Below are 121,896 nucleotides of genomic sequence, written 5' to 3'. Positions count from 1 at the left end.
ACTAGTACCAGGCAAAGTGGTGAAGGAAGCCGTCCTGAAGCTGTCTTTTCCTCAGTGACTCTCAAACTACGCTTTTACAAAAGAGGAATTTCGCTATTCCACGAGTTTCATACCTTAGAGTGAGGGTGGTAGGTAAGTTAGATTTTCCTTTCTTCATTTAAAAAAAAAAAAAAAAAAGTGATGGTGGGGAGGGAGAAGGCCAGCTGAAAAGTAGAGGCCGAGGACAGAGTTAGACCCCCTTTTTCTAACGGTCCTGCCGGAGGGGCTCGGCCTCTCAGACTGCGTCACCCTTTCGCCAAGGGTCCCCAAGACGGGCGGGGGCTCCTTGCGGCCGGCTCGCTACTCTCCCCGCCTCCCTGCGCCCTCACCCTCCACCCCGCTGTGCCCGCGGAAAGCGCGGTCCGGCGCAGCCCCTTTTGGCACCGACGTTTCCAGGTGCCCAGCGCGAAGGTGGAGCCGGGTTACAGCCGCCTCCTCGGCGCCACAGAGAAGACCCCCGGGAGTTCGGCGGCCCAGGCGCTCCGGCTCCGCGTCCCGAGCCTCCCCCGGCTCTCCGCGCTCCTCCCTCTCGGCGCGCCCGGCGCGAAGCCTGCGATTCGCGAGCCGAGCGCAGAGCGCAGAGCCGAGTGGCGCACGCTGGGCAGTGGCCTGGGCAACCCCAAGCGCAGCCAGAGCCCTCACCCGAGCCCGCTGGCCCGCGCACTCCCGGACCATGACTGCCGAGGGACCCAGCCCGCCTGCCCGTTGGCACAGCCGCCTGCCCGGGCTCTGGGCGGCGGTGCTGCTCCTGCTCGGTCTGCCGCGCCTTTCGGTGCGGGCGGATGGTGAGTGTGCGGGAGGCGGCGGGGCGGGGGGTGGAGCGTGGGTTCCGGGCAGGGAAGGCGTAGCTCGCCGGGGCTGCTCCGTCTGACCAGCCTGGCAAGCGGGAAGCGCAAGTCTGAGAGGAACGAACGAGCGGCGGTCCTGGGACCCGGCATCCCTCTCCTGGCCCACCAAGTCTCCTCGTGCCCGTGCGCCCAAACGCCCGCCTGGTGCCTGGACCTCCCTTAGTGCCGAGCGCGCAGGTCCCGCAGTCCCGCCGCTGGCTTTCCTAAGGTCTCCAAGAAAGCTCAAATGAAATCACCTCTAAGGTACCCTGGAACCTCCTCTGCTAAGGAGTGATTTTCCGCAGTCCCTCAGTTTCTCAACGTCTATTTAATGTGCCCCCGAGGACACCGCCAATGGTTAGAAAACTCCCTCGGATATTTTGGCTTGGTCCAGGAAGACGTGAAAGATAAGTGGGAATCAATGAGGCAAAGAGAGAGAGAGAAGAATAGCCTGGGCAGAGGGAATAGCACGTGCAAAGGCTGTGACAGGAAAAACGGGACAAATGATAAAGCAAAGTACCTGGAGGAGAGGGGACGCCTTGAGACATGAGGTAGAGAAATGGGCAAGGGCCAAATCATGGCAGGTTCTCTGAGAATTTATCCACTTTTTGTTTGTTTGCTTGTTTTTTGAGCCTGAATTTAGCTTTTAATACTTGCCCTAGAATGAGCAGGATTGGAACTCTGTATCCATTCCGTTTTGAAAAGCTAATTCAGCTGTGTTTTCCTATTGGAACAAAATCCCGCTGACATGGTACAGGAGCATCTGAAGGAAGCAAGCTGAAAACCAGCAGTTCTCACACCCATGAGGGAGTTCTAGCTTAGGACGAATTAGATTGATAAAAGAGAAAAGCCCTCCGTCGATTTAGGATGCGTTGTGTATTTTAAAATGTGATTCTTATTTAGCCAACAATATTGGGTGCAACTAGAAGACACGAAAAAGAAAAGAAAAGAAAAGAAAAGGAAAAAAAAAAGCATGGTTGTCAGGGAAAGGGGAAAGCCAAGGAAAAAACCCTCTAGGTCTTAGAGTTTTTAGTGCTCTCTAGTGTAAGTGCAGGCTTGAAAAGCTCTTCGTTCCTAATTAAGGATGAATGTCTTATTTCTCCATATCCTCGGAGACTATGTTAGAGACAAAACATTTTTAACTTTGAAGGCTGTTAGTAACCACTGTTAATTTTTTAAATTGACATGTATTTCACATAAAATTCGTCATTTTAAAATGTACAGTTAAGTGGGTTTTAGTACATTCATTACGTTGTGAAAACCATGGTTTGCATGCATCTAATTCTGGAACGTTTCCATCACCCCCAAAAGAATCCCATACCTACTAGCAGTCTACTGATAATTCTTCACTGTAGTGTTTTTTGACTGACATTGAACCATGAAAATTAAGCTGATTTTAAAGAATGCAAGTAGAATAAATTGGAGCTCATATTAACCTTTGAACAAGATATATTGTGCCAATTTTAATTCCTTTTAAGTAAATATTTTTGTCATCCGTAAGGTTTTAGAGTTTCACCCCATTATAACTGTTTAAGTGGAATGCCATGTGGATAAGGATCAATATTTTGTGCCTCTCTAGCTTGATACGGGTCATAGAAAATTAAAGGCAGAAATGTCACTGGTCAAAGAGAAAGTAAGGACAACACCAGAGGACATGATTCTTTGTCTCCTTCCTTTTCTTTCCCCACTTCCTCAATGGACAATTATAGGTATATTTCCTTTAAAGAAACTCAATTTTCTGAGCCCCAACATTTATACGAAAACCAGGAAGAGTTATAAGCTATATTATCAAAGGATTCTTTTTGGTACTAAATTCTTAACTACCACCAGTTCCTACATTTAGTTATTTGTGTGCTGTGGTGATGGGAGGAAGAAGAAGAAATGCTCAGCTTAAGTATGATGAATTACAGATATTTGAAGAGAGAGATTTGGAGAGAAAGTATTTCTAAAAACGTGTCATCTGTATAAGGATGGTCTGTGAAATTGTATGCGTGGGCAGAATCCTAAGGAAAAATTTTACAGCAAGAAGACATAGAACTGAGCCTGGAGTGAGGGAAGCTGGTTTGGGATTATTGAATCTATGTTCATGAAATATATTGGCCTATAATTTTCATTTTCTATAATATCTTTGCCAAGTGTTGATATCAAACTTATGATGGTTCCTAAACCGAATTGGAAAGTTGTTCCCTCTTTAACTCTCTGAAAGGGTTTCTGCCGGTGAGGGCTTTTGTTTGTTTGTTTTGGTGTGAGATCATCTGTGTCTGAAGGTTTTCTTGTAGGAAGATTTTAAATAATAAATTTAATTTCTTTAGTAGATAAAGAAATATTCAGATTTTAAAATTAATTTTGTGTCAATATTGCTAAGTTTTGTTTTTTAAAGTTTTTTCCCCACTTCATCTAGATTGTCTAATGTGGCATATGCAATGTAATAATTTCTAATTATCATTTCGGGGTCCACGGGATCTGTAGTGATGTTCCCTTTCATTCTTGATATTGGTAATTTGTGTTTTTGCTATTGGTAATTTGTGTTTTCTTTTTTTGTCTTGATCAGTCATACTAGGGGTTTATCCATTTTATTTTCTCGATTGTATGTCTGCTTTCCATTTTATTGATTTCTGCTCTATCTGTATTATTTCCTCTTCCTACTTTAGAAGATTTGATTTTGTGGGACTTTTGTGTTAGTTTTTTGAGCTAGAAACTTAGATCATTGATTCTCAACCATACTTTTTTTTGTATTAATAATATGAGTTCTGAGGCTATAAATTTCTCTTAAACTACTTTAGTTTCTCCATAAGTTTTTGGCCCTTGAATTGACATGTTTTATTTCAGTTGTGATTTCTTCTTTGAACACAGTTTATTTAGAAGTATATTTTGTAATTTCGCACAAGGGGATTTTCCTAGTTAGTGCTTTGTTATTGATAGGCAGTATAACCAAGTGATTGAAATCACTAACAGGGAGCCATACTGCCTGATTTTGTATCTCTGCTGTGTGATCTTGGACAAGTATTAATACTAAACCTTAACTATAAAATGAGGATGATAATACCACATATATCATAGAGTTGTCATAAGGATTAATATAATGAGTATTTGTAAAGCAATTTGAACAACATCTGGCCCATAGTAAATACTATGTAAGTGTTTCGTATATAAAATCAGTGATTTTAGCTTTGTTGTAGTCTAAAAGGCATGGTTGGTATGATTTTTGTCTTTCAAGGTTTTTTTAGATTTGCTTTATAGCTCAGTATTTAATCAGTGTTACAAATATTCTGTGTGTGCCTAAAATGAATGTGTATTCTGTAGTTTGGTATGCAGTACTGCACGTAGGTTCTTACATCAAGAGTGCTAATTTTGTTTTCTGTTTTAGCAATTACTGAGAGGGACAGTAGTTTAAAATTTCCTCAAGGATTGAATTTTTTTGTTTTTCCTTGTAGTTTTGTTGATATTACCTTTTTATAGTTAAATGTAGGAGTTCCAGTCACCTATGGATATGTTTGTTTAATTTTTTGTATTATTATAACTTTTGGTTCCAAAGCTGGGGAATTATTATATTTATTATAATAATTTTGCAAGTAGATGGCTTGTCTTAGTCTTTTGCAAGCAGATGACTTGTGTCTTAGCTGTGTCTTAGTCTAATAACTGATGTATTATGAAAAAGTTGGTGACAGATGTAAGTAAATGGTCTCATTCTAAGTAGGTGTTTTCTCCCCCTGCCTTTACCTTAACTTGATAGGGCCACCCAAGGCATTGCTTCATTCCTCCAGGAGGCTCCTGGGGACCTCAGCGCTCCCTCCGGTACCATGGTTTTCTTGCCTAAAATTCTCATCTGCTTTCAGCCTGGGCTTTCACCTCTGCCTGAATTCATGTTCCCATCCCCCCATTGATCACACATTCTTTAAGGCTCATTACATGTCCATACATTATTGTGCTTAGGAAGCCAAGGTGTACCAGACATCATCCCTGTTTTCTTGTCCAGTAGGAGAGAAGTACAGCAGACGCAAATGAATGTATTGTGAAAGGGGCCTGGTAGTATACTAAGGCAAGGGACAGAGAGAAGGGAAGCAACCTGTTGTATAGGGGGTCATCCTAGGGCTGAGGGAGGCAGAAGAAAGCAGAGCTGAGGCCTAAATCAGTGCCTTAGACATCAAGTGACCTAACTTAGGGAAGCCTAGGACACAGAGCCTTGACACATGATATTTGTAAAACACCATTTTAAAAGAAAGATTTGAAGGGCTTTTCCAAATCGACACGCCGGAGCAGATGGTTAATTTTGAAAAAAAAAAAAAAGGTGAAAATGCTAGTGTAATTGTCATCACCTGATCCCAGGGATGGTGTGCAATGTGATAGCTGCTGCACTTCGAACTTCAGGGAAGGACTGCAGTTCTAACTGGCGTCTGCCAGAGGATGAGTTTGCTGAGACTAACTTCCCATGGATCCTGAAATCCACATGTGTTTGTGCTTGTCCCCACACAGGAAAGCTCTTTGTGCTGGAGTCTCAGAATGGCTCTCAGGGCCTAGAACTGGAGGCTGCTCGGCTTTCCTGCAAGAGCAGGAGCGCTCACCTGGTGTCTGCAGACGAGCTGCGGAGAGTGGTACAGGATTGCTCCTTTGCAGTGTGTGCCACTGGCTGGTTAGCAGATGGCACTCTTGGGTAAGTCAGGCGAGCGCTCCTTTTCCAACTCACCCCAATTGCACCACCAAGGCTTATATAGGGCTCAGTGATTGTTCTGTTGAGATACCAGTACAGGGAGAGTACAGTGGGCAGTAGCCTCCAGTGTGTTCATGTTTTGCTTTCTTTTGTGTGAGATGGAGTCTAGCTCTGTTGCCCAGGTTGGAGTGCAATGGTGCAATTCTAGGCTCACTGCCACCTCTGCCTCCCGGGTTCAAGTGATTCTCCTGCCTCAGCCTCCCGACTAGCTGGGATTACAGGCATCTGCCACCATGCCCAGCTAATTTTTGTATTTTTAGTAGAGGTGGGGTTTCACCATATTGGCCAGGCTGGTCTCAAACTTCTTACCTCAGGTGATCCACCTGCCTCGGCCTCCCAAAGTGTGAGCCACTGCACCTGGCGTGTGTTCATGTTTTGAGTTTGCTTATAAAAGCATTTTTCTGGAGTTCTGTCAGAATTCTTTTATCCTCTTACTTTGTTATGTTGAATTTTCTTTTTTTGTTTTAGACATAGGGTCTCACTCTGTCAACCAGGCTGGAGTGCTGTGGCATGGTTACAGCTCACTGCAGCCTCAACCTCCTGGGCTCTAATGTTTCTCCTGCCTCAGCCTTCTGTAGCTAAGACTACAGGCATGTGCCATCACACCTAGCTAATTGTTTATTTTTATTTTTTATAGAGATAGAAAATGCTTGCTATGTTGCCCAGGCTGGTCTCGAACTCTGACCTCAAGCAATCCTGCTTTGGCTTCCCAAAGTGCTGGGATTACAAGCATGAGCCACCCTGCTTAGCCTTGAATTTTTTTAAGTAATAAAAATAATACATGCTTATTGCAAAAATTTCAAATAATGCATATATATACATAAAGTACAAAGTAAGTTTCTCTCTTCTTCTCCATCTCAGAGATAATGACTATTAACTGTTTGGTATGCATTCTTTATCCCTTTTTTTCTGTGGACACTCATCTGCATATATATATATATATATATATATATATATATATATAGAAACATGGCATGGAGGTTTTAAAATATGGCCACAATTTTTTTCACACCACTGGCATCAACAGGTGTGTTCGCCTCTACAGCAAAAGTGAAATTACTTGACTTCTGAAGTTAGGCTGGAAAAATCCATGCTGCATCTGTCTAGATTTCTGGGGACACTCACTTTTGTAGCCTTGAGATGCCATGAGGAGTCTGACTGTGCTGAGATGGGTGTGCTGTGAGGAAGGCCAGATCACATGGAGATATCTCCGTTAGGGGCTCTTGCCAACAGCCGTAACCAATATCCTAGCCCGTGGCCAGCATTAACTGCCAAAAATGTGAATGAAGATGCCTCTAGGTGATTCTAGTCCCCAGCCATTGAGTTATTGTCAGCCTATGAGTCTTGCCAGCTCAGCCCCTAGACTTTATATGCAAGACAAGCCATTCCTACTGTGGCTATCTGAGTTCCTGACCCGTGGAATCCTTTAGAGAAGTAATTGTTATGGCCAGCTAGGAGAAATCTTTCCAATAGTGCTGAAACCTGCTTGGTTTTACATTTTTATTTATTTATTAATTTATTAATTTTTTTGTAGAAACAAAGTCTTGCCATATTGCTCAGGCTGGTCTCAAACTCCTGGGCTCAAGCAGTCCTCTGGCTTTCATCTCCCAAAGTGATGGGTTTACAGGTGTGAGCCACCATGCTTGGCCTAATTTTATTTTTTAAATTGACAGATAATAATTGTATATATTCATGGAGTACGTAGTGATGTTTTGACACACATAATGGAGAGTGATCAGATCAGGGTAATTAGCATGTCTGTCATCTCAAATATTTAGCATTTCTTTTTTGCTGGGAACATTCAATATCCTCTTCTAACTGTTTGAAATGATGTTATTGTTAACTACGGCCATCCTACAGTCGTATAGAACACTAGAACTTTTAACACTCATTGGGGAAAGGATAGTATCTTCAATAAATGGTGCTGGGAAAACTGGATATCTATATGCAGAAGAATAAAATTAGACCCCCACCTCTCACCTCATATAAAAATCAACTCAAAATGGGTTGTAGACCAAAATGTAAGACCCAAAACTATAAAACTACTAGAAGAAAACATAGGAGGAATCCTTCAGGATATTGGTCTGGGAAAATATTTTAATAAGATCTCAGAAACACAGGCAACAAAAGCAGAAATAAACAAACACTTCTTTAGTCATGCTCAGAGAAGGCAGGAGCCACTTCACTTTTTCCTTCGTGCCACAGGAAATGTGAAAGCAAACAAGGCACCAAGAACTACTTTGGTAGATGATTATCCTAAGATGTCTGGCTGGCAAGTGGCCATGGAAAACACAGACAGCCATGCTGACTCATGTCTCCAAATGTGCCAAGTATGAAGCAGCAACTGAATAAAGGGACAACTGAGGCTACATCCAAAGCCTTTTGGTGAATCTGGAACTGTGGTCCTCTCTGCCTTACGTTTTATATCCATGCTCTTGAATAGACAAAATATACCCTGTGCATGCATTTCCATAATGTAGTCAAGCAGGAATATTTTTTCATAATTCTGTTACTATAAAATTTCATCAGATAACCAGAGTATTCACAGATTCTGAAGAGACAGCTTGCAACTAGGCTTAGGTCTCTCAGGCATTGTATGCTAGGACTGGACGATTAGAAAGGTCCATCTTCTGTGGATTTACTGTAAGGTGTTAAGGCATATTAGTGGATCTCTGCAGGCTGAAATGATATTACCTTACAAAGAAAACATACAGCTGGGTGCAGTGGCTCATGCCTGTAATCCTAGCATTTTGGGAGGCCACGGCAGGCGGATTAATTGTGGTCAGGAGTTCAAGACCAGCCCGGCCAATTTGGCGAAACCCAGTCTGTACTAAAAATACAAAACTTAGCTGGGCATGGTGGTGTGCGCCTGTAGTCCCAGCTACTCAGGAGGCTGAGGCAGGAGAATCACTTGAACCAGGGAGATAGAGGTTGCAGTGAGCCGAGATGGCGCCATTGAACTCCAGCCTGTGCAACAGAGCTAGACTCCATCTCAAAATAAATAATGAAAGAAAGAAAATAAAGAAAATATACTTGTTATATTTACTACACAACGTATTAAAAATAGTTTTTCTATCCCTTTTTTATTTTTTTAAATATATTACTCTCTTTTCACCATTCCTATTCAATATCCTTTCATTTTAATTTTCTGGAAACAAGCATCTGACCATTAGGCCCATCTGTGGTTCTTTCCTGCATAGTTCTCCACTCCCTCACCACACACTGAAAAGCAATGATTAAATGTGTGGTGCATCTTGTAGTTGATGGCATAGTAGACATCTAGCACATCTGCCCTATATCTCTATAAATTTATGTTGAGTGTACACGTAAATCCAGAGAATGATAAAGGCCTAGAGTGATGAATTTAGACTTTTCGGCCACTTGTCTCCTGGAAACTTTTGCAGATTCCCTAAAGGGTGACTAAAAAGCTAAATAGCAATTTTAATAGCCACATGGGACTAGGGGGATGGAGATTTGAATTCACCTTCTGTGTAGGAGGGGACCCGGTGAGCCGTTTTGCTTTGGGTTGGGACCTTGCAGGGCTATGCCCTAAGGGTAAGCTGGACACAGTACACTGTACAGTGAACTGGACGCAGGCCCTCCTGGGAGAAGCAGCACATCTTCAAATACTCTATAGCCATGAATTTGGATTGAGATGACCCTGAATTTCCAGTGCTCCAGATATCTAGGAGAATCAAATAAAAATTATCTTTTGAGGGAGATAGTATCCTAGACCTCAATTTATTTCAACAAACAATTTAGCCAATGCAGGATTTGTCTCACAATATAAAATAACTAGTTGCGTGAGGAGACAAGGCAAGTAGAATAAAATTCAGAAGAAACAATAGGTAATAGAAACTCCAGACATTAGGATTAGTAGATACAGACTTTAAAATAACTATCCTTGACATGTTCAAAGATATAAAAGATGAGAAGGAGAATTTTGGCAGAGGGTGGAAACTGTAAAAATAACTAAATGGAAACTCTAGACATGAAAAATTCAGTAACTAAAATTAAGAAATTAATGGATAGACCTAATAGCTGATCAAAAAGAGCCAAAGAGGGCTGGGCATGGTGGTGCATGCCTGTAGTCCCAGCCACTTGGGAGGCTGAGGCAGGAGGATCACTTGAGCCAAGGAGTTCAAAGTTTAAATACAATCTAGACAACATAGTGAGACTTTGTCTCTAAAAGAAAGAAAAGAAAAAAAAGAAAACAAGAGAAGAAAGAGAAAGAAAAGAAGGAAGGAAGGAAGGAGAAAGAAGAAAGAAAGAGAGAAAGAAAAGAAAGAAAGAAAGAAAGGAAGAAGGAAAGAAAGGAGGGAAAAGAAAGAAAGACTTTAAAAAAAAGAGCCAAAGAGAGGATTAGTGAACTGGAAAATATTTCAGAGGAGGATATCCAGAATCAATAATGGAGGGAAAAGGATGAAAAATTATACAACAAAGAGTAAAAGACAAAGAAGATGCAATATAATTTGAATTATAAAAGGAGAAGAGAAAGAAAAAAGAAAATAAAATAAAAGTAATATGAAAATGATCCACAATTGAAGAAAAACATCCAGACACAGACTCAAGAATCACTGCAAAGCTCAAGTAAGACAAATACAAAGAAGTTCACAGCTAGGCACATCATGGTAAGACTGGAAGAATCATATATGAAGAAAAGAATATTTTTAAAAATTAAAAATGCTGAGATTGTCTTTAAAGGAGGAACAATAAACTGACAATGAAACCCCAAAGACTTTTGATATTTTGAAGATACAGAAAGAAAATTACTGCTAACCTAGAATTTTATCCCCCAATGAAAAATATCTCCCAATAATAAAGGTGAGATAAAGAAATTTTCAGACAGATGAAAGGTGAGAGAATTCATTGCATCCAATCTGCACTTAAACAAGTGCTCTTCAGGCAGGAGGAAAATATTGCATGAGGAAGCCTGGAAAGGCAAAAAGGAATAAATGGAAGGAGTAAATATGTGGACCAATTGAAATTATGTAATTGTCTGAAGCAGTAATAGTCACACTGGATGCTAAAAAATGATTTATATAAGTGGGAAGTGTTTTAAGTGTATTCATGTGTAGTGTTTTAAGTATTTCAAGTTGTATTATTAGGGACAATGATAAAAGTAATATTACATTTCAATAAGTAAAAGAAGTTGTAACTTCTGGGAAAGAAAATAGTGAAAGGATATTTAACTTCCAAATCAATACAGAGAAAAAAGAGAATACTACCTCCAAAAATGAAGAAGAAGAATTCAGATAATCCAAAGTGGGAAAAAAGAAAGAAGAGGAAAGGAAGAGAGAATGGGCAGAACTAATAAAAAGCAGATTTCAATTAGATTGATGATTAAATTGAGTATAAATAGACAGGAGGCTCCAATTAGAAAACAGAGATTGTGAGATGAACTTTTAAAAATCCAAGTATTTGCTCTTTAGAAAAGATATCCTTAAATAAATTATGGGAAAAAATTATAATGGAAATTATCATGTATTTAGAACTCAGTGATATTAAAAATATACATAACCAAACTCATGGGGAGCTGCGAAAACTATAGAAGGAAATCTAAAACATTAAATGTTTGTTAGAAAAGGAAAAAAGCTGAAGGTTCATGAACTAAAGATCTAAAGAAGTTTGAAGAACAGCAAAATAAGAGAAAAAGAAAAGAGCAGAATTTTATGAAATAAAAACCAACATAATCTAGAAGAGATCCACAATATATTGCCTTTGAAACTCGAATTGATACCTATTACTTCAACTGAAGCATCACCTGTATTTCTGAATTTAGACTTTTTTTGCAGAGAATGTGTCCAGATTTATGCTTTTAGACAGAGCTCATGAATTCGGAGCTCATGAATTCAGAGCTCACGATTCGGAGCTGACAACAGAAGAGAATTATTCCTTATTATTTTCAACCCAGAGTTCTCCTCACTCAGTGCCTTTTTTGTCTGTTTCAGAACAACCGTGTGTAGCAAAGGAAGTGGAGAACAGCAAATCATGAGAGCTGTTGATGTGAGAATTGAGAGCAACCCAGTTCCTGGTGGCACATACAGTGCCCTTTGTATTAAGGATGAAGGTCAGTGCCAGAGTCTTCTTAAAGGTGCTGGAGGGTGTGCTCTTGGGGGTTGCTATATTAGGTTGGTTTCTCTAGAAGAAAACCTTGAAGTGAGGATTTACTAGACATGGTTTATCAGGAAGTCTTCCAAAGAAAAGCCAATAGTACGGTGGGGAAGTGGACAAGACAGGGAAGGGGGTCAAGCATCGGTGCAATATTGAGCGAAATTCACAGTGGTGGTGAGGTGCCGGGTAACTTTGGCTCAATCACTCAGGAAACCCCTGGAGATAGTGTATGTATGTAACCCCAGTTTTTCCGATTGGGGTGAGGGAGCTGCAGTAGTTATACCACACCTGTCAGGCATGAGTGAAGGCTTGCTTTAGGAGATATAAATTCCGAGGTTCTTCTGTTTTTTGCGTGTGCACAGGCAAAAGGTTCCAGTAGCCTGAGTGCCACCTTCCAACAAAGAGGCGAAGGTGCCTACCAGGAGTCCCTGTGCATGGGAATGGTAAAAGTGTCTAGAGAATATGGGTAGAGCCCTAGCAGCATCTGATACAGCGGCTGATGTTCAAAGCTTGCCCTCCAGTCTCTCTTCGTATTGGACAGTACGCTGAAAAGAAAACAATATGTTTTTCCCAAAAAGGAAATGTATAGGATTTAGGAAACTGTTCACAGTAAGGAAAATTCAAATTCCTATTGGGAAATCAGCTGAGTGGTGAGGAGAAAATCATAAAGAAGCCTCAAGGGCAGCATTTTGTATGCACCAAATAAGTACACCTCTGTTATCAGAAACACGTGTGGTTGAAAAAGGAATATTCGTGTGAATGGGGAAGGGGAAGCAAGCTTCTTACTGATCAGTCATAGAAACGAGCACAGGTTCTTCTTGGCTGCACACTGGACTCATCGGGGGGGTGGTGTTAAAAAATACTGATGCCTCAGTGCTAGCGCTAAAGATTCTGATTTAAATGTTCTGGGTTTTTTTAAACTCCCCTGTGATTTTAATGTGCAGCCCAGGTTGAGAACTCCTTCTGTAATGTAGTGTTTCCCAGACTCCCCTGATAGTGTGAAATACCAGAAGAACTTGTTGAAAATACAGATCATCTGACTGCATCCCAGAGGCACCAAATCCTTATCTCCAGGAAAGGGGTCAGAAGAGTTGGTAAAAGTAAGAGTCATGGTGATCCCTAAGAGCCTTCTGCTCTGGGGTCCCTCTCTAGGAAGGGCTCTGCATCTGCTGGTTTCTATGGAAGGGTGTTGGGAGAGTCTCCTGTCATCATTGATCCAATCAAGCAACTGAGAGATGTGACTTGGTTTTCAAAAAATCCAGGGAGAGCAGTATCTGTGGTTTATTTTTTTTCTTAAAACACACACACACACACACACACACACACACAGACAGACACTCACACATTAGTAAATTTTTTATTTTTATTTATTTATTTATTTTGAGATGCAGTCTTACTCTTGTCACCCAGGCTGTAGTGCAATGGTGTGATCTCAGCTCACTGCAACCTCTGCCTTCCGGGTTCATGCGATTCTCCTGCCTCAGCCTCCTGAGTAGCTGGGATTACAGGTGCGTGCACCACCATGCCTGGCTAATTTTTTTAAAATTTTTATTAGAGACGGGGTTTCACCATGTTGGTCAGGCTGGTCTTGAACTCCTAACCTCAGGCGATCTGCCCGCCTCGGCTTCCCGACATGCTGGGAGTACTGCGCCTGGCCCACATTAGTAAATTTAAATAATCTTTTAAATTCTAAACATAAACAGAGGGTCATATCCCTGAGGGAGACAGGACAGAGCCAGAAGAAAAACAGGACAACATTTTTTCTTCAGTAATGTCAAAGAAATACGTAGGGCTTCTGAGTCTTATTTCTTTCTCCAATAAACAAGATGTATTGGTTAGCTTTTGCTAGCTAACATATCACCCCAAAATGTAGTGGCTTAAAACAGCAACTATTTATTTAGCTTACAATTTTGTGAACCACCGATTTGGCTGTTTTTCTGCCGGTTTTGGTGGGACTTCTTCATAAGTCTGTGGTCAGCTGCTGTTAGCTAGGTACCCTTGCTTCTAGGAGTTGGCTGGCCTTTGGCTTGGGTGACAAGGGCAACTGAACCATGTGTTTCTCCTCACCCAACAGGCCAACCTGGGCTTTCTACCTCACAGACCATCGAGCAAGTTATGTGTATGCAAGTGTGTGCCCCTTTTGCCCACAACTGTAGTGCATGAAGTCAGAGGTTGAGAACATCCATTCATGTCCTATAGGACACCAAAGTCAACATCATGATAGTGACTCCAGATTAGTCATGGGCAACTCAATATATATGATACATTGCACTCAGAGGAACACATTGATTCAGTGATTCATTTTTTGCATATTCCTTCCAAAAATGTGTAACTGAATCTAATCACAAGGAAACATTAACCGAACTCAAATTGAAGAACATCCTACTCTTTTAAAAAAAATGTCGGCCGGGCGCGGTGGCTCACGCCTGTAATCCCAGCACTTTGGGAGGCCGAGGCGGGTGGATCACAAGGTCAGGAGATCGAGACCATGGTGAAACCCCGTCTCTACTAAAAATACAAAAAATTAGCCGGGCGCGGTTGTGGGCGCCTGTAGTCCCAGCTACTCGGGAGGCTGAGGCAGGAGAATGGCGTGAACCCGGGAGGCGGAGCTTGCAGTGAGCTGAGATCGCGCCACTGCACTCCAGCCTGGGCGACAGAGCGAGACTCTGTCTCAAAAAAAAAAAAAAAAAAAAAAAATGTCAAGAATAAGAAAGGCTAAGCAAATGTTCTAGATTAAGATAGACCAAAAAGACTTGTCAATGAAATGCAATTCATGATCCTGGATTGTATCCTGAACTAGGAAAAAATAGTTATAATTGATGAAATTTGAATATGGATCATGAATTAAATAATAGTATTGTATCAACGTTTAAATTTTCTGATTTGGATAACTGTACTGTAGTTATATAAGAGAATATCCTTGTTTTTAGAAATGCACACCAAGGTTTTTAGGGATGAAGGGACATCCTATCTACAACTTACTCTCCAATGGTTCAAAAAAGAATTATAGATACACATATATACATATTCACATATATATGTATACACACATGTATGCGTGTGTGTGTGTGTGGGGTATGGAGAGAGGAAGAGAGAGAAGAGAATGATAAAGCAAATGGGAAGATGAAAACACATTGGTGAACCTGCAAGAAGGGTGGGTTCCTTGCTTTTATAATGTTTATATAACTTTGAAATTATATAAAAATTTAAAATCTCAAAAAGCTCAGGCTGTAGCCAGATGTAGTGGCGCATGCCTGTAATCCAAGCCACTCAGGAGGTTGAGGCATGAAAATCACTTTAACCCGGGAGGTGGAGGTTGCGATGAGCCGAGATCACATCACTGCACTCCATCTTGGGTGACAGGGCAAGACTGTCTGAAGAAAGAAAAAAAAAAAAAAGAAAACCGAACAAACAAACAAAAAAAGCAAAAAGCTCAGGCCGGCATGGTGGCTTATGCTTGTAGTCCCAACACTTTGGAGGATAACTTGAGCCCAGAAGTTTGAGACCAGCCTGGGCAACATAGCAAGATATGTATATATACATATGTGAATATGTATATATGTGTGTATCTATAATTTTTTTTGAACCATTGGAGAGTAAGTTGTACATATGATACCCTTTGTCCCTAAAAACCATCCCTTTGAAAAGTAAAAAAATTCGCCGGGCATGGTGGCGCGCCCTGTATTCCCAGCTACTCTGGAGGCTGAGACGAGAGGATCTCTGGAATTCAGGGGTTTGAGGCTGCAGTGAGCTATGATCATGCCACTGCACTCCAGCCTGAGCAACAGAGTGAGTCCCTATGTCTCTCTCAAACAACAACAACAACAACAACAAATGGTCTACATACTCCTCCAAAAACAGCAAAAACAACAGCAGCAGACAAAAATAAACCTAAGACACAAAATAACACTGAGTCATGGGGAGCCGGTTGGAGAGAGCCAGTGGAATGGGAGGGTGTGGAGACCCGGGCACAACGAGGGCACGCCGCCAGAAAACTCGGCAGCGAACTGTCCGTATGTGTTCCAGAGGCAGAGTATCCATGTTGCTGTCGGCTTTTGGGCTTCCTGAGCTCATCATGGCCATGCATGAGCCTAGCAGAATGGCAGGCTTTAGATGAGGCATGTGCTGAGGCTCCCGTGACACCTGTTGGCATGTGTGTGAAGACTGGATGCCATTTGAAAGGAGCGGGCATTATGTGTGGTTCATCGCTGTTACAGTGCTCGAGGGCCCTGTATCCCAGAGCAGCTCGCCCTAGCCTAGCCTGGGCAAGAGCTGCACAGGGCAGGGGTTACAGGGAAGACAGGAGCCTTGGTCCTGCTGGGCCTACTTGGTGAGGAAGCTTCAGGTGAGCCATGAAGAGGACGCAGGAATGCATGCGGAGATGGCACGAGGACTACAGGACTGTTCTCCTGGGGCCTAACAGAAAAGCAGGATGGATTCCCACAGTTACTCAGAGAGAGTTCTATCCCTGCCCCTCTGCCTTTTCTCCTTTAGAAAGAGCCTGTAAACGGCTCCTGCAGGGCCCTCCGCCCTTCTCAGCAGAGTTGCTGCTTTTCCTCAGTAGAGCCTTTGTTGACAGCACAGTCAACAAGGGAAATCTGTTTGCCCAAGGAAGGTGCAGTGCCTTGGCGGAAGCAGAGGAGAACAGGCTGTGCCGTGAGGTTCCCGTGTGAGTGTAGGTGAGGTCCAGCTCAGCAGATGCCCCCGTGCAGTGTTCCTCCAAAGCTTGCCTTTTTCCCCGTGATGCTGCATGGCGCTAAGCTGCTTCTCTTTGGCAAGACTGGAAGAATGAAGAGTGCTAATTCCAAAAACGGCAGACATGTGCCTCATAAAGAGCCCAGAAGGAAAACAGAGCCTGTGGAATGTTCGTTCAGGCAGCTTCCTCCTGTGTTTCTTTATAGAAATAAAGTTCATCGTGAATGTAGACTTTTCTCAGTTTCCTTTCAGTATTTTTGTTTCACTGACAGTGAATTTCCAACCCTGTGGTGATCTCACTTAAACTAATAAGTGAAGTTATTTTTAACCGACTGGATTCTGATGAAATAAGCTGCCTCCTCTTGGGTCTTCTGGCGTTGCTGCTCTTGGCAGCTTGTCTGTGGGGTCTGCAGCTTGGGGTCTGGAGGCTTTGATTTTCCTCTGACCCTCTGTTGCCCTGAAAGCCTCCACTGAGTGTATGCTTCTGTTTCTCTTGATCTAAGACAGGTCTGGCCTTGCTTCCCTCTTCCCAGCCCACTTCACCTTCTTAGTACTGCATTCCTCCTCCCCTGCATACTTTATGATTGCCTCTATTGCCCTTGAAAACAGGAGTGAAATTATTCCCGTCCTTTATGTCATTAAGAAGACAGCTGGATGCTCCCCTGTCTTGGTGAGTGATCAGGAATTTTTGAAAGGAGCTAATTTCCGGGACTGCCTGGAGAAGGCCCGGTGTCTCAGGAATAACTTTGGGGAAATTCTCCAGCTGTAATACCAGATTGGAACCAGTTAATTGCATTGGTTGGTACAGCTGATAGAGAACACTTAGTTCAGGGTCTCCCAGGGAAGTGTGAAAGCCTCTGAGCTCATTACCGTGGACCTGCTGTCAGTCATTTATGTGTTCGTTTATTTGTCCAGGGTCAGGCAAAGTTCAATGCTCAGATTTGTGGGTGCTTCAGATAGATGATAGATAGATGATTAGATAGATAGATAGATAGATAGATAGATAGATAGATAACTCCTCCCCTCTCTCAAGGAGGTAACAGTGTATCGGGATAGGCAAGAGAGGAATATTTTTCCATGACACAAAGGAGAAAGGTTATTAGGGAGACTTCCTAAGCAGTGGCATTCGAGATGGATAAGTTGAGGGGATAATAGGTAGGGAAGAGAGGACAGGACATTGCGGACAGGAAGAACAGGGGTAGCAAGGGCTAGGAGTCTAAAGATCCCAATGGCTTTGGGAGACTAGCTGTGGGTGAGCCATTGTACTGGAGCTCTGGGAGAGTGGGCTGGGTCAGCACATCCTTGGGGGCTTGAGTAGTTGTTGGCCAAGGCTGAGGTGGCTGCAGAGGGCAGCCCAAATAATTCCCACATGGTAAGCAGTGATGCCCTCTCTCCTGCCACCCACACACCCAGGCCTGGGTGGGCATCAGGTCTTGTTTTCTCAGACCTGAGGTCTTCTGCTCCAAAAATGTGGGCTAGACCAGTCCTGATGCACCAACAGCCAGTTTCCATGAATGCCAGGTGTCTGGGCAGCCAGAGAAATGTTGCCACTGGGTCTTTTGGCCCCAAAGGCAGATACCTCTGTGGTGTCTTTGTGGCCTGGGGCCGTGGGCACCAGCAACCCAGACAGACTTCTCCACTTCTGTGCTACTCAGAAGAACTGGGGCTGTACATCTGGACCTGTCGGTGTGGTCAGGGACTTGTGGTTTGGTTTTCTGACGTGTGGTAAATGTGAGGAGTTCAAAGCCCTTCCTTGCAGACACATACATGTGTGCCCAGGGCTAGATGTGCCCGGGGACAGCTTTATTCTTAAGCCTCTGCTGATCCAGTGAGGGTCCACATGATCTGTGAGCATGGACTTGGAGATATCTGCCTACATGCTGTTCTACGGCAGCCTCTGGACCTGCAAGCACCACTTAGTAACAGTCTGTTATTTGCCTTTTTAGAAAGGGCCGTGATGCTGTTCTTTCCAAGACAGGCTTTCTCATTGTTTTCAATAACGATAAGCTAAGAATTTTCCAAATGTTTTAGTTCTGGTTCCTTTTTGCTTAACAATTCCATCTTTAAGTCATTTATTTCTTCTCAAATTTTACTGTAAGCAACAGTAAAGGAGCCAGGCCAGTCCTTCAAAACTTTGCTTAGAGATTTCCTCAACCAAATATTCAATTTCGTGGCTTGTAAGTTCTACCTTCCGTAAAACCCTAGGACACAAACACAACTCAGCCAAGTTCTTTGCCATTTTATAACAAGCATTCCTTTTCTGCTGATATTCACCAACATGTTCCTCATTTCCATCTGAGACCTCAGCAAAATGGCCTTTATTGTCCATCTTCCTACCAGCATTCTGTCCAGAGTTATTTAGGTATTGTATAAGAAGATGAAGACTTTCTCTACAGCTCTCTTTTCCTTCTGGGCCCTCACCAGAATTGCCCTCAATGGTCCATTCATGGCAATGTAGTCTTCTTCTAGCATGCTTGACATTGACATGGCTACCCAGCCTGGTCTTATCTCCTAGACCCGTAACACTAAGGCTGGAGGACTGGAAAATCCACAAGAGATGTGATGCACTGCAGAGGAAGCACCTAAAACATTCTAGCACCTCAAAACTTTTCTAACTTCTACCTGTTAATTCCAAAGCTGAATCCACATTTTTAGGTATTTGTTACAGCAAACCCCCACTTGTTGTTACCAATTTCTGTTTAGGCTGCTATTTAAAAATAACATAAATGGGGTAGCTACAAATGACAGAAATATATGTCTCACGGTTCTGGAGGCAGGGAAGTCCAAGATAAGGTACTGGCAGGTTCAGTGTCTGTGAGAACCCACTTCCCAATTCACAGATAACTCTCTTCTTGTGGAGCCTTCACATGGTAGAAGGGGTGAGGCAGTTCTCTGAGGTCTCTTTCATAAGGGCACTAGTCCCATTCACGAAGTTTCTACCCTCATGGTCTGTCTTGTACTGCTATAACAGAATGCCTGAGACTAGCTGATTTATAATAAACAGAAACTTATTGGCTCAAAGTTCTGGAGGTTGATGAGTCCAATATCAAGGTGGCAGCATCTAGCAAGAGCCTTCTTTACGTGGCAGAAGGTGAGAGGAACAGAACTCACCCTTTTATAATAGTACCAGTTCCACCTAGGAGGGTGGAGCCCTCCTGGCTTAACCACCTATTAAAGGTCCACCTCTTCATACTGTTACAATGGCTATTAAATTTCAACAATGAAGTTTGGAGGAGTCAAACATTCGAACCATAGCATGGCCTAATCGCCTCCCAAAAGTTCCACTTCCAAATAGCATCACACTGGGGATTAGGTTTCAACATATGAATTTTGGGAGGACACAGACATTCAGTCTATGGCAGAGTGACAGCTATGACATGAAAAATCTTCTAAGACATATTATGCAGGTCTCAGAATATGTATAGTATAATCCAATTTATTCTTTAAAAAACTTATTTTTGTGTATATGTGTAAACGTGTGTGTGTGTGTGTGTGTGAAATTTCCCCCCAAGAAAAAAAGACATCTGAAGGAGAAACACCCTAGAAAGGGAGTAGCAGTGAGACTGAAGGGAGATGTTTATAGTTCATGCTCTATATTTTGTATATTTTGATTTTTTTTAATAGTGCACATGCATTATTGCATTTCTTATGTAGCTTTGAAATATCTCCCTTCTATGTGTCTGTTCTTAGCCTGTCTTTTATCTTTTACGTGGGTGTTCTTGAGGCCAGGGTCTGTGCTTAGAACAGGGCCTTCTTCAATATTTTGGGTGTGCCATGTTCACACTCCTGTGTCTGCTGCTTGCTGACTCCAGTGTCCCAGCAGTGGGTAAAATATGGGTGATTCTTCCTAACTCTCTTTCCCCCAAGTAAAAGGTTTCCTCTGCAGTGCACCACATCTCTTGTGGATTTTCCAGTCCTCTGGCCCTGTTGTGGGTCTAGGAGATGAGACCAGGCTGCATAGCCATGTCAGACAGCAGGCAGGAAAGAGCTTGGTGTGTTTGAGAAAACAGTGAGCCTAGATGGTTTCAGGTGAGAGAGAGTGATCCAAGACCGGGTTGAACAGGTTGGGATAAGAGCTGGATATGCAGGGGTGAGAATATTGGATTGAATTTTTAGGAGAAACAGGAAACCATTATAGAACCGGTTCTCAGCTAGGATGCATGTTTTGAACATTTTCTGAAAATCGTTGTGGCTGCTAGTGGTGCAGTCCAGTAGATCAGGAACCCCCAAACTTGTCCTTTATGCAAATTCCTCCAAGCCCCATGTTTATGACAAGAAAGTGAATCAGAGCTAAACCAAGGTGTTCTCAAAGGAAACACCTGGAACACAATAGGTTAGAACCATGGGCTCTGTACCCAGAATACCTGGGCTTGAATCTTGGCTCTACCATTTACTTGCCTTGGGAATAGTATTAGAACCCATGCCATAGAGTTGTCAAGAGGGCAGAATAGGATAATACAAGTGAGCCACTTAGGCTAGTGCATAGCACAGAGTAACACCTCAATAAGTATGAGCTATGACTGTGATTAGTATCTAGCACCACATAACTCTAACAACATAAAGTGATACTAATAGTACAGTTTATTCACCTTGATGCTATACTGTTTTCAATAAATCAACCCATAATTTCTTTCAAAATAATTCAGCAAAGTTTAATATGCATATATATATATTTATAATGCATACAGCTAATATGCATACAACCAAGTAATTCCATGCCTGGGTATTGATCCAAGAGAAGTGTATGACCACACAAAAATGCGTACACAAATGTTCATAGCAATTTTATCATAAAAGCCCAAAATGGGAAGTGACTCAAATGTTCATCAACTGATGAATGGATCAAAATATGTGGTATATCTATACCATGGATTAGTATTTGGAAATAAAAAGAATGAAATATTAATACGTGCAAAAACATGGATGAAGCTCTATAACATTAAGCTAAATGAAAAAAGTCAAACACGAAATATACATACTATATTATTCCATTTGAATTAAATTCTAGAAAAGGTAAAACTACCAGTGAGAGAAAGTAGCTTAATAGTTGCTTGGGGTAGTATGGATTAGGGGAGGGTGTCTAGGGCCAAAGGCAAGTAGAATATGGTTTATGAGAATTGTTCTACACCTTGATTGTGGTGGTGGTGGTGGTTATACAATTGGATACATTTAGCAAAATTGACTAAGCTGTACAGTTAAAACTGATGAATTTTATTTATATAAATAATACCTTAAAACACACAAAAAACGAGAAAAAAAATTATTGAGCAGCTTTACAGTTATATAACTCCAAAATTGTATTTTTTCAGTGTTCCCACAAATGTTATCTCATTTAATCAGCGAGGCAATACTGTAGGCAGGGTGTTGTTATTCTCTCTATTCAGATGAGGAAACTGAAGAACAGAGAGATTTGGTGCTTTGTCTCAAGTGACACAGCTCCTGGGAGATGCAGATGAGACCTCTCACCCACGCACCTTCCTATTCCTGTCCCCACCCATCCCAATCCTGTGCAGCAAGTCTCAAGATCCAGCTAAACCTGATGCAAACATCTCCACCACTTTTTTTTGACCCTGAGGCTGCGGCTCTAACTGTGGGCTTTGCTTCAGATTCTCAACCTCAGGAGGAAAATAGTAATAGCTAACACCTGCTATAGTACCCAGTGTTCACTCATTTAATCCTCACAACAACACTGCAGGAATTTACTATTATCCAGATTTTACAGATGAGTTACTGAGGCACAACAAAGTTAAGTAATTTATCCAAAGTAAGCAGGGAAGCAAGGACTCAAACCCAGACTCTATAGGCTTTTTGTTTTCTGAGATGCTCCTTTCTTCTTACTCTTGAATATCTTACCTTCACAGGCACTGCTGTTTGGGCCGGGATGGACGATGCTCATATTAGGGTGCCCTGCCTTCCAATTTGCTCAGTATTGTTCTTTCTTGTGCTGGTAATTATTAACCAGGGTGCTACTCATTTTCAAAAGTGTCCTTATATGGGTGATAAACTATACGGTCAGCCTACCCTGTTGGCTTAGAAGAAAACTTTCCCAGGGAGCCCTGCTTACCAAAAGTAGAGCGTGTGAGAATGGTAGCGTAGTTACATGTGGATCTGTGCTTTCCCCTGCTCTCTACAGAAGTTCTTTTTTGTTACAACGAAGATATCCTTACAGATCCAGAGACGCAGCCATTGTCTGTGTTAGGGCAAGGGGAACCTTTGTCTGTGTCAGGGAAAGGAGAACCTTCCAGCAAATCACCATTGCAAATTAAACTGATTCTTTGCTGCATTCATGGACCAGAGCCCAACCCTGAGAATCCGTCAGTAATCCTCTGTGTTCCCAATTCTACTGGCTTCTTCTCACCTTGAACCAAGCCTCCATCACTGACCATTATTGCTCTGTCAATAGTGGGCAAATACAGGTTCATATCTGGTTTTATCTTTTTATGAGCATTTTCTTTTTCCCCTTTTCATGGCCCCAGGTGGCATTCAATTCCAATTTAGCCATGGTGTGGTTGGCTTTATTTGGTTTAAGGACAATGGGTATTCAATTACCATCATTACTTGAAGATCTATTCAGGGCCATTCAAAAGACCATCAGTCTCCAACTATTTATATGGGAAATGGAGCTTGTTTTTATTCAGGACCTTATTAAGTTCCAGGCATGTGGTAGGCACTGGGAAAGGCATACGTTCATTTAATTCTAGTAACAACCCTATGAGATAAATGTCATTAGCTCCATTTTTACAGTTATAATAGATTTTTCTATTATAAATATGAATATGTGGTCATTTTAGTGGAAAGTATAAAGAAAATTAAGGTCTCTCATAATCAGTCTTCCCTAATATAAGTATTTTAGCATCAGTCTTTTGTGTTCCGGACATGGTTTATTTAGTTTACTAAATTGGGATTATATGAACAACATAAAAAATTGCATTCTGTTTATTTCTCATTTATATAGATATAGATTTATATCTCCCCATGACATTGAATATGCTTCAAAGGGTGACTCTTAATGGCTATAATAATCCATTATATGAATGTACTATAAATTAAACATTCCCTGTTATTAGACGTTTTGGTAATTCCATGGATTTCACTGTAATAAATACCACAATTGAACATCTTCATGCATGTATCTTTTTACTCATCTTCAATTACTTCAGGCTCTTTTTTTAGTTTCAATTTATCTAGAACTGTGAGCCAGCAATTACATCAAGACCTTGTCTATTGTGCACTGCCTCAGACCTTGTCAATTACCTGCACAACAGCCATTCCCTCCCCCATCCCCAAGCAATTTCTCCCCTCCCCAAGAGAGCTGGTTGTTAATATTTAATATTTATCAGCACATCACTGATCAATTGGGGACTAAGCAAGCAGAGAAGAATTATAGGACAAGTGAAAGGAGTTTGCATTTCAGAAAGGAGGGAATTATTTTAAGGACTCAGAACAGATAAAACCACTTGCAGCTGTTTAGAAAGTGATTATTTATTGGTTTGTTTGTTTGTTTGTTTGTTTTGAGACAGAGTCTCACTCTGTCCCCCAGGCTGGAGTGCAGTGGCACAGTCTTGGGTCACTGCAACCTCCGCCTCCTGGGTTCAAGCAATTCCCCTGCCTTAGCCTCCTGGGTAGCTAGGACTACAGGTGCGCACCACTAGGCCCAGCTAATTTTTAAATTTTTAGTAGAGACGGGGTTTTGCCATGTTGGCCAGACTGGTCTTGAATTTGTGACCTCAGGTGATCCACCCACCTCGGCCTCCCTAAGTGCTGGGATTACAGACGTGAGCCACCGTGCCCAGCTGAAAGTGACTATTTATTCTTGCCTCTGAGCTAAACAAAGAAAGTGATTATTTATTCATAATCCATATTTTCATCAAATATGAATTATTTAATTTATTAGATTATTATATTATTTATTTTTTATCATATTAAATAAATTAAATTTATTTAATTTAATTATTTAATTATTAATATATAATTCATATTTCCGTATCCCTTTAGCTACCACTCCATCTCTCTCCTCCCTTTCATAGCCCTCAAAATCCTCTGCACTCACGGTCTCCCTTATCTCACCTTCCATCATTCATTCTTCCATCCACTGCCTTCTGGTTTCCGCCTTATCACCTAAGTGAAACTACTGTCACCAAGGCTACTGGTAGTTTCTCTGTGGCTAAATATCATGGCCGTTTCTCAGCCTGCCCTTTGCTTATTGTTTCTGAAGTTTTAAGTACTTGACCACACACTTCCTTGAAATATGTTCTGCCTTGTCTTGCTCCAGGTTTTCTTTGTATATGTCTGGCTACAGTGATGTCCTTTGTGAACTCTTCTTTCTCTGCTGACTTCCTCTGGGCTCTGACCTGGTCCTCATCTCCCCTTGTAACCAACCAACCAGTGGGTTCCTCTTGCCTGCTGCTCAGAAAAAGCCAATTTGTCAAGACAGAGGAAATGCAATAGAGAAAGAGTTTAATACCCGTAGAGCCAGCTAAATGGGAGACCAGAGTTTTATTATTACTCAAATCAGCCTCCGAAAATTCAGAGGCTAGGATTTTTAAAAGATAATTTGACGGGTAGGGGGCAGGCAAGAGAATGAGAAGTGTGGGTTGATTGGGTCAGGGATGGAATCATAGGGAGTTGAAGCTGTCCTCTTGCTCTGTCAGTTCCTGGGTTGGTGCCACAAGACCAGATGAGCCAGTTTAGTGGTCTGGGTGGCACCAGCTGGTCCATCAGAATACAGAGTCTGAGAAATATCTCAAACACCAATCTTAGGTTTTACAATACTGATATTATTCATAGGAGCAATGGGGGAGGATAGGAACCTTGAGGCCTCTGACCACATGTCTCCTGGGCCATAATTTCTAATCTTGTGGCTACTTTGTTAGTTTTGCAAAGGCAGTCTGGTCCCCAGGCAAGTGGCAGGGGTGGGGGTGGGGGGTTGTTTCAGGGAGGGGCTGTTACCGTTTTTGTTTCAACGTTACACTATAAATCCTTCGCAGTTAGTTTGGCCTATACCCAGCAGTGAACAAGGGCAGTTTGTAGGTTAGAAGCAAGATGGAGTCGGTTAGATCAGATTTCTTTCACTGTCATAATTTTCCTATGGCAGATTTTTCTCATTGTCATAATTTTTGCAAAGGTGGTTTCACCCTCATCTCCCCTCACTCGCTCAACACTTCAAAGGCTTCAGTTTCATCTAAATGCCCATTAATTTCAAATCATTTCTCAAGCCTAATCTCCTCCCCAGACCCCTGAATTCCATATATGCAGCTACTTATGGACATTGCTCGTGGCCCATCAAAATCCACAAGTCCCAAACTTATACTCATATCCCTCAGCTTCCTATGCCCTGATCCTCGTCTCACCCCTAACACGTTTCAGTTAAATGTTTTGTAAAAACTTCCCTTCTCAGTATCTCCCAGATCCACCTAGTTCCTGCCCTCTGCACCTCATTTGGCTCCTGTGCTGCTATCCTGGACAGCTCAAATGGCTTCCTCACTGGTCCTCCAGTCTCCAGGCATGTTTCCTCAATGCATCCTCTACACTGCAAATAGTGTTTCTATACCGCCAAGGGGATCATGTTATTTTCTGTGTTAAACTCCTTAATGGTTCCTTGTTCTCCTCTGGACGAATTCCAGACTTTTTACCTAGCTTGTGAGGCCCTTCATGAACTCATGCCTGCCTCCCTGCAGCTTCATCACTTGCAACTCCCCCATTGCTTGCTTCAGTCTTATCAACTTATTGCCATTATTTCAATGATGTAAGAGGCTCAGATAGCAAAAGAGGTTGTTTGGCACTGAGACACAGACAGACAGTACTTCAATGCAAAAGACTGGAAACACCAAAATAGACCCAATATACATAAGTATATGGTAAGAATAGTGAAACTTCAAGATAGTGGGAAAAGGGTGGACAGATTATTTGATAGTACTAGGCTAATTGGTTATGAATATGGGAAAATAAGGCAATGGATTATTAGGTATTTTTTTTCTTTTTTTTCTTTTTGACAGAGTCTCGCTCTGTCACCCAGGTTGGAGTGCATTGGTGTAATTTTGGCCCATCACAACCTTCACCTTCTGGGTTCAAGTGATTCTCATGGCTCAGCCTCCCAAGTAGCTGGGACTACAGGCATGCACCACCACATCTGGCTAATTTTTTATGTTTTTAGTAGAGACGGAGTTTCGCCATGTTGGTCAGGCTGATCTTGAACTCCTGACCTCAGGTGATCCACCTGCCTTGGCCTCCCAAAGTGCTGGGATTACAGGCATGAGTCACCGCACCTAGCCTGGATTATTATATAGATATATGTAGATATCTTACTAGATTGAAAGGAAAAGATAAAGACCACAATAGAGAAGTATTTTGAAGCAATACGATTGGTCAATAAATATTCAACTCTCTTGCCAATCAAAGATATGTGCATTAGGCCGGGCAGGGTGGCTCACGCCTGTAATCCCAGCACTTTGGGAGGCCAAGGTGGGCAGATCATTTGAGGCCAGGAGTTCAAAACCAGCCTGAGCACCATGGTGAAATCCCCATCTCTACTAAAAACACACACACAAAAAAAAAGAAAAAAAAATAGCTGGGTGTGGTGGCGCATGCCTGTAGTCCTAGGTACTCAGGAGGCTGAGGCAGGAGAATTGCTTGAACCCAGGACATGGAGGTTGCAGTAAGCTGAGATAAGGCCACTGTACTCCAGTCCAGGCGATAGAGCAAGGCTCTGTCTCAAAAAAAAAAAAAAATGCGCATTAATATGAGAAATCACTTTGTCAGCCTGTAAAATTGTCAGAGTTTACAAAGAATGATAGCACTCAGTGTTCTGAAAGGAAACGGGCAAACTTATATGCCACTTGTAGGCATATACATTCTTTTGGTTTTTTAGAGACAGGATCTTACTCTGTCACCAAGGATAGAATACAGTGGTTTGATCAAAGCTCACTACAGCTCCTGGACTCAACAGATCCTCCCACCTCAGCTGCCTCAGTAGCTAGGACTACAGGCACACAGAACCGTGCCTGGCTATTTTTTATTTTTTAGTTGAGATGGGATCTTGCCATATTGCCCAAACTGCTCTCAAAACTCCTGGCCTGAAGCAATCCTGCTGCCTGAGCCTCCCAAAGTGCTGGGATTACAGGAGTGAGCCACTGCACCCAGCCAGCCTGAGTGTAAATTCTTAAACACTCATATTCAGCTTGGCAGAACCTATCAGAAGCTTAAAAACTACATATTCCCTTTCATCCATCAATAGTACTTTGAGTATTTTATTCTAAGGATATTAGCATGGCTAGTACTGTAGGGGAAGGAAGCTTTTCCTACGCTGTGAGGGCTCAGTAACTGAGTCTATGAACATTGACAACAGACAGATCAATAGGAAGAAAAAAGGTGTACTGATTTATTATATGCACAGGGCATCACAGGAAAGAAAAGTGAATACCCAAAACCCAGTAAGATTTAGGAGCTTATATACACTCTATGAAGAGGGTGGAGAGGGTACATAATAAGCTCTATGAAGAAAGTATATAAGCTCCTAAATCTTACTGGATTTTGGGTATTCACAGTGGAGTTTGATGGGCCAGGGGTGGGGGAATGTAGACAATTTAGGGGAGATTAAATGATTTTGGGGAGAGATGAATGAACCCTCAGAAAAGTAGGTATAACAAAGTCTGTCTAGGTCCTCCGCTGTGATAGGAGTAAATCTTCTCTGGTTAATGAAATTCCTGGGGAGGGGATTAATGACAGCTGTGTTCCTTTTGAAGGATCTGTCATTAGGCAGAAAAGGGAAGCCCAGGGAAAGCCTCTGCCTGTGTCTTCTATCCCCCACGTGCCCTCGGTTTGAAGTAATCAGCTTGCCAAACAGAGTTGCATATTTTTGGGTGGCATTTCCTGAACTCCCTCAGTATAAAGGTATGTTACAATGTTCATTATTTAGTAAGGAAGAAATGGAAACAGAGTTAGTGTCCCACCATAGGGGACCCATTATGGTAAATCCATACAAATGGAATAATATGTAGTCATTTACAATAAAATTTTAAAATACAAATATTTGTTGATAAGGGGAAGATTTCACAATATCATGTTAAATTAACAAGCTACAAACCAAAATGGTTATATCATATTATAGCGTAATGCTGTGTGTATGTATTTGTGTGTATGTGTGTAAAACTGAAAGAGTAAAAACCATGTTAGAAGTATATCCCTGGAACAAAACTGATCTTCGCCAGCATTAAGAAGGCAGAAAGGGCAGACTTGATAGCTTATCTCAAAAAAACTACTAACAAGTACTAATTGGCCATTGCTTATTTATTACAAAACAGAAATGTCTTATGACTTTTTTATGTGTACCATAATTTAATAAATCTCATATACCAGAACTCAGATCATGAGTGACTGATGAATATTTATGTTGGGCAGTCCTGATTTAACTGAGACTGGCTGTGGTTAAATGAGTATGTTCAGTTTTTTGAATTTGAATAGTAATTCCAATCCAGTAAATGCTATCACTATTCCCCTTTTAAAATAGGATTGTACTTCACTAGTAATGGTCAACTTTTCACAAAGATGGTGAATGTCATCTTAAAATCTATTGGAGATTGGTTTTACATATAGATTTATATAACTGGTTATGTGAATATGTTTAAATATTGGGGAAATTCCTTCATTGTCTCAGAACCAAGCAAGACTCACTTGTGTTTTGTATTCATTTGCATCAAAGGCAAGGGCTGAAGATAAAGTAGCAATGTGTACTTTATATTTTTGGTCTTAACTATGCCAATCTAATTAGAATTCCCTGTATCTAAAATGGTTCTTTTTACTTATCGAAAGGCATTTTAATGTGATTTATATGTAATATCAAATAAAGAACATTTAACACTTCTCAAAACAAAAACAATGGTTGTCACTGGTGAGGCTAAAGGAAAAATTTAATTTTTTTCCCAAAACTTTCTTCTCCCATTGAGATATTTTAAAGCAAATCCAGGGCATTATATCATTTCATTCTAGAATTTTTTTTTTTTTTTTTTTTTGAGAAGGAGTCTTGCTCTGTCACCCAGGCTGGAGTACAGTAGCATGATTTCATCTCACTGCAACCTCCGCCTCCCCGGTTCAAGTGATTCTCCTACCTCAGTCCCTGAGTAGCTGGGACTACAGGCATGTGCTGCCACATCTGCCTAATTTTTGTTTTTTTAGTAGAGACTGGGTTTCACCATATTGGTCAGGCTGGTCTTGAACTCCTGACCTCGTGATCCACCCACCTCGGCCTCCCAAAGTGCTGAGATTACAAGTGTGAGCCACAGCGCCCAGCCAGCTACAAGATTTTTTAAACAAGTTTTTAGGAGGAGAAACTCAAGGAGTAGTATCATGTAGATTTCCATGTGTTAGTAATTGATTTAGAGATATTGATTGATTGACACAGGGTTTATTTGCATATGAACTTGCCTACATCTTGCAAATACTATATTGCTTCCCTGGTAGAATCCCTACAAGTTGGAAATCACTATCTTAAGTTATGAAGTATCCCTTGGGAGAGGTAGTGAATAATTTTCAGCCACTTATACCTCATGCTGAATAAATTACAGATTTTTCTAAGGGGAGGTACTTTTTAAATTAACTTAGTTCATTAAGGTATAATTTACATCAGCAAAATGCACAGATCTAAAGCTGACAAGTTTTGACAAATTATACACCTGTGTAATCAACACCCAATCATGATATAGAACATTTCCTTCACCCCAGAAAGTTCCCTGGAGCCCTTTTCCAATAATCTTCTGCCCCTCCCTACTCCAGCAGAGCCAGAGGCCCATCTCTATTCTGATTCTTATCACCATATATAGGTTTTGCCTGTTTTTGAGGATAGGTTTTTGATCTAGAGCAGCCGTTCTCCAAGGGTGGTCCTTGTACCAGCAGTCTCAACATTACCTAGGAACTTTCAAGAAATACAAATTTTGGGGCCTCAGCTGCAGTCGGAAACTCAAAACGAAGTCCAGATGTATTTTTACAAACCTTCCAGGTGATTCTGACGCATGTTCATCTTTGAGAACCTCTGATGTAGAGGAATGTAAGAACTAACTATTCTTGGGTAGGACAATGCTGGTTGTGTGTTGTGGAGTGGGTGGGAGGGAGCTAGCAGGGGGCCCTGAAGACACATAGGTTAGGTAACACCAAAAGGAAGGAGGAAAGATCAAGCATTTGTTTCAGAATTTTTACATTTTTGGCTTGCAAAGTAATAATTGAGTTTTGCAGGCTCTTCTTTAAAATTTCAAAGGTCAAGATGAAAGTCAACAATTTCTCAGAATAAAAGCATCAACTTTCATATGAGTTCTAAACTCTGTGGAAACACTGGTTATCAGAAGCTCTGATTGGCAGGCAAATGTGCCCTTTTAAATTGAAAAATGAGTGAAATAAATGTGCTTATGAATAAACATTTGTTTGATAGATGAAATCTGGTATAAAATCTTCTTTTCCTGGAAGGAAAAATAATAGATATATCTCTTGATGTTGAAATGGTTGAAACCCAGGTCTTAAATCTGTGTTCACAAACCACAATTTCTATCTACAGAATAATCGAGAAACAACATTAAGACTTAGTACACTTACGAAATGTAAGTTTCCCTAGAGAGGAGAAGAGGATCCAGGTATATAGCCGGCTGTTTTCCATAGCTCCCTTGTGAGATTCAAGATGGGAAGATTAGTGAAAGGAACTAATTCAAGTTGCACTTGGATATGAGTGGTGTTTCTGGCATGCGCTTGGTTGTGTTAACGCATAGCACTGTTGTGCTGGAGCTTCCGAATCACACCAGCTCAGAAGTGTGTTTCCTGTCTTGAATGTTTGCAGGAAATCCAGAAACATATGGTATATGTACCTAGACTCTCAGCAGCATTATTGCGGTTTTCCTGAGCCACATTCTAGCCTGTATCGTTTTGAACATTAATTCTGAAGGAGAAGATCTCATGAGTCTGGTGGGATCTGAGTTTAGCCTGAAGTCCCTCCTTTTCTACTTCCAACACAGTTTCCCTGTGTTCCTTAGGTAGATTTATGTGAGACTGAAAGTATTAATCAGTCCTTTCATGGTGTTTGCTGAAAAGCCTTCCAGTAGATCCTGGTAAGAAAACAGTGGGGCATCCAGCGTGAGTCATGGGCAGCTGAGGAAGGTGGAAAGTCCAAGCCTTTTGCCTTTGAGATACCAGCTGGAAGGTGGTCCAGCCTGACATAACTGAGGTGGATGACTTTGGTTCATTCTTCACCTACATGATTTTCCTCTACTCACCCTGTGGAAGGTACATCTGAATTTGTGGCAAGGGTTTCAGATGACTGCCTGTCCTGACTGGCCATATAGGTGAAATAAGCACTTGATCTCCTAGGCTCCTTGACTCAGAGAGCCAAGGTAGTTTTGGTCAAAATATGTCACTCTGTGCTGTCTTCCTGAAGTACAGCCACACACTTCATTCAAAATCTCTCTCATTTGAAAGGATATGTATAGCAATAAGTGTCTTTAAGAAAGTGCTGACGGGGTGTGGTGGGTCACACCTGTAATCCCAGGACTTTGGGAGGCCGACGCGGACAGATCATGAGGTCAAGAGATCAAGACCATCCTGGCCAACATGGTGAAACCCCGTCTCTACTAAAAATACAAAAATTAGCTGGGCATGGTGGCAGGAGAATCACTTGAACCCAGGAGGCGGAGGTTACAGTAAGCAAAGATCATGCCACTGCACTCCATCCAGCCTGGCGACAGAATGAGACTCCGTCTCAAAAAAAAAAAAAAAAAGAAAGTGCTACCAAACTACAAGCTGTGAGGCCAGTCAGGGTGGCTTAAAGCACAAGTCGCATTTTTTTATTTTCATCATTTCTCAGTCTATCTTCTTTTAAGCAATATGCTTCTTAGGTAACTTGACTGCGTATGGACTAAAGGAAAACAATCTGTAAAATTAGAAGAGGAAATTTGAATTTGAATTTTTTTTTTTAATTGTGACATTACTTTGATGCAGAGTTCTTCTTCTAGAGGTTTATTCTAAAGAAATAAGATAGGTACAAAAATGTGCATGTGAGACTGTTCATTGAAGCATTGTTTATAATCGTGAAAAATTGGAATCAACGTAAATATCTAATGTTTAAATAATGTGTGCTACCAAAGGTTGAAGTAGATTATAGTATTAATGTGGAAAGAGGTGTAGTATTAAAAAAAAAAAAAAAAAAAGACTTCTGGTTTCTGGCCCAGCATGTCAAGAGCTTAGAAGTTACTGCTCCATCATAATAAGTAAAAAACTAAACAACTGACACATCCATAGCTCTTCTTAGATCCATCAGCAAAGTGAGGTCACAGGGCAAACTGCTGTCCCTAGAATTGGAGACACAGGTGAAAACAGATAATCACAAGTTACCTAAGCAGAACAATCGGAAGAAACCAATGCCAGGGTAGGAAAACTTAAACTGTTTAATTGATGAATTGCTGGAAGCTCAGGGTGGACAAGTTTGTGAGTTAAAAACTCCAGGGGGACCCAGTCATCAAGGGGCCCCCATGCTTTTGAAAGTTTTACCTCCAGGAGCTCTATGAGGTCCTTACAGAAAATATCAGAGGAAAATCTCGTGCTTTCAACAAAGAGAGAGGAAAAATAACCATTTTTAAATACCCCAGAATATTCTGTTCTTAACAAGGCCTGTGGTCAGGAACGAAATATTTTTTCAGAGCCTAACCTACTGCGGGAAGGGAAATTCCCAACTCCAGCTCCCTGTAGCCACCCTCTCTCACCTAGATGGGAGGGGAAAAAATGAGAAGCACTGATGAAGTTCACAGTCCTGGGGCACAGGCTCACAAAAGACCAAGACCTAGTCACAGGACTCTAGAACACTTCCTCTCCCCTCCACACCTTCCCACCACATTCCCAGAGACCTGTTTACCACAGTTGCTTTTGCTCAGAACATCATGTCCGCTTTTCAACAAAAATTACAAGGCATTCTAAAAGACAAAAGATACAGTTTGAAGAGACTGAAAACAAGCATCAGAACTAGACTCAGATATGGCAGGGACGTTGAATTTATCAGACCAGGAATTTAAAAATGCTACGGTGACTATGCTCAGGGCATTAATGGGAGAATTGGATGACATACAAGAACAGATGGGTAATAGAAACAGAGAGGTGGCAATTCTAAGAAAGAATCAAAAAGAAATATGAGAAATCAAGAGCACTATAACAGAAATGAAGACTTCCTTTGATGGGCTCATCAGTAGACTGGACACAGCTGAGGAGATAATCTCTGGTTGAAGATATGGCAATAGAAACTTCCAAAAACTGAAAAACAAAGAGAAATAAAAGACAAAAAAAGAGAACAGAATATTCAAGAACTATGGGATACTAAAAAATTATAACATACACATAATGGAAGCATCAGAAGGAGAAAGAAGGAAGGAACAGAAGCAATATTTGAAACCATAATGACTAAGAACTTCCTCAAATTAACATCAGACAACCAACCACATATCCGGGGAACTCAGAGAACACCAAGTAGGATAAATACCCAAAAAACTATACCTTGGCATATCGTTAAAAAACACAAAACAATTAAAGATAAATTTAAAATCTTGAAAGAATCTAGAGGAAAAAAAACTACCTTATCTACAGAGGAGCGAAAGTAAGAATTATTTGCAATTTCTCCTCTGAAACCATGCAAGAAAGAAGAGAGTGTAAGGCCAGGCGTGGTGGCTCAAGCCTTTAATCCTAGCACTTTGGGAGGCTGAGGTGGGCAGATCACCTGGGGCAAGAGTTCGAGACCAGCCTGGCCAACATGGTGAAACGCCATCTCTACTAAAAATACAAAAAAATTACCTGGGTGTGGTGACGCATGCCTGTAGTCCCAGCTACTCAGGAGACTGATGCAGGAGAATTGCTTGAACCCGGGAGGTGGAGGTTGCAATGAGCTGAGATCATGCCCCTGCACTCCAACCTAGGAGACAGAGCGAGACTCCATCTCCAAAAAAAAAAAAAAGGGTAGTAAAATATTTAAAGTGTTAAGAGGAAGAAAACCCCACCAACCTAAAATTGTATGCCCTAAGAAATCGTCCTTCAAAAGTGAAAGAGAAATAAAGACTTTCTCAAACAAAAAAATGAGAGAATTTGTTGCCAGTAGACCTGTCTTGCAAGAAATGTTAAAAGAAGTTCTTTAGGAAGCAGGGAAATTATATAGGTCGGAAACTCAGACCTATGTAAATAAAGGAAGAACATCAGAGAATAAATAAGTGAAGGTAAAGTAAAAACTTATTTTTTTATATTCTTAATGATCAGAGAGATAATAGCAGCAATTCAGTAGTGAACTGAATGACATCAATGATACGGGGACAGGTGGGAGGAATTAGGCATATTTTGTTATTATAAGGTACTTGCACTACCTGTGAAGTGTAGTATAGTGTTATTTGAAAGTGAAGTTGGACTTGCAAATGTATGTTGCAACCACCAGGGCAACAACTAAAAAAGATAAAAAATAAAAAATAAAAAGGTATAATTGATATGCTAAGAAAGGGAAGAAAATGGAATTATATAAAATGCTTAATTAAAACCATAAAAGACTTAAAAACCGGAAGACAAAAATAGAAACAGAAAATAGGGTAACAGATAGAAAACAATAACAATTATAGTGGTTATCCAATTATATCAATGATGACTTTAAACATCAATGGTCTAGATACACTAATTAAAAGACAGGTATTATAACGGTGCATTAAAAAACAAGACCCAACTATATGTTGTCTATAAGAAACCCACTATAAGTATAAAGACACATATAGATAAAAAGTAAAGGGGGTTGGGCACGGTGGCTCACGCCTGTAATCCCAGCACTTTGGGAGGCCAAGGCAGGTGGATCACGAGGTCAGGAGATCGAGACCATTCTGGCTAACATGGTGAAATCCCGTCTCTACTAAAAAAAAAGTACAAAAAATTAGCCAAGCATGGTGGCGGGCACCTGTAGTCCCAGCTACTCAGGAGGCTGAGGCAGGAGAATGGTGTGAACCCAGGAGGCGGAGCTTGCAGTGAGCCAAGATCATGCCACTGCACTCCAGCCTGGGCGACAGAGCGAGACTCCTTCTCAAAAAAAAAAAAAAGGAAAGGGATGGAGAAAGATATACCATGCTAACACTAATCAAAGTAAAGTGGGAGTAGCTATACTAGTTTTAGACAGAGCAGACTTTAGATCAAGAAAAGTTATCAGGGATAAAGAGAAGAATTACGTAATGGTAAAAAGGGCAATATTCTAAGAAGACATAACCATCTTTAATGTATATGTGCCTAACAACAGGATACCAAAATACATGAGGAAAAACTGATAGAACTACAAGGAGAAATAGATGAATCCACTGTTGTAGTTGGAGATTTAAACACACTTCTGTCAGAAATGGACAGATCTGGCAGGCAGATCAGCAATCACATAGTTGAACTTGACAGCCCCATTAGTTAAGTAGATATAATTGACATATTTAGACCACTTCATCCAACGACAGCTGATTACACGTTCTTCTCAGGCTCACATGAAACATTTGCTATGATCGACCACATCCTGGGCCATAAAACACAAATTAACAAATTTTAAAGAATAGGAATATGACATCGGCTCTCAGACCACGGTGGAATTAAGGTAGAAAACAATAACCGAACAATAGCTGGAAAATCCCAAAGTCCTTGGAGATTGAACAACACATTTTTAAATAATGCGTGGGTCAAAGAAGATATCTCAAGAGAATTTTAAAATATTTTTAACCACATGAGAATGAAAATACTTTTCAAAAGTTGTGAGAAGCAGTGCTTAGAGGCAAACTTATAGCAGTGAATACATATATTAGAAAAAAAGAAAAATCTAAAATCAGTAATCTTAGCCTCCACTTTAGAAAACTCAAAAAAGAAGAGCAAGTTATATCTAAATTAAACAAAAGAAAAAAATACAGTATTCATTGCCTAACAGCAGGGATACATTCTGAGAAATGCATTGTAGATGATTTTGTCATTGTGTGAACATCATAGAGTGCACTTACACAAACCTAGACAGTATAGCCTACTATGCACCTAGGCAATGGTACAGCCTATTGTTCCTTGGCTATAAACCTGTACAGTGTGTTACTGTACTGAATACTGTAGGCAGTTGTAACACAATAGTAGGTATTTGTGTATCTAAACAGAAAATGTACAGTAAAAATACAGTATAAAAGGTAAAACAAACAAAAAAAATGGGCCAGGCACAGTAACTCATGCCTGTGATCCCAGCACTTTGGGAAGCCGAGAGGGGAGGATCATTTGAGCCCAAGAGTCTGAGACCAGCCTGGGCAACATAAGGAGATCCCGTCTTTCCAACGGGGGAAAAAATATCTAGGCAGGGTGGCATATGCTCTTGGTCTCAGCTACACAGGAGGATTGCTTGAGAGTCCAAGAGTTCAGGGCTGCAGTAAGACACGATCATGTCACTGCATTCCAGCCTAGGCAACAGACTGAGATTTTGTCTCAAGTCTCCCCACCCCCAAAACAAAAACCAAACAAATGCAAGAAAAAAAAAAAGATGAAAATGATACATCTATATGGGGCACTTACCACGCATGGCGCTTGCAGCACTGGATGTTGCCATGGGTGAGTCAGTGAATGAATGGTCAGTGCATGTGAAGGCCTAGGACATTACTGTATACTACTGCAGACTTTATAAACGCTATACACTTAGACTACACTAAATTTATGAAAATATTTTTTCATCAGTAATAAATTAGCTTTAGTTTGCTGTAACTTTTTTACTTTATAATTTTTAATTTTTTAAAACTTGACTTTTTTGTAATAACAGAGCTTAAAACAAAAACACATTGTACAATTGTACAAACATATTTTCTTTATATCCTTAGTCTATAAGATTTTTATTTTTTAAATTTATGATTATTATTATGATTATTATTTTTATTATTTACTGGGTGTGCTGGCTCATGCCTGCAACCCCAGGACTTTGGGAGGCCTGAGGCAGGAGGATCTCCTGAGGCCAGGAGTTAAAGAACAACCTGGGCAACATAGTAAGACCCCATGTCTACAAAAAGAAAAAATTTTTTTTGAGGCAAAGTCTCGCTCCATCACTGAGGCAACCTCAGCTCATTGCAACCTCTGCCTCCTGGGTTCAAGCTATTCTCCTGCCTCAGCCTCCTGAGTAAGTGAGATTACAGGCATGCACCACCACGCCCGGATAATTTTTTTTGTATTTTTAGTATAAAAAGTTATTTTAGGGTTTCACCATGTTGGCCAGGCTGGTCTTTGACTCCTGACCTTAAGTGATCCATCTGCTTTGGCCTCCCAAAGTGTTGAGATTACAGGTGTGAGCCACTGCGCCTGGCCGAAAAGAATTTTTTTAATTAGTTGGGCACAGTTGCATGTGCCTATAGTCCCAGCTACTCAGGAAACTGGGGCAAGAGGATCACTTGAGCCTAGGAGTTCAAGGTTACAGTGAGCCGTGATCATGCCACTGCACTCCAACCTGAGTGACAGAGCAAGACCATGTCTCAAAAAAAATTTTTTTTAACTTTTTAAACTTTATTGTTAAAAACTAAGACACAAACATGCACATTAGCCTAGGCTTACACAGGGTTAGGATCACCATCATCACTGTTTGACACCTTCACATCTTGTCCCAGTAGAAAGTCTTCAGGGGCAGTAACACACATGGAGCTGTCATCTCCTATTATAACAATGCCTTCTCTGCAATATCTCTTGAAGGACCTGCCTGAGGCTGCTTTAGTTAACTTTTTAGAAATAAGTAGTAGTACACTCTAAAATAATGACTAAAGTATAGAATAGTAAATATGTAAACCAGTAACATAGTCATTTAGTATCATTATTATTTTGTACTGTACATAATTTTATGTGCTATCTTTTATACAGTTGGCAGTGCAATAGGTTTGTTTACACTAGCATCACCACAAACACATAAATAATACATTACAATGGCTACATCATTAGGTGTTAAAAATTTTTCGGCTCCATTATAATCTTACGAGACTACCCTCATATATTCAGTTCCTCCTTGACCAAAATGTCGTTATGTGGTGCATGACTGTAATAAAAATTAGAGTAGAAATCAGTAAAATTACAAACATAAAATCAATAAAATCAATGGAACAAAAAGTTGGTTTTTTGAAAGCATAACCGTTTTGAAACTGATAAGCCTCTAGCCAGACTATGAGAGAAGATGCAAATTCCTAATATTGAAAATGAAACCCCAAAGGAAGCTGTAAAACCTAGAAATATTATTCTAACCTTCTCCCACCTTTCTGTGTAGCACCTAGCCAGAAAGAAATAACTTGACCTACCTTGTTTGGTAATAGGTCATAAGACCTATTTTCCAGAGGAGTTCTGCCTGTATCTCGGAGAAAAGAATGCTACACAGAGAGGCCAACAAGAAGCCCAACAAACAAACCTGGCTGGTTTTCCCCCTTTAGTATATTACCATTTGATCATACACCTTTTGTCCAATCACATTTCTACACAGCTGTCCATTCTTCATTGAATCTAAACATAAAAATCAGTTTTCCCTGGTTCTTTGGGTATTTATTTCTGAAGGCTCAGAGGTCACATAAAACTTTGATTAAACAATTGGTTATGCTTTTTAAAAAAAATTAGAGGGGACATCATTACAGATCCTATGGACATTAAGAGGAAAGTAAAGGAGTATTATGAACAACTCTATGCCCACAAATTTGATAACCTAGATTAAATCGTCCATTACAGAGAAGAAATGGACAATCTGAACAGGCCTATAGCTATTAAATAAATAAATTGAATCAATAACTAATCACCTTCCAAAGAAAGCACCAAGCCCAGAGGGTTCACTAGTGGATTCTGCCAAACATTTAAGGCAGAAATTATGCCAATTCTCTACAATCTTTTCCAGAAGTTAGCAGAAGAAATACTTTCTAAACCGTTCTATGAGGCTAGTATTACCCTGACACCAAAACCAAAGACATTACAAAAAAAACTACAGACGGGGCCAGGCATAGTGGCTCACACCTGTAATCCCAGCACTTTGGGAGGCTGAGGCAGGCAAGTCACGAGATCGAGACCATCGTGGCTAACACGGTGAAACCCTGTCTCCACTAAAAATACAAAACCTAGCTGGGCGTGATGGCAGGCGCCAGTAGTCCCAGCTACTTGGGAGGCTGAGGCAGAGAAATGGCGTGAACCCGGGAGCTGGAGCTTGGAGTGAGTTGAGATCGTGCCACTGCACTCCAGCCTAGGTGACAGAGGAGACTCTATCTCAAAAAAAAAACCAAACAAAAAAACAAACTACAGACCAATGTATCTCACGAACATAGATGCAAATATCTTCAACAAAATATTAGCAAATAAAATTCAACAATGTACACAAAGATGTGTACACCAAAACCAAGTGGTATTTATCCCAGGTGTGCAAGGCTAGTCTTCAAAATTAATATGGTCCATCACATCAAGAGGCTATGGAAGAAAAATGACATAATTATATTGATAGATGCAGAAAAAGCATTTGACAAAATCCAACACCCATTCATGATAAAAACTCCTAACAAATCAGGAATAGAGGGGAACTTCTTCAACTCAATAGAGAACATCTAAAAACAAAAACAAAAACAAAAAAAACTACAGCTAAAATCATGATTAAGGGTGAGAAATTTGAGGCTTTCTTGCTAAGATCGGAAACAAGGCAAGCTGTCTCTTTTCACCACTGCTTTTCGGCATTGTACTGGGAATCCTAGCTCATACAATAAAACAAGAAAAGAAAATATAGATTGCAAAGGAACAACTGAAACTGTATTTGTCTGCAGATAACATGATTGTCTATATAGAAAATCTGAAAGAATCAACAAAAAAAACCTGGAACTAATAAGGAGTTATAGTAACAAACCTGCACATTCTGCACATGTATTCCAGAACTTAAAGTATAATTTAAAAAAAAAAAAAAAGCAATTATAGCAGGATTGCAGGATACAAGGTTAATGTACAAAAGTTAATCACTTTCCTGTGGACCAGCAATTAAATAGTGAAATTTTAAATTAAAAACACATTACCGGTTGGGTGCAGTGGCTCATGCCTATAATCCCAAGACTTTAGGAGGCCAAGGTGGGAGGATCACTTAAACCCAGGAAGTCAAGGCTGCACAGAGAGCCATGATCGCACCACTGCACTCTAGCCTGGGCGACAGAGTGAGACCCTATCTCAAAAAAACAAAAAAGTCAAAAACACCACGTTACCGTTTATATTAGCACCCCAAGAAAAAATGAAATTCTTAGGTGTAAATCTAACAAATTATGTCCAAGATCTATATATCTAGATGAAGAAAACTGTAAAACGCTGATGAAATATATCAAAGAAGAACTAAATAAATGGAGAAATAGTCTATGTTCATGGATTGTGAAATGTCTGTTTTTCGCAACTTGATCTATAGATTGGCACATCCCAATAAAAATCCCAGCAAGTTACTTTTACGGATATTAACCCATTTACGCCTCGTGTTCCATTGTTGGAATGCTAAGCTTGTGGCAGTTATTTATATCCTACTGCTCCAGGCCATTGCCAAGGTCTGATTTTTCACACACAAAAATGTGCAACCTCTGGCATAAACGGGTTAACAAACAAAGTCTGTAGTTTATGTGGAGAGGTAATAGACCCAGAATAACCAACTAAATATTGAAGAAGAAAAACAAAATCAAAGGGCTGAACCTGTTGGACTTGAAGACGTCTATAAAGCTACAGCAATCAAGATAGTGTGTTATTGGTAAAAGAGCTGAGAAATATCAAGGGATCAGAGTGGAGAGCCCAGAAATAGACCCACATAAATACAATTGATTGATCTTTGACTAAGGAGAAAAGGCAATATAATGAAGCAAAGATAGTCTCTTTTACATAACTGCTGGAACAATTGGACATCCACATACAAAAACCATTACCTAGACACAGACCTTACACCCTTCACAAAAATTAACTCGAGAGGGACCATAGACCTAAATGTAAAACCCAAAGCTGTAAGACGGCTAGACGTTATCATAGGAGAAAACCTAAATGACCTTGGGTATGGCAATGGCTTCTTAGACTAAAGGCAAGATGCATGAAAGAAACAGTTGATAAGCTGGGGTTCATTACAAGTTAAAACTTCTGGTCTGTAAAAGACAATGTCTAGAGAATAAGATGGGCCACAGACTTGGGAAAATATTTGCAATCCAGAACACAAACCAACAAATGCTAGCAAGGATGTGGAGCAACAGGAACACTCATTCATTGCTGGCGGGAATGCAAAATGGTACAGCCATTTTGGAAGACAGTTTGACAGTTCTTACAAAACTAAACATACTCTTCCCATACAATCCAGCAGTCATGCTCTTTGGTATTTACCCAAATGAACCAGAAACTAACGTTCACACAAAAACCTGTAAATGGATGTGTATAGCAGCTTTATTCATAGTTGCCAAAACTCGGAAGCAACCAAGATGTACTTCAGTAGGTGAATAGATAAATAAACTGTGATACTTCCAGATAATGGAATATATTCAGTGCTAAAAAGAAATGAGCTCTCAAGCCATAAGAAGACATGGGGGAGCTTTCATTGCATGTTACTAAGTTGTAGAAGCCAATCTGAAAAGGCTACATACTATGATGCCAACTATGTGAATTCTGGAAAAGGCAAACTACAGAGACAGCAAAAGGATCAACTGTTGCAATCTTTAGGGAGGAGGAAGGTATAAATAAGCAGAGCACAGAGGACTTTGGGGCAGTGAAACTATTCTGTATGGTACAATAATGGTGGACACGTGTCATTGTGCATTTGTCAAAGCCCATAGAATGTGCAACACCAAGGTTACCATAACCACTCAAGGTTATGGTAACCTTGAGGTAAATTATGGACTTTGGGTGATAATGAGGTATCAGTGGAGTTTCATCAGTTGTCACAAATGGACCGCGCTGGTGCAGAATGCTAATAGTGGGAGAAGTTGTGTGCGTGGAAGGGTCGGGGGTATGGGGAGCTCTCTGTACTGTCTGCTCAGCTTTGATGTGAACCTAAAAAATAGTTTATCAACTTTTTTAAAGCAGGGTACTCAGTAATGCATATGATATAAATCCCATTTATGTTTAAAAAACAGAAATATGTATGTATTTATATATGTGTGTGTATATATATATTTGTATATACAGGGTGTGTGAGTGTGTGCATGCGTGTATGTCACTTTTATATTTACTAAACTGATGACGTTGTTGCCGTTGGTGTTGAGGTTGTGAGCAGGGTGGTGGGGGGAAGGTACCCTCTGCTGTGCTCTGTAGTCTGTACCATTTAGCCTTTGTCAGAGTTCCTATTCACTTATCAAAATATGGCAAAAGGGAGCTTGCGGCTAGGTATGTATCTCCAGACACTCCTTTCAAGGAGACATCAGAAGGTAACGTTGTTTGGCAGCTTACAAATGCAAAGTTGTAGCACTTTCTGTCGCATTTATTCATGCAACAATTATTTTTGAGTGCCTCTTCTATTCCGGGCATTCTGCCAGGCCTTGGAGTTGCCAGGGTGACCAAGAAACAGCCCCTGTGATCACAGTTGAGGGTGCGGTGGGCGGCAGGGGAGAGCTGTGTTTTAAGTCTGTTTTCTCACAGGCTGAAAAAGTTCCGCACAGTTTGGAAAAGCTGACTGTGATTCCTTCTCCTCAGAGAAGCCGTGTGGAGACCCGCCTTCGTTCCCACACACCATCCTGCAGGGCCGCACCGGCTTGGAGATGGGGGATGAACTGCTGTACGTGTGCGCCCCAGGCCACATCACGGGCCACCGGGAGACCGCCTTCACCTTGCTATGTAACAGCTGTGGGGAGTGGTACGGCCTGGTGCAGGCCTGCGGGAAAGGTAAGCAGCCCAGGGATGGGCCACCTTCGCGTACCCACACAGTGCTGGCAGAGGGCTCCGCGGCTGCTGGCTGCATGCCGTGGGCTCTTCTCCACCAAGGTGCCTTTGAAAAGAGGCTTTCAGACCTTTCTGCTGAGCTCTGGACCTAGCAACATCTCCACTTGGGGATTCCTGTAGCATTTCAAATGTGCAACTGAGCTCTTCATCTTCCGTGCTGGGAGTAAAGGGTTAACGAGTTAAAATCCCCGCTTCTTCTCTAAGTACACAGTTGACCTTGAGGTAACTTTGTAGTTTATTTCCCTGGAAATCTGGTCAAGATGGAACATCAGCTGTGGTACAAAGCAGCCTTTTTCTGGGGAAAATGACCCCCAGTTGGTAAACTGGGCTGGGAAGACTATAATGAACACATGTTAGGAAGCCCAGGTCTGTGCTGCTCTGAGGGTGGTGAATCTTGTATCTGAGCATGGCCTGTGTGGGGACCCTGAGAACTATTCTGTGGGTTGTTGCAAGACATTTGAACTCTCATGGGGCATGGGACTTCCAAGCATCATCGATCCATACCACACATATGAGTTCTGATCCACCTGAGCAATCTTGGGAGGAAGGCTGGGGTGGTGAGGGGTGGAGCAAGGAGACGAACTCCAGGACAGCTGTATGGAACTGCTGCAAGGGCTCTTCCCACGGATGAAACTTGCTTGCTGTTTCCCGGCGGCCTTGCTCTGCTCCCTGGCCTGGAGCCTTCTGAATGCCAGGTGTGACCTGTGGAGTCTGAATAGTTAGTTGAAACTAAAAAGAGTCCTAGTGGACAGAGTCCCCCAAACCGGATCTGATTTCCGCAGATGTCCCCATTCCATCAACATCACATTTCTAGGAGTCCTAGTTTACTGCAGCCTCCTTAACCCCTGCTGCCCAGCCCCTGGGGAATTTTTCCAGCAGCAGAAATCACTGTGTCCAGCCACACCCAGTCCTGGCCTCCCCACCCCCACAGGGACACAGCAGCCAGCAGGCGGCTGGGACAGCCCCATGGCTGACCTGGCTTGTGACTCCTATACCTTGGACCTCATGCCAGACCCTGAATGGTTCCCTGATCTCACAGTGCTCCTCTCACTCCAAGACTTTTTCAAGAACCCCCGCCCTGGCCTCCCATGACATCCAGGTAACAAGCGGAGGCTGGTCCTGCGGAGGGAAATAACTCCAGCACCATGATGTTACTGAACTGATAGGACAGTTTGTCCCTGGAATGTCCTGCAGATCCCATGAGGGAACTCAGATGAGACCTAGGGCGCTGTCACGACTGTGAGAGTCATTCACGTTGTTGCCTGAAGCTGTGGTTTCACTGCTGCTATAGTCTTCACTGGTATTTACTATCCACAATGTGAATACACCACTATTTATTTATTCAGTCAGCTGTTGGTGGACATTTTGCGGCTGTCACAAACTATGCTGCTATAATTGTCCTCAGCCTCCTTTGGTTCCCATGTGAACACATTTCAGTTGGTTCCTAGCGGTAGAATTGATGCCCATGGAGTATGTGTGTGTTCAGCTGCAGCTGATGCTGCCAAAGTGTTCTCTAAAGTATTTGACCAGTCTGCTTTCCCATCAGCTGTGTCTGAGAGTCCTTGTCGTTTAGCACCTCATCAGCTTTAGGACTGCCAGTCTGGTGATGGCTCTGTGGTGACTTGTAGTTGTAATATTCATTTCTCTAATAATAGTGAGGTCAAGCATTTATCACATGTTAATAGAGCATTAGAATTTATTTGTGTAAAATGTCCAGGTACTTTTCCCATTTTTCTAATTGATTTGAATTTGATGATTTACATATTATAGAATTTTTTACATGAAATATTCATAATTAATGTGTTGCAAGTATTTTCTCTCATTCTGTGGCTTATCTTTTCACACTTGCACTGTCTTTTAATGAGTTGGTTTTGTTGTTTTCTATTTCACTACTTTTCAAATTCTTTGCGGACTCTTTTTTTTTTTTTTTTTTTTGAGACGGAGTCTCGCTCTGTCGCCCAGGATGGAGTGCAGTGACCCGATCTTGGCTCACTGCAAGCTCCGCCTCCCAGGTTCACGCCATTCTGCCTCAGCCTCCCGAGTAGCTGGGACTACAGGCACCCACCACCTCACCCGGCTAGTTTTTTGTATTTTTAGTAGAGACAGGGTTTCACCATGTTAGCCAGGATGGTCTTGATCTCCTGACCTCGTGATCTACCTGCCTCGGCCTCCCAAAGTGCTGGGATTACAGGTGTGAGCCACGGCGCCCGGCCTCTTTGTGGACTCTTACCCATTTTTTCTAGTCATTTGCTGATTAATACTTTAGTAAAATGCAATAAAAATTAATTAATATAAAATAAAATAGATTCCAAATATAAACGCAATTTTTGTTGAATTAAATAGACATACCATTCCCCTGTCAAATTGTTGCAAAAGTTTTTAAAAACTTTCTGGGTGTTTCTACTTGCCTTGTTGCATACCTAATAACAAGTTACAGACTGGGACAAGTGCTGAAAGCACAATTTGAGCAATCTTCTAGAACTTTCCTCATCTTTCTTCTGTTGCTGTTGCTGTTGCTTTGTGCCAAGCGGGAGCTACTTGCCAATTCTGATCATTCACCTGCCCAAGAAAATCAAGCATAAGCACCAAGCTTCCTGTTTGTACAACATGTCGCCTTGAAGCAGGCCCATACCCACCCTGAGTTGTTAATGTTCCGATGAGGTGCTGAAGTTGCACCATCTCATGAGCCACGCCCACAGCCAAATGGGTTGTTTGCTAGCTCTAGTTGAATGAGCACTAAATGCGGGTTTTGTGGGTCTAAAATGATTATTCCCACTGCAATGCAGTTGTTAAAGCTTTAAGCTGCTGGGCAGGAATTCTGGTTTATACGCTTGGGCTGGATATACAGATTGTTACAGTGTCTGTGGATTTAACATTTAAGCTATCTGTGTCATTGTAAGAAGAGTGTGTGTGTGTGTGTGTGTGTGTGTGTGTGTGTGTGTGTTTCAAGAGTATCTTCACCAGATGAATTGTGTCAAATTGGAGAAAAGTCAACTTGGGGGAGTGGGTCAAACAAGGATTTTGGAATTGGACCCATCTGGGTTTGGATAATCACTCTTTGTTGTACTGGCTGATTGGATATTGATCCATTCATTCATTCCACATCCCAGCATTTGGCAGGATCCGAGGTGCTGTCTATACAAGTTGAGTGTTGAGTAAATACTGTCTCAACCCTAAAGGAAACGCTAGTAAACTAGGTTCCTCAAAGACACAGAAAAGCAGTAGATGATGAGATAGAGATTGGAAAGTGAGGTGTCACAGAAGGTGACATTTTAGAGGAAATGTGTTTCCAGATAGAGGAAGTGCTCAGTAAATCCAGAGGCTATAGAAAACAAGTAAATGAAAGCTCACATGTATGCATTGGCTTCACTGTGTGAAGGAGGTTCTGGCAGCCTTGTGTTTTCAGTGTATATGTCGGGGGTGGGGGATGTACCTTAGCCACACTGCAGTGCATACAGGAATGAGATGCAGGGAGGAACAAGGCCAACGACAGACAACTCAGGTTCAAATTTCTGCTGCTCATGAAGAGGAATAGGGAAGACACAAAGGATAGAGCTGGAAGAAGATCAGAGGTCCAAAGAGGTTGTGGGGGTTTGTTTTGTTTGCTTGCTTTCTGTTGTTATTTTTAAGGTGATTTCTTTTAAGATACTTTTAAAAAAAATTTCCTACAACAAGTGATGTGAGCTTATTTAAACAATGACAGAAAGGATGAGAAGAGAAAACTATTTTCTTTGCTTTCCTGAGCCTTAATTTGCCCATAATACCCTTTTTTTCCCTTTTTTTTTTTTTTTTTTAAAGACAGTCTGTCTCTTTTGCCCAGGCTGGAGTGCAGTGGCACAATCTCGGCTCACTGCAACCTCTGCCTCCCGGGTTCATGCAATTCTCTTGCCTCAGCCTCCCGAGTAGCTGGGATTACAGGTGTGCACCACCACGCCTGGCTAATTTTGTATTTTTAGTAGAGATGGGGTTTCACCATGTTGGCCAGGCTGGTCTTGAACTCCTGAGCTTAGGCAGTCCACCCGCCTCAGCCTCCCAAAGTGCTGGGATTACAGGTGTGAGCCACTGCCCATAGTACCCATGATTTAAAAATAGGTACTAGTTATCACAGAGATACCTTAGAGGTGAGGTTCCTGTGAATACATCATTTAGAATAGGACCTACAATATAGTATGAGGGTCAGTAAATGTTCATTCTCTTTCACCTGTATGCTGATCAATGAGACCATTCAGACCCTTTCACCTAAGGTATCCGAAGGGATTTGTGCATGGCACCGTGACACTGGCTGCTCGCTTCCTTGTGTATTAACTCTAGCCCCTGTTACCATGAATAACTAACGGCAGCCTGTGACTTCAACCGTCTGTTACTTGGGTGAGAAGTTAATCTCTGCCAGCAGGCTTCTCGGATTCTGGAGACCGGCAGCTGGTCTTTTTTTTTTTCTTTTTTTTTTTTTTGAGACGGAGTCTTGCTCTGTCGCGCAGGCTGGAGTGCAGTGGCGCAATCTCAGCTCACTGCAACCTCCGCCTCCTGGGTTCACGCCATTCTCCTGCCTCAGCCTCCCGAGTAGCTGGGTCTATAGGCACTCACCACTACGCCCGGCTAATTTTTTGTATTATTTAGTAGAGACAGGGTTTCACTGTGTTAGCCAGGATGGTCTCAATCTCCTGACCTCGTAATCTGCCTGCCTCAGCCTCCGAAAGTGCTGGGATTACAGGCGTGAGGCACCGCGCCCGGCCTCAGCTGGTCTTTCCAGAAAGGCGTGGCCAGTGTGACTTTCGGACTTGATAGAGACCCACGCAGCTGGTAGCTTCCTAGTGTGTGGCGTGCATACCTGATGGGTAGCAAAAGGTGAGGGAGGGGATGGTGTAGGAGGGTCCCTCAGCCACACGCCGCCCAGGCTGTGTGTTCACAAGCAACATTCCAGGCTTAAGTGGTGGGGATGCAGTCTCTCACTTAAGCACAGGGACTTTCGTCTTGACCATTCACTGAAATGGATGAGGACTTATTTAACTGCCATTTTCTCCCCTCTGTGTGTTGGTACTTCTCTAGCCCTGGTCCCTAGAGTTCAGGTCTGGTTCTGGCCATTTAGTCTTCCATACTCCTGTCAAAATCCACACATGTTCTTCTTGGTTTCCATTCCCAGTCTGGCAGCAGGAAATGTGTGTCATGCCCTCTCTAATGTACTCATAATCTAACTAAAATTGGTTGTTGCCCTAATTACAGAAAAGTCCTGATGCGGCAGGGCATGGTGGCTCATGCCTGTAAACAGCACTTTGGGAGGCCAAGGCCGGTGGATCACCTGAGGTTGGAAGTTTGAGACCCGCCTGACCAACATGGAGAAACCCCATCTCTACTAAAAATACAAAATTACCCGGGCGTGGTGGTGCATGCCTGTAATCCCAGCTACTTGGGAGGCTGAGGCAGGAGAATTGCTTGAACCCGGGAGGCAGAGGTTGCAGTGAACTGAGATCGTGCCATTGCACTCCAGCCTAGGCAACAAGAGTGAAACTCTGTCTCAAAAAGGAAAGAAAACAAAAGTCCTCCTGCTTTGCTCCTTAAGCATGAATGCAGCAGATTGTCATGCTAGGTGTGTTTTCCTTCGGGCCTCTTATTTCTTATTATGCCAAGTCCCGTATCTATCTTCAAGGCCATGTTTTCTCCTTGGACAATTGCATCCTAACAACAGTCTCTGACCTCCCAGCACTCCAAATTACCACCCCTGGCCACATGCTCCCAGTGTTGGCCTTCCTAAGAAGCCCTCGTGGTCCCCTGGACATGCTGACCCTTTTCCCAGCCTGGCCTCACCTTGCCTTCAACACCTCTGCTCTCTCCTAACTTCAGGACTCAGTGGTTCCATGGCCTCTGCTACTGGTTCCAGATGAGGCCATTTATCCTCTTTCTGTGACTGAGGTGGGAGAGAACAGCTGCTGGCAAGAGTAGCCTAACACAGAGAACCCAGGAAGTGAGAGTCATAGACTTTCTCTATAATTTGCCCCTTGTTACACCTTGAAAACATGCCACTGGGGCCGGACATGGTGGCTCATGCCTATAATCCCAGCGCTTTGGGAAGCTGAGGCGGGAGGATTACTTGAGGTCAGGAGTTCAAGACCACCCTGGCCAACATGGCAAAACCCCATCTCTACTAAAAATACAAAAATTAGCCGGGCGTGGTGGCGTATGCCTGTAATCCCAGCTACTCAGGAGGCTAAGGCAGGAGAATTGCTTGAACCCGGGAGGCAGAGATTGCAGCAAGCCGAGATCACACCACTGCACTCCAGCCTGGGCGATAGAGCAAGACTCTGTCTCAAAAAAATAAAAGAAAGAAAGAAGGAAGGAAAAGAAAAGATGCCACAGGGCTATCTGCCGCCAAGTGTAAAGACAGGCTCAGAAAGGCCTACCCCTACTCCCAGTTCCATTGGTTCTGTTTGTTGCTTTCTGGGCTGCAGTATCAGGAAAGTGCTTGACCCCAAGCTGCACCTCACTCCACCAGCCTCGCCACCTCTGAGTCCAGTAGCAAATGTACAGCTTTTCTTTTTCCCTTCCCTGATCTGACACAGCCATGGAAACAAGACACATTCCCCAGTTAGGCCTTGAGAACAAAACTGTTATAAACCAAACACTGACTCCATGCTGTCTCTCTCCTGGGAGTTGTTTTCTGGGCCTGCTTTTTTAACAACTCTATTGGGTTTAATTTGCATACTGTAAACTGTACTCATTTAAAGTATGCATTTATCTGAACTGTCAGCCGGGCGCGGTGGCTCACGCCTGTAATCCCAGCAGTTTGGGAGGCTGAGGCGGGTGGATCACGAGGTCGGGAGATTGAGACCATCCTGGCTAACACAGTGAAACCCTGTCTCTACTAAAAATATAAAAAAATTATCCGGGCATAGTGGTGGGTGCCTGGAGTCCCAGCTACTCGGGAGGCTGAGGCAGGAGAATGGCGTGAACCCGGGAGGCAGAGCTTCCAGTGAGCTGAGATCGCACCACTGCACTCCAGCCTGGGTGACAGAGCAAGACTCCATCTCAAAAAATAAATAAATAAATAAATTTATCTGAACTGTCGCAAGTGTATACACTCATGAAACCACCATTATAACTAAAATATAGAACACTTCCATCATTCCCAAGTTTCCTTGTGCCTCTTTCTACCATAGTTTTACACACTTCATCTCATTTAATCTTCACAAGTCTGAAAGTAGAAATGGCGAGTTCCAATTTATAGATGGGAACACTGAGGTACAGGAAAGTTCAGTGACTTGCCTGTGTCAGATGCCAGAAAGAAGCAGAGCCAGGGTTTAAAACCAGGCATGTCTGGCCGGGTGCAGTGGCTCATGCCTGTAAACTTTGGGAGGCTGAAGCAAGCTGATTACTTGAGGCCAGGAGTTTGAGACCAGCCTGGCCAACATGGCAAAACCCTGTCTCTACTAAAAATACAAAAATTAGCCAGGTGTGGTGGCACATGCTTGTAGTCCTAGCTTCTTGGGAAGCTGAGGCATGAAATTCACTTGAACTCAGGAGGCGGAGGTTGCAGTGAACCAAGATCACCCCACTGCACTCCAGCCTGGGCAACAGAGTGAGATTCTGTCTCAAAAACACAAAAATAAAAAATAAAACCAGGCATGTCCTATCCTGATATCTGCATCATGCTATGTGCTGCCTCCAGGGGCTCTGAGATGGGGAGGAGAGCGAGGCCTCGGGGCAGCACACCTGCCCACTTGCAAACTAGCTGTGCCCTCAGTCATTTCCTTTGCTCTTTTCTCATTTCTGCAGGTATTATTTTGTTTTCTTAAATTAACTTCTATTTCTGTTTTTCTCTGTCTTTTAGACTTAATTTCCTTCATAGAAGAATGCATGAGACTGAAACTGAATTTAGAATTTCCTTGTCAGGAACAAAAATTGCCATATTTGTTCAGAGGTTCATTGAACCAGTGGTTATTTCTGGCTTGTCTGGTTGTCTTTTTTTAAAATTACTATTTTTAAAGGCTGTGTAGCCAAGAACAGAGGGGGAAAAAAAAGAGGGTACGTGTGGGGCTTCCAGAAAGGCAGCAAAGTGAAAAAAGACGGAAAGTAGCAGCCCTGGGAGAACCCTGGATTTTGGGCTCTGGCCTGTCTCCTGCAGCCCCCAGCCACATCCCACTCTGATAAGAGACACAAGCAGTGCACAAGCCAGCCTGCGCTTTTCAGTCCTGACGTGTGCTTTTCTGTGCTCTTCTGTTTTCCAAAAGTAGCAGTTAAATATAAATGCACAGTGAATGACCTGGGTTTTGCCAGGAGAAGCCACAAAGCTTACATTTCCTAGACTTGTTTGTCTAAATCAGAAGGCCCCGTGTTGTGTTAGCACAGGTTTTCACAGAGAGGGTCGGGTGAGGGCAGGGCTAGAAGGATAGCTGAATGATCTGAGTCAGAGCGCAGACTCAGGAAAGCAGAGCGGAGGTGAGAGATACAGCACCTCCACAGGCAGAGAGCTGGGCTTCTCCATCTTGTGGGCAGAATGTGCTTGTTGGTTGAACTCTGATGAATAACAAATGTTACTGTTCCCCATGGGGAGAAAAATAAGCTTTGGATACATCTTCATAAGTAAGCTATTTGTAAACACTCATTCTTGTCTTCATTTGAGGTTTTGGGGAAACTGTGATATACTGACAACCTGTTTTTAAGTCAGGACCTTGACCTGCGAACCCGGGGAGACAGGAAGAGCTTAGTTCTGGGCCCTGGGCTTCTGCCCAGGGTTGCTGTAGCCTGAGGGAGCTCTGGAGGCAGAACCTTAGACACACATACAGACACAATCACGTGCAAATCCATGCATACACACATACCACACATGCATGCGCACACACAAACACACAGCTCAGACTGTAAGTGTCCAGGTCAAGGCCACAGCCAGGGTGAGCTGACCTTTCCCAAATCCTTGCTCTAACATTAAACACTAGGCCAGTGTTTCCTGCACAAAAAAGGTGAGAGAGGAGAACATACTCATCTTCTGCCCATGTTCCAGGTACCTTTTAACTTTATGTTTTATATATATATATATATATATATATATTTTTTTTTTTTTTTTTTTTTTTTTTTGAGTTGGAGTCTCACTCTTGTTGCCCAGGCTGGAGTGCGGTGGCGTGATCTCGGCTCACTGCGACCTCTGCCTCCCGGGTTCAAGTATTCTCCTGCCTAGCCTCCTGAGTACCTGGGATTACAGGCACACACCACCATGCCCAGCTAATTGTTGTACTTTAGTAGAGACAGGGTTTCGCCGTGTTGGCCAGGCTGGTCTCACATTCCTGACCTCAGGTGATCCACGTGCCTTGGCCTCCCAAAGTGCTGGGATTACAGGCATGAGCCACCAATATTTAAGCTCATGGGATGGGTAACACAGGAGGTGGAAGTTAGCGGACACTGATTATCCCCAATACTGGAACTCAAAAGTCATTTATCATTCTTTGCCTCTCTCATGAATCAAATGATGCCTTGGCTGATGGACTTCCAGAATGCATCAAACTTTATGAAAACTGGAATTCACATCCACTAATTCATTTCTTCACTAATTTATTTATTCAACAAACATTTGTGGAGTGCCTACTATATGCCATACACCATGCCGTGTGTGTGTGGGATACAAAGGCGGGGGGACATGCCCTTGTTCTCAGGAAGTGCCTGGGCTAGTGGGGAGTTGGGCAGGCTGTGCAGCGAGGGCAGGGTGGTGTGATCCGCGCAGGGTGACAGCGGCGAACTCTGTTCTGGATGGATGCTGTTCCCCATGTTCTGGTGAGTAACACATTAGTCCCAAACTGAGACCTTTTAGGGTTCAAGTGTCAAGCACCATCAAGATCTAAATTGGTTTTACCCTATCCGTATAAGAGCATGAAGTATTTCTAAGGTATCTTTACCCAATCCCCATATCATACATACCTTTCATTTTACTAGTGAAAACCCATTTCTAATGTTTATCATTGGTAGTTAATAGGTCACTAGTTTTACCAATAGAAAGTCATTTCAGATATTCAGGGTACTAATTAGCAAAGCAATGTTTTTGATCAAGGTACAAATAAAGAAGTACTTGTATTAGCCACATATGGAGGATGAATTTTTCTAGTGGGAATGCTAACTGTCCATCCCAGAGTGAATTCTTAATTGGAATACCAGCAGCAGCTGGCTTACAGGGTGACATAAGTAACACATGCGTAATATCATACCGTGTGTTTTCTTTTTCTTTTTTTTTCTTCTTTTGGAGATGGGGGTCTCACTGTCTCACCCAGGCTGCAATGCAGTGGGTCTCACTATGTTGTCCAGGCTAGTCTTGAACTCCTGGATTCAAGTGATCCTCCTATCTCGGGCTCCCAAAGTGCCAGGATTGTAGGCATGAGCCACTGCACCTGGTCACACAGTATATTATTCTTGAGATAGCACAGACATCTTAAGATGAATGAATGCCTACTGTTAATATAAAATCGAATGACATCTTAACAAAGTACAATATTGTTGAATTACATTTTCTTTCCCTCAAAGATTATAGTCATTGTTCTTTTTTCTTCTATCACTGAACATGATGAGGTTAAATTTTAGGCAAGCCTGATTTAATTTTGTTCTTGCATGGGATTTGCCTTTTCTTCCTGAATATCAGTTAAATTGTTTCTTCATCCTTGGCATTCAGCAAACAGATACTGGGCCAGTTTTTCCTGGTACATGGTGTCCACTTTTGATTGTCTATTTATATTTTTACTTAAGAGTAAGATAAATACAGAACATTTCAAAATTAAAGATTATAGAGTTCAGTGAATTATCATACCATAAACACACCCATGTAATCAGTACCCAGGTCAAGAAATAGACCTTCACCAGCCATCCAGAAACACTCCTGGTGCTCCCTTTCAGTCCCAGCGTCCCTTAGAGTAACCACTATCCGCACTACTTAAACTATAAATTACATTCACCCCCCTCGCTTGAATTTTATTTAAGTGGAAGCATACATTATGCACTCTTGTATACAGCTTCCTTTACCCAACATTATGTCTGTGAGACACATACATGTTACTCTGTGAGCTGTTCATTCTTTTTCTTTGCTGTGGGGTATTCCATTCTACCATTAGGATTATTTTTCATTGTTTCATGTTTGGAGCTATTATAAGGACATTCTTGCACAGGTCTTTTGGTGACCATGTTACACGTATTCCTCTAGAGTTTTGCGTTTTCTAGAATTTTGTCTATATAATAATTTACAGTTGAATTGCTGGATCATACAGGGGTATGTGTGTGTGTGTGTGCGCGCACATATGCGTGTTCAACTTTAGTAGATAATACTCAACAAGATAATGCCCAAATGGTTGTAACAATTTACCCTCTGAAGAGCAATGTATAAGAGTTCTAGGAGCCTTACCTCCCTACCAACAATTGGTATTGACAGTCTTGTAAATTTTTAGCCATTTTGATGGGTATGTTGTGATATCACTTAATTTGAGTTTCCCTGATTAATGATGTTAAGCACCTTATCATATGTTTTCTGGCTATTAGAATACCTCATTTGTGAAGTGCCTATTCAATTCTCTTGCCCATTTTTCTACTGGGCTGTCTGTTTATTTTATATTTATTTGTAGGAGTCCTTTATATTATTCTGGATACCAGAACTTTCAAGGTTATTTATGTTGCAAATGTCTTCTGTTAGGTAAGTTGCCTTTTCATGTTCTTCATAGTATCTTTCATAAATAGAATTTTAATGTAGTATAACTTACTAATCCTTCCCTTTTTTTGAAAAAACTTGTGATAAAAACCACATAACATAAAATTTACCATCTTAACCATCTTCAAGTGTACAGATCAGTAGTACTAAGTATATTCACATTGTTATGAAACAGATCTCCCTAACTTCTTCATTTTGTAAATCTGAAACTTTATACCCATTAAGCAAAAACTCTTCTTTTTCTCTTTTCCCTCAGCCCTTGGTAATCACCATTCTACTTTCTGTTTCTATAAATGTGACTACTATCGAAGCCTCATGTAAGTGGAATCACACTGTATTAGGTTCATTTTTGTGACTGGCTTTATATAAAGGAAACTATGTATCTATATTTATATCTTTTTTTTCTTTGAGACAGAGTCTTGCTCTGTCACCCAGGCTGGAGTGCTGTGGGAAGATCTTGGCTCACTGCAACCTCCACCTCCCGGGTTCAAGTGATTCTCCTTCCTCAGCCTCCTGAGTAGCTGGGATTACAGGCAGGTGCAACCATACCTGGGTAATTTTCTGTATTTTTTTAGTAGAGATAGGGTTTCACCATGTTGACCAGGGTGGTCTAGAACTCCTGACCTCAAGTGATCCACTCGCCTTGGCCTCCCAAAATGCTGGGATTATAGGCATGAGCCACCACACCTGGCCCAGCCTATATATATTTAAAAGAAACAAAAAGGTATATTTTTAAAATCAGGTTAAGGAAGTTTCCTCATATTCCTAATTTCTAAGGGTTTTATCTTGTTGACTTTTGTCAGGTGCTTTTCTGAAACTCCTTTTTTTCAAACGTTAAACCAATGATGAATTCCTGGGATAAATCTAACTAGGTATAAGTATTATTCTTTTAATATATTAACTTTTAACATATACTTAATATATTAAAGCTTACCCCAGCTTACTGACATTAACTTATTGCTGGATTCAGTTTGCCAACATTTTATATGGGACTTTTGCATCTATGTTCAGTGAGATTGGTCTGCAATAGTTCCTTTTTATCATATCCTTGCCAGGTTTTGGTACCAAGGTTACACTGTATGTATAAAATACATTGGGAAGTATTTCCTCTTTCTCTGTTGTCTGGAGGAGTTTGTATAAGATTGGAATTATCCTCCTAAACATTTGATGGAATTCATTGGCAAAGCCACCTGCGCCTAGAGTTTTGTGTGTGTGGAGAGATTCAGTTTTGTTAATGGTATATAAAAATTTTCTATTTCCTCTTGTGTCACTTTTGGTAAGTTGTATTTCTCTAGAAATTTTTCTATTTCATCAGAATGTTTAGTTTGCTGGACATAATTTTTTTTTTTTTTTTTTGAGATGGCGTTTTGCTATCATTTCCCAGGCTGAAGTACAAAGGCAGGATCTCAGCTCACCGCAACCTCTGCCTCCCAGTTTCAGATTACAGGCATGTGCCACCACGCCCTGGTAATTTTGTGTTTTTAGTAGAGATAGGGTTTAACCACGTTGGCCAGCCGACTTCCTGGATATAAATTTTTATCATGAGGTCCTGCTATTGTCTTTTCTAATACCTGAAACATCTGTGATGATGTCCCTTTTATTCCTGATGTTTTTCATTTGCATCTTCTTTAAATTCTTCTTAATTAGCCTTGCTAGGAGTTTATCAATGTTACTAGTCTTTTCAAATAATTAACTTTTGACTATGTTGATTTTCTCTGTTGTGTGTTTTTTTTTATTTCTGTTCTTTTAAAAATCTCCTTCTTCTATTTCTTTGTGTTTAACTTAATTTTATTTACCCAGCTTCCAGAAATCAATTTGATTTTTCAGCCTTTCTTTTTTTCTCACATAGATATTTAAAGATATAACTTCCCCCGAGCTCAGCTTTTGCTGTTTCCCACATGTTTTGATATGTCATATTTCCATTATCATTCAGTTAGAATGTTTTCTGATTTCCACTGTAATTTCTCCCTTGACCCATGAGTTATTTAGACGTATTTTGTTTAATTTCCATACATAGGGGGGAATTTTAAAGTAATTTTTTGTCTAAATTAATCTCACTATGACCAGAAAATGTATGTATGATTCAGTCTTTTAAAGTTTGTTGATACTACTTTTATGGTCAATTTTGTAAAAATTATTCTATGTGCACTTGAAAAGAACATTTATTCTATAGTTGTTGGATGTCATCTATGTATTTCAAAGAAGTCGTATTTATGAAGTGTGTTGTTCAAATCTGTATTCTTACCTTTTTTCTATTTGTTATAATTATTAATGATAGAGATGTTTAAAATATCTCATTATGATCATGGATTTATCAGTGTCTTCTTTTAGTTCATATCTGTTAGATTCCTATATTTTGAGGCTTTATTTTTAAGTACATACAATTTTATAATTTAATATCTTCCAGGTGAATTGAAACATTTATCTTTATGAAAGAACCTTCTTTATCTCTACTAGTATTTTTTGCCTTAAAGTCTTTTTTGCTGGTTAGCCTCTTCATGACTTTTTTTTAAGTCTTTGACTTTCAACTCATCTGTGTGCTTATATTTAAAGTGTGTCTCTTATAAGTACCACGTACATGGGTTCTGTTTCTTTATCCAAGCTGACAACTTTTGTCTTTTAATAGTAGCATTAATCTATTTTACATTTAACCATCAGTAGATTTGGGTTTAAAATTACTGTTGTTTTTGTTTTCTCTCTTTCCTATTTGTCCTTTGTTCCTTTTTCTCTGCTTTCCTGCCTTCTTTTGAAGCAATTAAGCATTTTTTACTTATTGTATTTACCCCTTCTATTACCTTCTAATCGTCTTTTACTCTCCTTTTAGTGGTTACTCTAGAAATTATAACAGGCACCCTTGACATATACAAGTTTAATATTAATGAATAGTTACACCATTTCCTGGCTAATTTAAAGCCATCAAACACTTTGACTCCATTTACCTCCTCCCAGCCTCTATGCTATTGTCAAATGTTTTGAATGAATATTGTGTGTGTGTGTGTATATTGTTGTTTTATGCAGTCAACATTCACTTGGCTCTGCCTCCATATTTACTATTTCATTGTTCTTTCCTTCCTGCATCTCTGAGCTTCCATTTATGACATTTTCAGAGTAAGAAATTCCATATGGGCAGTTCTTTTCTTCTAACATTTTGAAGATTTTATCACATTGTCTTCTGGCTTTTATGGTTTCTTTTGAAAAGTCACCTCTCAATCTTATTGTTGCTTTATCAAACATTATATATTTGCTTTCACAGGTTGCTTTTACATTTTTCTGTCTTTGGTTTTTAGCAGTTTTAATTTGGTGTGGCTATAGGCAATTTATGTGAATTTATTCTGCTTGAGGTTTGTAGTGATTCTTGAATATGTCTTCTGTCTTTTTTTTCTGTTTTATAAAATTCTCAGTCTGCTCTGTTCTTTGAAGTTTCTAACTGATTTTTTAGCTCTGTCATGATGCTACATTGGTCCTCAATTTGATGCCTGAAGTTTATAACCACCCTTTTCATAACATTCTGTTATTTTACACATTACCTTTGAGCTTTGTTTTGTCGCAGTCACTTTCTTATTAAGTTTTGTATTGTGAAACAATCCTTTAATCCAGAAGAGGGAATGGTGGCTGTAAGGGGACAAGTCAACTGAAGTAGTATGTTGCCCAGGCTGGAGTGCAGGGGCGCGTCATGGCCCACTGCAGCCTCAATCTCCTGGGCTCAAGTGATCCTCCTGCCTCAGCCTGCCGAATAGCTAGGACTACAGGTGTGTGTCACCACACCCAGTTAATTTTTTTTTAAGAGAAGGAGTCTCGTTTTGTTGCCGAGGCTGTTCTCACTCCTGGCCTCAAATGATCCCCCTGCCTTGGATATTTACTCTTGTTTGTTTGTTTGTTTGTCTTTAAAATATCTGGGCTTGACTGGGCATAGTGGCTCATGCCTGTAATCTCAGCACTTTGGGAGGCTGAGGTGGGAGGATTGCTCAAGACCAGAAGTTCAAGACGAGCCTGGGCAACATAGTGAGATGCTGTCTCTACAAAACATAAAAAAATTTTTAAAACTCTGGGTTCTCCTTTTTCCTCAGAAATGTTTTAAATGTTCTATATCAAAGTTTCCTTCCCCTGAACAATGTGAAGTCTTGGCATTTTTTATTCTGTCAGGAAGAAGCAGCCCTCCTGGTTACTGGTTCTCTCCATCCACTTTGCTTCTCTCTAGGATTTGTTGACTCCCAGTACCATTTCTGAAGGATGAGGGTGGGTGAGGAGCTAAGGCAGGCCATGTTGTCCACTCTTCTTTAGAACCCTCTGTTTCTCCTCTTGGTAACTAGTTTATGAAATTCGTTGCAATATATTCCTTTTTCGTGAGGTTGCTATTGGTAAAATGTTTTTACTGATGTTTAGTATAGTTTCCTCATTTTTAGAAATTCACATTCAGTAAGCCTAGTTTTGTGTTTGTGTGTGTGTGTGTGTGTGTGTGTGTTTGGTGGTGTTTCCCCATTTTGGTAGGTACAGGGGAGGAAAAATATATGATACAGTTTCAACTGGAACACTTAGATATTTTCAAGCATGGCCTGTAATGCACCCTGTACATAAAGCAATTTTGGCCTGTGTCCCCAGTACATATTCAAGTGGTCTGGAACATAAGTGATGAGGTAGAAGAAGGAGGAAGAAGAGCAGATGGAAGGGCAGTCAGAAGCAAGAACAAAAACGCAGGGGGCACTGGGGCGGATGGAAGTGAAATGTGGAGTGTGAGCAGAAGAAACAGGGAAGAAGCCGGAGCAGAGGTTACAGCGAGACTTATCAGGGCCACAGATATTCTGAGGTGCTGGAAGATCTTGAGTATCCCTACAGTCACACTTATTTTCAGCTGTTGGTTATTTGGGTAGAATTCTGCTTTCCCATGGACTGTATCAGTCTTGGCATCTGCAGAGGTGACAAGATGGCGGTCTGTGAGGACAGTGAGGAAGCACTTAGACTCAGCACCCACATTGGCACCGACAGGCCACTGGCTTTCCCATCAGCCGGGACTGCCTTTGGTAAAGCTCTGTGCAGATGTTGTTCCCTTTCATCATGCTGACTGAGTTCAGCACAAACAGCTTGTTTACTCCCGACAGTCAGTGAACTGAAAGTCAGTGAGTTGATGACCTGAAAGAAAATTAATGCACTGTCCAGATTCGTGCAAGCAAGAACGGGAAATGACAAAAATACCATGGAATAAAATAGAATCTGGGGTCCTTTACGGTTTGATGTCTTGGGGCTGCAGTGAGGCAACAAAAAATATTCCATAGTAAAATAACATGTGGAAAGAGGCCTGGCATTACAGCTGGTGCATGAAGTGTGGCCTATGCTTTCAAGTGGGTGGAAGCTTCTTGAGGAAAAATGATCTTGGAGAGTTACCGCTTCCTACCTTATCCCCTCATGAAAGGGGGCTGGGTTCTGGCTGAGGACAGGGATATTCATCCTCAACAGCAGAACCTCTAGGAGACAACTGGCAAATGTGTATTGTTTCGCAAAGATAATTTCTTCTGCAGTACCGCAGAATATATTATTTTCTTTAATTAAAAACAAATTGGTTGGGGCAGATTTGGGGCAAAAATGACCGGTCAGACATGTGGAATGCCAAGTTTCTATGCATTAGGAGCAAACTTTGATGGAGCAGGATCACCACTCTGCTTGAAACTGACTAGCAGTGGGGAGGGAGTTCTACTAGGCTAGCGTTTTAAATGGATAAGAATATGGGCACCAAGGAGAGGCTGGGATGAGAAGAGATGCTCTCACCAGCTAGGCTGTGACAGCGATTTGCTCACCAGTATGTGAGGGTGTGTGTTGTGTGCATGTATGTGGTGCACACCCGTGTGTGGTTTTGTATTCAATTGGTCCTTCAACAATGGTGTCTTTTCAGAGGGTCTTTGGGGTGTTATGAGAGACTATGAGTACAAGTAATTCATTCCGTGTAATTTAGAAGTGGGCCTATAGTCCTCTTGTGTTTTGGGAGACTGTGCTCCTGGAAATTGATCTCAGTGCGGAACAGTTTTAAGGTAGGGATGAAGAGAAGCTTGGGATCTGAGCTGTTGCAGATTTTCCCCATTTTCCTCCCGGAACCATTTACTTTTTCACTCACTCAAGAATACCCATAAGAATACCTATAGTAGATAAGCACTGTTGTACTTTAGGGACACAGTGCCTTGGGCCCTGCCCCGCAAGCAGCTCATTACTATTGCTAGTGTGTCAGTTAGCTTTTTCTGCATAATAGACCATCCTCAAAAAGCTTAGTGGCATGAAACAACAATCATTTATTCTGCTCCAGTTCTTTGAGTCAGCAGTTTGGGCTGGGCTCACTCAGGTGAATGTGGTCAGCCAGAGCTGACTGATCTAGGGTGGCCTCAGTTGGGACGTTTGCCTCTCCTTCATGGGGTCTTTTATCTTTCAGCATCCCGGTTTGTTCACATGGCAGCTGGCAGGGCTCCAAGGCAGAGAGCAAAGGCGTGCAACACTTTCATTGCATTCAGTAGGTCAAAACAAAGGATGAGGTCAGCCCAGATTCTAGAGATGGAAAAACAGGCCCAAACTTTTCATGGGAAGTCGTGCAAAGGCACATTGCAAAAGGACTTGATGCAGGAAAAAGTGGAGATTTGTGGCCATTACTGCAATCTGTCTTCCACAGCCAGTAAGGACACACATGTGCATAAGCAATCTAATCCCCTTATCCTGAGGTCAAAGATACAAGTCATGACCTTAAATCTCAGTGTGACTTGTCTATATGTTTTGGGTAAATTGTAGAGAAAAGTTCTGTCATAATGACATTCATTTCATTTTGTTGTTTTTGAAGGAAGGACAGTACTTCAATGCAAAACCTGATGTTCGTTCAGAATATTGGGTGAAAATTTGTGCACACAAAATCATTGAAGTTCAATCCTATAGGATGCAAGAGAGATTCTGTCCCATATGCTCCAAGGGGGAAGGGAGTATTTATCCTATTCACCAGCGATCCCAAGCTCTAGCACATAGTCAGCACTCAGTGAGGTCTGTTGAATGAAGGAGCAGGTCAGTGCAGAATTTGAAATGAGGATATAACAGGGAATGTGAAGGGAGGCGCCTGGTTGAGCACTGGGAGCCTGTATTTGAATTCTACAAGGCTGATAAGAATGGTCCAGCCATCTGATGTGTTTTTTGTGTGAGGTTTTGTGAACAGGACACAATGGGGTATAATCATTGGCCATCCTTTTCTAAGCAGAAAACACACATGCATTTGATATTTATCAGTGATGTTTGCTCTTCATCCACTCTTTCCCTTTTCTGACTGAGGACACATGTAAAGTGAATGGGCTTACATTTCAGGAGCAGATCAGAAAAGATTGTTAAATTTTATGTATAACTCTGTCAGTCATTAAATAAGCAAGATACAGAGTCTTATTCTCTTAATAGCCTTTAGAAATAAGCCAGATACCCACGAATCTAGTTTCAGAACCGAGGAGTGCACCGCATGACACCTCAGCATTCCATCTAGACCTTGACTCTGGAGCTCTGTGCATTTTGTTCTTCCAAAGTTGAAAGTTAAGTGGGAGAACCAGTCTGTTTTAATAATTTAAGTGTATCTTCCAGCAGGACTTGGCTTTCAAAGACCATTGAGAGAGGGGACGCTCAAAGGGCTGCTGCTGTCTTCTGAGGACACCAGCTTCTTGAGCTTTCCTGACCAGTTGATTCCCCTCTCGTTGGACTCTCCTTACATTCTGGGCTCCTAGTTGTGGGGCTCTAGTGAATCTTATTCAGTTGGATTCAGAATACTTTACAGCATCATCCCATGACTTGGAAGTTTTACAAAGAACAAATCAGTGTTTTAAAAGATGCATTGGGGGCCCGGCGTGGTGACTCATGACTGTAATCCCAGCACTTTGGGAGGCCGAGATGGGCGGATCATGAAGTCAGGAATTTGAGACCAGCCTGACCAACATGGTGAAACCCTGTCTCTACTAAAAATACAAAAATTACCTGGGCGTGGTGGTGTGCACCTATAATCCCAGCTACTCGGGAGGCTGAGGCAGGAGAATCGCTTGAACTCGGGAGGTGGAGGTTGCAGTGAGCCTAGATTGCGCCATTGCACTCCAGCCTAGGAGACAGAGAGAGACTCTGTCTTTTAAAAAAAAAAAAAAAGATGCATTTTTAACTTAATTATAAAATACATACAAATCATAAGGCAACAAACCAAGTGTTTATCAAGCATAAACACAGATATTTAGGCCTTGACACAGTGAAGAAATCAAATATTGCCAGCACCCTAAAAGTCCTGTTTGTACCAGACCCAATCATCACCCCTTCTCTCTTACCCAAGTGTAACCACCATCCTGAGTTTCGACATCCATAGATTAATTCTGCCTGTTTTTTAACTTTATATAAATAGAATCAACACAGAGTGTGCTCTTTTGTGCCTGGCTTAACATTATGGCCATGCAATTCATCTGTTTTGTTGTGGGAAGCAGTGGTCGGTTCATGTTTATTGATGTACAGATTTGCATTGTTTGAGTATCCTGTAATTGATGTATCGGTTCTGCAGTTAATGGACACTCGAATTGCTTCCAGTTTTTTACGATTATGAACATTCTTAGGCATGTCTTTTGGTGCCCATATGCACACATTACTGTTAAGTGTATATTTAGGAGTGGAATTGCTGTGTCATGGAGCATCCATATGTTCAATTTTAGTAGAGATGCACAAACAGTTTTCCATCGTGGTTGTTCCAGTTCACACTCCCACTAACAGTGCTGTATATCCTAGTTAACATTTGATATTGTCGATCTGTTTAATTTTAGCCATTCTGGTGCTATGCAATGGTATCTCATTATGACTATCTTACTAGTGAGGTTGAGCTTCTTTCCACGTTTAATGACTAGTCTGATATGTTTCTGATGATGTGCCAATTCAAATATCTTGCCAATTTTTCTATGGTTTGTCTATCTACTTAGTATAGATTTGTGGGAGTCCTTTTTAAATTCTGGATACGAGCCCTTTGGAGTTATATGTGTTGCAGATATCTTCTCTAACTCTGCCTTGCATTGTAACTCTCTTCGTGGTAGCTTTTAATGAACAGAAGATCTTAATTTTAATGTAATCTAATTATCTGTCCTTGTGCCAATACCACAGCCTTAAAAGGTAATTCAGTTTTATAGTAAATCTTGAAATGTTTTGCATATGTCTTCCAGCTTTTTCTTGTTTTTCAATATTGCCTTGTCTATTCTTGGTTCATTGCATTTCCATAAACTTTAGCATTCAGTTAATGTCTGAGATTTTTTATTAGAATTGTATTAGATCTATATAGATCAATTTGGACAGAATTGCCAACTTAGCAATCTTGAGCCTTCTGCTACATGATCATGATCTATTCCTCCATTCATTTAAGTCTTCTTTAATTGTGCTCAGCAATGTCTTATATCATTCCATGTAGAAGTCTTGCACATCTTTTGTTAGATTTATTCCTATGTGTTTGGTTTTTTTTAATGTTATTGTAAATGGCATCCTTTTAAATTTTAATTTTCTATTTATTGACAAGATTTAGAAATTCAATTGATGTTTATATTTACTGTAGACCTAGTATCCCTAATAAAGTCACGTTTTTTTTTGTTGTTGTTTTTGAGTTGTTGTTTTTGTTTTTGAGTCTCACTCTATCACCCAGGCTGGAGTGCAGTGATGTGATCTTGGCTCACTGCAACCTCCACCTTCTGGGTTCAAGCAATTCTCATGTCTCATCCTCCTGAATAGCTGGGATTACAGGCATATGCCACTATGCCTGGCTATTTTTTTGGTATTTTATTAGAGATGGGGGTTCGCCATGTTGACCAGGCTGGTCTCGAACTCCTGGCTTCAAGTGATCCACCTGCCTGGACCTCCCAAAGTGCTGGGATTACAGGTGTGAGCCATCATGCCCGGTCTAAGCTCAGATGTTAATTGTAGTTAATTGTAATGTTCATATGTAGATTCTTTGGGTTTATCTATGATACGCAGTCATATCATCTGTGAATAATAACAGTATTATTTATTCTGTCCCAGCCCTTATGCTTTTAATTTCCTTTTCTTGTGTTCTATACTGGCTCTGTGCCTTTGGAGCTAATGAGATTTTTCCCTCTTTCCTTCCAGATGAGGCTGAGGCACACATTGACTATGAAGATAACTTCCCTGATGACAGATCTGTGTCATTCAGAGAGCTTATGGAGGATTCCTGGACAGAGGCAGAAGAGGACAGGAGTCAGGGAGACTCGTCTGAGAAGGCTCCAAAACAGGACCATCTGGTCTCCATTTCTGTGGGGAGAGAAAACATAGCCCAGGATAAAGGCTTTGTGCCAACCACAGGCTTGCCTGGCGCTGGGAGCAGTGTCTCTGCAGACTCGCCAGGATCGCGGCTGCTCCAGAAGCACTTGTTCTGGTTTCCTGCTGAGGCTTTCCACAAGCCTGGGTTGGAAAAGGAGGTGGATGATGACACCAAAAAGCAGTTTTCTGCTGGAGACAACCACAGTAGTGTAAAATTGGTCCCAGGTGAACCTGAAATTAAGGTGATCTATGACAACACGGATGGTCCCTTGGGGCCATTTGTGGGCAAGAATGATAGCAAGGCAGGGGATCCAGTGGTGAGCAGCAGTGATGAGTCATGGTTAGATGGCTACCCTGTGACAGATGGGGCTTGGAGGAAGACAGAGGCAGAAGAGGAAGAAGATGGGGACAGAGGGGATGGGTCAGTAGGACTAGATGAAAACATCCTACTTACTCCTGATCAGTCCATTCTTGTGGAAGTTAAGAAGCCCTGGAGTAGCACCCTCACACCAAGCGAGGGCATGACCCATAGTTCAGTTCTTCCATCTCAAATGCTAGATGTGGAAGCTTTGGCGCTCAGACCCGTGAGTGTGTCCGAGACTGAGGGCAATGGGGATGGTGACTTGACCAAGTACCAGTCAACTCTATCCTGGAGATTCACCACAGAGGAGTCTCCGATGGCCACCCTGCCCTATGAGCTTACCAGCTCCACCCTGGAGATATTAACAGCGACCACTGTCAAGCAGACACCTAACCACATCCCCTCAACGATCATGGCAACCACCCAGCCTCCAGGAGAAACCACTGCTCCTGAGATCCAGGACAGCTTCCCATACCTGCTGTCTGAAGACTTCTTTGGACAGGAAGGCCCCGGGCCGGGTACAAGCGAGGAGCTTCATCCCACCTTGGAGTCCTGTGTGGGGGGCAGATGTCCTGGCCTCAGTAGAGGCCCTGTGATCGCCACCATTGTCACCGTCCTGTGCCTACTGCTGCTCCTGGCAGGTGTGGGGATGGTGTGGGGCTACCGCAAGTACCAGCACAAGAGCTCCGTGTACAAGCTGAATGTTGGCCAGCGGCAGGCTCGGCACTACCACCAGCAGATCGAGATGGAGAAGGTCTAGGCACCTTCGGAGTGGGTTCTCCCAAAGCCACTGGGGAGGAAAATAACTGTGACACATCACACTGATAATTTACTAGAGCATGACGCAGGTGGACTGGGGCTCATCATGTTTTCCTCAGCCCTTTGTTTTATAGGCTGAGAAGTGTCTCTGGAGCACCTGGGAGGGCAGGGAGGCTTTGGTGGCATCATCACTCACATCAGTGTCTTCACCATCTGCCGTGGAATTGACTACACTAATCCCAGACCTGTGCTTGGGCCCTGTTTCCAGTGTGAGGTTGAAAATCGCCTCTTCCTTCATCACAGTATTATTATTATTATTATTATTTTTTTTTTTTTTTTTGAGATGGAGTCTCATGCTGTTGCCCAGACTGGAGTGCAGTGGCACAATCTGAGCTCCCTGCAACCTCTGCCTCCCAAGTTCAAGCAATTCTCCTGCCTCAGCCTCCCAAGTAGCTGGGATTACAGGCATGCACCACCACGCCCAGCTAAATTTTTTTGTATTTTTAGTAGAAATGGAGTTTCACCATGTTGGCCAGACTGGTCAAGAACTCCTGACCTCAAGTGATCCGCCCTCCTTAGCCTCCCAAAGTGCTAGGATTCCAGGTGTGGGCCACATGACAGTATTACCTTTTTGAAGAAAGAAGATCACCAGCTTCATGCCCTGAAATTTTATGAATAGCCATGATAAACCAAGTGTATGAGAGCAGTATTATTTAGGACATGGATATTGAATTATTGGGAGAGGAATATGGAAGAATAATGGGTTGTTTCCTTTTAATGTTGTGATGTTGCTGAGGGCAGATGAACCAAGAGCCAGGACACAGTCCAGAAGCTCTGAGGTTTCTTTTTTCATTGTTTCTTGAAATTAGAGGGAATTTAAGACTGACATTTTATTGGGGGAGGTGAGGAATGAAGAAACACACATCCCCCTCTGTTCCCTCCATTTTGTGGGACAGCCTATCATTTATTATATTTTATTTTCAATCTTTCCTGGTTAAGGATTTGCTATTATTTTTTAAAAACAAAGTTAGCTTTGTACCAGTAAGTACCATTTCCTCTCAGAAGCAGTGGCCTAGTTGTCCTTGACCAGTCTGTGCCTAGGAATGTCTTGGAATTTTTGCCAGGACTAACAAAACTCAGTCCTTGGTTTCCTCTCTCAGGATTAACCATTTCTCTGAACTCCAGTAAGAGGGAATGACATGGGAGAAAAAAAAAAAAAAAGAAATGTTTTCAGAGGGCCGAACACCAGGATATCAAGTATGGGCACATATTTGATGGAGAAGCAGAAGAATCTGTAAAAGAGTGTGAAATGATCTGTGCTGATCTGTTCTCTAGTGTGGAAACCGGGAGCTCTGTGGAAACAGAATCCGTCCTGTCTGTTGGGCAACCCATTTCATGGCATCTAAATCATTTCTTAGGGTGGCTCAGCCAGTATGGTTTATGGCAGTGGTTCTCAAAGTGTGGTCCTCAGACCAGTAGCATCAGCATCACCTGGGAATTTGTTGGAGATGCAAATTCTCTAGTCCCACCCTAGACTCAGGAAACAGGAACCCTGGGAGTAGGGCCCGGTTCTCTGTGTTTTTAACAAGCCCTCCAGGTGATTTTGATGTGCACTCAAGTTTGAGAGCCTATTGGTTTATAATAAGCTCAAATGTGAACTTCAAGGCCAGCTGAACTCCTAAAGGCACAGAAGATGAGTATGTGGTGTGTGTTGTGTGGAAGTCAGGCATGGCTGTGTGCAGCTGAGGTGGCATTTGAAGCTGCCCAAATGCCACCTGCAATAGTCTCCTGTATGTTGGCACAGAAATGAAACATGTTATATTTTTCTAATATGAATCACCTTCTTGGAAATAGTTACCAGTGGTAAAAGGTGAACACAATACATTTATTTTGAGACACCATAGGAGTCTAAGTGTTTTTGTGTGGTAGAGGGAAATCCTGATCTTTTTTATGATTGAAAAATTGTTGGTGGTGTTTTACCTAAGGAAAAAAGAATTCACAACATGCTTTCTACCCTGCCACCTCTTTTCAGCAAGCTTTGGAAAAATACTAGGTGAAGTAGCCATAAAGAAAAGCAGCATAATCGAAGATCTTAGTCCCCATAGTTGGGTAAAATAAAGCCTGAAGGCACCAACTAGAATACCTATGCATCAGATGAAGTCAAGAACAATAGGAATAAAATGCTTTCTGCATGTAGCCAAAGCAAAACATAATAGAATAAAAGCCAGAGACTGTATATATTTATAAATTAGATCCTAATCTACTGCAAGATAACTTTTCTATTTTTAACTATATAAAATAACCTCTGTTCCAGCATTGGGACTGTGTTAGTAACTATTATTATGGAATAACCCAAAACATTGAATTTATACCAACAAATAAATAGGCAATATTAATACACATGTATTAATAAATTTATTACAAATTATCAATACATGTAAATGTTTTATTTGTAGACATGAACTGTGAAATAAACCCAACACATCAGTTTTTAAGATCTTATTGGTGTGGTATCCTCTAAATTAATGTTATAGAATCTAAAACTGCATGTTGAAAGGGAATGATTAAAATACTATAAATCTAAATTGTATGTCATGCATGTTTTGAGAATGGTGAATGTTTAATGCTCATGAAAATTGGGGGAGGGGGTTCTATTAACACAAAACTTCTGAGATATTTAAAATAAATAATTATTGCCCCAACAGTTGCTGAATGTATTTTATTTCTAGGCTACTGCACCATGGTTTAAAAAAAAAAAATCTCACTGGGCACAGTGGCTCACACTGGTAATCCCAGCACATTGGGAGGCTGAGGCAGGCAGATCACTTGAGGTCAGGAGTTCGAGACCAGCCTGGCCAACATGGTGAAATCTTTTCTGTACTAAAAATACAAAAATTAGCTGGGCGTGGTAGTGCACGCTTTTGGTACCAGCTACTCGGGAGGCTGTGGCAGGAGAACTGCTTGAATGGGGAGGTGGAGGTTGCAGTGAACTGAGATCATGCTACTGCACTCCAGTCTTGGGGGACAGAGCAAGGCTCCATCTAAAAAAAAAAAAAAAAAAAAAAAAAAAATTCTCTAGTAATCTTGAAAATAATGTCTTAATACTTACTATATCTAAGATCTAAGACTGTCCTTTCTAAACCTAACTCTCAGCTATATTACCTCCTGCAGCAGGATTTTAGGGAAGTTTGTGGCACTCTTGCCCCTCCTCCCTCCCTACTTCCCTCTTCCTTGCCCCAACCAGAGACCACTCACTTCACTGCAACGAAACACCCAGGACCTCACTATTCAAAGTGTGGCTCCTGCCCCGGTAGCCCAGGCACTGCAAGCAAGTACACAATCTCAGGCCGCACCCCAGGACTGCTGAATCAGGATCTGCATCTAACAGGATGCCCAGGTGGCGGGCATGAATGGTAAAGCTTGAGAAGCGCTGGCCTAAGAGAGAACTGATTATCCCCTTTCTCTTCACAGGACACTCAAAGGAGTAATTAGAGGGTTAGCTGAAGGGACTGTTCACAAAGGTGTGGGGAGAGTTAGGGGAACCATCAAGGGATGGTGGGGACCTGTTAGGGAGCCAACAGGAGCTCAGCAATAGGAAAGGCCCTGCAGGACAAGGGCTCTGGCCTCAAAGAGAATGCAGCCAGTGTCCAACTGTGGCCTGGAGGAAGCAAAGATTTTAAGGACCCAGACCTTGTCTCACCCTGCCATCTCTTGCTGGCATGTCCCAGTGGCAACTGGAAATCAGAGGGTGCAGAAGTCCAGGCAATGGAACCATAGAGGTCAGGCTCCTGGGACACCAGGCATGTTGGAGGGGCATGTTGGAAGAGATGTGGAAGGGCAACTAGCAAATCCAGCTCAGACACCATCAGCACCAATCCCATCTGCCTTACGTCCATTTTCACGTCCATGACCACCACAGATCCACGCCTCCCAAGCCTTCCAATGTTGTGGACATTGTTGATGCCCCTCCCAGGTCCCCTTTGCTAGGTAGGTGACCCCATCTTCCAGCTGCCCTGAGTGTTGTCTGCTAAAATGCTCATAAGCACATAAGTGTACCCTTCCAGTGCAGAGAAATGCCCTTGGCCTACTGGGAGTTCCCTCACCCAAGAAGTTAGACCACCTTATACTCTGCTAGGGCAGCCTATAACCAATGACCAGCTGTCATGGGAATGCAAAAGGCTGGCCTCCTTGCCTCAAGGTGGGACCAACTCCAATGTGATTCATGCTCCAGAGCTCCCATGAGATCAGGCTGAAGCCAGTCTCCACCTGAAGACACATCCTTACTAGCTCCTTCCTGCTTCCCTCACACCCCTTCTCTTGAGAGCACCGCATCACTTCCCTTGCTTCAAAGGATTCTGACCTAAGACATCCATCAACTCAACTGTTATTCCCTGCACCTCCTCTCCTCCTCAGTCCAGATTTTTTCACCACATCCTCTGGAATTCTTGGGCTCATCTCCATGTCCTCCACCTCTTCTTCAGACAGCTGTTTGAACTCTCCAAAACATGGACTTCTTTTTGTGCTGGCTGGTTCCTCACTCTTTCCACCTGCCTCCTTCTACTATTCTTTCTCCTGCCTGCCCCTTAGTGGCATGCATGGAGCATAGTTGCTGTTGACAGTCACGCCTGAAGATGCGTTGGGTCCCTGTTTGAAACAGATTCCAAATGTTTTTCCTAGTGGGATTCCAGATCTCCTCTGAAAGACAATCTTCCTGGGGAGAGGCATGAGCCTCTACTGCCTGACAGGACCTCAGCCAGCTCATGGCTAGCAAGGACCAGTCCTCCTGCATGAGATCCAGGAGTCCCTGGTGTGAAGTTTCTACTTTGTTAGATGAATGTCAGAAATTTCACAGACCTGAGAAAACAGAGCTCATTATAACACAGCTTCTAGAATGTGGTGAAGACATCCCTGTCCAGTGGATAGAACAGAAAATAGAGAATAAGCAAAGTAAAACATTTAATGTGATGTAAAAAAACAAAAAGCTTTTGTTTTCAACTATTTTCTGAGTTCTAATTTTCAACAAGAGTGAGCTTGTACATACCACACTAACCCAAAGAGAGGAGGCAGAGAAAGACATCAGCAGTGGCCTTTGGAGTTTGGCCTTTGGAGTTTGGCCTACTGACTGCCACCCTAAAGTGGGAGATAAAACTCTGGAATCTTTATCTTGTGTCTGTTGGCCAAATTGCTTACTTCCTTCCTATTCTCTTCTTATAAAATGAGGCACTAATATCTTACCTGCTAGCTCCAAGAGGATATACAGCCAACTCATTCATTCAACAAGCAACGAAAGTCAGCTATTTGTGTGGGGACAGTGTCAGGTGCCAGGATATGTGGCCGGCCAAGGATAACCATGGCTGCTCTTGATTCTTATTTCTGGGGTAGGAGTGGGTCAGTCAAGGCAAAGCCGGGCTGTCATGGTGTCTTCTCTTTCAGGGAGATGTCATGGGGACAGGCATGGGGATCGGTCTTGCCCCTGGCTGCAGGCACAGGAAGTCCCATGCATAAAACCTTTGGCTGAGGCTTACTTAAGGTTCCTTTCCGTTTTTTCTTTCCTCCCTTGTACATAGTTTAAACTCTCCACACTAGGTCATTCAGGCCTGGAGTCACCAGAAAAAAAGAAGTCCCTGTTTGGGGGATGGCAGATGATCAAGAGTTCAGACAGCTGCGATGAAGGATTAGTTGTGGGTTTTTCTCAGTGCCTTGCTACAAACTGTGTTGCAGTTCCATGTTCCGACACTATTAAATAATGTTTTCTCTGGCACCGATCCACTTTTTCCCTACAGTTTAAGTATTGATTTTTTTTTTTAACTGAAGTGGCTTCGGTTTACAGCTCACATTTAAAACTTAGAAACGTTATTTCCATAAATGTTGGCAGAAACCGGTCACTGTTTATTCCACCAGCAGTCATAATAAACCCCTTCGCACTGACAATCTAACAAATCATTTTCTGTTTGCCACTGAGGTGGGTTCAATAAAATTTTTGTGCTCTTAAAATTCCCCTAATAAGAACTGAAAGCACACATTTCCTTCGTAAGGCAGCCCTTGTGGTCAGTGCTCGCAGTGGCTCTCTTTCTGAATTCCAGAGGTGAGCACAACAGGTTAGTTGTAGTAATTAGAAAGTCTCAAAAATCAGGAAGATATTAGTATGTTGCATATGTTGGTATGTGCTCACTTCGGTCAGTTAGTCACTTTTAATTACATGTGTGTACACAAACCTCCCCTCAGCCCTTCACTTCTCCGCAAGTCAAATGTGAACAGTAGCAGTGGCCACAAGGAGTATCTTTAGACCCTTCCCAGCGGGTGCCTCCTGCTTGGATGCCCTGAGTGGCAATGGGGCTGGACAGATGCCCCACCACGATGGGCGGCCTCCCCACCAGCCTGCAGAACCAAAGAGCAACCACTGAACTCCATGCTGATGGGTCAAAGGACAAGCGAGGCGTCTTACAGCGGGCCTGGAAGCTCCCACAAAGCTTACAAATGTGTTTGTTTTTTTCAAGACAGGCCAGACTGAGGCTGAACCAATGGGGTCTCAATCCAGGAATCTTCTAGGCTCTTCCAAGAAACACAGGGAGGTGTTGGGTTGAGGTCATTGAGTGCAGCCTGCACATCAGGGTTTCACGGTAGGTTTGGAAGAACCAGCCCACTTTTTTTTTTTTTTTTTTTTAAGGTTTGGTTTCCTTTGAAATAGAAATTTTGGTAACTCAGCTCCACAGCCTTCAATCAAAGCAAAGTACTGACAATATTGACTGTACTATCACCAGGGTCCTCAGGGGACATCGCTAGGGTAGGGGTGGAGGTGCTTTTCAATCCCCAGTGAAAGGAGGCCAACTTCAGAGAGTAAACGAGGACCCCCTACCATGCCAACTCAACCCATATGTGGAACAACATCATGTACAGAAAGCTCACCCCAAGCTCACAAGACAAGGACCCAACGGGACCTCTGCAGGGCACAGAGGTGGAGTAAGTCACAACACCCAACCCAGCCTGGGTCCCTGTGGACGTCGGCTTTCATTGTCTCACACAGCTGGGAAGGACATTGCAGCCCAGGGCTATAAGGGGAGTTCACAGCTGCTGGGCACACTATTTACAGACTCAGGAATCCCGGAGCAGGGCGTCCACTCGCTGGGTCCTCCACTACTTTCTAGTCCTGTCTCATCACCCTCTTCCCCACTGAGTTCAAAAGGAAGTTTCTCTGGTGGAGTAGAGGGTGGGGTGAGGAAATAAAGGAGAACCCGGCATCCCGTGGGCAAAGGCCATCTCCCCCAGCAGGAAGCCACATAAGATCTGACGCATCGCTGGGATTGGGGGGCTGCTGTGGACATGGTGCATCCACCAGTAATAACACTGACTCTTCGGGTCAAACACCCCCGCTGGGAGTACAGACTCTGCGGACATGGGCGACTTCAGCCCAAGACAGAAGTGGTAGGGGACTGTCCTGGGTTGGGCACCCTCAAAAGAGAACCTGATGCAGGGATTCTTGTGCAGGTGAGTGAGGACATGGTGTCAGAGGGATGAGGGAAGCAGGATAGAACTGAAGGAGAAACAGAAGGATGTGCCCGAGTTCCCCGAGGTTGGTAGTGTTCTGAGGGATAAGGAAAGCCCAGAAAAAGCACAGTGTGTGAGTGTTCCACCCCAATTAACCACCATTACACAAAAACCCAAACACTCTATCCTTTTATTCCTTCCCAGGCTATTGCAGGACAAGCCTTGTTTCCCAAACGCTGTGCCTTTCTCCTCTTGCCTTCAACCCTGGAGGGGCCCAACTACACAAGTGGCTTCTTTGGGGAAGGGAATGAGCCTGAATAAAGAAAGCTCAGCTTCCAGAACACCACACTCTCTTGGTGTTCTCTGACCTTAAGGTAACTCCTTCTCAGTCTCTTTGGCTGATTTCCGATTTCCCAGAGAGCCCAAGGGCTCCATCCATGGCTCTTTTCTGTTGCTTCTCCGTAATACTCAAAGACAATCTCAGTGGCCCCTCCGGCCGCATGGCTTTAAATGCCACTGACATGCTGATGGTTCAGTAGGGGGCGCTGTGGTGCCCTGCCAGATCCCTTCACAGAGCCAGTTCCCAGGACCCCACACCCACCAACACACTACCATGCATGGTAGCCGCCAGATGCCTACAGCCTCTTTTCCAGAGACTTGCCCTCAACTGAAGCCACTTGCCTTCAGATGTACCAGCACTCCCAGAGAACTTCTCACAGCCAATAAATGACTGATAGAGGCTTTCACAGGTTCCGAAAGCACCCCCCCACAATAAACCAAGTGCATTCAGATCCCTGTCTCGAGCTCTGCTGCAGACCTGACCTGAGAAAACTCTCCACTTTGATTTGCAGCCAGAACCTCCCATTCCAACCACAGACAGCCTGCTTTGCACCAAATTCCTTACTTACCCAGCCCATCCTTCCGTTTCAGTAACTGGTAACTCCATCTTTCCTGCTATTCAGGCCGAAAACCTTAATGTCATCATTAACTCTTCCTTCTCTTACACTGCACATTCAACCTCTCAGCAAATCCTATTGGCTCTGCTTTCAAAATAAATCCAGAGATTTGGCCACTGCTGTTGCTGTGGCCCAGGCCCAAGACTGGAATCTTGCAGCAGCTTCCTAACAGGTCTTCCCTCTTCCTTCTGCCCTTGTCCACTAAAGTTTTTCACAATATGGCAGCTAGAATGACCCTTGCAAAATATAAATCAATCAAGGCACTCCTCTGTTCAAACCCTCCAGTGGCTCCCATCTCACTCAGCAGAAGCCAAGTCAAGGCCCTCCACCACCTGACCTCCTCCCCAGCCGTCTCTCCTTCCATTCTCCCCTGGCCATGACTCTGCTGGGTCTCCCTGCTCTTCCCTGACCATGCAGAGCAGGGGCACTGCACATCCTGTTCCTCTGCCTCCAATGCCTTGGCCAGGATCCACTTCCCGTCTCTGCTCTAACGTCACTTTCCCAGTGAGGCCCCATTTAAAACTGCAGCCTCATCTCTAAGATTTCTTACTCCCTCCCCTGCTTTATTTTTCTCCATAGCAATTATCACTGTATGATACCTTATATATATTTATTCCTATGTATTGGCTATCTCTTTCTCCCTGTAGAATGTAAGCTCCATGAGCACAGGGAACTTTCCCCTGTTATTCGATGAAGTATCTGTAGTTCCCTGGTCAATGCCTGGCACACAGTAGGTACTCAATAAATATTTACTGAAAGAATAAATGAAACTAGACAGCTCTGACTTTCTTCTTTTTCCATCTCGGAGACTTACAACTAAGCATTGTCCTCAAATGGGATTGGCCAACCGTTGTAATTTTGGAGATGCAAAGTGGGGCAAAAGCCACATTTCTGTACTCTACACTCTCTACTCAACTTGTTTTTCAGTGGGTGCTAGAATTGGTACAAGTCAGACCAAGTGAAGACCACTGTGAGGCTGGAGAAATTTAGCCTTTGTCTTCCACCATCTTTCCTGGATGGGGAGAAAGGAGACTAAAATCTGGAAGAGCAAACAAGCCAAAGGAGGTTTTCACAATTATCATCTTTTAGGAATGTTTTTCTTATTTAAAAAATAATACTGATTTTCTGGGGAAAAAAAAAAGAAACAAAACAAAAAAACAAGCCAGAGAAGACTGTCCTTCAAACCAAAATGGTGAGAAAGGCAGGTATGAACATGGGGAAGACAAGTGTGAACATGAGAAAGACAGGGGTGAAGGTGTGAAAACAGATGTGAGGATAAGAAGACAGGTGTAAAGGTGAGAAAGAGGCCAGGCACGGTGGCTCACACCTGTCATCCCAGTACTGTGGGAGGCCAAGGCAGGTGGATCACCTGAAGTCAAGAGTTCAAGACCAGCCTGGCCAACATGGCGAAACCCCGTCTCTACTGAAAATACAAAATTAGCCAGGTGTGGTGGCACATGCCCGTAATCCCAGGTACTTGGGAGGCTGAGGCAGGAGAATCGCTTGAACCCAGGAGGCAGAGGTTGCAGTGAGCCGAGAACGTGCCAAAGGACTCCAGCCTGGGCGACAGAGCGAGACTCCATCTCAAAAAGAAGGTAAGAAAGATAGGTGTGAACACGAGGTGGCAGGTGTGAAGACGGGAAAGGCAGGCTCACCCCTGGTGACATGTAGTGAGAGAGATGGGGGCTTCCCTTTCACTTCGGGGAGTAAAGGGAAGGCTCTGAGGTATCAACAGCCTGGGCTGTTGGGAAAAGGACGAAGAATCTGTGTTTCCTGAACGTCAAGAGGAAGTCCCTTTGGTTGCTGCGGGCTAGCTGGTCTCCTCCAGTTCTAAGAGGTCATCCACGTATTCCACAACTTCTCCCTGTGAGAGACAACAGGACAACTTTGTTAAATGGGCTCATTGGACTTTTAAAAGTGCTGATGAGCAGAAACAGTATCCCGAGAGGCCATTGCCACTGTCTGCTTTGGCTGAAACAGGTTTTCTCTGCTGGTCTGGGGCCCAGAGGACCTGATTTCTCCCTGTGGAGGGGACCTCGGCTTTCACTCCATTTGAACTTGCTATCAAGTGCTCTGCGAGATCCGCCAACATGCTGTGTGAGGCAGACAGCCCAGCCTGTGAACGGCTCTACCAAGTGCCCCTCCTGTGTGCATATCTGCCTACTCCTCTTCCTCCCCTCTCACGTGCAGGTCTCCCACAGGAACACTTTCTATCTGTTCCCTTTCTGCCTTGACCACCAGAACACAAACTTCTCAAGGACCAGGGCCTGGGTTGATTCTTCTTCTCCAGAGCCCAGCACACAGAAGGTGCTTAATAAATATGCTGAAGAATGAATGATTGAGTGCATGCATACACATTGCTGGTATGACTGAAGCAATCACCCCTCTTACAGGAGAGACACACAGGGACAGTGGGATCCACTTGCCCAGTGTCGGTACCAGGAGTTCACCTGCTCCCTCCTGCAATCAGCCTTACACTTCAACTTGAAGCAGCCCAGCACCCTTCCCAATTTCTTTCTCCGCATTGACTTCTCTCCTATAACCCTCCTGGACCACCAGCTGATGACACCCATTCTCTTTTCGGCAGAGAATGAGTGAATGACCAAGGCTGAGGCACCTTCCATAAGAGTCAGCACAGACCGGCCCCACCACCCCTGCTAAAGCTCGACCCCTTCACTGAGCTCACCATCCCAGGCCAAGAGCCTGTTGGCTCCTTTTGATGTTTTAACACAGAGAAATTTATAAAAATCTTGCAGCATTTGGGAATAACTGGAAAATCTATCAAGTACATGAGACACAAATGGGAGTCTTAGTATTATCATCAAATACTTCTACTATGTCATGCCTGAGATTAGAAACTCAAATTGTAACAGTAGAACACTATGGCTTGCAAAAAGTGTTTTTCAGTTGCTTTCTAGATCCCAAAAGGAAAACACAGCATAGTAGAGGGATTATGTGTATAGCCATAACTTCTGCTTAGGGAGTTACTATATCCTGCTGTGTGTCTGTTGTGACTTGTGGGATGATGGTATTATTTGCTTTTAGCTCACTAGTAACGAGTGCCCGAGGCAGCACGGAGGAAAGAACTGCATCCCCTGCATGGCTGTTGTAGTGAATACTGTTGGGGCCTCGCTCAGATCTCCTTCCCAGTGCACCCATCCCCAACTCCGGCGAGGGCTGTTTGCTAATGGCTAGCAGCTGCCCCATCTCTGGGCAATTGCCTTTGGCCAAACAACAACAACAAAAAAACAACAGCGGTCTTGCCAGAGAGGTTACCCACCAGCCCCTCCTGACAACAAAGAATGAATGACAGACTGATAAGGGGGACTACAAAAGGCAGGAACAACTCTGCGGTGCAATTCATGCTCCAGAGTCCCCCGTGGGAGCAGGCGAAGCTCGACTCCAGCTGAGACCACATCTTTGTTGAGCTCCTTCCTCTGACCCTCATTCTGTTCTTACCTGAGAGCACTCCCTCAATAAATCCTTCCAACAAATTATATTCTGTTTCTTTGGACTTTCTTGAAGCAAACAACCATCAGAACTTGAAACCTGAAGCATCTATTTCAGCCTGTTTTAAAAAGTTTCTGAAACTGTAATAAACCTCTGCAAAATTTTGAACCAGTGTGTAGACTTTCAGGAGTGCTTATACACATTTCAATGCCAGAAAGATAATAAGGAAGAATGCCACACATATCAGCAGGTAAAGCAGTAGTATGTCCTTTGGAAAATGGAAGGATTAAACTAAGAATTTTATGATTTTGGTTATATTTTCATTTCAGAGTATTACTTGCCATAATTTGGTATATAGTAAGAAAATGGTTCATTCTTTAGAGATGGATTAGTTCTTTCACAATTCTAAAGCCTCAATTAATAAGCAAACTACTCCAGAACCTTCAACAAAGTCCTTTTATCTTGAAAGTGCCAAATCCAAGAATCCTAGGAATTTTAAAGCCTGCAATAAGCTTGGTGTGTTCATTAGATGATTACTAACCCTCTGTGTGACTATGAGCAAGGCACTCTATCTTTCTGAGTTTGTTTCCTTATCTGTGACATGAGAGAGCTTTACTGAATCCTGTGAAAAATCTCTTCGTGTTCTCATATCTACGATTTGCTTTCTATATATGTTGTTCTTATACATCAGAAGTCTTCAAAGTGTTCACAGCCTTAGACCAGGAATTTCACCACTGGGAATTTTTTCTAAGGAAATGATTAGAGAAGAAGTAAACAATTTAGTCCCTGCTATGCTATTTGTAAAAGCAAAGAAGTTAGAAGCAAACTAAATGCCTACAAAAAGGCTATATTTCTAAAAATTCTATATCATATAATAGTAGTCACTAAAAAGTCATGTTTATAATGAATATTAACTAATAAGGGAAACAAAAATCATGTGACCATCTCAATAGATGCAGAAAAAGCATTTGACAAAATAATGATTTATTTCAAGGGTACCAAGACAATTCAATGATGAAAATGTCTTTTCAACAAATAGTGCTGTAACAACTGGCTATTCACGTTCAAGAGAATGAAACTAGACCTCTTCCTAATATCATACATAAAATTAACTCAAATGGGTTGTAAATTTAAATGCAGGAGATAAAACTATAAAAATCATAGCAGTAAAAATCAGGAGTAAATCTTTGTGACCTTGGATTAGGCAATGGTTTCTTAGATATAACACACAAAACAAAAGCAACAAAAGAAAGAACAGATCAATTGAATTTCATCAAATTTGAAAACTTGTGCTTCAAGACACCATTTAGAAAGTGAAGGCCGGGCGCGGTGGCTCAAGCCTGTAATCCCAGCACTTTGGGAGGCCGAGGCGGGTGGATCACGAGGTCAGGAGATCGAGACTATCCTGGCTAACACGGTGAAACCCCGTCTCTACTAAAAATACAAAAAATTAGCCGGGCGTGGTAGCGGGCGCCTGTAGTCCCAGCTACTTGGGAGGCTGAGGCGGGAGAATGGCGTGAACCCAGGGGGCGGAGCTTGCAGTGAGCCGAGATCGCACCACTGCACTCCAGCCTGGGAGACACAGCGAGACTCCGTCTCAAAAAAAAAAAAAAAAAAAAAAAAAGAAAGTGAAAAAACCCACAGATTGTGAGAAAATATCTACAATTCATATATCTGATAAGGAACTTATAACTAGAATATCTAAAGAACTTCTACAACACAATAATAAAAAGATAAATAACAATTTTAAAGTGGACAAAAGATTTGAATAGACGTTTCTTCAAAGATATACAAATGGCCAATCATGAAAGGATGCTCAACATAATTAGTCACTAAGAAGGTGCAAATCAAGCTGGGCGCAGTGGCTCACACCTGTAATCCCAGCATTTTGGGAGGCTGAGGCGGGTGGATCGCCTGAGGTCAGGAATTCGAGACCAGCCTGGCCAACATAGTGAAACCCCATTTCTACTAACAATACAAAAAATTAGCTGGGCATGGTGGTGCGCACCTGTAATCCCAGCTACGGTGGCTGAGGCAAGAGAATTGCTTGAACCTGGGAGGCAGAGGTTGCAGTGAGCCAAGATCGCACCATTGCACTCCAGCCTGGGCAATAAGAGTGAAACTCTGTCTCAAAACAAACAAACAAATGAACAAACAAACAAAGTGCAAGTTGGAACCTCAATGAAATACTACTTACATCCACTGGCATGGCTATTAATAAAAAAGACAATATTAAGTTTTGTGGAAGACATTGCAAAGTTGGAACTCTCATACACTGCTGATGGGAATGTAAATGGTACAGCCACTTTGAAAAACAGTCTGGCAGTTTCTCAACAGGTTAAACCGTTACCATATGGCCCAGCAATTCCATTCCTAGGTATGTACCTGATTTGGTTTGGATATTTGTCCCCTCCAAATCTCAAGTTGAAATGTAATCTCCAGTGTTGGAAGTGGGGCCTGGTGGAAGGTATTCGGGTCAGGGGGCAGATGCCTCAAAAATGTCTTGGTGCTCTCCTCATGATAATAAGTGAGTTCTCACTCTGAGTTCACACGAGATCTAGTTGTTTAAAAGAGTGTGGCACTGCTCTTGCCATGTGACATATGCCAGCTCCCCCTTTGCCATGACCATAAGCTTCCTGAGACGTCACCAGAGGCCGAGCAGATGCCGTTGCCACACTTCCTGTGCCACCATGCCCAGCTAATTTTTAAATTTTCTGTAGAGACAGAGTCTCACTATGTTACTCAGGCTAGTCCTGGGCTCAAGCAATCCTTCTGCCTTGGCCTCCCAAAATGCTGGGATTACAGGCATGAGCCACCGCACCCAGCCAACTATTTCTTTACAGTGATGCAAAAATGGCCTAACACGATACCTATGTATATACTCCTAGGTATAAAGAAAAAAAAACTGGAAAGCTTATGTTCAAACAAAAATTTGTACACAAATGGTCATAGCATCATTATTCAAAATAGCCAAAAACTGGAACCAACCCAAACATCCATCAACTGAAGAAAGGATAAACAGAATGTGATATATCCATACAGAAGAATATTACTTGGTAGTACAAAGGAAATTTTACAGGTAACATGTTCAACATGGCTGAACTTTGAAAACATATGCTCAGTCAAAGAAGCCACTCACAAAAGACCACATACCCTATGATTCCATTTATATGGAATGTCCACAACAGGCGAATCAACAGAAACTGAAAGTAGATTAGGATATTCCAGGGGCTAGAGGTGGAGGCAGGAGTGGGAACGTTGGCCCGGAGGAGAAATGGGAAGTGACTTAGCGATGGAGTTTCTTTTGGGGGCGATAAAAATGTTCTAAAGTTAAATAACAGTGATGGATGCAAAATTTTGTGGATATAGTAAGTACCACTGAATTATATACTTTAAAAAGGAGCACTTTACTGTATGTGAATAACATCTAAATAAAGCTGGTTTAGAAAAATATAACAAGAGAAACTGCTCATATTATAATATCAAGTGAAAAAGTCATGAGACATAATTATAGCTGAGTTTATAATAAATATATAGAAAAACATAAATTTAAAACTATAAAAATTTTTTCTTTAATAATAAAAAACAATGGAAAGATATATACCAAAACATCCATAGTAGCCTGCCTCTAGATAATTGGGAACTCAACTCCTCCTACCTTTTCTAAATATATATATATATATATATATATATATATATATATATATATATTTTTTTTTTTTTTTTTTTTTTTTTTTTTTTGAGACGGAGTCTCACTCTGTCGCCCAGGCCGAGTGCAGTGGCCGGATCTCAGCTCACTGCAAGCTCCGCCTCCTGGTTCACGCCATTCTCCTGCCTCAGCCTCCCGAGTAGCTGGGACTACAGGCGCCCGCCACCTCGCCCGGCTAGTTTTTTGTATTTTTTTAGTAGAGATGGTAGAGATGGGGTTTCACTGTGTTAGCTAGGATGGTCTTGATCTCCTGACCTCATGATCCGCCCGTCTCGGCCTCCCAAAGTGCTGGGATTACAGGCTTGAGCCACCGTGCCCTGCCTCTAAATATATTTTTCTATACTTTCCTTTTATTTTTTTTTTTGAGGCAGGGTCTTACTCCAATTGCCGAGTCTGGAGTGCAATGGCGCAATATCAGCCTCAACCTCCCCAGACTCCTTCAGCCTCCCAAGTAGCTGGGACTACAGGTGCACTCCACCACACCCAGTTAATTTTTTTGTATTTTTTGTAGAGACAAGTTTTCGCCATGTTGCCCAGGCTCGTCTTGAACTCCTGGACTCAAGCAATCACCTGCTTTGGCCTCCCAAATGCTGGGATCACAGGCGTGAGCCAGTACACCCAGCCTCTGCTATACTTTCCAAACCACAGTGGCCAATCTTGTTGGTATCTGGCTGGTGTTCCTCCCTTTAGGGAATGGGGGAATGGCCCTGGTGGCATCTTGGGATCCTGTCTCAGGCTCTGCTTCAAGGATACCCAACCCAAGACACAGGCATGTGCATCACTTTCCAGTTTAGAAAGCATTTCCACATGCAACACAGTATTTTATTCTCCAACCCTGGGAGGGCAGTATTATTATTCCCATTTTATGGATAAAGAACTGAGGCTCAGTTGTTTAATACCAGTGATGAGTTCATCCCACACATATTTGTAGACAGAAAACCAATTCCATGAAGATGTCTTATTCAGAGGTGCTTCACCTAAAACCAGGGTATAGGAAGAGAAGACCTGGAGGCTCAGGAAACTTGCTGGCCCCATGCTCCTCATCTACAAAGCGAAGGATCAGACCAGAGCAAGCTCACAGCTCTCTCAGAGCTCCAATAGCTGACACGTCCCCAGCTTTCTCAGTAAGCATTTTCCTGTTTGTTCCAAACACATCTCTCTAAATACTACCGCTAATGATGGCTTTTCTGTGACCAGGCTGCCCCACCACAAAATGACCACTCCATAACCAGATGAATAGGGGTCAGAAAAGGGGTCAGCTGAGTAAGGTGAAATCAGGAATTTCAAGCAATTCTAAAGAATGAGAAAATGCTTACAGTAAAGATGCAATTTAGAAAAAATAATAATAGCAATAGTCTAATTGAAAAATTGGGGTGGGAGTATCCATGTATCTTCAGAGTGCTGAGCAATTAAAAATTCACCGTTTTTATATAAAGTGCAAAGATGAAGAGTGACCACTGTGAATTCCTGGAGCGTCGCCCCACACCCGTTTCACTATCAGGAAATGTGGCACTCCTGCCTGGGTTTCCTAGAAAGCTGCTGTTTCCCATGCCAGCATTCTGGCTGTCACTGAAACACCCACAGTAACTGTCCTTCTCAAGGTCCCCTCTGTTTCTTACTTCAGGGAGGACTCGGCCTTCCAGTGATTTTTAGCAAAGATGTGAGCAATATTTTCTCTTAGCCACCAGACATGTGCTAAGCATGAAAACTTACCTCATCATCATCCATTATATTTTCCTTAGCAAAGTCATACAGCTCCTTCTGGAGTGTGGTCACGTTAAAGAACTGAACCGCTTCCTGTTCAGACACAACACAGAACAGTTTATAGGACCAACGTTTTCATCTTAGAACTGGGAGGAGGGAGGAACAGGATATGGGGTTTGTCTAAGGTGATGAAAATGTTTAAAATTAGATAGTGGTAATGGCTGTACAACTCTGAATATACTAACAACCACTGAACTGTACACTTTAAAATGGTGAATTCTACCCTATATAAATTATAAATTATATCTGGATTTTTTTTAAAAAAAGAGTGGCCAGCCCTCAGTGGAAGACGAATTTATGAAAATCAAGATGGCATATAGAAATCCCAATGAAAATACAAGTAAAGAGCAAAGATCAATTAGGAAAAATCTTTTGAAAGTAATATATGATGAATAGGGTTTGCTAACAACACATGCTAAGTGGTGAGTTTGCCTATCAAGGGAATTAAATGATGGTCCATCCACAAAAGAGACTACCAGGGAGCTGTTAAAGGATAATAATTAAGAAGTTACATGGACGTGACATGGAGAAATATTCACGACTAATTGTTAGAAAGACAAAGAAAGTTGCAAAAAGTTATAATACTATGTAAATATGATCTTGTTTTTATAAAAATACACAAATATTTACTATATATATGAGTAAATATATACCTTTAAAGCAGGGGATAAAGAGATCGCACAGGTTGCGCGCAGTGGCCAGCACTTTGAAAGGCTGAGATGGGTAGATCACCTGAGGTCAGGAGTTCAAGACCAGCCTGGCCAACACGGCGAAACCTCGTCTCTACTAAAACTACAAACATTTGCCTGATGTGTTGGTGTATGCCTGTAATCCCAGCTACTCGGGGGGCTAAGGAAGGAGAATCGCTTGAACTCAGGAGGCGGAGGATGCAGTGAGCCGATATCACGCCACTGCACTCCAGCCTAGGCGACAGAGCAAGAATCTGTCTCAAAAAAAAAAGAGAGAGAGAGAGTGAGAAGGTGTAGGATTATGAGAGAATTTTGCTTTCCAAGTAAAATATTTCTGCAATGATCGAAATTTGTAGAGTTTTTACAGACTCAGAAATCAGAATGAAGCAGTAAAATGTTACAACACACACATGCGCAAAACTACAGAAAAAAAAATGACTTTTCCTTTATTTCCTTTTTTTTTTCCAGACAGAGTCTCACTCTATCTCCAGGCTAAAGGGCAGGGGCCCAATCTTGGCTCATTGCAACCTCTGCCTCCCGGGTTCAAGTGATTCTTCTGCCTCACCCTCCCAAGTAGCTGGGACTACAGCCGCGTGCCACCACGCCTGGCTAATTTTTGTATTAGTAGAGACGGGGTTTCACTGTGTTGGCCAGGCTGGTCTCGAACTCCTGACATCATGATCTGCCTGCCTCGGCCTCCCAAAGTGCCAGGATTACAGGCATGACCCACTGCGCCCAGCCCCTTTATTTCCAAAATAACCCTTTCTCTTAAGGTACAAGGTAGTCTCCAGAAGGCGAGAATGAAGAGAAAAGGGAAGGTGTGGTGCACCAGACTTACAGGTCTGGGCTGGAAGTGCTCATCCGAGAGGCCCCAAGTGTCCCTGTGGTACTGGTAATACACCAGGTTCTGCTGCATGACCTTGTCATTCTGATCAAAGAGCAGGTAGCTGACTGCACAGGGGGCTGCATTCTTCAGGTCGTTCACTGGGGTTGGGAAGAAAAGACAAATGAAGACATCAGCAAACCATGCCCTATAATTCCTCTCACTGGTTCTGCTTCTAAACAAAAAGGTCGTATGAACAAGCCCCTTCTCCACAGTCCTTCCTTCAGAGAGCCTGGGGCTGACTGGCAGCCCTGGGTGGGCACGCCACAGACGGGGTCTCCACAGTAGCCTGGAGGCCAGGCTTGAAACTTAGCTCTAGTTAGGCACATACCCAGGGAGAAATGCCTATGTTCCACCTCCAGCTCTGGTGACCCAAGCTGGTCTCAGGTGCCTGGAAGGAGCTGGAAAAAGCTGGATTGTCCTGGGGCTGAGGGAGATAGGGAGGATGTGCTCAGTAAACAGGTTTCTCATTTGGGGCCTAAAGTATCTGGATCCCATCTGGATGGGGCCACAGTCTCCAGATCTAGGTTAGCTCCCCTACAGCTAAACCAGACCTGGAAAACCCAAAGGACGGTGGAGCCTCTGGGCTGGAGGGGATTTGGAAAACCGCCTGGTTTTGACACCTCCTAAGGATAGAACTCCCACCTCCAACCTCTCTGTTTGGTGTTGCCCACCCACCTATGACAGTATCTTCAGCAGAGGGATTTTGCAGGGCTTGGGATTTGTCTTGGGAGTACACGATAAGGAGGAAGAGGTGATGACACACAAAGCCCCTCGTATTTATTCCGGCACATTCCACTCTAATTTCCACAACAGTACCTCTGCTAAAGCTGCGGTTGGCCAGAGTAGCCAAAGCTTGGGTGTGAATAAATTGTGCCACCCAGTGACTGTTTCCTGTAATGACTACTTTAAAGCCAGCCCTTAGGGGCATTTACTCTTCAAATATAAATAACAGCACCTGCCCTCAAGCAATGTAGTATGGTAGACGGTCTAGGAAAAATTCAAAACAGGGCAGATTTTCAGGAATCTCATTTCAGGAAGTACATTTCATTCATACTGTTGATCCCCGAAAGCAGATTTCCTGGGAAGCAGCAAGCATGGCTAGAGGCCTCAGTCTACCAGTGTTGATAAGTGTTTGCCAGTTTCCGTTATGCAGGGCGATTTTCAGGGCATGTGCGGATTTCGGAGGGCCAGGGAGCTGCCAGAGCCCGGATGTGTCCAGAATACTTCTAAATTCCTAGTGTTCTAGCTTTAGACATTTAGAACCAAGCCATGCTCAGTGAGCTAGAAGACCTTACGGCTTTTTATATTTATATAATACATATTCTTTTTCTTTTTTTGACCTTCAGGGTGCAAGGCTTACCCTGTGTTCTGAAGGGGATGGGAAGTGAGATAAAGAGGAAACCCAACAAAAAACACAATTATCACAGTGGGAAAGGAGGACTAAAGCCAAGGTCACCTCTCTCACTTTTCCCACGGCACCCTGAGACCAGCCACTCCCAAAGGGACTGCAGGGGCAACCCAGGGGATCTATTCTAGTCAGAAATCTGCCACCACTAGACTCTGGCACTTCATTAGGGCAGAGGAATTCCTGCTGCCACTGTCCCTAATCATTCTTCTATGCTTGGAACGGAACTGCCAAGGGACACACTGCTTGAACAAGTGGCACTTGGCAAAGTCAGGTACAGGGAGAGGAGGAAAAGCCAAAACACACAGCCTCTGAAGCCTAACTCTGTACTTCCTTCTCGCCCATGTTTGCCTCCCATTGTCCACCAGAAACGTTCTGATTGAGAAACTCCCATTTCAGATCAAGGGAGGGCGATGGGTGCAGTGGCTCACACCTGTAATCCCAGCACTTTGGGAGGCTGAAGTGGGTGGATTACTTGAGGTCAGGAGTTCAAGACCAGCCTGGCCAACACAGTGAAACCACATCTCTACTAAAAATACAAAAAATTAGTTGGGAGTGGTGGTGCACACCTATAATCCCAGCTACTCGGGAGGCTGAGGAAGGGTAATCACTTGAACCTTGGAGGTGGAGGTTGCAGTAAGTCAAGATCACACCACTGCACTCCAGGCTGGGCAACAGAGCAAGTCTCAAAAGAAAAAAAAAAAGAAAAGAAAAGAAACTCAAACAGTCTGAAAAGTAAAGCCAGTGATGAGGAGGAAGGTAAATAATGGTAACAAAAACAAACACACAGTTTGCTATGTGCCAGTGTGGGGGGAATACCCCAGACATTTCACATCTATTAATTCATTTAGTCCTCAAGACAATCCTATGAGGTTAGTACTACAATCTGTATTCACAATGAGGAAACTAAAGCACAGAGAAGCTAGTAAGTGATAAGGCTGAAATCGAACCCAGGCAGTGTGGTTACAGGCTCTGCCCTGAATCACTAAGCCATGCTGCCTTTTCGCACAAAGCATGGCACCAGAGTTGTCAGTGTGACCTCGATGAACTCTCAACAGCCATAGCTAAGAGTTATTACTTCTATTTTACAGTCTTAGAAGGACTCACCCAAGATGACACAGAAGATTACTTACACTTATAATAGGCAAACTGTAAGTAATGATACATGGTAGCCACAAATTTCTCAACTGGATAGCCTCCTATAACTGGGGTGAGGTTCTCTTCACACTGTATTTTGCATTCCAGAACTTCTATATAATGATCTGAAACAAAACGTAAAATTTTCAGAGCAGTGCATCCATTATTTTCTTAATATGCTACTTCTGCCTCCTGCCCAAATGAAAAAGGTAAAAGAAGAATATTTGCAACACCCACAAGGAGCTGAAAATCTTTAATATACAAAGTTGTTTCAAATCAATAAGATGAACATCCACTATATAAATGGCCAAACGGTATTAACAGAAATTATTAAAATGTCTAAAAAACATTGTGAGAGATGCTACACCTCTTTTGTAATTAAGAAATAGAATTACCCCCAAAATAATTTAAACTACTAAATTGCAAAATTTTTTAAAATTCATAATGTAGTATTAAGAAGAGAACAGTGAAATTTACACTCTCATATTCTGTTGATGGAAGCAAAACAGGAACAAACTTTTTGGAGAACAATTTGGTAAAATTTATCAAAGGTTAAAATACACATATTTTCCAACCCAGCTGTCTACTTCTAGGAAAGTTTCTTTAGACATAGGCATACATAAACACTGTTTAAAACAACAAACAAACAAACTTGAAAGTACCTAAATGCCAGTCAATAGGATGATTAATAAATTACAGTATATAAAAATAATAGAATCTATATAGCCTTTGAAAGAGAGTAAGGTGAACCTAAATGTAGTCAAAGACTACATTTCCCATGCAGCTAGGTTGGGGCCATATGACTAGTCATGGCCAATGACATGTTGAGAGTAACAATTAAGGAATGCTACTTCCAGGCTTAACCCCTAAGACCTCCCACATGATCCCTGGCTCCCTCCCTTTTCTCCCTTTATGCAGCTAGAAGCAAAAGACTCCAGGAGGGTTGCACACATTTTGTAAGTAAGACTGTGGAGAAACAGGTACTTTCAAACATTGCTGGTAGGAAGTACGAAATGATACCTTAAAACACTAAAATTAATTTACAGAAACATTTACTCTTTGAACTATTAATTCCACTTTGGTTGACTTTGAAAACACACCTCCATACTTACTACCACCACCAACAAAAAAGTCTTACATACTTACTACCACCACCAACAAAAAATTAACATCAACAATAAGGGTACAAACAAACATCATACATATCTTGACGTGATATCCTGAGGAGGACATTTATATACTGGTCCAGCCAAAATGACATAACCTGAATGTAACTGTGAAGACACATCATAGAAACCCAAATTGAGGAATGTTTACAAAGTAATTAGCTTATATTTTAAAAAAATATCATTGGCATAAAAAGACAAAGAAAGGCCAAAGGACTGTTTCAGATTAAAGAATTCGAAAGGAAGATGACAAATAAATAGGAAACTGGCCGGGCGCGGTGGCTCAAGCCTGTAATCCCTGCACTTTGGGAGGCCGAGACGGGCGGATCACGAGGTCAGGAGATCGAGACCATCCTGGCTAACATGGTGAAACACCGTCTCTACTAAAAAATACAAAAAACTAGCCGAGCGCTGTGGCGGGCGCCTGTAGTCCTGGCTACTCGGGAGGCTGAGGCAGGAGAATGGTGTAAACCTGGGAGGCGGAGCTTGCAGTGAGCTGAGATCCGGCCACTGCACTCCAGCCTGGGCAACAGAGCGAGACTCCGTCTCAAAATAAATAAATAAATAAATAAATAAATAAATAAATAAATAAATAAAATAAATAAATAGGAAACATGATTCTGAACTGGAAACTATACCAGGAAGAAAAATGGTGCTAGAAAGAACATTATTGTGACAATTAACAAAAGGGGAATATGAACTACAGATTAATACAAGCATTGTATCTAGTATATTAAGTTTCCTGAAATTAATTACTATGGATATTTAGATAGTATTATTGTTCTTAGGAAGTAAACTGAAGCATTATGGGGGGTAAAGAGTAATAATGCATGTGCAACATACTTCCAAATAGTTCTGAAATAAAAATAATTATACACAGCCGGGCACGGTGGCACAAGCCTATAATCCCAGCACTTTGGGAGGGCAAGGCGGGCGGATCACTTGAGGTCAGGAGTTCAAACCCAGCCTGGCCAACACAGCAAAACTCCATCTCTACTGAAAATACAAAAAATTAGCCAGGCGTGGTGGCACTTGCCAGTAGTCCCAGCTACTCAGGAGGCTGAAGCAAGAGAATTGCTTCAACCCAGCAGGTGGAGGTTGCAGTGAGCCAAGACCATGCCATTGCACCACAGCCCGGGTGATAGAGCGAGACTCTGTCTCGAAAACAAAATAAAATAGGCCGGACGTGGTGGCTCACGCCTGTGATCCTAGCACTTTGGGAGGCTGAGGTGGGTGGATCACCTGAGGTCAGGAGTTTGAGACTAGCCTGGCCAACGTGGCGAAACCCCGTCTCTACTAAAACCATAAAAATTAGCCAGACGTGTTGGTGCACGCCTGTAATCCCAGCTACTCAGGAGGCTAAGGCAGGAGAATTGCTTGAACCTGGGGGGCGGAGGTTGCGGTGAACCGAGATCATGCCACTGCATTCCAGTCTTAGCAACAAGAGGGAACCCCATGTCAAAAAATAATAATAAATAAATAAATAAAATAATAACAATAATAATTATACCCACAGCACATACGGAGAGAGCAATAAAGTAAATGTGGGACAATCAATGTTACAAATTGGTGAATCTAGGTAAGGTGTACATGAGAGTTCTTTGTATGATTCTTCCGTCTTCTCTACAAGTTTGAAATTATTTAAAAATAAAAACTAAGGGCCAGACGAGGTGGCTCACGCCTGTAATCCCAGCACTTTGGGAGGCTGAGGCGGGCGGATCACGAGGTCAGGAGATCGAGACCATCCTGGCTAACACGGTGAAACCCTGTCACTACTAAAAATACAAAAAATTAGCCGGGTGTGGTGGTGGGCGCCTGTGCTCCTAGCTACTCAGGAGGCTGAGGCAGGAGAGTGGTGTGAACCCAGGAGGCAGAGCTTGCAGTAAGCCGAGATCGAGCCACTACACTCCAGCCTGGGGAAGAGCGAGACTCCGTCTCAAAAAACAAAACAAACAAAAAAATAAAAACTAAAGAAACTCTAAATATCTATATATCTACACTGTGAGAGGAAAATAAATCTCAGGACCCCAAAATCACTAAGCCAAATGGAAAAGTCAAGCTGGGAACCATGTAGGACAAACCTGTTTCCCATCCTATTCCTAAATAAGATAGCTACAAAGATTAAAAAAAAAAAAAAAAGCCACAAACCTCTCTTATAATTTGCCCACAAGGAAGTTTTGTGGACAAAGGATGGGCAGAACTCAAAGTCATCCATCTGCTCATGTGGAACAAACGTATATACGATTGTTTCCTTTGCTGTGTTGTTTCACTAAGCCAGACTAAAGCACAAATGGCTATTCCTCTAAATTGCATATTCAGTGAAAGGCTAATCAGAAATTCAAAAGAATGCAACCATTTGTCTCTTACCTACCTATGACCTGGAAACCCTCTCCCACTTCAGGTTGTTCTGCCTTTCTGGACTGAACCAATATACATCTTACATATATTGACTGATGTCTCATGTCTCCCTAAAATGTTTAAAACCAAACTGTGCCCTGAGTACCTTAGGCATATGTTGTCAGGACCTCCTGAGGCTATGTCACAAGTACATCCCTAACTTGGCAAAAATAAACTTTCTAAATTGATTGAGACTTGTCTCAGATACTCTTTGATTTACAATACACATATATCTTAGCTATATCAAAGATAGATGGAGAGAGACCGCAGCCATTATGTGCCTCCTGATGAAACATCAGCATCAGCTATGAAGCAGTTGACTCCCATCAAAAAAACCCCCAAAACAAAATCAAACTGAGCCTGTTCAAGCCTCTACATCCAATTACCAATTTACAAGAAATACAGAAGACAGAGGAACATGGGGATACAGTCAGCAAAACCCAGACCATGGGAATCTCTACAGGACAAAAATGCAGGTTCCTCAACAGCAAGGCGGAAAAGATATGGCCCTACGGATTAAACGAGATGTAAAACGTAACCAGCTTTCTACAATATGGATGAGACTTGAGGACAGTATGCCAAGTGAAATGAGCCAGTCACAAAAAGGCAAAGACTGTATGACTCCACTTATGTAATGTATATAGAACAGTCAAATTCTTGAAGACAGAAAGTAGAAAGGCCGTTGCCAGTGGCGGGGGGCAAGGGGAAATGGGGAGTTATTGCATACAGAGTTTCAATTTGGAGAAACATAGAAAGTTCTAGAGATGGATGGTGCTGATGGTTGCACAATCACGTGAATGTAGTCAATGCCATGGAGTGTACATTGAATGATGGCTAAAATAATAAAGTTCATATTATGTATATTTTACCACTATAAAAATTTTCAAAAGATAACCCATTGCAATGGATGGACCTTAATTGAATCCTGACTCAAACAAATGGTAAATTAAAGGCACACACATGTATTTATGACATTTCTGAAACGACTGGGATACTGTTTAGGTATTTAATGATGAGATCAAATAATGATTGTTAAAATTCTTACAGGGGTAATAGCTTGGTGTTATGTTTAAAAAACAAAGAGTCCTTACCTTCTAAAGGTATATACTGAAATATTACAAATGAAATAATATGGCATCTGGAATTAGCTTCAAAATAACATGAGAGGAGGCCGGGCGCAGTGGCTCACGCCTGTAATCCCAGCACTTTGGGAGGCCGAGGCGGGCGGATCACAAGGTCAGGAGATCGAGACCATTCTGGCAAACACGGTGAAATCCCGTCTGTACTAAAAACACAAAAAATTAGCCGGGTGTGGTGGCGGGCGCCTGTAGTCCCAGCTACTCAGGAGGCTGAGGCAGGAGAATGGCGGGAACCCGGGAGGCGGAGCTTGCAGTGAGCCGAGATGGCACCACTGCACTCGAGCCTTGGCGACAGAGCAAGACCGTCTCAAAAAAAAAAAAAAAAAATGAGAGGAAAAATAGGTGGGAATTACACGAAGCCCAAGTGGCCATGAGTTGACAATCATGAAGCTGGGTCATGGGTACATGGTGGTTTATTTACTCTTCTCTCTGATTTTTGTATATGTTTGAAATTTGCCATAATAAAAAGTTTTCTTAAGACAAAACAAAACAAAACAAAACAAAAAAAAAACCCTACTTTGTAGAAAGAGATTAATGAATAAAAAGTGACTGAAAAAAAAACAAAACCGAAAACCCTGGTTCAATAACTTTAAACGAGCTTCTCTACTGCAGGATTTCTAAGGGCCTTTAACCATTCAAGTACACAATGACTCTTCAAGAAGGAGACGCAGTGCTCAGCCCGTTCCCAGACTTATTTAACAAGTGCGTAGATACGATGCCTTTATCCAAGGTACAGTCCAGATTGCACTGATCTAGTGGTTTCAGGGAGGCACAGTTCTAGGACCAGTGTTCTCAAAGCACTCTGGGAAAGAGCTCCCTTAGCCGTTCCCCAGTGTCTGGAGCGATGCTGCCCAGCAAGGCACTTGGGATACAGAAATCCGGGTTACCGACGCGCAGAGTTTTATGTTTTCTTCCTTTCTTCATTTTTCCTTTCTGTGTTTTCCTAACTTCCTATAATGAGCACACATTGTTTTATAACCAGAGAGGAAAATTTCAAAAAGCTACCTTAGTGATGGCCACTTAAAGGTTCATTCGAGCTTTGTATGTGTTGGAAAATTGCCATCACCAAAGTTATCTCAGTAATGTGAGTCACTGAGGTGCTCCTGGGCCATTTTTATTTTTCAAAATGCCTGTAGGAAATCTGGAAGTAGGGCAGACACAGAATTCTACCTTGGCAGGCCTGTGCTTGAACCTTCTCTCAGTGATTTCACTAGAAGTCCTTGCCAAGTCAGAGGTTTATCTATGCAGGTGGTGACTACCCTCAGTTACCCATTAAAAAATATGCTCAAAAGTTCCTCAGAGGCCACTCCAGGCATCTAGAAGGCATGCAGGCAAAGAGCAGACATCTAAGCAAGACTATTCCATGGGAGTAGCGAGCCTACTGACCTACCACCAACCTGCTATGGAAAGGTAGAAATCCTTGAAGTCCTTGATCTCCCTGGAACCCTCACAGGCCGCGAGACACTCGTAAAAGGCTTTGAAGAAGTCGGGAAGGGCCAGCTCCATGTCTGTGATGGATGTTCTCCAGTTCTCACCATTGTACGCTCGCACTGCTCGGATGAACAGGCTCTGAAAAGCACGGAGAAGCTAGTGAAGCTCGCTCCTGGTGTGAAGGGAGACAGTCATGAGCTCTCAAAGGGAACCAAGACCACCACCAAGTTTGCTCTCATTAGCTCTGAAGCCACACTGACCCTTAAAGAAGTCAACCAGTGAGTTACTTTATATCTAGATTTCTCTACTCTGCTTATGATGGATACACTTCTTATTTAGTTCAATTCAAAAAGTAGCAGGACCTTGATAATAATCTGAATCAAGGAAAATGGGAAAACTATGACAGAGATCAGATCAGCGGCTGCCAGGAGTCAGGGGTTACAGCAAAAACTTGACTACAAAAGGACAAGAGGAAATTGTTCAGGGGTGATGAAAATATTCTATGTCATGATTATGGTGGCAGTTACAGGACTGGATGTATTTGTCAAAACTTACTGCATTATACACTTAAAAACTGATAAATATATTGTAAATAAATTGTACCTCGATAAAACTGGTTTTTAAAATGGAACAAAAATAAAAATATAAGTTTGAGAGCAGGTATATTAGTCTGTTCTCACACTGCTATAAAGAAATACCTCCAGCCTGGCCAATATAGCAAAACCCATCTCTACTAAAAATACAGAAATTACCAGGTGTGGTCACACACCTGTAGTCCCAGCTACTGCGGAGGCTGAGGCACAAGAATCACTTGAACCCAGGAGGAAGAGGTGGCAGTAAGCTAAGATCGTGCCACTATACTCCAGCCTGGGTGACAGGGCGAGACTCTGTCCAAAAAAAAACAAAAAAACTCGAGACTGGGTAATTTATAAATAAAAGAGGTTGAATTGGTTCATGGTTCTGCAGGCTATACAGGAAGCACAGCAGCTTCTGCTTCTGGGGAGGCAGGAAACTTACAATCATGGCAGAAGGCAAACGGGCAGCCAGCACTTCACATGGCCAGAGAAGAAGGAAGAAAGAGAGGGGGAGGTATTACACACTTTTAAACAACCAGGTCTCATGATAACTCACTCACTCACCATCATGAGAACAGCCCAGAGGGGATGGTGCTAAACCATTCATAAACGATCCACTCCCATGATCCAGTCACCTCCCACCAGGTCCCATCTCTAACCCTGGGGATTACAATTCAACATGAGATTTAGGTGGAGACACAGATACAAACCACATCTGCAGGTGTCTGTCACCCCACTTCCTCCAACAATTAATTAGTAGTTAAACAGAAATGCCACCATACCTCAGCACTAGTTACTAGGAAGGGCAACCATGTGCCAGATAGTGGAAACTTCAAGGACTTTCTGCTAATTGTTGATTAGACTCAATTAGAAGAGAAATAAAGGGAGGCTGAGGCAGGAGAATCATTTGAACATGAGAGGTGGAGGCTGCAGTAAGCCAAGATCGTGCCATTGCACTCCAGCCTGGGCAACAGGGCGAGACTTCGTTTCAAAAAAAAAAACAAGAGAGAAATAAATAGGACCAAGGAAGCAACTTAGTCTCCAAGAAATAAGTAGAGATCCTGGATATACACAAAACCTGCTAACTTGCAGAGGCCAGGAAAGGCCCTGAATAAGCATGAGACCCTCCATTTGGAGTTCCTTCTCAGCTCTTCCTGAATGGGGGTATCTGAGGGCCCCCCTTGGACCTAGAATTTTCACCAAGCTTAAGGCCTCAGATAAAGAGGGTGGATTTTTTTCTTCTTTTTTTTTTTTTTTTTGGAGAGAGAGTCTCACTCTGTTGCCCAGGCTGGAGTGCAGTGGTGCGATCTCAGCTCACCGCAACCTCCGCCTCCTGGGTTCAAGCAATTCTTTTTGCCTCAGCCTCCCGAGTAGCTGGGATTACAGGTGCCTGCCACCATGCCTGGCTAATTTTTTTGTATTTTTAGTAGAGACAGGGTTTCACCACCTTGCCCAGGCTGGTCTTGAATCCCTGACCTCGTGATCCACCCACTTCAGCCTCCCAAAGTGCTGGGATTACAGGTGTGAGCCACCGTGCCCAGCCAAATCCCCATTTTCAACAATGCCCTGCCCTTGCTTGCTACCCAGGCCCCCAGTGCCTGAGTTCCAGAAGACCTTGACAATAGTGAGTGCTCAAAAGGACAAGATCCTTCTTTCTTATTGTTGTTCTTATGACTAATTCTCATCAAAACTCTTCTTCATAGATGTGCAGATTTAAGTATCCTCTACTCTTGTCACATCAGCCTTCCTAACTCGTCTTTATTTTCCACTTTAATATATTTGGGGCGTGTTTGTGTGCATGTGTATATAAAAACATATGCCTTCTCATTTCATCAAAACTGGAGATTTATGTTTCTATTTCTTGTGTTCCTGGTCATTTTTAGATGATTTCCAAGATGTCTTTACTCTCTTAAAACTAAATGATTAAATGACCATATTTCTAAAATGTAGCATTTAAAGGGAACATGGCTTTTAAAATCATCACGGAATACAAAATGTCATTGTTAAATGGATCACTTTGTGCTAAAAGTCAATCATTTCTATTGTCATAATATTCAGCAAATGTCACCAAAAATCACTAGAGGTCCTTAGCTATCAGTAGCTGCTTATGGAGAGACATTTCTTTAACAGTCCAGGTTGCCACTAACTGCCACGTACAAATCCAAATATACCTCATACGACTTGGTTTCCAGGTCTTTAATGTAGTCCTCAGCACCAGGCAGGCTCTTATAATACGCCATGTTCCTCTTCATCATTTCGTCATCAGGATGCTTCAGTAGAAAGGTGTGAGCAGCTGCGATGGCTTTGGGGAGATTATTTGCCTAAAAGGACAAAGAACATAAAAGCTACTCCATGGATGCTGAGTGGTAATTTTTGTAAAACAAGAATATCTGCTCAGGCCTTCAGAAACTTTGTGTTGCTATAACTTTTCCAGCTAAAGGTTCCGTGACTTCCGGGGCCCCTCAAGACCAAGTCCAGGCACTGCGAGATGAGTGTTGATTTCCTAAAAGCGACTGTCTAGATGGCCTCGGTCTGCCTTTCCCAATCTACTCTGCGCTGGCTACGCCTGTCCATGCCCCAGGAGGCTGGCCTGTGTGGACTCTAACAACAGACTCCCTCGCCCTCTGGCTTCCAAAGAGATTCACCCATGAGGAGCCCCAACAGGACACTGAGGAAGGGAAGAGAGTAAGGTCGTATTATTTCATTTCCTGGTTCCCTCCCTGCACAGTCATCTTGGGCTGCTAAGTCCCCTAATTGAAGGTCACAGCTCTTCTCAAGGTGACCCTCTCCACAGAGTCTCCCTCCTTCCTGGTTTCAATCATTGCTCTCTCCCCTGCCCCTTCTGGCCTAGGGGTGGTCATATCCCACTGCTACCAGCCCTGGGGCACACTATCCCTGTGGATTCCCCATGTACTGCACACGCCTTTGTAAATAACCACCTTCTTAAACTTTCCTCCAATTACCCAGTGTGACTGCACCAAATCTTTCCCACTGGAAACTTGACAAATACATTGTTTTCCCAAATCTCCCACAGACCTTCTGCTAACCTCCTCACTTATTCATCCATTCACACAGCAAATAAATGGCATATTACAAGAGCACCATTTCTAGGATGTGGGTCTATAACAATAAGCAAAACAGGGAAAAAAAAATCCCCACCTGCATGGACCATATATTCTGTTAAGTTCTCCCTGTCTCCTAGTGGCCTCAATTAAGAGCCTCTCTGTTGTGTTAGTTCTGGGTTCTGTCTTCCAACGTTTTACGCCACCCTGCAATCTCAGCTGGTATGTCTATCTCCCCCATCAGACTATGATCCTCGGGGGACCCAGCTGTGTGTCATTCATTGTCTGGATTCCCAGGGCCTCACACTGTCCTCAGGACAAGGCAGGACACGATGAGTGTCTGTGATTTGAACATAATGACATTACGACCATAAAATATAATAAAATTAATTTATATTTTCCTCTCTTTTCCCCTCAGTCTTCTCTCCATTGAATGGGGGCCAATGATTCTGAGTTTCACTGCCTCAGGGAAGGCAGGTGTCTGGTCAGAACCAGCAAATTATTCATTTGAAAAAAGCCTGTCCTCACGAAAGAACCTGGCAGGTTTGAGGAAAGAAAGAAATTAGGGAGGAGCTGCAGGAAGAAGCTGACTGGTCTGGAGGAAGAAGAAGAAGGAGAAAGGCAATCTCCCAGACTAGGAAAAAGGTTTCCCTTGGGATCTGTGGGAGCAGCAGGCCTGTGGGCCCCAGAGCTTCAGGGCTGGCACTTATCGGCAGTGTCCAAGAGAGCAGAAGTCCTCAGGGAGAACAGGTATGTTATGGGGGGGCCTCAGGAGGGCAGGCAAATAGGGATGCAGAGGCCTCCCTGTGGGGACGCATGACCACCAACCAAAGGGCCCCCCACGCTGATGGACTCTTGGCACAACCTGGTAGGGAGAAGGGCAGGCACCTGTGCTTGTGCACAGAGACTCAGCCAATCCAGAGGGACGCTCCGAGGCAGGAATTAGGGAATTCGGTTTAGACAGAGAAAATAAAGGAATATTTGGTATACCCTAGATTTCTAAGAGTCATAGGATGGCATATATCTGTACTGAATTGCCCCAGAATTGGAACCACGTCATTTTGAGACAATAGCAGTGGCCACATCAGAGAAGTGGTGGGTGGTGATGAGGGCAGACTCCCAGATGTCAATGCTGATGTTTTGGGAATGCCAATTAGTGGTTTGTGGCAGGGCTGCCTTTAAAACAGCCCTACAGAAAGCTTCACATTCCTGGCTGGAAAAAGGCTGGATTTCAGCTAGAAGGAAGGGAGAGGGTATGAATGCTGCCTTTTAAAGCATTTGCCAATGAAATTAGAGTTGCTAATTCTCAGAAGAGCATTTAGAAAGGGGGCACAGAGGCCGGGAGCAGTGGCTCATGCCTGTAATCCCAGCACTTTAGGAGGTCGAGGTGGGTGGATCGCGAGGTCAGGAGTTCAAGATCAGCCTGGCCAAGATGGTGAAACCCCGTCTCTACTAAAAAGACAAAAATTAGCTGGGCGCAATGGCAGGTGCTTGTAATCCCAGCTACTCGGGAGGCTAAGGCAGGAGAATTGCTTGAACCCGGGGGGCAGAGGTTGCAGTGAGCCGAGATCGCGCCACTGCACTACAGCCTGGGCGACAGAGCGTGACTTCATCTCAAAAAAAAAAAAAAAGAAAGAAAAGAAAGAGGGGCACAGAGTAGGATTTTTAAGGCCTCTAACTTAGGATCTGAGTTTTACAAAACGGAAACTCTTTCTGAAGAGAAAAGAGTGATTTTATTTACTTCAACTCAGGTTCTGCAGCTGGAACATGGAGACACATCTTGGCTGCTAAACTTCTGACAGACCCCAGGCAGATTTTGGAGAAGGCGGTAGAGATGTGGGGAACCACCCTGCCTTGGATTCCTGAGACAGTCACCAGCATGAGCCACCCTAAATCAGCCATGACACAGAGGCAGGCCCTGTGGTTCCGGGGAGATTAGAGGCCACTGCCAGGCAAGGCCTGGGGTAAGAGGGCCTGTGAGTCAGTGTTCTCTGTCCAGGTCAGAGCTCAACAGTCATTAAGGATTTGATGAAGTGCTTGGGCCTACTTTTTACTTGGCCTATGGAAAAAATCAGTTTTTCATGGAAGATGATAGTCATGAAGAGAACCCAAAGAAAGTTAATGACATGGACCTAGAGTAGGCTGGTGATGAGAAACCTATGATGTCCTTGAGGCTGCACACCAGTAGCACGGCCCTTTTCTACAAAAGCACACATGCAAGCCTCCTGGCCTCCCTCTGGCAGTCGGAACCCACCACTGCTATTGCGGTTATCAACTGAGGCATTTCTCCTTAATCACCGAAACAGAGAACTGCAACTCCAACAGCAGAGTAGCATTTACCCATGTCCTACCACAGTGCACTAGCTACCTCCATATGGATCTCCAGCCTTCAGGTGCCAGGTGGAATGTATGTGCCTGCCACCCATCTTTTCCTCTCTATCCATAAACAGAGTTTAAACACGTAAACATCACTTTTTTTCTTTTTTTTTTTTTTTGATACAAGAGTCTTGTTCTGTCACCCAGGCTGGAGTGCAGTGGTAAGATCTCAGCTCACTGCAGCCTTGACCTTCTGGGCTCAAGCAATCCTCCAGCCTCAGCCTCTTGAGTAGCTGAAACTAGAGGGGCACGCCACCATACCCGGCTAATTTTTTAATGTTTTTGTAGAGATGAGATCTCTTTATATTGCCCAGGCTGGTCTTGAACTCTTGGGCTCAAGAGATCCTCCCCTCTTGGCCTCCCAAAGTGCTGGGATTACAGGCATGAGCCATCATGCCAGGCCATAAACATCATTGAGAAAAAATAAATCATACAATATCTCCACCAAAAATTACTTTTTCAGTTATATCTTCTACTGAAATAATTAAGTAACATTCATGTTTATCAATAAAATTCTTAGCTTTTTCCTGCCCTCTAAGAGATCTCAAAATGTTAAGATGGTGGCCAGGCACAGTGGCTCAAATCCCAGTCTGTTATCTCAACATTTTGGGTGGCCGGTGGATCACTTGAGGTTAAGAGTTCGAGACCAGCCTGGCCAACATGGTGAAACCCCATCTCTACTAAAAATACAAAAATTAGCTAGGTGTGGTGGCACATGCCTGTAATCCCAACTACTCAGGAGGCTGAGATACAAGAATCACTTGCACCCTGGAGGCAGAGGTTGCAGTAAGCTAAGATCGTGTCACTGCACTCTAGTCTGGGTGACAAAGGGAAACTGTGTCTCAAAAAAAAGGGGATAGATATTTTACAGACCTTCAACTAAGTGATTGTTACAAGACCTGTAAAGGGTTTTGAAGAGAAGCTATGACCATCCTAACTTTTTGGGGCCACCATCATGAAGGAGAAAACCCATGCCTTACGGTCACATTGAATAACATGTTCTTCCCCTCCTCCCTGTATCACTGGTTCAAATTCATCTGTATATTAAAGAAATCAGAGCTTCTAGTATTCTCTAGGTTTAAAAATAAAATGTTTTCCTCTTGATTATGTGACCTAAATTTGGTTCAGACCGTATTTGCCAAAAGCTATACAAAAAAAGAATTAGATAAGTCATTTTTAGCTTAAAAAATGATGCTTCGTTTGAACCAGCCCTCATTTTCAACAGTCTGGAATTTTATTATTAATCCCACTCCCTGCTTCTATTTTAAAACTGCTTTTTTTTTTTAACTGCCAGAACAAACATTCACAAAATTGATATTTTATATAAAACTGTAACTAAGCATAGAAGTATAGAAGCAACCCAGCTTTTCTCCTCTTTGGGGTTTTGTGTTATTTTATTGCTCATATAAACACAAAATACACGTGGCTCTGTCTTGGTGGAAATATGAAAAACAGATCTTGCAGTCCAGAGACTGAAAACAAAGTTTAAAAACAAGAAAAATCTTCTACCTCAAGAGTCTAGGATATGCCATGAATCTATTTTTGTAGTTATTAAAATAAACACAATATATTCCTTTTAAAATCTTCCTCAGAGGAAGTAGAACCTGGGCTTTGAGAGGGCTTTTTTAGCCAAACTCTGTGAAGACCCACCAAGCTAGAGCCTCTTTATCTAGTGACAGGGAATTCGACCCATTCTTAAAACTTGTGGGTCCTCAGCGTAAGAACCCATAGGATAGAGAACTGCAATTTGTGGCTATTTTTAGTCAGCAATCACAGAGAGAACTTAAGCAGCCATTAAAAGGAGGCAGTGAACTGTGTTAAATTCTAGATGAAAGAAACAGCGGAGAGGGCCAATCCTGATGACTCACGGTGCAAGAGTTCGCCTTCAAGCAGGGATGTGTCCTTGCAAGGAGTCCCTGCTCTTCCCTGGCCTCAATTTCATTCTCTTTAAAAAGAACTAGTCAGCTAGGCGCCATGGCTCACGCCTGTAATCCCAGAACTCTGGGAGGCGAGGTGGGAGGATCACTCGAGTCCGGGAGTTCGAGATCAGCCTGGGCAACGTGGCGAAACTCTGTCTCTACAAAAAATACCAAAAAAATTAGCCAGGTGGGGTTGCAAGCGCCTATAATCCCAACTACTCAGGAGGCTGAGGTTGAGGATCACCTGAGCCTGAGGAAGTGAAGGCTGCAGTGAGCCATCCATGATCATGCCTCTGCACTCCAGCCTGGGCGACAGTGAGACCCCGTCTCAACTAAAAATAAAAATAAAAGGTACTCGTCGGCTCCTCAGGTCTTCTGCTTTATTATCGCAAGTCACCGCTCAGAAAAAAGGCGACTGGCTTTAATGGTATATACAGAAAAGAGGCGTCTGCCCTCAAATAACAGAGAACATTTATCAGGCACTTTGTTGGGTGCCTGGCGCTGTGCTGCGTTCTGTGTACATATGCTCTGCCTTAGAGCTACCGTTCAAGAAAGGCATTTTCATCTTTACTTGAGATGAAGAAGGAGGCAGGATCTGGAGGGAGACTTTTGGCGGGGCTGGGTGGGAGGGAGCCAGGTCTAGAACTGGCGATGCAACTTGGCCCCGGGAGCAGGGGCGGGGCCAGGGCCTGGAGGCTGGGTCAGGGGCGGGGCCGGGGCCTGGGACGGGGCGAGGCGGACTTGCCTTGAAGTAGGCGAACTGCAGGAACTTGTAGGGCTCGCGGCGCTGGAAGTCCGCCAGCACCTCGCGGCTGGGCTGGGACTGGCGGAAGGCTGGCAGGCCTTGCTTGCAGCGCTTGAGGCAGTGCGCGCGGCGCAGCAGGCCCCCGAAGAGGCGCAGCTCTGGATAGCTGGCGAGGCCGGAGGCGGGCTCGGGCTGCGGCGCGGCGCTGCAGTTGCGGTGGCAGAAGGCCTCGCTGTCGCGCAGCAGGCGGTGCAGCCGCAGGCTGATCTCCAGGTAGCCCACGCTCTCAGCCCAGTGCTCGCCACTATACTTGTCCAGCGCGTGCCGGTAGGCCGACTCGAGCGGCATCAGCTCGTCCCGTGGGAAGCTGCGGAAGCTGTAGCGTTCGTACTGGGCGCGCCCGGCGCGCAGCGCACAGGCCACGCACAGCAGCGCCAGCAGCGCCGCGACCCCCCGACGCCCCGGCTCCATCGCGCCCGGCGAAAGGAAGGAAGGAAGGGACGAAGGAAGGGAAAAGGGGAGGGAGAAGGAAAGGAAAGAGGACGGCTCGACGCGGCGGGCCGAATGCTTTCGGGGCGGGGACGCCAGCTGCCGGCCCGCCCCGTCCGGCCGCCCCTCCCCACCCAGGCGGGGGATCTGGGCGCCAGCTGCCCGCGCCGAGAGGGTGCGCGTGTAAGGCGCGCTGCGCACTGGTTCACGAAGGCTGATGCGTGTGATGGGGCTCCGCCGCTCATGCACTTGGAGACTCGCCTGCAAGGCCGACGCGGCCCTACGATCTATATAATCTACAATCTTTATAGTCGCTTGAAGGTTTGTGAAAACGAAGATTCCCGGGCTGTGCCCCCAGAGTTTCTGATTCAGAAAGTGTGGGGTGGAGGTATGAGGATTTGTATGTTTAACCAGCACTCTGGTGAGGCTAATGCTGCGGGCTCACGGGCTGCACTTTTAATAGCTCTGCCCAACCTTAAATTTTAGTGAGAGAAAAAGACAGTGCAAAAATAAAATTAATAAGGACGTCAGTGGCACTTTGTAAACCGTATAGCTAGTCAGGTTGAAGATGTGCACACCTTGTGAATCTGCGACACCATTCTGTGGAATATGCTGGAGAAGCTTGCGCGTGTGCATCAAAAAATATGGATGGAATGTTAGTGGCAGCACTTTAAAAAAAAAATCTTTAAACTTTTAAATCTTGAAATAATTTACAAGAAAGTTGCAAAAATAGCACAAAAAGTTCCTGTATACCCTTCATCAAGATTCACAAGTTGCTAATGTTATACCACATTTCTATGTTTACATTTTTTTCTGACTCATTTGAGATAGGTTGCATATATCATGCCCACTGTCCCTTAGTCGTTTTATTTTGGTTTTTGTTTGTTTGTTTGTTTGTTTTTTGAGACGGAGTCTCGCCCTGTCATCCAGGCTGGAGTGCAGTGGCACCATCTCGGCTCTCTGCAACCTTTGCCTCCCGGGTTCAAGCAATTCTTCCTTGTCCGGAGCTGCGCCCCCCGGCCATAGCAAATAATAATTAATGATTAAACGCCCGAGCTCTATTCCTTTCCACCTTCTACCTCCTCCCTAGATTTGTTGTTTCTCTTTTGTATCAATACCTCATAAAAGATGGCGCTCTTCCTGCTTTTTCTTCACCTGTTTTTCCCCCCCGCGCGGCGAAAATTGTTACTTTGTAGCGCAGGCACCATCCTGCGCCCGGGAAAATTACCAACTGACAGCCCAGGCGCAATATGACGTCGGACCAGAGAAACCAATACCTACCTAGCCACACCCTCCGTGATGAGATCATCTCCGCCTCTGGCCCAACCCCTTCCCCTCCAAGTGTATATAAGGCATTGCATTACCGCCATTAAACGAGACTTGATCAGAGCACTGTCTTGTCTCCATTTCTCGTGTCTCTTGTCCCCCAAATTCCCACTCCCTCCTCCAGGGCCTGCTTCCACGATCCCGCGGGCCGGGATACGTCCTGCCTCAGCCTCCCAAGTAGCTAGGATCACAGGCACGTGCCACCACGCCTGGCTAATTTTTCTGTTTTTTACTAGAGATGAGGTTTTGCTGTGTTGGCCAGGCTGTTCCTGAACTCCTGACCTTCGGTGATCTACCTGCCTCGGCCTCCCAAAGTGCTGGGACTACAACAGGCATGAGCCACTGTGCCCAACCCCTTAGTCTTTCAGTATGTATGTCCTTAGAATGAAACTACCAATCAAATTTAGGAAATTTAATACTGATAGAAGACTTTAATCATGTTCCATTTCCAGTTTTGTCAGCTGTTCCAGTTGTGTCTTGCATAGCACTTTTTTCTCTTAGGATGCAGTCCATCCATGATTGCTGTTACATCCAGTCTATTTCATATCCTCTGATCTAAACTGGTTCCTCGGCTTTTCTGGTCATGCCATTAGCATTTTTGAAAAATATAGGCCTAAACAGCAATGAAATACCACTACAAACTTCAAAACACTGACAACATCACATGCTGACAAGGATGTGGAGCAACAGGAACTCTCATTCGTTGATGGTGGCAATGCAAAATGGTACATACACTTTAGAAGACAGTTCGGCAGTTTCTTACAAAACTAGGCATACTCTACTCATACAATCCAGAAATTGCACTTCTTGTTATTTACCCAAATGGGTTAAAACTTATGCACACACCTGCAAATGGATGTTTGTAGCAACTTTATTCACAATTACCATAACTTGGAAGCAACCAAGATGTCCTTCAGTGGGTAAGTGGATACATAAACTGTGGTATATATACACAATGGAATTTTATTCCAAGCCAAAAAGAAATCAGCTATCAAGCCGTGAAAAGACATGGAGAAGTCTTAAATGCATGTTACTAGGTTGAAAGAAGCCAATCTGAAAAGGCTACATAGCCAAACGACATTCTGGAAAAGGCAAAACTATGGAGACAGTAGAAGGATCAGTGGTTGCTGAGGATAAAGGGAGGGATGAACGGGTGGAGGACAGAGGATTCTTGGAGCAGTGAAGCTATTCTATATGGTACTATAATGGTGGATACATGCCATACATTTGTTACAATCCATAATAAGTACAACACTAAGAGTGAGCCCTAATGTAAACTGTGGACTTTGGGTGATAACGATGTGTTGATGTAGGTTCATTGATTGTAACAAATGTACCATTCCAGTACAAGACATTGACAGTGGGGGAGCTTGTGCATGTTGTAGGGTCATGGATTATATTTGAACTCTGTACTTTCTGCTCAGTTTCACTATGAATCTTAAACTACTCTAAAAAACAAATTCTGGTGTTTTTTTTTTGTTTTTTGTTTTTTTTTGAGATGGAGTCTCGCACTGCCGCAGAGGCTGGAGTGCAATGGCACGATCTCAGCTCCCTGCAACCTCCACTTCTGGGGTTCAAGTGATTCTCCTGCCTCAGCCTCCTGAGTAGCTGAGATTACAGGTCAGTGCCACCACGCCAGGCTAATTTTTGTATTTTTAGTAGAGATAGGTTTCATCATTTTGGTCAGGCTGGACTCGAACTCCTGACCTCGTGATCCGCCCGCCTCAGCCTCCTAAAGTGCTGGGATTATAGGCATGAGCCACAGCGCCTGGCCTTTTTTTATTTTTATTTTTTTAAAGAACACCGGCCAGTTAACTTTATAAAAGCTTCCTCATTTGAGGTTTTCCTGATGTTTCCTCATGACTAGATTCAGAGTAAGCTCTTTGGCTAGAATGCCATAGAAGCAATGTGCCATCTGGCTCAGGGTAAAATCTAAATAGCACAATGCCCACCCCTTGTCTGTGTTAATTTTGATCACTTTATTACGGTGATGTCTATTTTCCCTACTTCATTTGTTTTCTTTTGTAATTAACAAGTGTTTACAGTAAGGTGCCGCAACATTGTTCTTAATGGCAGAAAGCAGAAATAACCTGTCCATACACAGAAGAGTAGATTTTTTAAAAAAAGAGAGAGTAAATGCATATAGAAGAATATATTACAGCAGGGAAAATGAAAGAATTAGAGCTACAAATAGTTCAATGTGGGGGCGGGGGGAACTATACAGAATGATTCCATTTGCCTAAAGTTTTTTGTTGTTTTTTTTTTTTTTGAGACAGAGTCTCACTCTGTCGCCCAGGCTGGGCTGCAGTGGCACCATCTTGGCTCATTGCAACCTCTGCCACCCAGGTTCAAGTGATTCTCCTGCCTCAGCCTCCCGAGTAGCTCGGATTACAGGCACCTGCCACCGCACCCAGCTAATTTTTGTAGTTTTTAGTAGAGAAGGGGTTTCACCATCTTGGCTAGGCTGGTCTTGAACTCATGACCTTGTGATCTACCCACCTCGGCCTCCCAAAGTTCTGGGATTATAGGTGTGAGCCACCGTGCCCGGCCCTAAAGTTTTAAAATATGGAAAAGTACACAGTGTATTATTTAGGAGTACAAATAATATAGTCCTACCTTATATAAACACACAGGGTAAAACTATATTGAAAAGAGAATGATAGGCCGGGCACAGTGGCTCATGCCTGTAATCCCAGCACTTTGGAAGGCCAAGGTGGGTGGATCACTTGGGGTCAGGAGTTCGAGACCAGCCTGGCCAACGTGGTGAAACCCCGTCTCTACTAAAAATACAAAAAATTAGCCGGGTGTAGAGGCACACACCTGTAATCCCAGCTACTGGGGAGGCTGAGGTTGGAGAATAGCTTGAACCCAAGAGACAGAGGTTGCAGTGAGCCGAGATCGTGACACTGCACTCCAGCCTGGGTGATAGAATAAGACTGTCTCAAAAAAAAAAAAAAAAAAAAGAAAAGAAAAGAAAAATTAAGAAAGAAAAGAAAAGAGGATGATAAATGGAAACTTAGGATAGTGGTTTCTTTCCAATAGAAGGAAGAACATGAAATGGCAGAGGGTCAGACGCAGGGGAGGGGTTGGGGAGTAAATGGGAGAATGTTCATTGCATCGTTACTTTTTCTGCCATACATATATTTTGTAAATATTATTTTATATATTTATATTTCATGTTTTTTAAAAAACAATTTTTGGAAAAAGAAAAGATTGCAGTAGTGATATGAAGAAAATTAAAAAGCTGAATGAGATGGGGTGGGGGAAGATTGTTTAAGGAGGTGGCATTTGGAAAGAGACCTGAAAGGGGAGGGCACCTGTGGAGAGAGCTGTGCTGGGAGATGGTGCACAATGTGTACCTGATCCTGGAACATCTTACCCTGGAAATCACCAGTGACCATCATTCCCAATAGCAAAGAGATACAATTTGGAATCATCTCACACAATCATTCAATTGAACAAGATGCTAAGCTCTGTCACAGCTTCTTCCTCTGTCTTGCCTTTGCCTTACCAACTCCTTTCAAAGGGCCTTTGCCCAGGGCTGTTGTTTCAGATTTGGGAGGCCGACGTGGGTAGATCACCTGAGAGGTCAGGAGTTTGAGACCAGCCTGGCCAACATTGTGAAACCCCTTCTCTACAAAAAATTAGCTGGGCAGGCACCTGTAACCCCAGCTACTTAGAAGGCTGAGGCAGGAGAATTGCTTGAACCCAGGAGGCAGAGGTTGCAGTGAGCCGAGATTGTGCCACTGCACTCCAGCCTGGGAGACAGATGAGACTCTGTCTCAAAAAGAAAAAAAAAAGGCCGGGTGAGGTGGCCACACCTGTAATCCCAATCCCATCACTTTGGGAGGCCGAGGTGGGCGGATCACAAGGTCAGGAGATCGAGACCATCCTGGCTAACACAGTGAAACCCCGTCTCTATTGAAAATACAAAAAATTAGCCTGGCATGGTGACATGTGCCTGTAGTCCCAGCTACTCAGGAGGCTGAGGCAGGAGAATCACTTGAACCCGAGAGGTGGAGGTTGCAGTGAGCCGAGCCCAGGCCACTGCACTCCAGCCTAGGCAACAGAGTGAGATACCGACTCAAAAAAAAAAAAAAGTTTTAAATTCCTGCCTTCTCCATCTCCATGCCCCTTGGTAATCTCCACCAAGAGGAGCTTCTCCACCAAGAAGGAGAGTTGGTTTCTCCACCCTTTGGATGGGGTTTGGATATGTGATTTACTTTTGTCAATGAAACAGCAGAAAAGGTCCCAAATGTGCACTGGGGCTTGCCTATGCTTATACGTAGGCTAGCCTGCTGAAGGATGAGACATGTGACCCAATTGTCTTTCCATTGTTTCTGCCACTTCTCAATTGTATGCGTGAGGCCATCCTGGATCATTCCACACCAGGAGATTGACCAGCTGTCTGCAGAGACATGGGAAGTCCAGTAGAGCGAAAACCAGAAGAATCACTCAGCTAACCTACAGAATCATGAACTAAATAAACAATTGCTGGCTGGGCGCGGTGTCTCACGCCTGTAATCCCAGCACTTTGGGAGGCCGAGGTGGGCAGATCACCTGAGGTCAGGAGTTCGAGACCAGCCTGACTGACATGGAGAAACCCCATCTCTACTACAAATGCAAAATTAGCTGGGCATGGTGGCACATGCCCAGCTACTCGGGAGGCTGAGGCAGGAGAATTGCTTGAACTCAGGAGGCGGAGGTTGTGGTGAGCCGAGATCATGCCATTGCACTCCAGCCTGGGCAACAAGAGTGAAACTCATGTTGGAAAAAAAAAAAAAAAGAGCGCTATTGGCCTCTAAGTCTGGGAGGTAGTTTGTTACATAACACTAGCTAATAGATGCATTGGCCAAAAGTTCAAGAAGGATAACTGTTCTTTCTTCTTATATTGCTCCTTCTCTTGTCCTTGAAGTCAGTTTGAGTCAACCTGGTGGGATTGATGGGGAGAGACTGTCATATGTGCATTCTGGCTTCTGCTGAAACATCGTTGGGTCCTGGATGGTCACCATTGATAAGTCATTCCCCATCCCCTTTAGCCAAGGCCCCTCAGGTCCATCAGCTCTGTGCTACATCCAGACCACTCAACTTTGACAATGGAGTTTGGGGAATCTCAGGGAGCTGGTTGGGTCCCAGGCTACCTCCAAATATCACAAGCCAATGCATTGCTCCCACAGAAGATGGGGGGAAGGAGACATAAAGATTACAAGAGACTGAGAGAGGGCCACTGTGGAGAGAGCATAAAGCATAAAGAAAGGGAGTGTGGACCGGCAGAAGTCAGGTGGAATTGCCTTTGAGGAGCAAGGCTGTCGGTGGACAGGTGGAGGTGGAGGGAACAGTTGCTTTCCATTATAATTCCATAGAATTTTATTTTTAATGGAGTCTCACTCTGTTGCCCAGGCTGGGGTGCAGTAGTGCGATCTCAGCTCACTGCAACTTCCACCTGCCAGGTTCAAGCAATTCTCGTGCCTCAGCATCCTGAGTAGCTGGGATTACAGGTGCACACCACTACGCCTGACTAATTTTTGTATTTTTTGTAAAGATGGAGTTTCACCATATTGGCCAGGCTGGTCTCGAACTCCTGACTTAAGGTGATCCACCCACCTCAGTCTCCCAAAGTGTTGGGATTACAGGTGTAAGCCACCATGCCTAGTCAATTCAACAGAATTTGTAAAAGGAAATGAAACCAGATATCTAGCATGCTGCCTTCTGCTTGAGTGGCTGCTTAGCCTCATTAGAGCTTTGTCTAAGGGTGTCTCCTCACCAAAGAAGGCAGTATTCCCCCAGGTGACTTAAGTGACAAACTCTCTTTTATATCATGAATTTATTCATTCTTTCAATACACTGTTCAGCATCTACCTTATACCAGGTGCTGCACTTGGTGCTGAAATGCAAAGATGAAACAGACATTCTTCCTTGACTGTGTAGTAGAGGAAATACAGTATTTATTTATTGTTTCATTTGTTACATAAACCTATAATGAGTTATATTCCAGATGCTATATTAAAGAAATAGTATCAACTTTTGCCTCAGAGAACTCAAAATTAGGAAATGACAGGTAAGTAAACCTTTAATTACCCTACTGATAGAGTTGGAATAGAGATGTGGACAAAGTACTTGTGGGGGCCCCAAAGAGGGATGGGTAACCTAGTCTGAAGGTGAGTCTGGAATGTCTTCTCCAAGAGGCCATGCTTGAATTCCTTTAAAGGGTATGAAAAGATAGAATAGAAGTTGACTGGAGATAAAAATGGAAAAGGAAGAAGATTGTTGGCAGAGGGCACAACATATGCAAAGGCTTATGGGAAAGAAAGTGTTGGGCCTGGAAGCCATAAAGCAGTATGGGAGACTCCTGAAGTGATTCCCACAAGAAATGTGAGGGCCCGAATTGAAGCACAGAACATAAAGACCCATAACACAGATAGAGAAAAAAAATAAATATCAAAAGTTAGGCTGAGCACAGTGACTCACGCCTGTAATCCCAGCATATTGGGTGGCCGAGGTAGGTGGATCACCTGAGGTCAGGAGTTCAAGACCAGCCTGGCCAACATGGTGAAACCCCATCTCTACTAAAATAAAAATTAGCCGGGCGTGGTGGCGGGTGCCTGTAATCCCAGCTACATGAGAAGCTGAGGCAGGAGAATTGTTTGAACCCAGGAGGCGGAGGTTGCAGTGAGCTGAGATCACGCCATTGCACTCCAGCAAGGGCGACAGAGCAAGACTCAATCTCAAAAAATAAATAAATGTCAAAGTTAGATGTATGTAGAACACTACGAGAATTTCTGGAAGGAAAGAACTCCTTTAGCTAGTGCAATCAGTGATTACTTCATTTTAAAAAAGGCATTAGATCTGGGGTTTGAATTGGGGATGACCTGTAAACCCATAATCCTAAAAACAAAATCTAACAGACTTCCCCAAAACCCTAGGCTGGAGAAAGCTCAAGAAGTGCATAGGCTGGAGAAAGCTCAAGAAGTGCATAGGCTGGAGAAAGCTCAAATAGTTCATCATGTTGAGCAAATGATTATCTCATCTTGAACTCTCTAGGAAACAGAGCCTGTGGCAAGAACTAAATGCTAATCTTGTATTTGGGAGGTACAGTGCACGACAGTGAGAATGAAAAGAAAGGGAAATGAGGCAGTAAAGGAGGAAAAGTAGTACCAGGTAGTGAGTTACTGTGCAGACTAGTGCTTTATGCCAGCCTTAAAGGCATGGAGACAGTTTCTTGGCAGGTGCACCCACTATACCATGTGGAATGTCTGTGGTCAGAGAAACCACACCTTGAAATACTTCAGCAGAGGGAGGAAGGGAGAGGAAATTTATTTACTGGCTCGCCTCTGGTCTTCCATTGCACTGGGCTTCTCCATGTGGGAGTTAACTTACCTGCCCTTGTGGGTAGCACCACCTAGCTAGCCTCTTTGGCAGCCACTTGGGAAGCATGGTGCCTCATTCCAGTGAGTCCAGAAGTGTCTGGAGGAGCCAGAGACTCCAGATGGTTGACTTTGGGTGGCAGATGTGCTGCAGCAGTAGCTACGGTAGAGAGGCAGCTAAGAGTTCAGCAGAAAGGTGACTAGAGAATCTGGGCATCATATAGTATGTCGTATACAGCAATCATGGAGGTTCGACCAAATTATCACTGAGACTCTCTGACCCAGAAGTTGCAAATTTCAATTTATTCTGCCTTGGGGCCTACTGCAGTTCATGTCAAAACAAAAGGCAAACCAAAGCTAGGTGTGAGACCTGTAATCTCAGTGTTTTGGGAGGCTAAGGTGAGAGGATTGCTTGAGGCCAAGAGCTCAAGACCAGCCTGGGCAACATAGCAAGACCCTATCTCTAAAAATAAAACAAAAATTAAAAAAATTTTAAAAGTGCATATCTGTAGTCCTAGCTACTCAGGAGTATATCTTGTGCCCAGGAGTTCAAGGCTGCAGTGAGCTATCATTGCCCTTCAGCCTGAGCAACAGAGTGAGACCCTGTCCCAAAAAAATAAAATAAAATAAAGTGAATCAGATGGAGAGGGCCGCCAACTGGAGAGACATATTCTGCCTAAGGAACGTCCCAACGCGTATCTCTGGAGTACTGTTACCTCATGGGATCTTGGGCCTGGTGTGGCCAGACCTTCTGATCTTCTAAGAGAAACTGGAAATCCAGATTATGTAAATTCCCCAATTAAATGTTGACAACTACAGTAATTAAATACAATCAAAAACACTGGTGGATCAACATGGACAGTGTCAAATCAAATAGCTTTTCTGGCCACATCTAGTTTTAACCTTCAATCTAGCTAGAAAACTACTATGATCATTCAGAGAAGGAGGGAGCCACAAATGCAGGCGTGGCTACAAAAAGAGGTGAGCTAGCTCCAGGGGTCCAGGTGAAGAAGAAATGACAGGCTTTGGTGGTAGAGTAGATATGAGACGGGGGGAAAAGAGAAACAGAATAAAGAAATAGGCTGGGTGCAGTGGCTCATGCCTATAATCCCAGCACTTTGGGAGGCTGAAGTGGGTGGGTCACCTGAGGTCAGGAGTTCGAGACCAGCCTGGTCAACTTGGTAAAACCCTGTCTCTACTAAAAATACAAAAATTAGCCAGGCGTGGTGGTGTGCATCTGTAATCCTAGCTACTCAGGAGGCTGAGGCATGGGAATCGCTTGAACCTGGGAGGTAGAGGTTGCAGTGAGCTGAGATCACACCGCTGCACTCAGTCTGGGCAACAGAACGAGACTCCATCTCAAAAAAGAAAGAAAGAAAAAACAAACCCTGCAAAGATACATCTGAGAGACTCTGGAGAGCAGATGTCCATGACAGATAGGAAGGTGACAGAAAGAAGACAGGAGAAAAGAATGTTTGAAGCAACATCATTTTTTTTTTCTTAAGGCAGGCCTCACTTGAGGCATTTTATGTTTTCAGATATCTCAGACTCCTAGAGGGTAACCATGGGGACAAAGCCATCTCAAAACCCATGACTACCATAAGGCATAGTCCTGTACCTGATCACAACTATCAACTTTTATTGAGAACTATGGGGAAACTGTTGGCTGATGATTTCACAATTTTATTTTTTTATTGTTTCATAACCACACCCATCAAATTGGTTGCATGACTTAACCCCAGGACAAGTTAGGTTTCAGGACTTTTTGCATCAGAAAACTCAAAGACATGTGAGGAGGCTAAGGAATTGCTGCACAGCAGAATTGCTCACATTTGTAGGCCAGAGACCTTGTTATTTTCAGTGTTTAAAATAACTTCTAATTTTGACATAAGAATTCTTGTATGCCGTTTACCTACTTCATCAATTGTTAACATTTTGCTTTATTTGCTCTATCACTTGGTCTCCCACCATTTTCATGTAATGTACATGTGTATTATGTGTAATATATAATCATAAGTATGAAAGTATAAACATATTATTATGGTTATATGAGAATAACAGGTAGACATTATGCTCCTTTTTTCAAGATGGGGTCTTGCTATGTTGCCCAGGCTAAAGCACAGCAGCTATTCACAGGCTCAGTCCCACTACTGATCAGCACGGGAGTTTTGACCTTCTTGGTTTCCAACCTGGGCCAATTCACCCCTCTTTAGGCAACCTAGTGGTCCCCTGTTCCCAGGAGGTCACCATATTTATGCCAAACTTAGTGTAGACACCCGATCAGCATAGTGTACTACAGCCCAGAACTCCTGGACTCAAGCAATCCTCCTGCCTCAGCCTCCTGAGTAGCTGGGAGTACAGGCGTGCAACACCACACCTGGCAACATAATGCTCCTTTACTCCTACATAATTCTGGGTGTATTTCCAAAGAACATGGCCACAATATCACTTATCAAAAATAGAAAACTTAATATTGACACATATTATTTTCTCATCCATAGTCTATATTCAACGTTTGTTAATTTTCCCAATAATGCTCTTACCAATTTTTTTTTTTCCTGGTTTAAGATCCAGTCTAGGACAACGTATCACATTTATTTGTCATGTCTTTCTAATGGAGATCTTGTTTATTTTTCTTGCCTTTAATGTGTGTAATTTAATACTCTTTTAAAACCTACTCCAAATTATAATCACTTTAATGGCATTTAAAAAATATTAGAAATATAAAATTAGGCCAGGTGCCATGGCTGTCACCTGTAATCTCAACACTTTGAGAGGCTGAAGTGGGCAGATTGCTTTAGCCCAGGAGTTTAAGACCAGCCTGGATGATATGGGGCAACCCCATCTCTACAAAAAAAAAAAAAAGAAAAATTTGTCAGGCATGGTGGCCTGTGCCTGTAGTCTCAACTACTCAGGAGGCTGAGGTGGGAGAATCACCTGAGCCCAGGAGGTCAAGGCTGCAGTGAGCCATGATCATGCCACTGCACTCCAGCCTGGGCAACAGAGTGATACAAGAAAGAAAAAAAGAAAGAGGGGGTGGGGAGAGAGAGATAAGAGGAAAGAGAGAGAGAGAAAGAAAGAAAAAAGAAAGAAAGACAGGGAGAAGAGAGAGAGAAAGAGAAAAAAGGAAGAAAGAAAGACAGAGAAAGAGAGAAAAAGAAAGAGAAAGAAAGAAAGAAAAGAAAGGAAAAGAAAAGAGAAAGAGAAAGGGAGGGAAGGAAGGGAGGGAGGGAGGGAGGTTAGATAACATTTTTTACTGAAATGCAGGTCAGAGTTGACACTGGAAATGAAAATTTGCTGAGTAGGAAAACTCCATAAGGGAAAATAGATCAAAGAAATTGAGTTTGATTCTTAACTTGTGTGTAGAGACCTGTTAGGACAGAAAAACAAAGTTTTCCTATGTTTTGGGGCCACACGTTTTTCTCCCTCTCATTGTTCTTATGCTACTGACGATGCCTCTGTGCTTCTCAAACGATCTTTGGTAAAGGATCAGTTCTGGGTTTTTTTGTTTTTTGTTTGTTTGTTTGTTTGTTTGTTTTGAGATGGAGTCACACTCTGTCGCCCAGGCTGGAGTGCAGTGGCGCCATCTCAGCTCACTGCAACCTCCGCCTCCTGGGTTCACGCCATTCTCCTGCCTCAGCCTCCCAAGTAGCTGGGACTACAGGTGCCCGCCACCATGCCCGGTTAACTTTTTGTATTTTTAGTAGAGACGGGTTTCACCATGTTAGTCAAGATGGTCTCAATCTCCTGACCTTGCGATCCACCTGCCTCAGCCTCCCAAAGTGCTGGGATCACAGGCGTGAGCCACCGCGCCCGGCCTTGTTTTTTTTGTTGTTGTTGTTTTGTTTTCTAAATTATTAGTGCTCTTTCCTGTCTATCAAGGATTGATCCTTTCCAAAAAATTCAATAAAAATAAATTATTAGAAAAATAGGCCGGGTGAGGTGGTTCATGCCTGTAGTCCTAGCATTTTGGAAGGCTGAGGGGGGTGGACTGCCTGAGCTCAGGAGCTCAAGACCAGCCTGGGCAACATGGTGAAACCCCATCTCTATTAAAATACGAACAAATCAGCCTGGCATGGTGGTGTGCACCTGTAGTCCCAGCTACTCAGGAGGCTGAGGTTTAATTGCGTGAACCCAGGAGGTGGAGGTTGCAGTGAGCCAAGATCATGTCACTGTGCTCCAGTCTGGGCAACAAAGTGAAACTCTGTCTCAAAAACAAACAAGCAAACAGAAACTACTAGAGGCCAGGCGCGGTGGCTCACGCCTCTAATCCCAGCACTTTGGGAGGCCGAGGCAGGCAGATCACCTGAGGTCGGGAGTTTGAGACCAGCCTGACCAACATGGAGAAACCCTATCTCTACTAAAAATATAAAATTAGCCAGGCGTGGTGGCGCACGCCTGTAATCCCAGTTACTCGGTAGGCTGAGGCAGGAGAATCGCTTGAACCTAAGAGGCGGAGGTTGTGGTGAGCCGAGACCGCGCCATTGCACTCCAGCTTGGGCAACAAAAGCGAAACTCTGTCTAAAAAAAAAAAAAAAAACTAGAACAATGAAATAAAAATAGATGTATAATAATTTTCTTCATTATTAGATTCAACAGATAGACTTACTTTCTTAAACTGCTCCAAGTTTCTAAGTGCCTAGGCTGAATTTCTGTACTTACTGCACAGCACTGGTCTGAGGATCAGACTTTGAGAAGTACTGGTCTATATTAGAGCATGTACCACATTTACAGATGAGTTCCTGCAGGGTGACAGCCTCCTCATGGTCCCTTCATATTCTCTAGTATGCAGGGACTTTGCATCCAGCACACTCTGTGCATTTAAACGGGAACTAAACAGTACACTACGGGCAGAAGCATAGCCTTGTGAAAATAACTCAGGCCCTAACATCAGGCAATGTAACTTTAGAGACTCGACTACTTCCCAACTCTGTGGCTACTGGCAAGTCATTTAACTCCTCTGGGTCTCAGCTTTCTCATCTGTGAAATGCGGATAATAGCATGTAGCTCGGATTGGGAGCAATAGTGACACATACTGGTAAAGCATTCAGCATGACGACGGCTATTACTACTATTGCTATTTCAACTACAATACATAGTCAAGTACTAAAAATCTCAGAAACAAACTACAATCTATATTCCTTTGGCAAGCTTATACTGTAAAGGGCTAGAACATAAATATATTCAGTTTTGTAGGTCCTAAGGTCTGTGTTGCAATGACTCCATTCTGCCGATGTAGCATGAAAGCAGCCATATGCAATATGCAGAGGATTGCAGGTGGCTGTGTTCTAAAAAAACAATTTATGTGTAATCTTGGCACTTTGGGAGCCAAAGTGGGCAGACTGCTTGAGGCCAGGAGTTCAAGACCAACTCTGGCAACAAGGCAAGATCTCATCTTTAGGAAAAAAAAAAACATTATTCAGGCATGGTGACACTCGCCTGTAGTCCCAGCTACTCAGCTACTCAAGAGGCCGACATGGGAGGACTGCTTGAACCCAGGAGTTCGAGGCTGCTGTGAGCTATGATCGCACCACTGCACTCCAGCCTGGGTGACAGAGCAAGACTGTGTCTCAAAAAACCAAAAAACATAAAAACCAACCCCACAAAACTTTATTTATGGACACTGACACAGGAAACTTACATCATTTTCAAATGTCATAAAATATTATTCTTTTGATTTTTTTTCATTCATTTAAAAATGTAAAAACTATTTTTAGCTGGCAGGCCATAGAAAAACTGGCAGCAAATTGTGCAGATTCTTAATAAAAATAATTTTATAAAAGAAAAAAACAGGCAACAGGCCAGATTTGATCCTCTGCCCTTAGTTTGCCAACTCGTGCTCTAAACCCTTTCGACCTCAATTTAGTGAAAAATACCTATTGCATATGATAACCTTGAGTGTACAGAGTAGGAAAGAAGGTAGAAAAAGTCGAATCTGCCTTGTGGTAAGGATTTTTGTTTTGTTTTGTTTTTAAACTTCATTTGCAATAATTTCAGGCTTAGAAACAAAAAGTTGAAAAAAAGTAAAAAGAACTCCTTCACTGATTTTCCAAATGTTAACATTTTACCACATTTGCTTTTCTTTCTCAGGTTCTTTTCATGCCTGGAATACCATTTCTCTCTCTCTCTCTACATTTTGTGTGTGTGTGTGTGTGTGAACTGTTTGAGAATCAGTTGCAAAGATGATGCCCTTTTGTTTCCTAAAAAACAAGGATGTTCTTTTATATAACCATTACCAAAATTACCATTACCATTACCCAAATCAATACACCAATACAAAACTATTATTTCATATTTAGAGCATGTAACATTATCAAAATCAGAAAGTTAACATTGATGCCGCCGGGCACAGTGGCTCATGCCTGTAATCCCAGCACTTTGGGAGGCCGAGGTGGGCAAATCACTTGAGGTCAGGAGTTCGAGACCAGCCTGGCCAACATGGTGAAACCCCATCTCTACTAAAAATACAAAGATTAGCCGGGCCTAATGGTGGGTTCCTGTAATCCCAGCTACTTGGGAGGCTGAGGCGGGAGAATCACTTGAACCTGGGAGGCGGAGGTTGCAGTGAGCCGAGATTGTGCGACTGCACTCCAGCCTGGGTGACAGAGTGAGACTCTGTCCTCCCACCCCCAAAAAAGGAAATGAACATTGATGCATGGTACTAATCTAGCCTACAAGTCTAATTGTGATTTCAGCAACTGTCCCACTAACATCCTGTATATGCCAAGCTTCTTATCGTCATCATCGCTAGTAATTTCCCCAATTATCCAGTGAATTTGATATTATTATCCCTGTTTTACCAACAAAGAAACTAAGGTTAATTTGCCCACAGTCACACAGATCGTAAGTGGCAGAGATGGAATTCCAACACAAGTGTACTGCCACCAGAGCCCTTGTTCTTTAATACTGAACTAGAATTGCAGAGCTTGGAAAGGACTTCACAGTGCAAGCACACGGAATTGGTACTCCAGGCACGAAAAGAAGCCAGGCACGGAGCCTCATGTCTGTAATTCCAGCATTTTGGGAGGTGCAGGCAGGCAGATTGCTTGATTCCAGAAATTCAAGACCTGCCTGGGTAACGTGGTGAGACCCTGCCTCTACAAAAAATACAAAAATTAGCCCGGTGTGGTGGTGTGCGCCTGTAGTTCCAGCCACTTGGTAGGCTGAGACGGGAGAATTGCTTGAGCCCAGGAGGCCAAAGCTGCAGTAAGCCGTGTTCGCGCCACTGCACTCCAGCCTGGGAGGCAGAGTGAGAACCTGTCCCAAAAAAACAAAATCAAAACAAAAAAAACAACCCCCAAACCAAAAAACAAAAACCTGAGGAAGAAAAGCCAGTGACTGATACTTTCTTAATCTCTCAAGGAAATGTCCGGTAGGAAAGGAGAAAGGAGTGAACAAATAGAATTTTTGGCTACTTTGTTATACAATGTAAAAGGCTTTTTTGGAACACCAAGGCACAAACTAAGGTTATTATTATTTTTTTTTAACTTTTTTTTTGAGACATAATTTCGCTCTTGTTGCCCAGGCTGGAGCGCAATGGTTCGATCTCGGCTCACCACAACCTCCGCCTCCTGGGTTCAAGTGATTCTCCTGTCTCAGCCTCCCCAGTAGATGGGATTACAGGCGCATGCCACCACGCCCGGTAAATTTTTGTATTTTTAGTAGAGACGGGGTTTCATCATATTGGTCAGGCTGGTCTGGAACTCCTGACCTCAGGCGATCCGCCCGCCTCGACCTCTCAAGAGCTGGGATTACAGGCGTGAGCAGAATTTTCATTCTAACAAGTTCCAGGTGAGTTGATACAGTGGCTCCAGGGACCGACCACATTTTGCTAACCCCTAGTTTAGAATTATTCAAAGAGCCCGTATATGATACGCGGACTTGATCTAGGGCGTTTAGGTTTAGTAATTAACAATTTCCCTCTTCTGCTCTCTCAAGGAAGCCAGAAAACAGGGAGACCATGATTCATGTCCAATCTCCGAGGCGCGTTATCAAGCTGCTGAAAGCAGGGCCTCCCGATTGCCGTTACAAAGGGTCCCCTCCCAGGCAAGACGCCTGCAAAACTTAGATAGTACTATCCTGCAGTCACGCGGCCGCGCGCAGCCTCCTAGCCGCCCCCACCCGCCCGGCTCGGCCACAGCGGGGCGGAGCGCGGGGCTGAGCAGGCGCGAGGGCTGGCTGCTGGGCGGACGAGGGGCGGTGCCAGGCCGCGGGTCCTTAGTCAAGTGACGCGGAGCGGCCGGCCTGGGCGCCGACTGCAGAGCCGGGAGGCTGGTGGTCATGCCGGGGTTCCTGGTTCGCATCCTCCCTCTGCTGTTGGCTCTGCTGCTTCTGGGCCCTACGCGCGGCTTGCGGGTAAGTCTGCGGGACTCGGGTACGGGGAGGCATTGCTAGGGGACAGGCTGGCGGGGAACCGGACTCGGGCCGCAGCCACCCGGGGTCCCGCAGGGCGGAGAGCCTGAGCCCCGAAGTGCCCCCCAGCAGGCAGGCGGCCGGCGGAACGCAGGCAGTGGACCGGCCTTCCCGTCGGGGGCGGGCCGGGCGGGGCGCGCGTCCTTCCAGGCAGCTCGGTCGCTTGTGCGTTCCGCTCCGGCTGCCCTCTGCGCTTGGACCCACTTCCCTATCTGTAACGAGGTGGTGAGACGAGGTGCGCCTAAAGATTTCCTTAGTTGGCTTTCCGGGAGGGGATTCCAAGTTGCGCGGGTTAGAGGGTGCCCCGGGTTCTGGTTTGGGGCGCCCTCGCTTTCCCAGTTCGTGCTCTGCGGAGCGCTCCGGAAGGAGAAAAATGGGGTCAGGAGAGGCCCCTGCTGTGGGAGCACTGGGTTATTTTCCCTCTGGGTGCTCGCCCTCTTCGTGCATCTTGTTGCCTTCTCACCACTCCCCGTCGCCTGCCCTTTGGCTCCGGTTTTTCTTCGTATTTGTGGGACCCTTTTCCTTCGGCGTTTGGGGGTCCAGGTTGCGTGGGGGAATAGGCAGGCTGCGGGGGAATCCCAGCATTGATGGGGGGAGGTCTGGCGAGGCGAATAGGTGAGGTGCGGGGCGTGCACGTTTGGTGGGAGAGTAAGGGCAGCTTCACTCGCTTCGTCTGAGCTGAGGCGACGGGCTTAGGGGGTTCCTAAGCGCTGCCTGGGGAGGTTTGCATCAGACCTGCGGAAAGGAGAGTGGATAGTTGCAAGCTGCTCCTCTGCACGTTCCGCGGACCAACTTTGGTTCCTTCAGGGTGTAGGTGGGCCGAGCCTGCAGCACGCTTTAAGAGCTGGTGGCATTTGACACCGTTGACTTGTAAGTTACACCCTTTAATAGGGCTTTCAATAACGCGCCTAGTGCAGAGAAAAGTGGTACATTTATCTACAACCAAGATTGAACATCTTAAGTATTTGGAAAACAGCTGCTGAAAATGTTTTCATTTTGGGAAAAAGCACAGATTATTTACTTTTCCCTCTTCACCCCGTCTGTGGTTCCCCTACCCCAGTATGTAGACAGAGTTCTTGTCCAGAAGGCCCGTAGGACCTTAGGAGTCAGAGTTAGCCAGCTGTGAGAACCACTGGGGAAGGTGGAACTGGGGCACAGTTCAGGAGAACAGTGGCAGGGTAAGGGGCTGGGGGAAAGGCAGATTTTAACCAGTATCTGGGAGTGGGGGTAGAGAGAGAGAGAAGGATTTATGAACCAGGAGCAGGTGGACAGGGTCAGTCTGTCTGATATAAGCTCATCAGTCTAGTGCAGCATCATTGGGTCAGGGTGGATGCCCTGTGGCTACCATACCTGAGGCCCACACAGGGAGGCTGGCATCACCCCAGGAATTCTCATGTCAGGTGCCTAGGTGTCCCTCTTGGGCTCCTGTGCCCACAGCTGAAGAAAGATACTAGCAGTCTAGCTTTTCATTATCTCCTTGTTTACATTTCTTTACGGTCCAAGACATTCTCCTGCCTCAGCCTCCCAAGTAGCTGGGACTACAGGTGCCCGCCACCACACCCAACTAATTTTTTTTTTTTTTTTTGTATTTTTAGTAGAGACAGGGTTTCACTGTGTTAGCCAGGATGGTCTTGATCTCCTGACCTCGTGACCCAGCGGTTCTCAAA

The 121,896-nt window shown here is 43.2% G+C and overlaps 4 protein-coding genes across 5 annotated transcripts in view; 3 read left to right on the top strand and 1 right to left on the bottom strand.

Moving 5' to 3' along the window:
* Positions 1-238: 238 nt before the first annotated feature.
* SUSD5 (sushi domain containing 5) lies at positions 239-69,043 on the top strand. The gene is made up of 5 exons (XM_025374221.1): positions 239-824; positions 5,340-5,517; positions 11,526-11,644; positions 43,036-43,224; positions 65,057-69,043. Exons 1-5 carry the CDS (start codon positions 713-715, stop codon positions 66,346-66,348), a joined length of 1,890 nt encoding a protein of 629 aa, XP_025230006.1. The 5' UTR covers positions 239-712; the 3' UTR covers positions 66,349-69,043.
* A 4,958-nt stretch (positions 69,044-74,001) lies between these two features.
* CRTAP (cartilage associated protein) lies at positions 74,002-103,222 on the bottom strand. Its single transcript, XM_025374229.1, has 7 exons — positions 102,639-103,222; positions 96,708-96,857; positions 93,928-94,099; positions 87,825-87,953; positions 85,239-85,384; positions 83,661-83,744; positions 74,002-76,652 (listed from the first exon to the last, which is right to left on the bottom strand). Exons 1-7 carry the CDS (start codon positions 103,107-103,109, stop codon positions 76,599-76,601), a joined length of 1,206 nt encoding a protein of 401 aa, XP_025230014.1. The 5' UTR covers positions 103,110-103,222; the 3' UTR covers positions 74,002-76,598.
* Positions 103,223-119,952: 16,730 nt separating this feature from the next.
* The window catches only part of GLB1 (galactosidase beta 1), a 115,141-nt gene continuing 113,197 nt past the window's right edge, over positions 119,953-121,896 (top strand). The window contains 1 exon segment of the mRNA XM_025374311.1: positions 119,953-120,172. Coding sequence (XP_025230096.1) covers positions 120,098-120,172 — 75 coding nt within the window. The 5' untranslated portion in view covers positions 119,953-120,097.
* The window catches only part of TMPPE (transmembrane protein with metallophosphoesterase domain), a 3,951-nt gene continuing 2,433 nt past the window's right edge, over positions 120,379-121,896 (top strand). Inside the window, exon 1 of one of the 2 annotated variants that reach the window (XM_025374316.1) lies at positions 120,379-120,464. The gene's annotated coding sequence lies outside the window, so the exon portion shown is untranslated. The remainder of the gene's footprint in view (positions 120,465-121,896) is intronic. The other variant, XM_025374318.1, reaches the window with a different exon arrangement.

Source organism: Theropithecus gelada, chromosome 2 (genome assembly GCF_003255815.1).
Source record: "Theropithecus gelada isolate Dixy chromosome 2, Tgel_1.0, whole genome shotgun sequence".
In the NCBI taxonomy this organism is placed as follows: Eukaryota; Metazoa; Chordata; class Mammalia; order Primates; family Cercopithecidae; genus Theropithecus; species Theropithecus gelada.
Note: the sequence above shows the minus strand (reverse complement) of the source record. Positions and strands in the feature narration are given on the sequence as shown.

Bases quoted from the DNA above. Each gene is read 5' to 3' on its own strand.
- SUSD5 (XM_025374221.1), top strand. From the start codon at position 713: ATGACTGCCGAGGGACCCAGCCCGCCTGCCCGTTGGCACAGCCGCCTG. The intron at 5,518-11,525 runs GTAAGTCAGGCG...TGTCTGTTTCAG, and splicing joins TTAGCAGATGGCACTCTTGG to AACAACCGTGTGTAGCAAAG. The intron at 11,645-43,035 runs GTCAGTGCCAGA...CCTTCTCCTCAG, and splicing joins CCTTTGTATTAAGGATGAAG to AGAAGCCGTGTGGAGACCCG.
- CRTAP (XM_025374229.1), bottom strand. From the start codon at position 103,109: ATGGAGCCGGGGCGTCGGGGGGTCGCGGCGCTGCTGGCGCTGCTGTGC. The intron at 94,100-96,707 runs GTATATTTGGAT...CGTGCTTTTCAG, and splicing joins TGGAAACCAAGTCGTATGAG to AGCCTGTTCATCCGAGCAGT. The intron at 76,653-83,660 runs GTAAGTTTTCAT...TGTCTCTCACAG, and splicing joins ATATAATGGATGATGATGAG to GGAGAAGTTGTGGAATACGT.